Source organism: Pieris brassicae, chromosome 7 (assembly GCF_905147105.1).
Source record: "Pieris brassicae chromosome 7, ilPieBrab1.1, whole genome shotgun sequence".
Lineage (NCBI taxonomy): Eukaryota > Metazoa > Arthropoda > Insecta > Lepidoptera > Pieridae > Pieris > Pieris brassicae.
This window is the reverse complement of record NC_059671.1, coordinates 11,389,739-11,501,260: the sequence shown is the minus strand read 5'-3', so window position 1 is coordinate 11,501,260 and position 111,522 is coordinate 11,389,739. Positions and strand designations below refer to the sequence as shown.

Here is a 111,522-nt window from a genome sequence, read left to right as displayed (position 1 = left end):
AACGGGCATGAACACTCGCACTGCCAGACGGCTCGCAAGTGTGCTGCCCGCCTATTAAGAATTGAAACGTTCTATTACTTTACCAGCAGTTAACCTGCTAGTGGCAAAGCTACTTCTAAGCCACATCAGAATCAATCTCAAAAATGATAGGTACAGTTACGGGTGACTTAAATAAACATCTCGTTGGCGCGATAGACAGTCCTTTCTGCAGAGGCTGTTTCTTGGAATGTGAGGCTGTGGCTCACCAATGATGAAAAGTCCTTGAAAAAGCCTGCGAAGTGACCAGTAAACGTCTGTGCTTGCGAAAAGAGCTAGGCTGCATAACGGAAACTAAGTTCACGCTACTTTGATACAAATAATTAACTTGATACCTACGATATCACTACCAATATATGGTATGCTTAAAGTTCCTCGTATCCCATCTCTCTTAAGTTCTCAGTTCAGGCATAAATGTTCAAAGTATCAGTTACGAATAGGATAAATAGGGTTGTCTAATAATTATAATAACATTTTACTGTAACATGCATTTTTGTAACATATACTTACAAGTTTGTACAAAGTTCGCATATTCTGTCACACATAAGGGCGTGCTAATTTCTCTTAAAAGGTAGAATAGAAGTTACAATTACATTATGAGTCATACCCTTATAGTCAATTTTTTTATATTATTTTATCATTACGTGTTAAACATATATTTAACTAGTAATAAACAAATCGACTTTATATTATTACAAAATAAAATAAAAATAAGTTAAGTTAAGTTAATAATTAAGTTATCAAATTAATATTTATTATAACTTTTCACGCCAATAATCATTAACATAATAATATTTTTTTCCAAAATTAGTACATAAAGTCGATTTTTAAACTAAATGTGGTTGGTAGAAATGATTTTAACTATGTTAATGTTGCAATTTATTTGTGTGTACATGTATATCTAAATAGACGTTCTTTGTTATGTAACGATCTTAAATTAAATATCTTATTTCTAAATTTCATCATCGGTCAAGACTGAATGCAAACTTTCACCCGCCCCACTTTGACGTCTGGCGTTCCACGACAGAGTGACAGACACTTATTGACGCGCACCACCACTTCTGGAAGCATTCCAGGAATTTCCGAACCGATTTAGAGTCCACCGAGAGCACCGCATACCTTAAAGCCGGCAACGCACTAGCAAAACTGGTGTTGCGGGTGTCCATGGGCGGCACTATGCTTTAAGTAACACACCAGCTCCTTTGCCTCCTGTCCCATAACAAAAATTCTTCGATAATTACCTTCAAAGTTGGTATGCACACAACACATAACTGGAGCTTTTGGAATCAAACACCGTCTTATAAATATTTCAGACATAAATACTGGCCATTGAAAAATGTACCCATTTCATGCCATAACGGGGCATAAAGGAAATTTCGTAGATATGCTAAGTTTAAAATTCGGTTTTTACCTTATTCCAGACAGACAACAGACAGTTTGTGACAACCCTACGATGAATAGACAGTACATTCGGATAGGCATACGACATAAGCCTCTGATGGACAAGTACAAATCTTCTCGACATATTACTTTAGCCTAATACTGTTTAGAGTTTAAAACTTAAATATACTCTTTAGTACCCGATTCAATTGAAACGAATTATTTAGTGTCAAATTTGTTTACTATTGATACCTGCTATCTCAAAAACACTCCTTGCCACCACCTCTTTATGGACGCAGGTAGCATTACAGGTATTTCAGAACTGTTAAGATATAGTAGCCTCGAAGAGAAGAGGGCGGCCAGCAAGGTATTGGGATATATATATATATATATATTCCTGGGCTCAATTCCTATGTTTTGCGTTGATACAGGTTGTTATCTATATGATGAAAAAGATAAATATCTCTACCATTAACTAAAATAGTTTATAAATGACTTCGATCAGCGTGGCGTCAAGAGCGTCTCTTTATCTGTAGTCATTTATTTGTTGTTTTTCATAATAGGGGTGCAGCCTACGGGACAAACGATAAAGGGCAGTCATCGAAGCCCATGCACACCCATTTTTGGGTGCGTTGCAGGCCTTTGAGAGAGGAGTACACTTTTATCTCACAGAATACGCGGGACAGCCTGAGGTGCTCACTCACCCAGGGTTGGACCAGCACCAGAACCCCCCTGAGGTAAAAATGTTTTATTTACTGACGCTGCCATGACTCGGAGAGGGGAATGTTGGATTTAACACATATCATATCCTCAAAATGTTGTTTCTTTAATGAACTCATTAGCGAGTATACAGAGTGAATAAAGTTGAAAACAAAATGAGCCTTATTTCTGTAGAGACCGTACAATTCTTATCCATTTGTCCAATAAATTCGTGGCACGATCCGACAAAATTGTATTTATTTCTGCTCAATTATACTCAGACTTTACAAAGGCCATTAATTCTACCGCCAGAGGTCCGCGAAAATTTGTCAAATGCAAATCGTGACCCGCAGTTGCTCGTAATTTAGAAAAATATGCCCAAAAACCCAATGTTTCTTTGTACTTTTCCTGTTTATCCGGCGAGTTTTGTTAATCAAAAAGTTACAGAAAAGTTATAAGTATTCTCAACACTATTCTATATACTCTTGTGTACAAATATTTATTAACAGTGAATTATAAAGTAATGAAGCAAACTTTAACATTATTAAAATAGTGTGTTGTTAGTAAATTTAAGCTGTCAGTATTACTAGGAACTTAACAAACTATGGTATAGAGAACATTTTATTCCAATTTGTGATAAACCACCTAAATCACCGCTTTTAACTTCTCTTGCACTTAAAACTGTCTTAGGTATCGGATGAGGAACGTGGTCCTGATGGACGGACGACGGAGGCTCCTTCGACTCGGCATTTTGTGAGCGCAAGAAATAGAAAAAATACCCATAAGTTCTGTAATTAAAGTACATTAGAAACTCTTTGTAAAGAACATAATCTAAATCAAAAATAATCTAATACACACATCGGTTAACAATAACTATTATTATGATTTACGTAATTCGTCAAAAGATTAATTAAACGTGAAACAGGTATCTTAAATCTCCATGCAAAGACGCAGCATCAGCTCGTCTTTACTATACTGCATTAATTTAAAACGGTAGCTTACGTTGAACACACAAGATATACGGCGATCCATCACGAGTCGAGAGTAAGATAAATCTGTCGCAGATGCGTCTAATCGTCGTATATTGAAACCTTATACAACTGTATTACATCTAACCGTGTCACGGGGTTACTAAACACGAGTCATTAATTTTTTTATGAAAGTCAGCACGACTTCGACGTTTTAAATTTTCGGAGATATCTAAGGTCTCTTTGCATCTTCTACCGCATTTCCTATGCAGAGTGTTCAGAGGAGTGGTTTAGATTAATACCTGCAGATGTGTTTCACCATCGGACGTCAAGGCATAATGTGAAATTGCACCTGTATCACCTCGATGTCCGTCGTTCTACATCTGAGTGTTTTTGGCAGCTTGAGGCAGCCGCGCACCACCACTATGTGTAACCAGCTCCCCACTGAAGTATTTCCGAACCAATTCGACTTAGGGACCTTCAACGAAAAAGCGTACCAATTCTTAAGGCCGGCAACACGAGCCCTCTGTTGAGCTTCCTGTCCGTTTGCCCCCGTTAAATATATAAAAATATATAGTTTCTTTCAAATCAATAGCAACGAATGCATAATTTTTAGGCATTAAAAGTGGTGGCCGTCGTATTAATAATAGGTACGTATATATATAAATTGCGCCTCGATGTTGCCTGTATACAAAATTATAGCATATATATATAATATACGTATGCTATTTCCAATAGCTTGCAATGCAGGATGTGTGGCAGGTCTAATGGAACTAAGAGTAAATCATAATAATTGTTGTATACAGGCAACACCGAGGCACAATTTAAGGCATTAAGGCAGACGTTTATGACCAAATAAATTGAGCCACTGCTTAGAGTGCATTACCTGCATTTCCCAAGTGAACAGACACTCAAATACCTTCAGAATATCGATTTATACCATTTCAGAGAGTATGCTGTGACATTTAAATGTACAATACAAGAGAAATTCTAAGTGAATATGAATAATAATAGTAAAGTGGCGCAAGAACTTTAACCAAAAAAGATGGACAAGCAGGTGATCAGCCTTCGACCTTCATCGACGAAGGATGGGTAAAACGTATTTTTCTAGTTATTGAATTAGAATTAATAAAATATATTGCTATTAAATGATGGGCAAACGAACCTATGGGACCGCCATAAAATGAAGCTGCCTATGGACACCCATGTTAACGCACCCAGCGTTCACGCCTTTAAGCAGGTCTGCCCTTTGAGTCATATCTACCAGAAAAGCCTTCCACTGAATGTTTAGTCCAGACTTTGCCAGTTCGGAAATTCATAGAGAAGCGGACGGTAGACCAGCCATCGAGGTGGTGCGGTAATGAAACGAGTAGTGTCCAAATAGTTCTTCAGAACACTGTCCTTACACTTGGTTAAATGCAACACATGCCTGGTGACGCGATGTCCCTGCGTAGAGAGAGAATCAAGCCGTTTCATTCCTAGTTGGGAGAATGACAATATCACAATCCCTCCGCTAAATTTCCCCAAAAGAAAGCTGGTATTTGCCGTTGTTCTTAGAATCCCAGGATTAAGGATTAAAGCTTAAGGCTGACTAAAACTAATTTAAACAATAGCAAGTAGATTTAAGGATCTTGAGCTGGAGAGCCAAAGGAATAAGTTACTGAAATAACATTTTTGAATAAATGTAGATCAAACAAAAACTATTCACGAACATTGAATCCGATTTAGTAAAAAACTTTAATAGCTAAAACGCACTATGGGTTTTCAGTTTTAAAAACTATTCAGTTTATATTTTTATTATATTTTGGAATATAACGATTTACTGTAGAGGATTTTAGTCTACAAAAAGATAATCAGTAAAAACTAATATATTCATTATTTTTTATACATTTTATTTGCCTGCATCAATGCTTATACTTTTTAGCTCGTATTCTTCTCGTACAATGCACATTACATTTTATTTATTTGATTTTCATTATTCCCACAGATACTTAAAACCAAAATATACACAATGCATACAAGCCAAAAACGAAACACAAACACTATGAAACAAGTACGTCATTATTAGGTGCCTTGCTCATTATTAAGAACAAAAGATATCAGACTTTTTAATGTGATTTTAGGCACCAATTTTTTATTTAATTTATTTAAGATTCAATATAGCTTTTTATATGACTGTCCTTTATATCTAACTACGTTTTGTAAACTACTAGTCAGCTCCCAGAGAAGTCACCTTCAACTACCACTAGTGCCATTAAAGCTCATTTTACGTAAGTATATAATTTTATTTAGCTGTAATTAGGTCCCATAATTTCAAAATTCTGTAATTGTGATTTGGTTCCAAAGAAGGCACCCAAAGTAGATTTTTTAAAATTTTCTCTTCCTTCGCCTCCGCGATGATAGTTCACTAGAATTGTGTTATCGGAAAACTGAAATGGGAGTTGCCTACTCACGCTCCTAGACAATATAATATATCCCCAAATTAAAAGTCGGAATCAGGCTGGATTTCATTTGAACCCCCGACAAAATTGTATCTCTAAATAATGTTTCATACAAATATCCACAGGTGCTATTCAAAGTATTGCAATGATATAGATGGATTAGTTTCACAATTCAAACGCAACCGAAATGCAAAAAATATAAAAATGTGGACAAGATTGATTGCTGTATAGTGACGAACAGCAATACTGGCATCTGTTGCTTTTTATGTTATTTTTGCTGTTTGCACTTTGGATTGTATGGAAAAATTGTCGCTGAAAAATCAATGTAGTTGTAATTTGATTTGAAGGTTTCATTTTTTAGTTACCTGTGCATAAACGAAGAAAGTAAATTAGTCTTTTGAATAAATTAAAACTCGTTCGTTATTTCTCATTTATTGCTATTTTAAACACTCTTAAGTAAACAGTGTATTGTCAAAATACATAATGTATATTAACGTAGTCAAAGTAATAACAATTATATATCGAAGTTAACATGTAACACGTAACTTTTTATAATAATGTACGGTTCCTGGGTCTCCGGAGTGCGTTAAATAATAAAGGATTTTAGTATTACTCTATATTAACCACTCGCGTGCAAAAATAGAATATAATCGAAATAATAAAATGTTAATTGCTATGTAACGAATAAATGCAAAGTAACAGTCGGAGAGAGTGCCTGCGTCTGGCTATACTCTCAGGGCGACTAACTCCGATGATTTAGTTAATTGCTATGAAACTAAGGAATGTAATGTAACAGTTGAAGAGAGTGCCTGCGTCTATACTCTCGGGGCGTAACTCACACGATTTAGGAAATTGCCACACTTATAAAACTAAGAAAGCCCGAGCCTACAGCCTTGGCTCGTACAAATAATATAACGATCTAAAAGCATAATAGTTCCCAGTTAAATATGTTCCTTAAATTTGTTGCATCTGTTTTTAGTTAAATGTAGTGTTCAGGATAGTGAGCATAATTGACTAACACCTAAACTGGAATGTCTAATCCAATTCTGGCTAATGGTGAATCCGTCAGGGGTAGTAATTGCAGCGTACATCCATAATTGCAATTGACGTCGTATGTTTGTGACACAGCTGCGTATTTTAGCTGTGAATTATGAAGATTCAACTAATTTCGTACCACCTAATTGTAACTGGGACAGGCTCTGATTAGGTTCATATAAATTCGAATAATAGCGATGTAATTATAAATGTTTCAAAGTAAATAACGTTGGAATTCTTAAGCGAGAAATATTTAAAATATTTTCTTAATTTAATTATTGTTTTGGTTCCTTTTCTTTAAGGTAAAATTTATAGGGTAGCTATTGGCCACTGAATCGCCAGAGACAGGATCGTCTACTAATAAATGGAAATCGGATTTGTCGGTCGGGGATATGTTCCTTATGCAAAAACCAACGCTATTGAAGGATTTTTGAACATTTCAAAGCAAGCTTTTGTTTTATTTTTTAGAGATTCCTTTTGAAAATTGCTAAATTTAGTTTGTCTCTTTGAGTAACGCTTTCATCTTTCTTGACAAAATCGCCATTCTATTTTTTTCAGTGTTGACTGCTGCCAAACATTAAGTTTAAATGTCCTTTACTTTCATCACAGAGCCCTCTATTAAATTTTAATAGAACTTAATGTCCAGTGGTTTTCGTTTAAATGCCACTAAATATCATGTTGTATGATGTTTCTTGTACTTTGTTTATCTTTACGTTTACGACATTATGTTAACTAAAAATTTAAAATTCCAATATTGAAACATCGTAATCAAATAGTTTTGATTTTAAATTGTTAGGCATATAATGTTTCATGTCATCGATAGATGCCGCTTTCTAAGAATAAAATAAATATTTACAAATTAAAAGTAAACGCCTTAAATATCTTTCACAATATGCTTCGCACTATTATTGCTTTATTTATGTTATTAGCTGTGATTAAAATAACATGGACTGTTATATTTTTTATTTCATTTCATAGCTAGCAACATTACATAAAAAAGTTATACACAAACAACATGGTGGATCAGCTGTTTTCGTTCCTTCATCATTGCCGCAAGTTATTTATATAAAACGGAGTATTGTTATGGTTTCATAGCCATGTGTGAATTAAAATGGGCTCAATCGCATCTGTGCTGCAATGGCATTGTCAAGCGTGTGGTCAAATCAATCCAACAGAGAGTGTAAAATGTTTAAAATGTGGTACCAAACGGGTATCGAGTCATGACAGAAATTTACAAAAACAATATTATACGGGAGACTCTTCATCAGATTACGCTTCACGGACAGAGAAAAGTGGCGGCACTACCCCAGGATCTGAAGCTATTGTTATACCAACAACAAATAACTTTAATCGGTATGTTTTTTCTACAACATATTGACATGCGATTTCATTATCGCTTGTGTCAAATCGCTATCGATTTTTCTAAAGACTTTATTTAGGTTAGATTCCCTTTGTATTTCGTGGTTGCGTGTGTGAATACCTAGCCCTATATATAAAATATCGATTTAGACTCTTTGTATTGTGACTGTGTGTCATCATTTCATTGAAAATGTAGAATTAGGGGCATCAACTGAACAATGTTTATAGGTATGTATGTATAAGAATTTCAATACGGTTTAATTACGATGTATGACAATAAGAATTCATTTTACTCAGTTGTGTTGATTCATTAAAAACTAGTCAGCAACAAAACAAATCAAGTTATCTAGCCTATATTGTGTTTAAGGTATCCTATGCAAAAGAACTATTTTTGTACAACATTTTCATATAAGTTTTCAATATTGAGCAAAAAGTGTTAATTTACATATAGATTGCAAGTTCTTTGTTTTTATTGCTGATGTAGAGTCCTTTGTTTTCATGGGTGACTAGAATCAGTGAATGTTTCATTCTATACTTTAAAGGTTGTTCAAATTTACATATTTATTTGTCAATCAATCAAAAGCTTTAGTGAGAAAATAACAATCTAACATGTCAGTTGTTTTATTTTTCTGACAAAAAGCAACTGTGTTTTGTAAAGTTGTTTAAAGTGTAAGGTTCTTATCAGTTTTGCTTGTTGATAGTGGATAGAAATTAACTGTTTTAAAAGAAAATAATCTATTTGTGCATTTTACAGGTAGGTTACATAAAATATGTTGTTAGTCGCTTTATTTCCCTAAAGGTCATGGGTCTTTGTCTGTTTTTGCATTTTATAAATAAAAAGATAATCAGTGCGGTAATAATATAACCCGATAATTCCATGTATATACCACATTTATCATCTACTTTGGTACATGAAAAATATCTTTAAACAATTAAATAATGCATTTAAAAATAGTTTCTAGATCAGGTATCTACATTTTACTGTTTCCTTATAATATAATATATAATAACTATGTAATTGTATATTTTATATAATTCCAAAATCGAATCGTGTAGACATTCAGATATTTGTTTTGATAATAACCCTCATAAAATTTGTTTCACTAATTAGTTGTACTTAAGATGAGTGTTTTTATGCTTGATGTATACTGTTGCACGTCATATCTTTAGCAAACGTATAATTTGTTACAAGCGGATGGTCGTCAGTGGGTTCGGCGCCAGGCGCAAGTCGCGCGTGGCGGTGCGCGTGCGGGCTGCGCAACGTTTCCGCCTCGTGGCGCTGCGCTGCCTGCGATGTACTCGCGCTCCATGCGCCAGTCTACAGGTATAATTACTCCGTTTTACTAGGATTAGATGGCGCTGAAATACTCATACTAATTATATAGAAGGTCCACATAGTACTTACTGTAATCTTGTGACTTGGCTAAAGTGAATTTATCATAAAACAAAACTTCTGTTCCTGTTAAACAAATAAAATTAAAATATTTATGATTTTTCAGATTGTCCGATGATGAGGAACAATCTTCAGGGATGACGGACAAAGACAAGTCTGATAAAGGTATCTACTGTTTAATAATAGATTTATTAATCAAAATGTCTTTTAACACTTAAATCCAATTCAATTTACAGACAGTATGATAAGGTCCAACACACTGGCTGTTCCCTCATACAAGCCCTCGTCAAGTTACTCTGATGGTCGACGCTTGAACCTCGACTTGCAGTCGTTGCGTTTGTCTCCGACTCAGCTTACTGATCAAGCTCACGGTGTCACGCGGTCCCTCTCTCATGGCTCCGTGATCAATTCCCAGCATAAGTGGTGGAACATTGAAGAAAGTAGAGGCACGATTAGCAGACCTACCAGTTTAATGGTATCGGAGCGTTACGGCTATCAAGCTGCTACGTATAACCCTCGAGAGTCTTTCTTGCGCAGTCTTCACACGGTCACGAGGAGGCCGAAGAAGTGCAACGAGAGCAAATCCAATTGGGAATTAAATTACGTCAAGGAATATCAGAGAGAGCAAAGCAGAGCGTTGCATTTGAAGAAATGGGCTTGCAGTAAGTGCACTCTCGAGAACTCGGGAATAAGAACCCATTGCGAAGCTTGTCTGTCTCCCAGAATTTCGCCACTCTCCAGAATACCTAACACACGTGGTCTCAGTGTCACAACGTTAGGTAGACACGAAACGTTCAATAGGGACGGTGCCACATCCTTACCTTCCTCTGGGGGGGTGATGATAACAGTACCAGATTGGCCACAAACTGAAACATTAAGGGAATCTCTCCAAAGATCAGTCAGCGCTCAAAACTCTCCGGAAATCAGGCCCACGTATCGCCGATCTTTCTCGGAACAGAACAGTGAAAATCGGCCCATGGGAAAAGTGATATCTAGCAGGCGAAGCTTGAACGATTATCAAAAGTCTCTAGAAAGCTACTGTTCATTGAAAGACGAGCGCCGAGAGAAGGCCGAGAAGAAAATTGACGAATCCAACACTGAGCTGATAGATAAGGAATGTAGTTGGGATACAAATGCCGAAGGTGTTATTTACGCGCTGCCCAACAAGGGAAAGTACAAGGATTTAAATTTACAATTGCAAGTGAATAACAACGGAACGAGGTACTCGTATGTGTCGGTGCAGGATACAAAAACTGTGATGTCAAATTCTCAGAACGAGGCGTTGTATTCGAACGATATAGGCGATGGGGATTATGCGAGGATAGACGAGTTGTTGGGTGCCGAGAACTGTTTGTCCCCCGTGGGGGAGAGTAATTTAAGGACTTCTCACATCGGGGTGAAGGAGAAAGTGTTCAATATGCTGCCGTCGGTGGGCAAAGTGTCCCACAACCCACGGGAGCCTTCCAAAGTGCCTTCTACACAGACTTCGTAAGTGTTTTTATTTTTTTTTTATCGTCCAACTTTTGTGTGAATTGGTGAATGATAAAAATACACATTAATTTACTGAATATATGGAATAATTTTGTCACTTATTTCTGTCAGAACTAGTTTATTTATTTAAACAAATAACTCATCAAAAACTTCGACAAACGAGTATTATCTGTGTCCAAACAATCAAACATTACTAAAGAGTTTTTTTAAGTCTTTATAGAGATGGAAATGAGATGTAGTTAAGGGGATATCTTCTACAATTGTAATTTAAAAGTTTTTAAAACTGCTCGTTCGTAATAAAGTTTATAATAAACGGCTCAAATATAAGAGCATTTCCTACAACTTCGATTTTGTCCCCTTTGGAGTACTCTTGGGCCGTGGGATTCAAGTGCACAGGCGCTAATTAATTAAAGAGGTAAGTTAGGGCCTGGTATTGTATAGTATCTGTGACCCCAAAGATGGTGCTTTCTTCGCTTAACGTATAAGTATCGCCTTACTGCGATTAAAGGTACAGGGTTAAAACTTTTGAAAATTGTAAATACTAGATATATTTGATTGTTATGATTACTAATAAAAGTTATTATTATGAAAAAATTATGATTATATAATTTCTGTAATTCAGTCGTGAGCCCAGCGGCCGTATGTGGCAATGCGGCGAATGTTGGTTCGCGTACAACGCGTGGGGATCGCGCTGCGAGGTCTGTCGCAGTGCGAGGCCTCCGCACGCCACAACGCTCGCACAAACGCCGCAACCAAATAGGTGACGTTTTTCTTGTATTTTTACTTAATAAAATTTTCAATTATGAATAACGTAAATGAGTACACAAAGACTGTAAATAGTTCAGTTTCCTTTTAGTATATTTGTTTTTTTGTGTAAGCTGTAGAATATAAAGAAGAGAAATAAATAAAAAATAACTATACATTTAGGAAAATCAACCATTTGTTACAACACTGAAAATCCGTATCACAAATCGCATATTTGCCACAGCAAATTGCCCAAGACTCGTTCTGTTCATGAGCCGGCCAATATACTTTGGAAAGTCGAATGAAAAGTTCTAACACTTAACGTGTAATGTAACGAACGCTTTGTACTTCATAACTATTCAGAACTCTTGATGGTTGGAAGTCTTCCACGGTCTGCTTCACAAGAGGTTCTTTTGCTAACTAGCGAACTGTTGAATCGACTCCCGTTGAGGGTCTTCTCTGGGAGATACGACCTCTGAGTATACTGACATTGGCTGACAATGCGTATCCATGACTGGCCTTTTTGGGCGATCTGTAGGATCGTTCAAGATATTTTATAATAAATGTGTAAATTCTAAATATTCTTTGTAATCAGAATATATTTTTTTTAATAAAGTTAAACGAGCTCTTCGGTTCAGCTCTTGATCTCGCCAGTATGAGCTTCCCAACTCCCAAAGCTTTCTCCACAAAGCTCTGCCTCTTTTCTATTCCAGTGATTTCTCTAGAAAATCATCTAGGACGCCATTGCCAGTCGTGTTTTTCCTTTCTGTTAACAATTGAATGAAATTTGACTAACAAAATTAATCTCTTTCAGAAATTCTTCAGAAGCATGTAGTACTAAGTTGGAACCGAACCAGAACCAACCGAAAAAGCTGACGGTACCAATTGCGTCCATGGAGCATGATTTGAACAGTGACGAGTTATTGTTCGCTGTTGGTAGGTATTTTTTATTGTACATGGTAATGCCGGTCTTTTAAGAATTCAGCAGTTGGTTCCAGAAAGTAGTGATGCGGCAAAAATTGCCTTTAAACTCAGTTGTGGAATGACAGACGTCGAGGTACGGATGGTATTTTGTTTTTTGCCTTGATGAAACTCAGCTGCAGGTCCGAACAACTCCTCTAAACACTCCATGGTAAATGCGGTACAAGATGCAGAGTGATTACATAAAAAAATCATATGTTCAAACTTTTGCCTCAGACACATTGGGCGACTCCCTTGAACCATCGTCAGGTCTAAGTTAATATTTAACCGATTAAAAATATAGTTAGCATTTTGATCTGTTTGTATATAACGTTGTTAAAATTAGTACCTTAGTACGTGTGATATCCTCCAATATTCCACAAAGCTACGTTAAAATGAAATATTTTTGAAAAATGTGTGAGCAAAGGGAAATAATGTTGACAATTAAACCATTCTGAAGTCAGTTGAATTTGTCTGTTTCTACTTTTTTGTATGGCGAATAAACGTATTTCATTATTACTTTTATTTACAGAAACTTCAAGTCCAGCGGTTGACAGTACGTGGTCGTGCACCCGTTGTACGCTCGTGAATGAAGCGAACGCGACAGCGTGTGCTGCCTGTGCGGGCTCTCGACCCAGCACACATAATTTCTGGTAATTATTAACTTTTAAACGTGTTTTAATTATTGTGATCTTATTAACTAGACGTAAAGTTCTTAGGATTATTATTCCCAAATAGAACGGATTACCTCTTCTATCAAACTACAAACCTTTGTGATTTCCTAGTTACATACTCTAGGCCAGTGATTTTTTATGTGCGTATCTTACATATTACTTCATACTTTTAGATACAACTACAAACTCCCAAGCGAAATTAGAGAATTATCATTGAACAAATTCAAAATTCTCAACTTAGCGGTTAAAAACAGTGGCCGAGAGTTTCTTGTCCGCTCTAGGCTCTAATTTAGAATCAATTTAACATCTTTTCTGTTGAAGTTCATTACCTGGTTACGTATATGAATAAAGTTATTCTGCGTTGGTGTTTAAATCAGTGTTAGTGACAGCAACTTAATGCTGAGTTGGGCACATTTTTGATTATATATAGATTATTATATATCTTATCTTAAACAATTGTGTTGCTCTGAAAATAAAGATTATTATTTTAGTACTTACAGACTATACTAATTACATTATCTTCAACTTAAATAACACTATCATACATGAAAATAAAGCAACGACGTTAAAAGTCTTTATTAAAATTATCAATCCCTTTAAACCTTTTTACAATAACCTCACAATCAAATAATATTGAATTCAACCCTGACTTTCACTTCTGTCAACTTCAAATTAACTGCTTTTGCCATCGCGATGGCTGCTTCCTCCATCTAGTATATAATAAAGAAACATACTAGTTTCTTTAAATACAAATTCATACATAATTTTCTTTTGTGTAATTGTTTAATTAAATGGATATGAATTTCAGGTCATGTAGCTCGTGTACGCTGCGTAATCCGATGTCAGCGAACCACTGTTTGGCCTGCAAGACCCCGCCCGTACCGAAGCACGCCGTGCCTACTGATAACCACGTCGCTGCTGGTGAGATTAAACATAATTATTCCTTATAACACTAATTCAAAGTATTTTATTTCTTGATATTTCTTTGTGTGTATGGTGGAATTTAAATAATGTTTCTAATCAACCGGTCATAAAAAATAATTCAGTTCTATTGAGTAAAATACTACAAAAATATTGAGAGAGAGAGAGAGAGAACGTTGCCGTTCCGCTTTCTTATCCTAGTCATTGTGTCTCTTAAGAATTTCTTTCAATCATTCGTTTCAAAAGGAGTTTCCTTTTAATTTATTTTTGATTAGTAATAATGGTTGTTTTGTTTAATAGACATAGACATAACATTTATTACTAACAAAACAAACACTTAGAAATATATACACACAAATACATAACAATAATTAAAAATAAAAAGAATGAACGTAACATTTTTTTAAAGAATAAGGTTTAATTGTGTAATGCGTGTGTGCTGTGGTTGTAATTGGCCCTGGCTCAGCATTATGCTGAGGAGCAGAGTTGTTCCATAGCGCTGGTCATTCTGCCAGAGACCACAGCAGCTATATTAGGTCCTTACATATGAAATTGGCGTATTTCGTACTGGCCACTTTGACCTCAAACACCTCCTCTTTGGTTAGGAATTTCAAATTCAAAGTTTGTACAGCTATTTACTCATGTATTTGTGCTTCGATGGCCGTCATTCATTTGTATTTTTCTTCTGTTTTTTTCTGTTTGCGTAAATCATTTTACAAAATGGAAAACTTAAAGTATCGCATTATTTACGAGTACGAATTCTGCCGTGGCACTAGTGCTGCGGAAACTACTCGAAGGGTGAATGATGTGTATGGCATGGCGGTCATGTTGCAAAAGAAAACACAGTTCGTTTTTGGCTCCAACGTTTTCGTTCTGGAAATTTCGACCTGCAGAACAAGCCCCGTGGACGGCCTGAGACCCAAGTTTATAACGCAGTATTGAAGGCTATTGTGGAAGCGGATCCATCGCAAACCACGTCCGAGTTAGCTGCAGGCTGCGGTGTTAGTGATAAAACTGTTTTAATTCAGTTGAAGCAAATTGGGAAGATTAAAAAGCTTGAAAGGTGGGTACCTCACGAATTGACTGAAGCAAACCGGCAAACGCGCGTCGACTGCTGCGTTACATTACTGAACCGGCACAATAATGTTATTATGTATTTTAAACCGAATCATTACCTGTGATGAAAAATGGATTCTTTACGATAATCGGAAGCGCTCAGCGCAATGGTTGGATCCTGGCCAGTCAGCCAAATCCTGCCCCAAGCGAAAATTAACCCCAAAAAAGTTACTTGTAAGCGTTGGGTGGAGTTGGTTCATTGCAGTTTTCTCAAATCTGGCCAGACTATTACGGCTGATGTCTATTGTCAGCAATTGCAAACCATGATGGAAAAGCTAGCTGCTAAACACCCTAGGCTGGTCAATAGCTCCACGCCACTGCTACTTCACGACAACGCTAGACCACACACTGCACAACAGACGGCTACCAAATTAGAAGAGCTTCAATTGGAATGTCTAAGACATCCTCCGTGTTCCCCGGGCCTTGCTCCAACAGATTACCATTTTTTCGAAATTTGGACAACTTCTTGCTTAATACGATTTCACGCATAATACGCCACTTTACGCCAGTCTCTGTAACTTGACACTTATTTTACATACATCGCTTAATACGATTCGTCATCCCGCTTAAAACGCCCGAACCCTGACGTCATGTTGAAAGAAGAACCCCAGATACTGCACGGTTTTCCTGGTTATTTTTCCATTGATGACAATGTAGCAATTCAATCAGTTGAAGATCTTATTGAGAATGTGAACAACACACAAAATGAGGCCCTATGTGATAATGATGAAGACGAAGATGAGTCAACTCCGGGTTTGGCAAACGCCCAGGCATTATCAGCTGTTAATGATTTAAGACACTATGTATCTTCTTTGGATCGAAACGAAGACGCACTGCAGAAGTTGAATTATGTTGAAAGTCTTTAATTGCTAATGCATTAAAATCTTTCCGTCAAACCAAAATAAGTGATTATTTTAAATAATGTGATTATAATTACACTACGTATTTAATGTTATTTATAAATGTATAATTTAATACCTATAAATACCAAAATTAGAACATAATATGTAGTACATATTATTTTCCCCATCCCGCATAATACGCTTTCTCGCTTAAGACGCATTTTTGTTAGGGTCCCTGAGGAATTGTTGTTGAAAGGTTACATAAGAATTTAAGAAAAGCTAAGGTGGGGCATGAGAAACACTGGTCTACAGTCTCTCGAGACTACGGCCTCGTCAACAAAAACCTAATAATATTTTTTATTATAATATATTAATTATAACGAATACCAATTTCAGCAGGTCGCAGCCCGTCACCTCGCAGAGGCCCTCGTCATACGCCGGCTTTGCCCCGTCGCGGGTCTAGACATAAAACTCCGCCCCCCGAAACTAAGTAAGTATTTTTTTACACACTTTTGATTACGAAGAAAAACGTCATTTTGATAGTAAATTCGCAATTTCTATTCTAAATTCCGTTTCAGTGTTTGACGATACTTAAAGACGTTCATATTATATCAGTTAAGTTGTATCATGTACAGAAACATGTGTTTGGTGGCCTAGTGGTTTCAGCGTGCGACTCCCATCACTGAAGTGGTAGGTTCGAGCCCCGGCTGTGCGCCAATGGACTTTCTTTCTATGTGCGCATTTAACATTCTATCGAACGGTGAAGGATAATATCGCTTGCCTTAGACCCAATAAGTCGACGGCGTGTAAGGCACAGGAGGCAGAGCACCTACTTGTCTATTAGATTGATAAATGATCATGAAACAGATACAGAAATCTGAAGCCCAGATCTAAAAAGGTTGTAGCGTCACTGATTCATTGATTTTTTAAATAATTGGTTCTTAAATATATATTATGTTAAAAGTTCTTGTGAGCGTGTGTTTGGGATTGCTTATACGTGAAGACTGTTGTTGACCTTGACTAATAAGTAGGAGTCATGGATTATACATACGTTTTTCTTTTCTCCATTTAACAATGACTATAACGCCATAAAATGCACAGTCCATTCAGTGTCGTTTTATAGAGTTTATACTGTATATATCATATTTGTCATTATTTTGACATTCTCTACAAATCCACGTTTCAGGACTGATTCAGAATGGCCCTGCTCCGAATGCACGTACATGAACCGTGTGACGGCCATGTCCTGCGAAATGTGTCAATCGCCCAAGACCAGGCTTCTGCCAGCTGCGCCTGACCAGCCTAGTTTGGATGATGATGATTCACGTATGTATTTTAATATATGAAGTGCTTTTAACGAGCCTACGGTTCGCCCAAAGGGTAGTCATTGACACCCATTTTAGTGGGTGTGTTGCCGGCCTTTCTTTAAAGTGATTTGAAAACAAACCGAATTCAAATACCCGTCAACATTATCTACTTATTAGGAAATGCGTGATAACGATATCTCAAAAATACTAAACCGATTTCTATGAAACTTGCACAATTTGCTTAGTTGGATATTTTTTTGGTCAAATATTCAAACAAACCATTGTCATACTTAAATATAATTACTTTTCAAGAATACATTATTTTTAAAAATCGTTTATAAAAGCTAACATTTTTGAGTTTAACCTCTAAAATCATGGGTTTTTAAGACAAACATGCAATTTCTAGATTAGATTTTTATTAAATATGGACAAAGTTAAGTTCGTTGGTTGTTAGAGGGATGTTCAAATATATGTTAAATGAAACACTTTGTTTGAAGCTGGGTTTCTACTGGCTTTGATCGTTTAAACCATGAGCTTATAACGAAGATAACATTAGGGCTAGTGGGGTTAACAAAAACTAACTCGACTTATTGAAGAGATCGAAAATCTAAGTGACACATCTGTTGCGTATAATATAATTGATGTCGACCAATTGTTTATTTTCGGAAACCCGAATGTTATGTTACAATTTATGAGTGTTTCAAAATCTAAAGAAGAAATCTAGCAAAACGACGTTTTAGTTTGTATTGGCTTAAAATGTAAAAGGATTGTTAACCCTTACGCCTCTTAGGTAGGTAGGTAGGTAGGTGGACTCAATTTCCGCACTTAGACACGTAGTCGGTCCGTTGTGCGTAGAAGCCCTGGCTAATTTAGCCAGCCCAACTCCTTCCAGAAGCACAGAAGTCTCCCGGGCACTTCACAGGCTTCGCGGAGCGACCTCACTGTTCCGAGGATTTTTGTACGTTGATTAGCCACAGCCTCGCATTCCAGGACTACGTGGATGACTGATTCCTCTGCGCTGAAACAGCCTCTGCACAAGGGGCTGTCTGTTGCGCCTAGGACGAAAAGATGTTTGTTAAGGAGACAATGGCCCGTGATTGTCCCTATGATTGTTTTGAGATTGGTTCTGTTCAGGTTTAGAAGTCGCTTAGTAAGTTGCGGGTTCACAGCCGGCAGAGCCATTTTGGACTGTTTGCAATCTACACTTCGCGACCATCGTTGATTCTGGAGTACAGTGGATCTCTGGCGAATCCAAGTTCGAACTAGCGAGAAGGGCAAGGGGAGGAGCGGATGCGGGCCAGCAGGTATCATACCAGAGCCTCTTCTCGCAAGCTCGTCGGCTGCATCGTTGCTGAGAGAGCCACTGTGTCCCTTAATCCACTGTAAGGTAACTCTATTTGTTAGAGCTATTGCCTCCAGTGCTTCGTGACACTCCAGTATTAATTTGCTGTTTGTGTTTTCGTTACCGAGCGCCATCAGCACGGATGCACTGTCCGATATGAGCTTAATGTAAAAGTCATTGACTCCCATCCGCTGTACGGCTCTGGCTGCTTCGGTTAGAGCGACACATTCACATTGGAAGATTATGCTTTATGTGCCCAGAGGTAGGTGTATGTTGATGTTGAGATCAAAGGAGAAAATACCAGCGCCTGAGCCACACCCTGTTTTTGAACCATCAGTGTATATACGTAGCTCATTCAGGGGCGACTGATCTTGCTCCTCTTCTCTCGGTTGTATAAGATATTTCTTGTTGAATATTAATTGATTAGTGATTCTGTCACATGGCGCAGCTATAAGAGGTTGGTACTCTATTGCCCTGTTGAGAATCACTGTGTGTGAACTGTAGTGGTTTTTTCCCCATAGGTCCAATACCATAAGCCTGATGGCCGCTAGTGCCGCCTCCTGCTGTATGTGTAGGTCTAGAGGTAAGATTTGCAGGGCTATCTCCATTGCTGCGGTCGGAGTTGTTCTCATACAACCGCTAGCAGCGGACAAGGCAAGCCTTTGGAAGCGTCCCAGTTTCGTGATCGCCATTTGAAGTTCAGATCTTGGCCACCAAACCAGGGCTCCATAGGCCAGCATTGGCCTGATTATGGCAGTGTATAGCCATAATGTTATTTTAGGCGATAAGCCCCATTTCACGCCTAGCATCTTTTTGCATTGATAGAAGGCGATCGTTGCTTTGCTCAGTTTGTGTTCTAGGTGTTTGTTTCAGAGCAGTTTACTGTCCAGAATCACACCCAAGTACTTTATTTCATTTTTGAGTTTGAGTTGTGTGTTGAAGAGTTTTGGAAGCCTGTGTGGTCCCAGAACCTTCCGGTTTGTAAAGAGTATTAACTCTGTTTTTGATGGGTTGACAGATTGAGTTCTGTGATGAGCTCGTTAACTACGAGGTTCCACAGTAGCGGCGATAAGACACCACCTTGCGGACAGCCTCTGCTGACAATGCCCCGTGTCGTGGAATTAACAGTGAACTGTATAGCTCGTTGTTTTAGCATGTTGTTTATCCACCCTATCAGGGTTGATGATACTCCACATGTAACGAGTGCTCTGGTAATGCTCGTGAAGTTTGTTTTGTCAAAAGCGCCTTCGATGTCAATAAATGCACCAAGGGTTGACTGTTTTAACTTCAGGGAGTCGCCAATGCGAGACACAACGTTGTGGAGTGATGAATCCGTTGACTTGCCTGGGCTGTAGGCATGTTGATTTGGGTGCAGGAATTTGGATAGCGATACCTGGCTACGTATTTCCAGATCTCCAAGCCTCTCCATTGTTTTTAACAGGAAAGATGTGAGGCTTATGGGTCTGAAGGATTTCGCCTGGGTATAGTCCTCTCTGCCTGGTTTTGGGATGAATATTATTTTCACTTCCCTCCATTTCAAAGGTATGTAGCGGTGGGCTATACATGCTCGGAAGATTGAGACAAGATAGTCCACCAAAAGGTTTCCACTCCATCTTAGTAGGCCTGGGAAGATGCCATCCAGGCCAGCCGCTTTGAATGGTAGGAAGGAGTTGATTGCCCATGTTACTTTTTCATTTGTGATTATTTTGTGAGCCACATTCCAGTCTGAGTCGGTGGTGGCTCTTTCTGAGTAGGGTTGCCATGCTTGGTCGTTGGCAATTATGCAGCCTGGAAAGTGTGTTTCCATCAGTAGTTCACATGTTTCTGCATCGGTTTTTGTAAATTATTTATCAGGTTTTTTAAGACAACCGATTGAGTGATAAGGCTCACTAGAGAGGCATGATTTCACTCTGGTTGCCTGGTTGTTGCTTTCAATGCTGGTGCAGAAGTGTCTCCAGCACTCTTGCTTCCTAGAACGTAAAAGTTTTTTGAATCGTCTTCTCGCGATTGTGTACTTGTCCCAGTCGGCAGGTAAACGGGTATTTCCTGCTCTATTGAACAGCTTCCTGACCTTCTTTCGGTGTCTCTCCAGTTCGGGGCACCACCAGTTATGTCTACTCCCCCACCTAGGCATGGTAAGGGGACACGACCGTTCAAAGCTGGTCTGGAGTAGGGACGTTAGGTTATTTACATGTTTGTCTATGTCTTGTACATCAATGGTGGTTGGTATTGTTAGTTTGCTTACCTCTGAGCCGATTATACTGTAAAATTTTACTGAATCAGTTCTCCGAGGTATGCGTCGTGGTTGTGGTTTAGGTAGCTCCCCTTTGATTGTAAAGCAGATCCACCTGTGATCTGAGCATGATAGCTCTCTGGAGACATGCCAATCCTGTATGTGATCTGACAGACCAGAGGTCACCATTGTTAGATCGATTATGGTTTGCGAGCGTGCGTTGATAAAGGTTGGTTCAGAGCCGCTGTTTGCTAAGATAAGATTATTGCTAAGAATGAAGTTAAGCATATTCTCACCTCGAGCGTTGGTATTTGCATTACCCCATAGCGTGTGGTGCGCGTTGGAGTCTGCTGCGATTATAAGCTCCAGTTTTTCCCTCTCACAGTAGTCAGCCAGAAGGCCGAGTTCTGGAGTGGGCACGTCCTCGTCACCCGGTAAGTAGACGGACGCCAGGACGATGTCTGGATGTGCGTCCCTAGGTAACCTAATGGTTGTAAGGTCCCTTGAACACAGTTCGTTAATTAGGTATGCTGGTACATGTTTAGGTATGATAATGCAGGTTCTTGGGTTACTTACTGAGGTATCCAGCAAAAGTTTACCACCGGTGTTACCCAGGCCGCATACCTTGCCATTCCTGATCCACGGCTCCTGGATCGCGGCAATGGTCTTCGGGTTGGTCTCCAGCAGTCTGCGTAGTGAAGCCGACGCTGTTTGGCTGTGCTGGAGGTTGGTCTGGATAAGGTCAGTCCGGTTAGGGGGAGGAGCGCAAACAGCTGTCGCTGAATTCACTCCCCCCTGTCTCCTGAAAGAACTCGTCATCCGAGGTTAGTTGCACCGGTGAGGGTGGTTGTTGAACTGTCTCCATGGGGACGTTTACCTCGGCAACCGCGGCTATCTCCGTCGTTGACGAGGGCGGCTTTGGCCCCGAGGATCCCGTCCCCGATGTACTGGCAGTAGTTACTGTGGCGGCAGCTACCACTGAGGGTTCATCCTTTTCCAGAATTCGGATATAGATGTTCCCCATCAGATAGTAGATGCGGCGTTCGTGTGCCTTGATCTTTGAGATCTCATATTCCGGTACACGAAGGAACAAAGATACGCCTGTCGGGTCCTGTGTTCTACGTTCGTGAGGCAGGGTCCAAGATCTGATGTTTAGGTGGCGGTTTTGCCTGGTGATCAGTTTCCGTAAAGTTTCCGTGCTACCAGTGAACTCTGGAACATGCAGTAAGCACGGCACCTTCTTCGGAATCCCTTACGCCTCTTATTATCAAGTTAACTAAATTTTAAAACTCCTACTAGATGGCGCTGCGTACATGGTATAAATGATGTTTTCTGAATAATAAAAATAACATATAGATTAAATATAACCAAAACTGTGGAAATGGGTGGGCCATACGCTTCAGTAGTATCCAAGTCACATTGCCAAGCAAGCCCTCGGCTGGAATCCTCAAGACAAAAGGAAACGACCAAAACAGACGTGGCAACGACGCATCAATGCAGAGGCGAGAGTAGCTGGAATGACGTTGAATTAAATTAAGAGCGATGTGCAGGCTCATTTGCCCTCTGCCCCACTTGGGGGACAGGAATTTTAGCAGCAGTGCGTTTACGTCCGCAGTTAGATTCGTTCGTTAGTTAAGAAATATATGTACTATATATAGATATACAATACTTCATTTTGTAGCGTGCTGTGTAAATATAAAATTTTTGATAGTAAATTATAAATCCACAGCAGAAGGCTCGGACGGTGAACGTCAGGAAAGTACGCCGATGGAGATACTAAGGCTGCGAGAGGAGAGTCACGCCTGGACCCAGTGGCAGGAGGTTCTGGCTCAATGCGCTGCCGTGAGTCATGTTTATGTGAAATTACTGTTTTTTTTTTATTTATTTATGAATAATCTTACAGCTACATATATAGCTTATATACATATTATAAAAGAAAACACTTAGACAATACACAACGTCAAAACAGATTATATTGATAAATAAAATATTAGGTCCTTACATATGAAATGGGCGTTTTGTATGGAAGACCAAAAGTGGACTTTTGCCATCTTAGGTAGTTCATTGATCCCTTTACTAAAAAAAACATTTGGACTGGAATCAATCAAATCTTTGAAGGCGGGTTCAACCCCATCGGAGTTGAATTTTTTTATCTTGCAAGAATTTATCCAAATTTCGAAGAAAATGGTAATGAGTTGGACCAAAGTCCGGAGAGTACGGTGGATGTTTTAGAAAAAATAATAATTTGGAATTCCTAACCTAAGAGGAGATAACGGGTTGGAACGGCGTTAAGGAAGAGCCAGAAAAGTCAGACAGGTCACACATTTTGTTAGTGGATGCCTTGCCGGCCTTATAATAATAATAATAATAATTTATTGCAAGAATGTGGTACAAAAATGTGTAAGGTGGTACAATAGTAAAATTGCGTATTCTGCCACACACAATGGCGCGCAAATTTGTCTTTAAAGAAGTTTTACAATTTACATAATTAGTATCCGTTTATATCAACTACAGTGTCTCACGCAAATAATACATTTTTTCTTTGCCATAATAATCCAGACGATACAATCTTAAAGCCCTTGGATCTCTGTTTATGTTGTGTTGATCATTTATTTATGGATGGGTTCGTCATTGTTTTCACATTGTTTCTTTTACCGTACAATTTATACCAAATTACATACCAAAACCTAACTTTGGCACAATATATTACATTCTTGTAACTATTTATGCAATCTTTCACACACGTGAAACAGTTGATTGGCTGGCCTTTTATGGCAATTCCAAAAATACATTTATTCATAACTAAGGTAAAAAAATCAGTAACAAAATTATTAACTGGCCGTACAGTAAGGACTGGCGACATACATCTATAGTCCTGTTTTCTTTAATTAGGGTTGCCTGGTATCTTAGTAGGATTAGTCCCGTCCATATAATCGGTAGGGTTATTTATTTATTTACTACATTCATGATTGTTAATCATAAAAAACGGACAAAATAAGACACACAAAGATAAGAGCCGTCACTAAAGTTACAAAGGCTTTAACTTTTGGCATGGCATGGCATTGAGCTGGTCATGTAGCGAGAATGTCTTGCAGAAAGGGGACCAAAAGAGTTACCCTATGAACTGGTGGAAATGGAATCCCTTAGACCGCTGGGAAGATGATCTGCAGAGATCAGCTGGCATAAACTGGCACTCCAGTAGAAGAAGACAGACAAAAATGGCCATCTTTGGAGGAGGTCTTTACCCAAAGCGGGGTTCCTCTTAATTCATAAATAAATAATGTAAATATATTACTGACATAATCTAAGCTAACCTACTAACAAAAAATCAATATTTTTGGGTACTGTAATATAGCATCTGCCAACTATTGTAATACAGGAAATAAAAAGCCTTATTATTATTATTATATTTATCATACAAAATGCTTTATCTAAATTATGTGTTACATGTTATATGTAATGTACAAATTACAAGCAAAACAGTGGATAAGCTTAATCAGATAGCTTAACAATGCTCTTTTTAATTTATAAATTTACTACCAAATACCACTACTGTACTCTGATTTTTAATTCCGTAAAATTCTGACAGCTTTAATTTTTTGACATGACAGAGATTACAAACTTTTTTGGCCGGGCTCATTTTTCAATTTTAATACGAGTGAATCCTAGTCTATACATACATTTTATTTGTTAGTGAATGTATCCATTTTATTAAGTCCGGTCCTCCACATTAAAGGTGGATTTACGGCGAGTGATAATTACGTCCCTTTCTTCAAAAACAGTAAAAAACGCGCAAGTAAAATGTTGCCAGCATAAGAATAAAATAAATAAATGAAAGTTAATTCGATGTATTGTTATGTTGAAATATTCGTTATTTTTGTATAAGGTCACTCGAATAAGTAAATATTAAGATATACCTTTTGTAGGTAAAACATAAAAAATACATAGCATTTATTGTAATGCTCATAATTTGGTCAAATTTGTCCCGTTTTCGATGGAGAACTTTTTTAGTAGCAACACTTCTGAAATGTCAGAATTCTACGGAATGAAAAATCAGAGATAGGTTTAAGCCCTTTTTGAATTATTTTTGTGTAATAAAGTGTAAATAAATGTATACGTATATATTTTTTTAAATGTCTGGTTAATTATTTCAGACGAGTGAAATGTACGTAGACGAATCGTTCCCTGCGTCCGGGCGTTCCTTGTACTACGGCGGTTCAGGGGAGAGCGGGGCAGCCGCTCGTTGGCTCCGTCCGCATCAGATCCACGTGGATGCTGACCATCGACTTCCTTGGGCTGTCTTCCGGGATCCAAGGCCGTCAGATATTTCTCAGGGTACGTGTTCGTTGGTGGATTAATTGGTCCTACAAGAACTGTAAGCAGTTCATACAGAACTTTTTTTGGCTTTGTAGTATTTTTTATAAAAAAATATATATAATAGCATATAAGTACTTGTTATTTATTTTTATCGACATTTTACATTAAAGCCTTATCGTTACTTGCACATAACTGCAAGAAAACTGGTTTTGCATGTTCCGCGAGTATATTATGTGCGTACACGCTGGTAACCAGGGAGTGGTACGTAGTCAGTGCGCTTGGTGCCTTGTTATTTGGATTCACATATGCTTATTTCTTTATATTGTTTTTGTAATCGTAACAAAACATTAAATAAATTGAAATGATTTAAAAATGATGATTAATTTATCCACCTCAAATAGCGAAACATATACCATATTTAGAGTTTTTCTTTCAGCATATAAAGCATTTTTATTCCAGTCCATATTGCACTAAATTGCTACAAATCTGCTATATGCTAAGTCTTGCCGATTAATATAGTTCATAAAACCATATTCCCTAATTCCAGGTGTTCTAGGCAACTGCTGGCTGCTCTCTGCCCTAGCAGTACTAGCCGAGAGATCGGCTTTAGTACGTAGCGTCGTAGTTCGCGCGGAACCCGAAAGGGGCGCTTACCAATTGCGACTTTGTAAAGACGGCCGCTGGTTGACCATCACCCTGGATGACCAGTTGCCGTGTAATAAGAAGGGGCATCTTGTGTATTCACAGGTTAGTTGTCTATTTATTTATTTTAAAAAGGCACGATACAGACACAGAGAACATATAAAAATACTATACACGCATATGGACAACGACAGGTCTATTATGTATTTATCTGAACTTGTAAGTTTTTTTTTAATTTTACTTTTGCCTTAAATATATGTTTTGTCACCATCGCCCATGGACAACTGACAAAGTAATAACTCTCGCAATTTAAAAAGTCACCGTCCCGTGGTTGTATATGCGTACGTACGTACACGCACGGAGGTCTTAGATCCGCTTCCCGTGATAGAGCCTTAAATAATTTAATTTCAAATTTTTTAAATTTGTACTTTTCCATTGAGGCGTCACGGGACTGTTTTCCCCATGTCTATAAGATCTGTACACTTTCAGGCAAAAAGAAAGCAGTTGTGGGTGCCCTTAATCGAGAAGGCGGTGGCGAAGCTTCACGGGTGTTATGAGGCCCTGGTATCTGGAAGGGCGATTGAAGGTGAATATAATCCATAGTTGGGTATGGGACACCCGCATTTACCATCGTACCAGTTCAGAAGTTTGATAGCGCCTTTGCCCTTTAAATTTTTCTTTCATAAAAATAGTTTCTGTGTCGCAACGGGTTTTTATTCGTTGCTTTAAAATATAGGTCTGTGCACCCTGACGGGGGCGCCGTGCGAGTCGGTGTCGCTGCAGGCGGGGGGCGCAGGTGGAGGGGCGGGCGGTGGAGCGCCTCTGGAGCAGCTGGACCGGGACCTCGTCTGGGCACAGCTGCTGTCTTCGAGGCAGGCATGCTTTCTCATGGGAGCCAGTTGTGGTGGGGGGAATATGAAGGTCGGTTCATATTTCTTTTACCTATATCACAATGTTAAAATAGAGTTGGAATTGTGGAGGCCCAAGAATGGCTCATGATGATGATGAGGAAAACATGTGAAACAAAATATGCGTACGGCGTTGATTGTAGTATGACAAATCGTCTAAATATCTAGTCCAGTTCCAGTCACCTACACGGATACGACTTCCTAATGATTAAAAATAAATAAATATTATTGATGCTTAACTCGGAGTTATTATTATTATTAATACATTCAATAATTGTTTAGTTACATTTCTTACAAGTATTAATTGTGTTAGTATAAGATCTAAAAATTAAAGTTAGTTTTATGTTCTAGTATTTGTATGGCCCCTTTACCCTTAAAGGGGCCATACAAATACTATATAATACTATACTATATAATAAAAGCCTCTTCCATATTATTCCATTTCTCTTTGTCTTGAGCAACATTCATGCAGTTTTTCTCCGCTAGTTCTATAATGTCATCTGTCCATCTTTTCTTTTGTCATCCCATACATCTCTTTTTAATAGGTCCAGTAAATTTTCTTGTTTCAATGTCCATCTTTTATCCCGCGCTCCAGATATATGATCTTAATTTTTCCATGACAGCCTCAGAGCGTGTACAAGTGCATCTGTAAGTTTTGTTTTAACTTAGAGTTACAAGCTACGAAAACTCAGTTTTCTACTGAATAGGTAATCTCTAAGTAGGATATAATAACTATAGGTAGGTCCTCTCGCAAATCATTACGATGCGGGACGGGGATTGAATTACGCGTTATTGTTAATATTATTTTCCACTTTCCAGTACTCTACACCAAATAAAATGGTATAAAGAGTCACTGGGGTTGGTCTCGAAACGTTTTACTATTGGATACAGGAACGGTACGTTAATTTCCAAAAATTGCGTGACGTAATACTTGAACGCTCCCTAAATAAAGCATAATAGATAATAAAGCACTACGCTGCGCCGTTCACTGGTTCTCTAGTTTCTCTATCTCCTAAACCAGGTGGACGAGGAAGAATACCAGCGTCTGGGTCTTCGTCCTCGGCACGCGTATTCCGTCCTTGACGTAGTGGAGCTGGCAGACAGCAATCCGCCAGTTCGACTTCTCCGCCTGAGGAACCCATGGGGCCATTACACGTGGCGCGGCCCATGGGCCCATGGGTGTCCGCGCTGGACGGAGCACGTGAGGCGACAGCTCCCGGTTTGCACGGCCGATAGAGATCAAGGCGTGTTTTGGATCAGCTTTGAGGATGTCCTTAAGTGAGTTTCGCTTTTTAGTTAGACATATACTGTAGATAAAGCATTATCTATGATGTGGTGAACTTTAATAAATATATAATTCTATCTTCAAATTACTTTACAACTATCTCTCTCTGTCTTAGATACTTCGACTGCATAGACATATGCAAGGTGCGAGCGGGATGGCACGAGGTCCGTCTGGCGGGTATTCTGCCCCCGATGTCGTCCACGCGTCACCTCACGTGTCTGCTTCTCACTGCCACTCAGCCCACTGAGGTTGACTTTACATTGTTTCAGGAAGGACAAAGGTATTATGTTCTGGTCATTACAGCGATGTGAGTAAATTAGAAGTTAGATTAGGCAACCCTAAGAAAGTGCGTTCGTATCTCGTTGATTTGATGTTTTCTAATCGAAATCAATACTTGTTAAAGTCCAGTAGAACATGGACAGCGTATAACAAACACAGACACATAAATAAAGCGTATTCAACGAAGAGCGGTTCAAATGGTCGACGACCAATCCCTTTCCGAGCGGCTTAACCCCTTGGCATTGCGTACATGTGGGGTCTCTCTGCATCTTCTACGGCTTGAATACGAAATTCCACCCGTATCGCCTCGACGTCCGCCGTTCCACAACGGAGCGTTTCTTAAGGCCGTGCACCACTATTATGTGGAAATAGCTGCCCAAGAAAAGAGCGTATCAATTCTTAAAAGGCCGGCAACGGGCTTGCGAGTCTTCAGGCAATAGGAGTGTATATTTGCGGTATCATTTAACATCAGGTGAGCCTCCTTCCCGTTTGCCCTTGATCTATAAAAAAATATAAAACGTGCCTATTACTTAATTATAAAATAAAGAAGTTAAGAGATCTTTAAACGAGAATGCACTTATTGAGACTAAATTATAGAATATAAGTTTGACGCAAGGAAGCCTTCGGAGAGGGGATTTAGGGGAGGGAGGGGTTCTTGTAAAACGTTACTTTACGTTACGTAACGTTGATTTTTAACTCTGCAAAACGTCCGCATAGAGGTTTTACAGTATTTTTAAAAGGGTTTCCTAATGGAATGACCACAAGAAAAAAACTACCGACACAAAATTGCTTGCTTGCTTTATAGGATAGCGATTTTTTTAATACCCCAAATCTAACGACAAAAAATATTTGTTGACTGGTGTAATAGTGTTTCTCATCACTCCAGTTAAAATGTCCAAAAATGCGTCACGTAACTGACACGCCGTAGACACGACTATTACTAATAAATAATTAATTAAATGTATTTCAGGAATTCAGCAAAAAGCCAGCGATCTCAACTGGATTTGTGCGTCGTTGTGTTCAGAACCAAATCGGGCCCGAGTGCACAAGTCGGCAAACTTGTGGCACACAGCAAACGACAGGTCAGTTTAACCATTTTATATCTGTTAAATCCCGTACCAGTTCCCTTTATATTTACTGTTATATTATGAGGGAAGTTATATCTTTATATATATCATTCTACTGTACGTGGGTAAGTCACTGAACTCCTCTTAAACGGCTGGACCGATTAAAAATAATTTTTATGTATGTGTTTGGGTGGATGATGGTTTAGATCAGCCCGGCAGGTGGCGCTGCAGTCGGTATTTTCATGCCGACTGCAGCGGCATTTTGTTTAATATCCTAAACGCAAATATCATGCAGCGTCTGTCGGGTCCGCTAGTATTTTTATTTTTTGATAAAAAGTTTTCACTAATTAGAAAGTGTTTCCGCTTTACTTTGATTTAAACGAATTTTTGGTCAAAATTTGGCGATTAAAAGTGGATGAGAGTTTCTTGTTAGTTCTTCTTGCCCGCTCTACGCCATTGACTTGGGAACTGGTAGTAAATGTAAATTTAGAATCAATTTAACATCTTTTCTGTGGGCGTTCATAAGTGTACAGGGATACCGATATGAATAAAGTTGTATTGCTTTTGTTAACATAGCTCTTGCACATCAAGAAAACACTTTTTAAAAGGATTGAAGCTATGTATTATTAACTTCGGGGAAATAAATACAGATAACACAACTTTCTCTACAGCTGTGATACTTTTGACATTCAACACCTTTTGTCTTCAGACACCGAGACCACGCGAAACGTCGGAAAAATTTAAAATTATGTAAATAATTATAAATTTATGATAATAATACATAGCTTCAATCCGTTTAAAAAGTGTTTTCTTAATGAATAAAGTTATTTTGAGTTTGAGTATGAAATGTTAGCAAAGATCGCATGCTACACTTGAAGCCATGAGCCCTATAGCTTTTCAAACACTCATAAATCGTAACATTATTGTTTCCGATAATTACCAATATGTCGATTAAACTTGGTAACAACCTATAAAATGACTAATAAAGTAACAACTAGATTTAAACCATTCAATAAGTCAAGTTAGTTTTTTGTTAGTCGCAACTCCACTACCTCTTATTTTATGTTAGTTATAAATTAAAGTTTCAAACAATTAGTGGATTTCGGAGGCGGTATGTTATATTAAAAAGGAATTTACTCATTCTTCCAGGTGCGAGGCTTCGTAGGCTGTCATAAAATGCTAGAAAAGGGCTTTTACCTCGTCGTTTGCCTCGCTTTTAACCATTGGCATACAGGCCTCGAGCTGGCCGACAGTTCCCTCTGGCCGAGGCACGTCCTCGCGGCTCACTCGTCGAAACCTCTCGCAGTGGAGAGGCCGTCCTTACATCCGCACATATTGGCCGATGCTATCATCGGGCTTACCCTCGCGCGAGGCCAACGTCACGAGGGAAGGCAGGGCATGACCGCCTATTATTTGACGAAGGTATAAGGTCTTTTTAATTTTTCTTAAGGGCATCAAAGGGTCCATATGTACCGAAACATTGACATTTTAGGGGAAGGTAATGGAATGTTTGGTTTATCAGGAAATGTTCTGATCGAGTCAATTGACCGTTGATTTTTATTGTTGCTTTGGTTAATCTTTGAGATTGCTTCTATTGCTTTTAAAAATTACAATTAAATTTGTTATAATTTGGAATCATTAACGAATTTAAGTACGAATATTGTAACGACCGATCAGAGCAGAGCAAATGCTTCGAGTGGCGCCATCTTCACTTTGGACATTGCGTTTAAGGAAAGCAGGATAGTTCTGTGGAGTATTCAGTGGAGCATTGCGGTGATGAGACGTTGGACCGAGTTGGGTCTATGTGATTTGGGGTTGGGCAGATTGTTATAGATTTTGATTAGGCTAAATTTATAATGTTAAAAGGAATCAATCAAATTAAATACTGTACGATGATTATTCGTGTCTTTTGTGCTCGCATTAAAGCCGAAAATAACGAAGTCAATATCGATAGAGTGATGATATTTCTCCGACATATGTTTTTTTTAAATATTTAATGTCTCGGTCAGTATTTTTTACAACAATTTTGTAATATGCTATCGTCACAGTAGATTATATGAAAATCAATGGTATTACAGGGTTGGGCGGGTCTCGTGGTGATGGTGGAAAACAGACATACCGACAAGTGGATCCACGTGAAATGCGATTGTCAAGAGAGCTACAACGTCGTCTCCACGAGAGGGGAACTCAAGACCATAGATTCTGTACCGCCCTTGCATAGGTAAGGGTTTTGTCAATGTTCTCTTTCTATCATGACCACGATATAACAATGTTGCCGGGTCATTCCAGTTCTATGCTTTTCATCACCTAAACGTGAAACCAGTGACGAATTAAGTTCACTAAACACTTGTTTGAAGTTGTGTAGCAACTGGCTTTAATTGCTTAAAACATGAGCTATAAGGCGAGGGACTGAGATATCATTGTATGTATTGTGACGCTAGATTCTCGAAAAACTAACTTCACTTATTGAAGAGTTCGTAAATCTAAGCGACACAATTTATGAGTTTATAATAACTAAAGGGCTCGTTTTGTCGAATCGTTCAAGTGTACGATGATTGTTCAATATATAGAAATGTAAGTTAACTTATGTTAGGTTATATAATTGGCACAACAACTGACTCTCATCCCTGAGATCGTAGGTTAAATACCCGGCTATGCACCAATGGAGTTTTGATCTGGCATTTGCACATGCATTCGAACGGTGAAGGAAAACATTGTGAGGAAACCGGCTCGCTTTAGACCTAAAAAGTCGACGGCGTGTGTCAGGCACAGGAGACGGTTCACCTACTTGCCTATTAGATTGACAAATGATCATGAAATAGATATAGAAATCTGATGCTCAGACCTAAAAAGGTTGTAGCGCCACTGGTTTTTTTTAATATCTATCCGATGACATCGGGTAAATGTCCTGGTATTGTCATTTGAAAAATAATTTCAGACAAGTAATAATCGTCCTGACCCAACTGGAAGGCAGCGGAGGTTTCTCTATCGCCCACCGTTTGACTCATCGCCTGGCGGCCGGCGGCCGCCTCCAAGACTGGGCTCCCAGAGCTGACGACGAACCGGCTCATCATCCCCACCACCGACCGCCTATCGCCAGAAGACTGCTGGGCCTACATGCGCCTAGACTCATCACCTAGACGTTCCGAATCTGATGAATTTTAGTCCAAGCTTTTGTAATCACCGAATAGAATTTGGACCTTCGATCCGGATTAGGTTTGTGATGAATTAGTCCCGTATTTTATCATCTGACACATCATCACCTAGCGTTAGTTTCAGAGGAGTCGATAGTTTAAAAAAAATAATGACAACATAAGTGCTAAATGTTTCAATATGTATAAAGAAAATGAGTAGTTTTGTCTGGAATCTTTTAGAATTTTCTACTAAAATAGAATTTATAATAAGGTTTTATAACATATATTGATTCCTCTGAATTAGACTAAATTGGATCAAATTGATCCCGAGATAGTTGACGTTAAATATGGAATGATGACACTTAAATATTCCAATGGAAATTCTATAGTCTATGACATTAATCTCATTAAGAATTTAATTTACGGTGTCTGACGTCACCCACCAACAATTAGCAATATTATTTACGAAACTACAGTGGATTTCGTTACTGAATTTCGGGTTGAGTTCGGATGCGACTGTTTTTAAGGAAGCATTGGTAACAGATCCCTAGAAATCCCGTGCAGATATTACTACTGGAGTCAGCCACCAAAGTCACAAAGGTTCATTTCTTTCACAAACATTTTTTAACATTCACACATGGACATCAACTACGGGGATCTTTTATGTAATAGGAGGCAAACGGAAAGTAGGGTCGTAGTGATACTGCCGCCTATGGACACTCACAAGTGAAGGACCCTAAGTCGATTGGTTCGGTTCCACATAGTGTTGGTGCGCGGCGAAAACTGCCTTAAGAAACGCTCAGTTGTGGACCGACGGATGGTATTTTGTATTTTGCCTTGACGTTTGTTAATGAAACTCAGCTGCAGGTATTAGAAAAACCAAGCAAAATCAGCCGTTTATAAATATCAGCTAATCAGTAGGTAAGGGGGTTTCGAAGTGAAAGACTTTTTTTTTTAAATGTACAAGTGATTAACTATGTGTGCAAATGTTTTCAATTATAAATAATATAAACTATACACATGTACTGTGTTTATCTCAACCGTTGCCTGTAACGACTTTCGGATATGACAACGAAATTCGAGTTGTCCCTACATTGTCGTAATACGCGAAATCCACTGTATATGCAAGCTTTCGATAAATGTCTAGATTTTTTTAAAAGTTTTATGTCATCAGACCTAAGGAGTTAATACGTAAGGTAGTGCTTTAATTTTATGGCAAATCTCGGCTTCATTGAGATTTTTTTTTAATCCGGTAGATCTGCTAGAAAATAGATGATAGTAGAATCCATTGGTTATGGTTTTTGCAATAATTGGGAACAAATGCTGTGTCGAGTTGGCTAATGCTAGTCATAGATGGCGCAATTTGCAATAAAATTGGGGACAATTTTTGTTTTTCAACCCCTTGAACTGGGATGGAAAATGGAAAATTCGATGTTGTTTTTTAATACATAGGTGGTATAAAGAATGATGTCTGGATCTGAACCACGATCGTACTCTCGTAAGGAAACTCAAAGTGGAGTTTTAAATGTTCCGTTATGTTGAATTGATTTCATGTCATATAACCCCTAGATGGGGCAGAGGGCATACACAGTGTTAAAAGTTAAAAGAGTACCGAGAGTTTTTTAACCGGCTTTTTCTCCGTCTCCATCGTGGTCGGTCTTAAGCCTCGTTATTCAACTCGCACCAAGTTTTTTCGGCTCTCTTTACCTGCAACTGTATAGTGGGTGTGACGATGTAAGTTGGATATAATTAAAAAATCCGAGTGCACAATATAGAAAGTTTATTGTACACAGTACACGTCACAGAAGTATAAGCAAGAAGGAGTAAAAAGTTTAGTAGAAGAAATAGCACATACAAAAGAAATAAAATTAAGCGGAGTAGTATTTTCTCAACGCAAGTAAAAAAAATATCAAAATTTATAACTATCAATTACGGAGTGCGAAAGCGGTCTGGTCGCCGCGGGCCGGCTCAGGTAGTTGCGTGCGAATATAAAGGCAATAACATGCGCCTCTCGCTTGCGCGGTACCTGAGCCGGCGCACGACTCAACAAAATTAACTAGATAAAACACGCTTCGCCCCGTCCGTCTGCTCCTCTCTCAGACACAAGGTCACCCTGTACAAGGCCTGCATCCGACCGTGCATGACATACGCTAGCGTAGTCTTTGCACATTGTGCCCCCTCCTATATTCACCGGCTACAGGTGCTCCAGTCGCGATTCATGAGAGCCCTTCTATGTGAGAAACGTCGATCTCCACCACGACCTGGAGCTGCCTACCATAGCCCAATGGATGAAGTTGGCGTCCACACGCCACTTTGACAAGGCTAAACACCATCCCAATCCGCTGGTGCGTAATAGCATCAACTATTACCCCTTCCCGACAAAAAGGGCTCGTAGGAGGCCCCGACACATACTAACGGATCCGGACGATCCAATTACTGTAGCAAACAATAAATTAAATGCCGCCCGCGCGGCCAATAATAAAAATAGAAATTCACAGACTAGGGTAAAAAATCGCCTTCACCGGGGAAGGCGAGGACCTTTACTTCGCACTTCGCTCACTCCAGTGAGCTTCCGTCCTGCCCTTCAGGCGATTGACCGCCCCGCGACGGCCCAAGCCGAGGTTCGAGTCTCACAGGAGACGCCCTTGCGCTAGCCGCGGGATAAAACGCCATTCTGGCCGAGCTACGCTCGCCAAAACAGCCCGAGCTGAGCTGTAAAGGCCCTTAAGGCCAACAGCGAGATTCCTTCTAAAAAAAAAAAACCGTCTGCTCATTCAAATTCAAAATTTAGTATTAAATTTAGCATAGGGCACTACACTACAACTACGGCGTCAGGTATGCCTGGACCGGCTACGCTTCCGTTTTCCTTGCGGGTTCCACTTAAGCGCCTGCTTGAGAATATGATTGGAATCCCTTCGGTGTGGCCTATTCATTTCCACTTGCTAGATCTACTGGCTAGTCGGAGTTTTTCGGCAGCGCTTTCATTCTGTTAGTGGTAGTCAAACAAAATTACAAGACGTAACAATCTTGAGACTGACGGGCGTTAGGAACGGCTGCGTAAGTCTATCTGCTAAAGTATACAATTAATAAAATAAACTTAAACCAAGGCCTAAACGCCGGTAAAGGAACTCGCCAATACTTCGGCTACCTGTTCACCCACAGACAGTTTCCTTTGACAGGTTGACAGCTTTGTTTACCAGCTTTCTATTATATCGTTGTCCGTAACAATAGCCTATCAGGCAGATCTGTCTGAGACTAGCTGACTAGCTGTCAGCAGAGAATTTTATTTCTTAAACTTAGATCTGTTAGTATTTTCAAAGCGCCATCTATGCTAAGAATTAGAACTTGTCATCTGTTTTTAATTATTCTAGAAATAGCGATATCGGAGAATTCAATTCTGCCAGTTACAAAGTATGAGCACTGTCGTGCCCATTATTATTTTCATCATGAACCAGTATTTTTTTTAAATACTCATTTCAAACGGGAACAACTAGAAATTCAGGTTTGAATATGTCACCCCGACGAAAAACCCTAAACAGCCACCTCCTTGGGCTTTCGAATTTCGAACCAATTTGATCTTTAAGAAAACTGGGTACCGGCTCTTATAGGCCGGCAACTCACTTGCGAGCCTGGAGCGTGTCACTTAACATCAGAGGAGCTCCTGTCTGTTTGCCTTTCAAATTCGCCTGTTATATACAAATGTAACAAATTACAAATATAAGTTTTTTTTGCTGCTAAAAAGCTTTGAGCCGAATCTTGCCTTTAATTACACCGTTGTAAAAATTCGCAGTGATCTTCATAGCTGTAGATTAGTTAAGACTTGTATAAAGTAGTACATTGCGGTAAAAAGTTATGGTAGTCTATTTTACGGTCAGCCATATTTCTCAGTTCAAATTTAAATTTTTATGCAGATTTATAACGATGTTTATAATATTCAAATTATACAGAAATCTGTATGCGTTAAAAGTTTTTGTTATGGAATAAGTGCAATCTTTTTATATTTATGATTACTAATTTGAAATGTTAAAATGTTTTTATTAAAAAATTAGCGTGTTATAATTTGTTATTATGTCCATTTAAATCTCTTTGACTTTATGATTAGCATAAAAAAATTATTGAAATAATTGTTACCATGGTAACTCAAATACTCTTTTATTGAATAATTTTCCGTATTTTTTTAGACGAAGTATATTCAATTAATATTTTTAGATTATGACTTCGTTTTATTAAGGTATATTTTACCCATACTGGTCTTCATCATATTACATTGACGATATTAAGTTTTAACAAAACCGTCACAATGGCTATGATATTATATTTTTTAATTAATTTATACAGATTATATTTTTATTATGTTTTAATGTTGTACAAAAGTATTACGATGATTCCCTTAAAATACTCTTTATTAATGACGATACTTGCCATTATTTATCGAATTTTTATTTAGGCCTATTGATTGTGCAATGGTTACTCTTGTATATTATCTGTGCATGTTGGGTCGTTTTTATTTTAGCGCCACCTAGAGGCCCTCGTGTACAATTAGCACAATAATCGCACATATTTTTGAATAGTGATAGATTGATATATGTCAATGCATTTTGTAACTTATTTTCTATGTGATTAGGTACTAATCACTAGTTCGAGTAGATCAGTGGCACACTCACTGTATAATATCATTGTTCTGTCTGAGGGAGGAATATTCAAGAAATATTAAGATGTTTTTTAAATTAATAGTCGCAAAAATATTTTTCATTAAATAACGTGACTAAGTTTGAATTGGTTCCATTATTAATAATTGTTAGATACAAATTTGTTTAGGAAACTAAAGCATACGTATGTTACGTATACTTTATGTTACGTATACGTATGTTTCGTGGTTGGTCCACCTCAGACGGACAGAAAATTAGCACGTAGAGTGTGATCGTATTTGTAATACTAGGTACTTTTGTAAACAAGTGTTAATAGAATTTTCTCGAATGTTATTTTTCTCACTAATAAACTATAAGGTTAATAATAATTATCTGTCGTGCCATAGTGTATCACTTTGCTCTGCTGGTAATGTCAATTTCAAATTTGGAATGTCAATGTCACGCCCGTTGTGTGTGAGTGAGTGAACCGAGCATAGAGCAGAGCACATTTTTCTACTCAAATGTTTTGATATCACGTTTTGATTTAAAATTTTCGATGTAAGTTGTTTTGTAGTGATATGACGCTTATTTTTCGTGTTAGATGATACATGAACGCATGTTATATTGTATAAGGGAATAAAATTATTTAAATTTGATACTTGTTTTGTTTTTCAAAACTCAGCAAAGAAACTATTACACATCACAGACGCTAGTTCAGTGGACATATTAAAAATTGTTTTGTTTATCATGTAGTAACTAAAATTATATACAATGTGTATAATTTATTAAGGAAATACAAACTATTTATACCAGGCCAAGCTCTTCCGTAATCGTCTGCCCACGAAAATATGTATTCATGATTTAACCAAAAGTTTGTTAAATAAAATAAGGTCTATTTTAAGTGTGGAATATTATGTTCCTTTCTTTAACGTTTCACTAGATTACAAAGCTCGATCTTTCTTAAATGTATATTGTCGTTAAAAACAAACAATATGTTTGTTTTTAACAGCGTTTTTGTTGTGCTTATCAGGCCCGGGCGGAATGAGCAAACTCGCAAAGCCGACTTGCGAGTCAAAAAGGGACGTTTTAATGAAGTTGCTATGTCGTGCAAGAAATCAAGGAGCTGTCTTGACGATTTATTTATTTATTCATTTAGGAAACAAAACAGATACATCTCTAAAAGTATAAAACAAAAAAAAAATAAACATAAAAAAACTATTATACATTACATACACTATTGCCACCCAAATTTCAACATTGTGGCTCATTCATGTCAGAAGTAAAAATCTGATAAACTGATGATCTTAAAACCATACGCACTGGACGTGAATAAAAGTTCTGGAATAGTGCTTAGGTCCTGAAAGCTTGCTAACGTGCTGCTTGTGCTCAAGAAAGGCTGAACCGAACCTACTATTTATTTCGTTGACTTTTGTTCTCTGCAATATTATGGCACGATTATTGAACTGTCGCCATTTTGCATATTTGGGAGAAAGTGACCTGTTGGGTGATCGCCAATATGGATTTCGTCGTAATCGATCGATGGTTGCTCTTCTGATCTAGTGGCTGTTAATGCCGGTGTACGAAAAGAATCTGTTCTTTGTGCGACTATTGGGCCGCATCACACAGGTGGGATCGTGGACAAAAACTTGTCTAGTTCTGAATACAAAATAAAAAAAAAACCTTTTGGCTGATTTCTTATACAAAATCCTTAAGATTTTGTAAGTAAACTTAATTTCCACGTGTCGACGTCTCGGAGCGGAAGTCGCCGGAGCTATCAACCAGTCATTTCCGTTTTAAAGATCTTTCGTTTAAGGCTACAGTGAATTACTTTACTGGAAGCGACAGAAGAATTTAGTTTTTACTGTTTTAATGTATAAAGCTTGAACATGAGAAACATTTCACGCTACATTTATGATGTTATTTCATAAGATCTAACGGGGCTTTGTTTCAGTGATAATATTTTACTAAACTCGTATACAATTATTGTTTTCTCTAGAATTAAATGTAAATTACACTGGAAGATTAGGTGAGTATCTAATAATATTGCTATTTTTAACAATAGTACTGTTTTGGTGTCTGCAATCGTTGTTCATTTTCAGGCAAGCAAATTAACGCACTGTCCCCTAGTGAGCTTCCAGACAAGCTCGGTTTTATACGGGTTTACTTCATAGTGAGTTGATTTTTGTTTAAGATGCAGAATAATCGCTTTTTCCCTGTATCCTCAGTTCAGCTGCAGCTTTAGGTAGTACGCATGCGAGAGCGTAGCAGCAGCAAGCCCCAGTGTGGAAAATTCGGACTGGCCGGGGTCTGCTTACACAACGTAACACAGCAGATAGTTACTTTGATTTTTCTAGGCAATGCTGACCTCACTTCAGCAGCCACTTTTCCACCCCCGGCTCCAAGTCTGTGTCAACCGCTGTCTTCGCCGTATTCTGGCCGAGAATATTACTAACGACAACTTTTGGATCGCTGTTTTAATTAGCCAGCAGGTCAAGCGACGCAAGTGGAAATGGACAGGCCCCACACTCTGAAGAGAATTCAATTATATCCCCAAGCAGACGATCTGCAAGGAAAGCAGAAGCGTTGTCGTCCCAAGCAAACCTGGCGTCGTACAATTGCAGATGAGGCAAAGACAGACGGAAAAACTTAGAGCGAGGTAAAATACGAGGCTTAAGACCGAACGCAATGGAGACTCGCCGTGGACGCCCTCTGCCCCATCTAGGGGTTACAGTTCATTACGTCATGTAACGAAAGTACGAATCACTTGACTTCGAAAAAAGCTTTCTAAAACCATTACATCCTACGTAAACGATTGTTAATTTAGATCAAACAAATAATCGTCAATACTCCTCCAAGTTCCACATCGAATCAGGATTTGTGATTTTAGTCAAATTGGGTTGTGCGTGCAAGCGGTTTTTAAATTTTATGTACCATGTTTAAGATTTATAAGGTAACTAATGATTAAACTTTAATTAAGTTCGACATATCCAGTTACTTATATATCAATAAACAAGACTTCTTGCTCATAATACGCCGAGAGTTTCATTTGAAGTGGGAAATTGTTGAATCTAAATGACAACTCACAATTTCTATTGAAAAGAGTTCTTCCTTGTCCCATCGGGAACATAATATAATAGCAATGTATCAAACATATTAAAATTATTATTATGTATTAATAAAAATCCTCTTTCAATGAATTATAAGGCTTTTACAAGAAATAATAAAAATCCACTACAACCATTTTATATTAGCGAACTGCATTTGTTTCACGTATTCTTTATTAACAAATGTAGATACAGCCCTCCTTGCTGAGACACGTTGTTGATTGCCTTTACTAACGATATTTTTATTCAACGTACACGTGTCTGTTGAGCACATATAATTAAAAATTGATTCCATCACGACCACAGAATTATATATTTCTTTACGATTCGTTGTAGTTGAGCCAACGCTTACAAACCTTTCTCGGAGTTATCTCTGATACTAATAATAATGCGTAACAGTATAAGGCACATAAGTCCTCCAAACTGTTTTATATCCTAGGAGTTTTAAAATAAACTAGGTTACGAAGACGGAAAATCTTTCAGACAACCTGTTGCCTTTGAACACTCCCGATCATTTTAGCATCACATTTCATTTATGGAGATATGAATTATTTTTGATCACGTTCGGGCATTCCCAGTGGACATTGAACCCATAATAATCCACGACATTTTATGTTCAACAAAATCCGTGGGTATTATCACAATATGATGCGACATTCTTGATTTTTATTTAAAAGCATACTGGATTTCACGATTGGGAAAACATGTTCTCGTAAATGCGAAAACGAGGTTAGTGTTTCACTGTATCGTTTTATGTATTGAAATAAAGTTATTCCGTAAGGAATTTCTGAAAATAGTTATTGATTGAAAAGTCGATTAAAAAAGATTAAATACAGTGGCAAGTTTCTTATAACTTCTACTTGCCCGTTCCACGCTCTTGATTTCGAATCTTTTGATTTTTAATGGCAATATTAATATAAATAATATAGAGCAGTGTTGGCCTAGAGGCTTCAGCGTGCGACTCTTATCCCTGAGGTCGTAGGTTTGATCCCCGGCTGTGCACCAATGGATTTTCTTTCTATGTGCGCATTAAACATTAGCTCGAATTGTAAAGGAAAACGTCGTGAGGAAACCTTAGACCCAAAAAGTCGACGGTGTGTGTCAGGCACAGAAGGCTGATCACCTAATTCAATTCACAAATGATCATGAACAGTCCTAAAAGGTTGTAGCGCCATTGATTTATTATTTATTTTATTAATATAAATATAGATTAATTTCATCTGGAAGTAGATGGGACCCTTACGTCATTTTGAATTTAGTATCTTTTGACATTATTATACAATGGGTGCAGTCAATAATACAAGCTTATTGCTGCAAGTACGGCACTTATTTCAAGCCATATACAATATAATTATAAAAATAAGTGTTCACAAGAATATACCTAAGCATTTTAATTATATATAGACGGTTTTTTACATGCAAATTTCCTAGTTGCAATATCACAATAAATATAATTTAAAAATATAAAAGTAATTAGTGAAAATTTTAAATTCACATACAAATACGGCCTACATATATTCCAGTTCACGCACAAAGCTCTTCTTTAGATGTACCTTACATTAAATATATATGTTAGATGTTGAGTAATTAAGGCCTTCTCTAAAGTTTTGAAAACCAAATACTTTAACGAATGTGACGTGCAACTAATATAACTGGCCCAAAGTTAGCTTTCCACAGAAAGGTAAAGAAGGAATCTCATTTACCTTACTGGGGATAGAAGTCACTCAGTCGAAACTCAGTAGAAGTCTCTTAGTCTGAATCTTAGGCAAAGGCATTAAGGTTTTTTTTAAACGTCCGTCCAGTGGTTTAGAAAAGTAATCCATAAATTTTAAGATATATCGCACAAGAATTTTTATTAAAAAAATATAAAACAATTAGTACTCAGTACATTTATCTACTTATTTACAATAAATAATCCTACGTTTATTTCACAAAAGATTTACACTCGAATACCATTATCAGTTAAGGATAAGAAAATATTTAGCCATAGTATTGTGGTCCATGTTGGTAGTCTCCTCGTCGATCTATAACAGCAAGCTGAGCCGTTTTCGCGGGATGGCCATGATGGTAGACCCATTTTTTACCGCTATTCACTTCGCCGTCGGCGTGACGCTGCTTCCCAGCATGGGCGTGGTGATTGTGACCAGCTGAACCTCGATGACCCTAGAATTAATATAATATAAACCACAATAAATTATTTATAAATCTATCGACATTGTTATACGTTCGCAGAGTGAATTCACAGCAGCGATATTGTGTAATATATATGTTTAATTATATACTTAATTATATTCTATTTCATTCATCACCGAGCTATATATCTTTGACAATAATACGGCAGATAATTGCTAACGTATTGTGTGTTGTGTTTGTTGCAATGTATTGTTTGTTTGCTAAGGAAAATTTAACTTCATAATGTTCTGCTATCTTTTGTGTCATCGCTCGTATTTCATTAATAAGACATGTTGTAACAAATTAAACTAAACTAAATATGAGTTCCATATATAAGTAAAAAGTTTTGAAATACCCTGTGAAGCTCGTGGTGTCCGTTCTTCAGGAAGTGCCCCGTCTCACCCTTCGTCCGGCCTTTGTGAGCCGCGTCCAAATTCGTTTTCTTAAAGTTGCCTCCCTAAAAAACAATTGCATAGATTACTCGATAATTTTATTATAAACCAGCGCTATTTATCTGCCGTAATTCCATATCCTTATTATATCTGGGCTGATAATTTCAAAAAAGCAATGTTAACCCTATCTGAATCCGCTGTTCTGTTCTCTCATATAGTGTAGAATGTAGATATAGCATTATGTATGATGTGGTATACGTCAATGAATAATTATATCTGAATTGTGGTGACAAAACATTCTTGAGATTCCTTAATAATTTCTAATTAAAAAACATTACGCTTGAATATTTATTCGGGCTGTGGTGTAAATTAATAACGTAATAAATAGAAAAACTTGTTTTAATTAAGTTGATAGTTTTCCCCGACGCGAGTGCCCTCTGTCAGCCATATTTTAATATAACTTTGCTTCAATTACGCGCTTCTTGCATAACTTAGCGTCATACTTTCTTTAGTTTGATGTAAAAATTAATTCACCGACAAACTGTCCGAGACCGATTCATTAGCATTCATCTTAGGTATTTCTTATTTTTTCTCACCTATTACGTTTATTAATTAAGAAAACTATTCATGTTTAGTTATTAGTCTCCAAAAAAGGAAATATGTTAACCCTGGAACAAGTTCTATTTCATATACCATAAAAACCTATTATACTTTATAATTTACACTAATTGTGTGTGTTTATTACTTGAATTCAATACTGACATAGAACGTATTTATCATACCGTAACGTAACGCTTCTTGGCGAAAATTATTTCTAAATTTTCCATCCTGCGTACTTTAACAGTGTTACGAAGTTTTGTTTAAATAACGACTAGCCTTGAACTTCTTAATAGAAATCTTTAATACTTATAAAAGCATAATTATCGATTAAACTGTCAATCTCTTAGGAAATGCAAATTGCATCCGCTTCTTATTATAATAATAACTACGAGTCTATAAACACTTTTGTCGCCATTTTAAAACCAATATCAACATTACGAATTACACTTACCTAACTGTAGCAAATGTGTAGGATTACATAATTTATTTAAAATTCATTCTGAGTTTTTATACATAACAAATAAATCAAAAGAAACTAGTAAATTAAACTCAATAGTTCTATCAATTCACAATGAAATTATAAATAACATTCTCGTGTTTATTAAAGTAAAGAAACAAAAGTAATATGTTAAATAGCCTATATGAGGCAACATTTGTCTTTGAATATGATAGTCTTAACAAGTACTTTATTTATTTGGAAAAAGAAATTAAATCCACAGATGTCTTTTAGTAAACGTTTTGTAAGTCTTCGAAACATCAGTCTGTTTTAGTCACAAACCATGACCGAAATATGGAAATCTTTTCGCTTCACTGACAAGATCAACAAGTGATCCGTAACTGTAAATATTTGACTTTAATTGATTTTTGTTTGCAATAAGTTGAAGGTCTGTAACAAAATTACTGTTTTGTGTTCATTGTTCGCTTTCGTCGTTAACAAATTAAAGTCGTTCGCCGGGGTTCAAACGCACTAGGTTTAAACAATAGGTTTTAGGTCATTAGGCACTGTTTCAAACTTTACTGAAATAGAATCACATGTCTACAGAACTACAGGTTTGTTTACAGGACTCTATCTCGATTACCGACGACTACAGTAATTTTCCACTCGAAACGGGGTGTTATATTATAAAGAAATTCCCTTTATACATACATATATAATTTAAATATGTAGAAACATACCGCTGAGTGTTCATTTTCATTATGATGTCCTCCGTATTTCTCTTCTTCAGTAGAATCACCATCCTCTTCGAAGAACTCTACTCGTTTCTCATACTCATCTTTTTTATGAATGTCATGACTACCTTTAGTGCTGTGTCCTTTGGAATGCTTGCCTGATTCTTCATACTGTGATAGAACCATAATTCAGTACAAAATATTGCGTAAAAAACTTAATCGAGTAATTGCTAAAGGTTAAAAATATCGAATTCGACTATCGTCAATTATATACTAAGGTAACATGATACGTTTAAGAAAAATTTCATTATTACATCTGTATACCATGCAGGAGGTATATATTTGCATGTCCGTTTAGCCTCCCATTCACCACAATCAAGGGACGGCCCTTGGCGATACATGATCCTCAAGGTTTGCCCAATTTAATTAAATTAGAAATTTAAAATTTTTTAAGGAAATCATACTTTAGCATGTTTCTTTCCATGTTCCTCGTGATGGTGGTCTCCATAATGCTCCTTCTCATCGTGGTGACTCTTGTCCACGCCTCCTTCATCCTTGTATTTCTTGTGATGGTCTTCCTTGTCGTGGTGGCCCTTGCTGGTCTTCGTGTCATCGTGGTGCCCCTGCCAGATTACATGATGGGAATATATAAAAAATATGATTTACATAACATGATTTACACAAATTAGATAATAAAATTTGATATACAACAATACATTTGCATGCCTATTTTTATATGGCTGATGTTGCGATGTTTTTTTACAATTATTCAATGTACCACTTTCTTTCTTATTATTAACTAAGTAGAAACTACTTACTAAATTCTTAGCGACTGTAGAATTCTTTAAAATACTTCTTCAAAGAGAAGATCAATCATCGGATGAAATATACAACAAATAGATGATTATCTGATTACTAACAGTTAAAGTTTATTTACACAATTTAATATTAAACAAAAACATATTTTATTTACATCTATAATAAAATCACCTGATCCATAATTCAATCAATATTAATTTCAGAGTAAACACAATTTTGCCGAAAGAGAAATCATTCCATACTTATTAATGAATGCAGGTAAAGTCTGTAACAAGATTAAAGAGTTAAGAACTAAGTCATTACTGGATGTAGATGTTAAAGTTAATAATTAACTTACTAAGTTAAAGTTCTATTACTACGTTTTATACAGTTAGACGATATGAATCGACGAGAGAAATTGGTACTTTTAGTTCAATACTGTAATTGGCTAATAAATTAATTACAATCAAAATTAGATATGTTCAAGTCTATTTAAAATATTTCTTTTGGACTATTTTGGGACCACAACACTTTTTTTAAAGAAACGAATAATCGTTTCAAAAGGCTATAAAGTCGTGAGACGCGTAGACATTAGTAAAAACTCATCAAACTTATAATTTATATAAACGAAAAAAGAAATAAAGTAGAAGTCATTTTCCCGTGTCCATTGAATTTTAATAATATTTTATGCATAATGAATTGATCTGAAAATGTCTTAATTATTTATTTCCGTTACTCTGCTTTGTTTATCTACAAATTCAAAGACAGTCAAAGCATCTTTGTTTGTGTTTATAAAGAAAAAAAGTAGTACAAAACGAGACAGACTACACATCTTTGTGATGAAATATCGTGAAACCTATTAGCTAGATTCTTATAACTTTTCTTTCAGGTAGGTATGTGATTAGGATTTTTAGTTCCACTCACAGATATAGATAAATGTTTATCATAAACTTATATCTTAATATTTTTTTAGAATAAATACCTATTACAATTTTAAATACCCTAATTAATAGGTTTATTATTCATATATTACGTATAAATAAAATAGTCCGAAACCGGTGTTATGGAATTTGGTTTAGAAAAAGGATGTTATTTTGCAAGCACTATTATTATTATTACCGCTCCTACAGAAATAATATACTTATTTTTATATACGCATTTGGTGTCATTAATTTACACTATGAAAAAGAGCACTAGTTTTGACATTATACTGATATAATAATACATATGTATTATTAGGACCTTACATAAAGTATATGATATGATATATACTCAGTGTTTTAAATGCCACTTTGACCAAAAGTTAATATAAAACTGCATATATTTATTATTTATATTTTCCCTCGGCGGATTGATAGCTCATTATTATTTAATCCTTATTGTTAAACGTTTGTTTACATTTAGCTCATCTAAACTACTATAACGAAGACAAAACAACACGAAACAATAGCCGATTATTATTTTAGAAGATTTAATCAATTGTCTGAGACAAAGACAATAGATTTGCTTAAACTAAAAGATTAAAACAAAATACATCTTTTGTTTAAGTGTTCCTCTTGTGGTATGGCTCTAGCCTACGCTCTTCTGAAAAATATAACCTTGAAATCCCAACACATAAGTTGTTCCTGGCGTTTCCTTAAAGGTCTCATATTGAGGCTATGGAAATCTATCTTCCTTAAAATCTCTACTGTACAAGCATTACCTTTTGACATCAGTCCCTAACTTACTAGCTGATCTATTTAAAATGTGTCGTTAATATTATTGTCCTTTTCATTGTCTACATATGTTTTAATTGCTTCATTATTTGTCTAAGTAATTGTATATCTTATGTTGTTTTGAGCTAATTTACAATTTTAATATAAGAAAACCCTTAGATAGAATACAGCCTGGAAGGGATATTTCGATTCATTCCGATCCTTGCCTTTCTTTTTATTTAATTATTTGATTGTACTATATTTCTTGCAACGATGTGTAAAGGGAAAAAAATATAGCAAAAAACCAGTAACACCACAATGGGGAATAGAACACCCATTTACGCGTATATATCGTAAAGTAAAGCCTGAAACCCAGCAGCTGAACCTCCACCGGAGAGAGTTAAATATTTAGCTCGGAATCGCATTTGATATTAAAATCCAAATAAGTACCTCTTTCTCAAGACTCTGCTCTGTGACTTGTAGGAATAAGAATTGTCGTTGTTAAAAATAATATTGAAAACAAAGTTTATAAAGACCGCTTATCTTTTTAACTCCAATTTGTTTATTAGTTAATAAATGTTATTACTATGTAAGTATTAATACGTTATTTAAGTGTTGATTGTTATCACATATACTATGTAAAAGCAGACATCGATGAAACGTCTATAGAGAATTAAATAATACTAAAAGGATTTATGAACGAATTATTGCTAATATAGACATATTTAAAGTGCATACAGTCTCGAAGGTGAGCCACAACACGTGGTAGCAGAAGTAAGCTTTCATTATGATTTAGTTAAAATTTCCTTAACATTCATTTTCAATAGTTAAGCGCATTATTCGATGTCTCTTTTAACAGCACATTTAACTTACAGAATCAAACCAAGGCTTTATTCTCAAAAGTTTATAAAAGTATTCCAATGGTGTATTGTTCGCAGGTTGCCATACTTCGATATTCTTTTTTCTCTTGAAAAAAATAGATAAATATTTAATAAACTAAACAAATATATATGGTGTTAATTTGTACCTGTGATTATGATATATGTTGTATTCGACAATGATTTGTTTAGATGTTTGTGACGAGATGGTCAATTGGTACACTAGACTAAGGAATAACGTTAATGCACTTAAAAAAGTATTTCTTAAACAAAAGGCTTTTATTATTACATTATAACCTTTCGTCAGTTCTACTGTTTGTTTGCGATTGGTCAACAATAACGCCGCACGCTTCATTATTAAATTTAAACAATCAAAATCAAGCGAAACCCACAAATTTACGTTTTGTAATCTAGTACTGCTAATATTTTTAAAGCACAATTTGTTTATCCAATGACGATAGATATCCATTTCAATATTGTGAAAAAACGTCCAAAAGACGACGAAGAATTCTAAGTTTGTCGGCACCATATTGATAAAAATAATCAATGGCACTACAACTAATTTCTGTTCTGTTTCAAGATCATTTATTAAACTAATAGTCCATTAGGTGATCAGCCTTCTGTGCCTGACGCACGCCGGCTACTTTTTGGGTCTAAGGCAAGCCGGTTTCCTCACGATGTTTTCCTTCACCGTTCAAGCTAATGTAAAATGCGCACATAGAAAGGAAGTCCATTGGTGCACAGCCGGCGATCGAACCTCAGGGTTGAGGGTCGCACGCTACTAGGCCAACACTGCTCTATATTGATAAAATCGCATTTAAATTGGCCATCCAACGGGTTTTTATAGCGCTTATTCCAGACACAATTATTACGTCTAAAGAACATAGTACTTATTAGGTATTAAAAAAATATCTGGACCCAACAAAAATCTTTATTACACTACAGTTGTGTCATAAAATATCTTCTATCAGCACTATTAGAAGTAAAATTGACCAAAGCCGTAAATAGTCGGTTGGTATCACTCAAATTGCTTTAATATGTTACAGCGCGTAATGAGATTGCCGCGTTCGCTGGACGTATCATAATCTGTCTGATTAACGTGTTGATATACGACACCGCTCTACGATATTTTGATATTTCCGTATTGTATTTTGTATTTGGAATATGTTCAACGAGTTACGCTTATGACTTTGTACATTTGAATGTAATAAGATCAGGGTACTAAAAAGGTTGTAGTGCACAACCTTTTTAGAAAGGACTTTCTTTATATTATATTGGTGCACAGCCGGGTACCAAACCTACGAGCTCAGTGATGAGAGTCGCACGCTGGACTCACTAGCCATACTACTTTTTAATGTAAATAGTTATACAATAAGTTCTAACGTATTTGTTTAATTGGTCTAATATGGGTGCGAATTCCAGGGGGACGAAGTTGCAAATATTAATTAAGTGATTAATCAACCAACTTTATAGAAGAATTCTCAATAGTATTATATAGGCTAGTTACAAATAATGAGTTCGTTTATCTGAAGGACGAACACAGTACAAAAGACGAGGGACAAATTTTCAGCTAGAACTTATTCTAGAACAGAACGGTCTTTGAATAATGTTCTGAACTTATAGCGTATGTCCAATCACAACGTTTTTGATTTTGTGAAATATTAAAAATATTCGCCATAGTTACAAAACAAATCTCTTACAAATTAGTTTGTACCCATGCGGTTATGAGCTATTGATCTTCCCTATAAATAATGATACTAAATCATAAAACTGGGAGACGCTGCAGGGGGGACTTATTACGTCTTGTACGAGGAAGCGAACGTACATAACAGTATTTTCCTCTAAAAATAGGCCAATTTTGAGTTATTTTTACAACATTGCGTGATCTTTGGGGATGCGTGCCCTGCTCCCAACAGGAAATTTTAACTATTAGACATATATGATTACTCTGCCTTAACTGCTGGTTACTATATAAAGGTACAATTTATATTGTATTCTGTTTATATTATTATGCTTATTCATAAAAAATACTCAAATAACCTAACGTGTACAATCATCAAAGTTTTGTCGAAAATCAAACCCGAATATAAGAAAATTCTTAATAATATTAAAGAAAATAGCAGACATCTTATAGCATTAAAAAAATGTTTGTATAAATTAATATTGTATCGATTACGTATTTACACACTCAAAATTTTATATTCTATCACCAATAAAACTCGACACCGATCACTCCCGGCTTTACGACGAGCGACGGCGTAAAAGCAAACATTTTCGTATGAAATATCAATTTTTTCTGTACATTGTTTGTGAGTTATTTTAGTCATACTTAAACTTTGCCCGTTAACTCGGAAAATTTTCGTAATAAACTTTCTGAAGCCTACATTAACAATGGACTTTCAAGAACTATTTATATGAACTAAAACAATCTAATTGCAATGACTTAACTAAAAATATAAGCTTGTTGTCTCTTTCTGTCAAACGGTGACAACTGACAAGATAAATCTTGGGTCGCAGAAACAGCGAAGTGAGTGTAGGTGTGTTCTTGTCAATGTCAGCGAATCTAAAGTCTCTCTCTTTTTGAGATTTAATTAGGCGGCTGTATAATATTGTCTAGGATGTTTATTTAAAAGAAGTATTAACTAAGCGAGCTACACTGTTTAGGTGAGTTGTTCTATATTGTCCTTATAATTTAGTAATAATAAGGCTGTATTGCCGTGGGTTTAAGGCGCTAATTAAAGATTAAAGTTGGCGCCTTGTATAATATACAGCGGTGACCTCAAAGCTGGTGTTTTCCTCGCTCAACGAATAAGCATCGCAATACAGCGAGGAAATGCTGCCAGCTTTAACGGAGTGTCAAAGGGACCAAATTTTTAAATGTGTTTTTATTTTTATTACATTTTTTATTATTAATAAATATTATTAAAATTATAAATACTGTATATTTGATTGTTATGTTAAGGTTTTAATAAACGATACAGTGCGTTTTATTGAAAAAAAAGAAAATAATATAAGTTAAGTTAAGTTTCTTGCACTTCGCTTGGTAGCGCTACAAGCTCAATGTTGAAGATACTTATGTACTCCCAGATGGGTGGTATATATTCTTACCTTATAGGATTTCTTGCCGTCTTCTTCGTGCTCTTCAAAGCTTTCCGATTCATGTTCTCGTCCTCCACCTGACGCAATAAATATCAATTACTTGATCAAAATACACTTTCTAATTATAAGACTTTCAAAATTCTAAAATGAGTATATTTTATTTGCTGCTTCTAAATGATAAATATAAGTCTTATAATAATATCTTCACTAATGTGGAAATAAAACCAGCATTAAAAGTTAATAATCTTGCCGATGCAGTCGGTTCACTGATAATCTTTTTAATTCGCTATTATAATGTTGACCCCCAAGAGGCTACGGTGAATTTGGTTTTCTATGCTGTATTATGCTTCGATGTTTACGAGGTCGGATGAAAAATTTATACTTTCCATTATTGTTACACTTTCAAATTGTACCTGTGTCTAATACTGGCGTAACATTTAATTTGCCACCCATTGTAGTCTTGCTACCTTTGGCTATTATTTGTATAGTATAAATCTGCCATTATAGTTCGAATATAAAAATCAAAACGAAAACAAATGGCGGTATAACTTTTGGTATTTCGTTCGTTCGTATTTATTTTTTCGTATTTTTTTTATATAATAGGGGGCAAACGAGCCTGCGGAACGCCCATAAAGGGCAATCATCGCAGCCTATAGACACCCATTTTTAGTGGGTGCGTGGCCGGCCTTTGAGGGCGTTTCTGTATCTTTTTACAGAAAATTATTTATAAAAAGATACTGAAACCTACGAAAAGAAGATAAAGTTACAACATCCTTTGTAATATAGAGCCGTGATTCAAACACACGCCCTCTGGGCTGAGCGCGGCTTACCACCTAACTGTTCCTAAGACGCTTACTGGGTAGGTTAGGTATAATTGTCTAACATTTGTAACACCGAACAGGTTGCCCAAAGAATAAACTAATAGATTTTATTCTAGTACCACTTTTTATTGACAAATTACATGAAATTATTTTACGTTGCATTAGATAGACGGTTATATAAACGCATAATATTGGCTAATAAAACCTACCTCGGTGAAATGTTTCTAGACTTTTTGAAACGTGGAACTGAATCGAATACGGAAACGAGTTTTTCCCTGCCCCTAGTATGGCGAAGGCTCTCTCTTATTCATTAACATATAATAGTCAGGTGTCGTAGTGTAAAATGTTCGACGGCAGACCATGAACTCTATTTAGAGTGGACCCGAAAAGAACTATTGCGATAAAAATATAAGCATTCATTTGTTTTTTCCATCAAACGTGGATGATGTTGTGAATAAAACTTACTAATTCCCGCTTATAGTACGTTTATAAAAGTATATGGATACTGTGATGTACTGTCTACATTTTTTATGGCATAATATTGGTCTGTAATTATTTAGTACGTAATAAACCGATAGTCATTTTGTGTAGGTATATTTACCTAAAAGAGTATTTTTAGAGTTGTATGCAAATAAAAGAATATGGCTAATACGAGAGATATGGACTTTGGACATGCACTATTCTAAACTTTTGTTTAGAATAAAGTCTATCTTTATGACCTTTTAATACGCTATCGTAAAAATAAAGTATTTCTTTTTCATTTCAAATTTGCTACGTTTATACCTAAATACCTAACGTGGCAAATCACATCTTTTTTAACTAGAGTATCTTAAAATTCAACTTTTATTGACGAAACGCTTTTGAGGCAAAAAGTACAAAACTAATTATGAAGTTCACTGATAGTTGCTATACTACTTTTTTGCTGTGCTGTAATTAGTTTTTTGGTCATTGACTTATCGAACATTAAATTAGTAACATAAAAGCCGAATTTTGCACCGACTTTTTGCAGGCTTTATTCGTCTATGTATCGCTTCAGTGATCGTTGGGCAACGTATAATTTGCAATATTTGTTTTTGCTCAAGATTTAATAATTAAATGTGATGTAAATGTTCTGCTGGTGGCTCAGTTGAGTTGTGACACCCATATAGTTGGCTCCACACGGATTTTTGTTTGCGTGGATTTCGTATAGGTGTTATAAAAGATGTTTTGCGACCTCTTCAACAATAATTCTTATATTTCTATCAGTTTACGTATAACTATAATGCTATTCATACTATAATGATATACTACTACACCTTCCTAGAATGTTTATATAAATCGCAAGCATGTACAATTATGACGTTATGAAAGTTGTTTTTGTTTAAATATACTTCGATTGAATTGGTAATTTTAAGACTTATTTACAGAAGTTATGACTCTTGTCAATAATTCTTAACTTTGTTACGCCTTCACAAAATTAAAGTAAACAATAAAAACATATGATTCACATAAATTAATTAAACCCTTGATCTAGCCTATTTAATTATTATAATGGTTTATAAAGGAAACGAAATGAAAAAAAAAAAAACTAGCAACGAAATAACGTAGATATTGTTATAAAAAGTTAAAAACGACATACAATACGGCCCCAATATTTCATAAGCTTCAGAGATAAAAGGAATCGCTCGAGTGTGATCCCAAACAAGTAGAATAATTCCTTTATCAGCCGGACCCATCTCTTATTAGAAACTAGGCATTTTGATGGAAAATACATTAGTTTTATTAATACACGCTTCGTGATCTATTTCGGGACTAGAAGTATTATATTTCTAATAGAAATATACATTCATAAAAAATGTATCGTTTATTTGAATTTTTGTACGATATTAATAAAGGTAAAGCATTAATCATGTATTGAATAGTTTCATCTTCTTATGAAGTATACATAAATGGTGAGGTATCTCCTTTTATAGAAAAAATATATAATTTATAGAAAAAAAGGCGTTAGTTTTGGTCCTAGCTAAGATTGTCCCTGTTAAAAACTACAACTCGGACAGAAATACCTTCATATTATATTTGGCCATTACACCAAAATATGTGATAGTATGCAAACTAGATGGACTTTAGTATTATACTGCAGACCGCTTCCATTTGCAGTTGATTACATGTGGGGGTATATATGATCTATAAATGTCTAAAATTATGTTGGGTCTATAGAAACGTAAAGGTCATATTTTTTTATAATGTTATTTAGTATAGCCAAATTATTAATATTCTTACTAAATTAGTTTTTATTTCTCCAATAACTTATCATCAAAAATATTCATCTCAGTAGATCATACTTAAAATGGGTCTATAGTCCTAAAATTAACTTTATTTTTTTAAGTTTTTATTTTATTAACAATTTTCTTTAAAGATCTTACCTTTCTCGTGCTTAAAATTTGTCTGCTTCTTTTCTCCTTTCTTAATAGCGGCGTGTGTATCCTCGTTAGTATCAGCTGCTGTTGCGTCCGATGCTGTATTTTCTGAAGCGGAAGTGCCAGGGGCTGATGGTGCAGTATCAAAAGCTGTCGGTGCGGTATCAGCAGCCGATGGCGCTGTATTTGATGCAGATAAGTCTGTGTCAGAAGCTGTCGTATCAAGTTCATTAGTTTTTACAGTTCCAACCTCAGTTGTCCCCTCTGTTGCTGGAGTTGTGGTCTTTTTACGTTTATTTTTGCGTTTTTTTGGATAAAAACGAGTTGGTTCTCCATCTTTAGAGTCATCATCTGATGGAACTAAGGATATTCGAATACTGTCATCATCCGCTGAGTACTTCGATGAATATTTTTCAAATTGTGTAGGTTTTGGATTTGATGTAGTAGTGTCTTCTTCATCGTTGATCATGTAAAGTTGTGGGTTTCTAAATACGGACAATTTTCCATTAATCATACTTTTTTCTTTTTTTGATTTGCGTTGTCGAGATTTTTTAGGCGCTTGCGTTGTTCTAGTAATAGATTTCATTGCATTTATTTTGTATTTGTCGTGCAATGACACTTCACCTTCATCATATTCATCATATTCAGGTTTTTTCCACTTTGAACCTCGATTATATTTATCATGTTCTTCACTGGAGTCTAATTTGTCCCTTTCAAAATCTTCCTTAAATAATTCCTCCTCCTTTAATTTTTCAGATATTTCTTGTTGTTCTTTTACGTGCCTATATTTCAATTCATCAACGCTCTTTAAAATTTTGGCTTTCTTTTCTTCATTTTCACGCTTCTCTTCTTCGCTAAGTTCTGTTTTTTGAGTTCTTTCAACTCCCTCAGGCTTTTGCTTTTCATCACTCGCTTCGTCATACTCCACATCGTCTTCATACCTTCTAGGCCTTTTTTCCGTTTTCGCCTCTTCATCTGATGGCATAATGTTTTCATTTTCAGTTTTTGTTTGCAAATTTTCTTCGTCTTTGTTTTCATCTTGATCTGTATCGTCCTTTTCTTTTTCAGCTTTCCGTTGCTTGTTTCTTGTTTCTAAATGTTTGAGTACAGGGTCATCAATTGGCTTAGTAATAATATTAACGATACCATCTATATCAGATGTATTAAGAGTTACAACATAATTTGGGTCAACGTGTTCTGCGGGTCTATGTAAATCCGACCACTCTTTTCTTTCAAAATAGTCTTCATTATCGCTTTCACCTTGGCTTTTATCAAAGTAATAATCGCCATCTGCTTCAGCAACAGCTCTTAGTTCGAAGTTGAGTGGCGTTGCCAGTCGTTTCTTTGGTTTTTTGACTACAGGCTCAAAGTCTCCCAAGTTATCTCCATGCTTGTTTTTGAATGGTACCCAGTCTGGAAATAAATCATGATTGGGCGTACGTTTCGTCACATTTTTATCACTCACTCCAATGCTAAGTGTGTAGCAACTAGGTATCAAAACGAGTAGGACGAATTTGATCAGCGACATGTTGATATGAGAAAATGTTCATAGTATCATAACTGTAATATTATTTATAAATACGCGAGATCGGCTCAAGCGCACGAGTGAAACTGTCATCGTTGCTTTAACTAGTATTATTTATACTGTTTATAAAATGATTCTCTTCGGTATGGACGATGAAAGTAACCTATTGATAAGACTTTAACTTTTAGCTATCGAACTGATCAGTTAAAATGGTGAGTATGGTAAAAATATTATGCTGTTATAGACTACATCAAAAAGCAAAGCTTCGTATGAAACATAACATGTATGTGTATTCACGTTTTAGTGCCTAGTTTATGAAGTTCTTCATCATTTTTAGAAAATATAATTCGAGACCCAAACCAGCAACGAACCTGAAGAAATTTTGAAAAAAGCCTTCTGTAGTTTTTTAAAGTGAAACTTCTTTATCGGCGTTGATATAAAAATACCGTCACATTTTTCGGTTACGCGTCACATTATCCCGTTACGCGCCACCGTTTTCTTGTCCCTAACATGGTTGATTCGAAGAGATTCGAAGCCATTAATAACAAAAATATATAATAACGATAACAATTATAGTAATAATTCTATTACAATTAATGAAATTCTGTAATACTCTTAGTAATAAGGTAAAATAAAATAATTGTTCTATTTGTATTCATGTCTATGATAATAAAAGCCTTTTGTTAAACTTTATATTATTCAACTTTATTTAACCAATTTCTGTACAGTTGCATATCGTAGATCATTTTTCGAAAATAAGGTCAAAAAGAAGTTTCACTTACGTGTGTACACTAGTACCCACATTTTTTTACATGGACAGGAAGCAAAATCTAAGGAAATTGTTATTGAATATAATAATTTGAAATATTTTAACTAAATGAGTATCCATACTATTTCTTTCCATCTGATTTAATAGTCATCGTGAAGTCACCGATTCTCACTTCAACCACAATTATAAACGGTCGTCTTTTATTTTTTTACTTAGTCAAATACATATCAAATAGATATTCCGTAACTAGATTTACTATTTAACTAATTTAAGATAGTCTCAAGATAAATATATTTTGACACGTTTAAAAGGAAGTTCAGAAGCTTCGTGTAGTATGTTAACATTTGAATAGTTTCCATTAATAATTTTTCTATGTCGTAACTGCATACGAATGTTAAAATTTCTTTTAATTTAAATCATATTAATTCTACATTAATTGTATCTTATATAATAAAGGATAAATGTAGGGAACCTATTATTCCTTAGAGTTTTTCTCCAATTAAATCAATTTATTTCACTAAGAATCCGATTCTCAAGACTAAAGTCCGTTAGAATTCCAGCCACCTAGCCAGATTTATTTATATTTGGGCAAAATGTTAATAAAAACAATTCAGATTATGAATTAAATTATGGATAAACATTCATATGTATAATGATGTTATGAAGTCGCTCGTTTACAATGTCTCAAGGCTATTCGGATATCGGAACCTAAATGCAGTATTGACCTATCTTGCTACATTTATTGCAAAAAAACAACGATCTTTATAGTCATTATTTGGTCACATTTTCGGAAGTGTTCTGCAACACAAAACGTTCGGACTTCGGAGAAACCAAATGATTAATTATTCATTTGTAGTTATTCGAATTTATCTTATATATCCCAAAGCGATGTAATGCGTAGTAAATACTTGGGACTTGAATTTTGTGACACAGAAGGCGGATCTTCTTGCCTATAAAATTATCAACGAAACGAGCTTAAAAAAGGGATATTACCTTACGCCTCTTGGATTCCCTGACAAAAACAAAGCGTCACAAGTATTTCACTTTGTTTAGTCGTCTTTGAATTTTATAACCGCTTAAATGTTCTACCAAATAATGCTATTATCAGAAAAATCTGAAGAGGATATTTTGATTTAAATATAATTTTATTATTGAATATTTGAGTCAAAGACCATGCCGTAACATAATCAAAATATCAACACAGTTTTATAGGTTAAGGTTAGTTAATAATAATTGATTTAAGGTTAATCATATATTTCCACTGTGGATTCGAACCGCAACAGAACGCCACGATTCAAACAATTTATAGGAGGCCCCTGCCGAAGTTGCAAAAAAATAAAATATTATGTTACTATAGGCATATTTACTTTAAATTTAGCTAAACAGCTATAAAGGCTTTTTATTTTTATATTATACATACATTTATGTGTATTTATTAAAAAATGTAGAAAGGAAATCAAAACTCCCGTAAAAAATACATTACTATTTTTAAACCAATACTTTCTAACTATAAAGATACACTAAGTTTTTACTTGCTTTTTACTTTGATACACTCGTATCGCAGTTACCTTTAGTATTATAAAAACTAATATCACTCACAAAGGCGTATGTAACGCATTCCATAGACAAACAATGTTTGAGGAAAACAAGTGAAAAATTATCATTCTTTTCCGTCAGAGATTTATTACAGCGACTGACAACGTTTCTTTGAGCTTCGTCGTTAGACTCAAATTGTGAAAATATTAATAGAAAATACACTGAATACATAAGCTTATATTGCTATTTTAGGATCAAATTTCAAACCGTCTTGATTCATTAGTAATAACTAGATGTGCTTATGTTTATTATATTGACCAGAAATTGAAAATGCTGATGAATGAATGAAATTAATGATAGACAAAGAAGACAAAATTAAATTAAAATTGAGTATTTTGTCGCCTTAAGAATGTGTTAAGGTCTTAGCTGTCATAAATTGTTGTTCATTCTAACTCAGAAGCTTTTATAAATCGGAAGAGAGGCTTCGGCTTAATAATTAAAATTAAAATGATTTATCAAATGTATGTGCTTAATAAAAACAATAATAAATTCACTAACATAACATCTATACGAGTATACACATAAAAATTCAGGAGACATAATTTTTTATATATATGCGATACAATTTTATGAATATCGATCAAGCATGACGTCGCAAGGTAACGTCTAATAATAAATTAAGCACCATAAAACCTACTTTTCAGTTGAACTTTTTATGAGTTTCGAGATTAATTAGTGAGGTGGGCGAGTTATAAAAAGTTCTCAGTTTAATTGTAGTTTTTGGGTCTTCTATGCTGATAATAAGGAAAGTGTAAAAATAAATTCGTTTGCCAAGGCTTCGGCATATTTTGAGGAAATATACTTGTATTTTATAATAATAATTTATTGCAAGAATATGGTACAAAAAGGTGGTACTAGGTTAGCATATTCTGCCACATACGCGCAAATTTGTCTTTAAAGGAGTTTTACATTTAACATTACTAGTCATATGAATTGGTCAATTCTTATATTATTTGTATCGTACATATCATATCAAATGTTATTAAATTTATATCAACTACAGTGTCTCACGCAAATAATCATTTATTGAATAATACATTTTTTCCAAAAGTAATACACCAAGTCGATTTTCAAAGACTGTAGTCGGAAGCTCCATTAATTATTTTGGTAAATTATTGTTTCAGTCTATGTATGTTATTTTTCAGTAGAAACATTTTCTGTAGCCCATCTAAATGTTGTTTAAAAATTATGGCTTGAAAATTATTATAACTCATAACAGTAACATAAGGAAACTACAAAACTCCAAGTAATGTTCCACCTAACGACATGAGAATATGTTTTAAAATCGTCTGAATTTTCACCTTGTACAATGTACAAAATGCAAACTTTTGGAAGCGTAAACATTTGTATTGTAACTCGTTAAAATTGTTGTTCAAAGAATTGTACTGAGAAATTTTCAACATTAAAACGATAAACAGTTGATTCATAAGATAATTCCTATATACTTTGAAGTTACAATTGGAATTTTGGTATGTTTCGCGAATGTTTTTTGTATTGCATACATACGAGTACTGTGCAAGCAAATCCACATGAAGAAAGTACGAATGTGTAGGCTCGCTGTCTCCTGGTGAGAAAACATGAATAATTTGAATTGAAAATGCTTGAATTGTATAACATTTATTGCTATTTTCAATAACAAATTAAGTCACAATTATTAAGTCTGTATGGTAAGGTTATCTTATTTTTTTATTACTTGCAATTAAATCATCAATTAAATATTCACAGAATTCACTTAATACTTAAATGAATATGGATTATTTTGTGCTTTGTGCGTAAAAATTCTGAAATAAATATTCTAAATATCGAAGAAATGAAAATCTCGTTAATCAAAACCGCACAACTTTCTTCGTTTTATGTATTTATAATACGTCTTATAGAAGCCACAATCGTGAAGTAATCACATTTTAAATTATTTGTGGTTCGCGTCAAATTGAATAAATATTATTTAACTTCGTTTCCTTGTTTCAATCCAGCTAATGCTTGATTTAGTTTCAAGACTATGTTTTGACTAGTGATATTTACCGAAATTTAAAGGTCACAGAGCCCCGTCTGTTTTTTTTTAATATAAAGTCGAGTTTATATTCGTTAAGGTTTTATGATATAGTATTTAAATCTATCGATGGTTTAGTAGTTATTTCAGTGATTTCAATTACAAAATAATAGTTAACCGTACTTTAATTTTTATAATTTAAGTGCGGTTCGGAGTAAAGATCGCATGGTACATTTTTTTAATGCTTATAGAAATCCTAACATAATACATATATAGTATAAAGATAATTAAAAGCAATCTCTGCTTTCTTTTATTAGAAATGTATAATTTACCACACACTCGTACATCTATTGAGGATATTAGGGTATTATATCCCTTAATCAAGGTTTTAGCGCCTCATAAGGCTTAAGGGGATAATTGAAACACGATCTTATCACTTCTTGGCCCAATTTATTCCTAATTTCTTTCGCATTTCTTTGTACATGGACATACGAAACCAGTGTAACGTAATTAATGAGCTTAGCGAGGCCTTTGGTTTGATTCCTACGGAAATCATAGCTTTTTACTTAATAGAAAAGTTAGTAAGAAAGTACGTTAGTGGATCTATAGGGATGTATTTAAGTACCAAAGGCACCACTTGAGAGAGGACCTGTTGCAGCTAAAATCCAGCAGTTTCCGGGAATTTGATATATGTAGTTGCTAGTTTTAATATAAAATACGCGGATCTCCTCGCGATGTTTTTACCACCGTAAGAGAGAATGGAACATCGTGCACAACCGGGGTTTGATATCACGACCTCAGACTTAAGTTATTGCATCTAAATAAATAACACCATTATTTAATTGACCTGTCTATATGAAAGTAATCAAAGAGAAATAAACACACCAATATTCAACAAAGCTGAGTATTACCTTCCTTATTGTCTCAACTCGATGGGTGGCACCCGCAGGGGCGCCCGTGCCTATACTGGGTGGATGACATCACCGCCGTCGCCAGGGTCACCTAGCCGCGCCTGCCCCACGACAGACACCAGTGGAATCAGATGGAGGAGGCCTATGTCCGATGGTGGATAAACCAAAACCTGACAAGCGTATAATGGATCGTAAATGTTACAGTGTATTTTACCTAATGTTAAAAGTTAACTTTTTAAATTCAAAATCAATGAAACGTTATGCTCATAATTAAGTTTTGGAAATAAAGACAATTATTATTATTGTCTTAACGCTAAATTTAGTTCATCAGTAAGGTAAGGCACAAAAATATATACAGAACATATATTTGCATTACGAATAGATACTTTTATTCCATAAAAAATTTATTCATCCTTCATTTCTTGACATAGTAATACAATATGCGTGCTTGTGGTAAGTAATATTTGCAAATATTTCAATGGAATAGGAATGTCAATACTATTTGATTTATCTTTGGTAACTATATTGGATTTTGATTGATTATCAATAGCAATTTGATTAACTGATTAGTTAAGGAATAATTATTAACAATCGCCTATTTGATCAATGTTTATTAATAAAATATTATTTTTAACAAAGATATTGTGTTACCACAAAAATCTGATCTCAATCTTCTTGTGGAGGCCTAAAAAGTTTCATTTTAACGATCGTATAATTGATAAAATTGCAGTTCTTCAAATTATGATTTGTAAACATAGTCATAAAAAATGAACCCGCGCCGTTAAAACTTATTTTATATGTAAACTGTGTGAAATGCGCCATCTATAGTGTTAGCTAACTTAACAATATTATGTATATTCGTATGTCGTATCACCTCGACGTCCGTCGTTCGACAGCTAAGCGTATCACTATGTGGAACCAGCTGCCTACTGAAGTATTTCTGAACCAATTCTACTAAGGGTCCTTCAAGAAAAGACCGTACCAATTCTTAAAAGGCCGACAACGCACTCAGGAGCTCCCTCAATAAAAAAATGTATTCAACTATTTTAAAACGCCAACGAATATAACACATTTCACACACAAATTTCTGAGTTATCGGAGCTTTATAACACGGAATACTCATGCACACAGGTGTGGGTTGCGTTGAATAAAACAAGGTCTCAACTTTTCATGGATTACTCGGTCAGCATTAAACAATAATGAACCACTCAATGTGACTTTGCGTATGTCGATGCAGAGACATACGGAATAATAATAAACTGTTTAGAAAATAATTCATAGTAGTCGCTTAAAAATATCAGTGATTTAGGATTACATATGCTAAATATAGAAGCATTGGCCCTGAGGTCGAACGTATAAACTAGGTTGTGAGTTATGTATACTAATTACAAAGCACCATTTTTAAAAATTTGCAGGTTATCCCAATAATTGGTGTCAGGCGCGGACGTTTGATCATCTTTGTTTTGTTCAAATTATTAATAATAATTGTAATTGTTACACGAAACAATTAGTTTCCTCATCACGTTTAGACTTGTAAGTAATTGAGTTTAAAGTACTTTTTGTTATTGGCGATAGTTGTAATAAAGTATGTGGCGTCGTGCTTTCATTATTATCATAAAACAATTTAACTTCAGTAGTGGTTGTTGGAGGTATGTTAATTGAATCTTTTTGTAATCTTTTCAACTGGCTTTAATTGTTTAATACATGAGTTTAAGACTACCATAAAAATCGGGGTAAATGAGGTTGCGACGCTAACAAAATACTAACTTGACTTTTTGAAGTTTGAATCTGAGTGACTCTTCTGTTACCTATAAAAAATATAAGTGTAGTGTACCAATTGGACAATATCGGAAACAAAAATGTTATATTACAATTGATGAGTGTGGCTAAAGGGTTGTTTTGGCTTCAAGTGTGCGATGATTACTAACATTTGGTATGCGCTTATAATTATTAACTATTTTTTGCATAAAAGAGCAGTTTACACACCAATACGTTGGATAGCCAAAGTTCTCTATCTTCGCTACCCAGAGGTTTACCGGCAGATAATTTCGATAGTACTTGTACAGTAAATAAACCTAACTATTTCATAGAGTACACGGAAGCATGAAACCGTTTTCAGATTGTCCGATACTATTTATCACTTGAAAACATTGGTTATAAACAATTCAACGCTTTTGAACAATGATAAAGTACCCAAATAATTTTGTGAATGTTTTATAAAATCTTGTTTTAGGTATATCATGCTTAATTATGATTTAAATGCAAAATTTAAATAAACTTGCCTGTATCTAGCGAGGGATCCATCATGGCAGTGGGTACCTGCATGTTGCACCCCGATGTATTCAGAAAATAATGTTAGGTACGCCATGGCTATCAAACTATTTAATCACCTTCATAGAAGTTATAGATCACTGCTGTGTAATGCTTTCATCGGGAAGGTGATTACATTTTTAAATGCAAAGGTGCCTTTGCGTAGAAGAGTATTTAGTCCTTATATACCTTAAAGCAAATCGAAAACTGTTATGTTACTGTTAAACTGCCTTTATTAGTTTTCTACGAAAAGGATTTTATATGTCTATTTAAAATAGCTTTTTGGAAAATCATCATGACGTTTCCCTCTAGTACGCATTTCTAAATATCCGTATGTCACAACAAAATAACGTTGCTTTCGAGTACAAAGCTTGAGTGTGTGGCAATCACAAGAGCTTTGAATACAATGAGCTTTCACTACAATACATCGGCATTTCTCTGTTTCCCCTACAAAAAGCGAGTTTTCCAATTTTAAAATAAAACAATAATTAGTCTATCATTCGACTTTGTACTACGTAAACAGTGCTTGATGATGACGATAAGGTTGAGGGTTAGCGCCAAGAAATATTATTTAAACGGGGATGGTTTAAATGCAAGGGTAATAGTGATATTTACACCCGTAAAGTTGTCTTAACAACCGTTTTTTATTTTGCTTTCATCGACCTATATACGGTATCGATCGATTCGTACTCGAGTTTTAACTCATGCAGTATATAGCATCATCGTTGTACTAACCGAGAATGATATCCTGATATACAGTAGTCAAATGGACTTTTAAAGCTGGGCAACTTTCTGTTAAGGTGACTTAACCTGTCAAGTTAAGTTATTCCGGTAAAATAAATACAAAGTAATGACAACGTCACTGGTACAAATTAAAAACCTTATAAGCTTCGAGTATGAGTTATCCTGACTAGAGCTTCATCGGTAAAATCTAGAATTAAATGAAAAATTAACAACGTTTAGGTAGGTCTATACAGGAATTATTATAATTCCTAAAGCATGTACATAATTATGAGAGATTTGACTCTTTTGTTTTCCCAAGTGTAAGTCTGCAAATTGCTTATGAGACCCATTAATGTTAATATTTTTATTCTATATATGCGCTATACGCCTACATTGAATACTGCTAGTTGAAACATTGTAAAAGTATAATCATTTAGTTTTCCTCGAACTTAAGATCTTCTTAGTAAATAAGAAAAGCTGCGCTATCTAATTAGCTAGATTCATAAAAACTTGATCAAACTTTTTCAGTTAGATCCGTTTCTACATTGGTCGTTAAAATTGGAACAATAATACTCGTTTCAATCTGAAACATTCGATTTCATTATCAATATCTCATAGTGTTCCCCGCAGTGTGATTAAAATGTCTCAAGTGATAGTTTTCTTGAAATATAATATCGTGTACACATGTTTAAAGTTCTAACGAGTTACCGTGAAAACCAATAAAACAAACAATATTTTCCAACTCCTTAAACTCGGTAACAACAAGATATCGACAGGAACATGTCGTCTATTATTGCGCAGTTTTATTGAAAGCCAGTGATTATTTGTGGTCTGTCACTTCCAACATATAATTAGTGTAATATTTATAAACTTAATGCCTGTATTCCAGCATTCATTTTAAGTTAGATTAAATTTAAGTCATGATTATATTAAAAACTACTCCACGAACTCCGAAGGAGTTATGGTCCTCTCCACACACACAAAAGGTATTTGTCATCTTAACTAAGCATTTCTAATGTTTCTCCACTATGTATTTTATTTTTTAGGTTTCTAGTGACTTTCCTCTACGTGTTGAGCCCACTAGGCTAGCTAAGTTAGAGCTTTTGGCTCATCCATCTTTTGAGCCATCACAAACGCTTGCAATTTGCACAATTTACTCACTTGGTCACTTATATTACCTACTGGTTATAAATTATAACTACCTAACTTGTGCTTGAATACTTAAAATTCATGTTTAAAATAAGGTTTAAAAATCTTTTGTCATAAGTATTATCTTCATATCAAATATATTCTATGGTATTAGTGCCTTTTTTTGAAAGGTTTTTCTGTCTCAACACCTACAAACACATAACCTCAATAATATATATAATAGTTGTTAAAAAAATATTGCTAATCTTAGAGCAGCATTTAAGTTTATCATCAGTCAGTGTGCTGAATTGAAACATTCGTTAATCAATGTTTTAACTTTCGTTATCGAATTGCACTGTTATTTAGATAATTGTTCTATGTCTATGTTTCCTGTTGAATAAGTTGCTCCGCCATAAATATTACAGTAAAAGTATATCACGTCAAATACTAAAATCATTTGCGCCCTATATTCAAGTACCGTGTTAATATTAGTATAAACATTAAAGCTGCATGGTGTCATTTGAGTGTAGTTATTTTTATTGTTATAGCCCCATTAGCACTGTGCTCATGAATTTAATATGCCAATAACATTGTCTTTGGTTTATGCGTTTATACATTTAAACAAAACTTCATCAACGGTAAAAAATCTAACTATATGAAACGTACAAATAAAATTTGGAGTGAGTGTCACTTTAGAGTGTCATCATGAGTATGAAGTACATAAAAGTCTACTTAATCTGATCAGTACAATTAGCTTTCACAGTGAACAATACCGAAAGGTTCAGTAAGAAATTATCATATATTAAAATTTGCACTAACTTTAAACATTCACTAAAAATCATAGTTATAAAATGTAAGTGTTATGTAGAAATTATTATCAAGTACCGAGACTTGGAACACGATACACGGAGTCCTAGGCTAGTACACTTTCCTTTTATCTAAATAAAGATATTTTCTTTTTTCTTTATTAGCTGCCACAAATGCCGTTTCTGTTTATTTTGTAATTTTTACTTTAATTTCTTTTTGCTATAGAACTTTTTTAACCACGTTTACTTGTGGTTCTTCGCCCTTATACAATTATTGTATCTTTAGTTAAATTAGGATTTACAATTACCTAATTTTAAATTAATATATATTTTTTAAAATGTATGCTATGTTGTTGTTATGGTATATGTTTAATTTATGGCATACTTTGTTCAGTAACAATTTTACTAAATGATTATCATGGTTTCAAAAGTCCATCAAGTATATTTAGATGATTATTTAATCAAGTGTTCGAAAAACCAATACAAAATATATTTTAGTGCATTACTGTTTCTCCGTATTATCATTCATTGCTATATATACACTAGATTAGATTATAATGACCACTATTATTTCAATATAAAGAGTAATGTAATAGATATGCATACATATTAATTGGTGTTTGTTACATCGCCAATATTTTATGTACGTTTTTACTGATAATAAATTTATAAAAGAACAATAAAACAACGAACTTATTAGCAGGAACACTAATTTCTGTATTTATTTCGTGGTCATTAGTTTTTTCTTATAATTACGCACGCGATTAGTTTTCTAGGCCTAACGCTAGGGTTTCCTAACGATGTTTCCTTCGCCTTACGAGTAAGCGTTAAATGCCCACATAGAAAGAGAAACCTTTGGTGCACAGACAAGGATCGAACTTAAGTCCTCAGTGATGTGCATCACATGCTAAAGTAACTAGGTCACCACTTCTCGGCACTCGGACAACCTGATATAGAAATAATAATATAATTACTTCACTTTAGAGCTTTCTTTTCGCAGCACAGCTTGGAAATACAGGGATATTTTACTTTCACTTTTTAATAATATATACTTTATAATATAATCAGCGTAAAATAAGAAAATAAATAAAAATAATTTGACCATATAAAAATGTTAAACGCCATATCTAGGCACTTTATACCTGGACGACGTAGGCTTGCCACCCACGCTTTATTTGTGACGTCAAAGTAGGCTGTTAACGTTATTCATATACCTCCATATGAATAACGTCATCATTAATATACCTTCTTTATAATTCAATTTAGAAGTATTGTGTGGCATAAAAACAATCAAACAAGCTTTCGTTTGTATATTTACATGCACTACCTGAACACAACTTTTAGATTATATCTAAATTAGTGTAAACCAGCGTTTTTCAGGTCGAGTTTGTTTTTAAATAGGGTCGCAGTCTGTTGAATAATAATAAATACAAACTACATATAGGTACAAAAGGTTAATTTACTTAATTAACCTTTACTGTAGCGCGCTATGTACATATTATTATAATTTTGCAGCGTCGGGGTCGCATGTCACATTTTTGGCTTTTTCGTGGGTCGCGACATAAACGTCGTTGAGAAACGATGGTATAGACGTGAAAAAGGGAAATGGAAACAATAGCCTATATGATAACTTAAAGAAATCGTTCACATAACTGGCATTGAAAGTAAAAGTTGACGACTTTTCGATAATATAAAATCTAAAATTACAAATAAATAATAATCCGCAACTTAAATATAAAAACGAGTTTCTTACTGTAAACGTTTAATGAAGCGTAGCTCTGTGGGTTGAAAAATTATTGTACAGCTGCTGTTGTGGTGAAACTAACATAACTCTAACGCTGTAAGTATTATATATAAGTAGAGTACACCTACGTCTAATATTCTGAATACAGATAGCTACTTTATACGTATGTTCCACAAATATTAATATCTTGTGTACCATTTTTATTTTTATATAGTATTTATGACAAGGTACAAATTGAGACTAGATACTAAAATCACCCCAATTTCTTTATTGATACAAAAGTATCCTAACGTCAATGTAATAAAAAAGAAATCAATATGTCAATTTAAAGTGTCTCATTTAGAGTTTTAAAAGGCCAACAATTATAACACTATTATTCAAACTGAGATTTTTATTCCTAAGATAAAAGTTTATAGATGTTATGTGAAAATAAAAATTTTAATGTGTGCATTATAATTTTTTAAAAAATAGTGCTTTAGCACTTTACCTGAAATATTTGCATCTTTGTCAGTGACCATTTTTTTTTCAAGAGGCAATCAACAATATGTCATTTTGTGCCTGATAGAATGTACGAGCAAATGTAAATTGATTATAAAAATCGAACGCACGACCTTAGGCTTAACAATCAGCACGCTTAACCACTAGGCTAACAATGATAGATCATTTTATATCTATAGATATTTTTATTTTTCAATACGCAAACAGGATAGCGCTAGCTGGAAGTGATTACACAAAGTGGCTCTATATATGGCTCTGCTTATGCTAAAAAGTGAAATTTTAGTATACCCGCATAATACCAACGAAAAACAAAAAAAAAATGATCTTCTGACCAGAAACTTCTTTATCACTGTTGGAAAAAAAAATACCGTCACATTTTTCCGTTATGCGCAATGTTTTTCTTGTGTGATTCGAAGACATTAATAACAAAAATATATAGTAACGATAACAATGATAGTAATAATTCTATTACAATTAATTAAATTCTGTAATATTCTTAGTAGTAATAAGGTAAAATGAAATAATGGTATTATTTTTATTCATGTCTATGATAATAAAAGCATTTTGTTAAGCACACATTTTTGTATTACAGTCTCTGTGATACGAAAAACGACACAATTAAATTTTACGATTAAACAAATCTATAACACGTCTTGTTAAAAAAAATAGGATAAATAACTCAATATTCACATTAATAAGTTTCTTATTTTTATAAAATATTATTGAGATACATTAATAAACTCTTATCAATAGTATCTGTTTTTAGTTATAACTTAAACTATTTTACAATACATAATATGGCATGATTTTAAATATATATTACATTTATAAAAAAAAACAAAAACTTAATTCCTTACATTGTAGAAGTTTAAGAATATTCTTTAAAAATGTAACATTAAGAACTGTAAAATTTAACCTATTTCTCATACTTAAACAAAATGCAATGCAGTTTACGCAAATTAAATCCTTGCATATTTGGGAAAAAGCTTTGAGCTTTTCATAAACTATAAGATTATCATCTATCTCCGCCCAACGCCTATGGGAGGTGCCTATATAAGGTAGCTACGACCGCGAGCGGCGTAGTTTATCCGCGAGAGTCGTAGCATGCTACGCGTGTAGAGTCCGGGAACTTTGCTACGAAACTTCGCCAAGTAAGTCTTCCCGTTTTTAATTCATTTCTTACGTTGCTACAGGTGAGTTATTTAATGTGTATAATAAGATTTTGTCTTTATTTTATTATAACTATTATTGAGTTGTTTTATACTTGAGAAAGGAAGAAACTATACAACAGGATTTTGACATTACAAAAGTAACAATATTATAAATAACTTATTAACTAATATATTTGTAAAAATAATGTAAAAGCTTATATTATTTTTATAATGAAACAATGAATTCTTCGTGATATAATATTTTTTTTAAATTTAAACGTTTTTGTACTTTGATAAATAGTAATAACTCGCTGTTTCAAGTGTAATATTTTAAAATTGAAATCATTTTTATTATAAAGTTTCGGCGCAAAATATTAAAAATATTTACATCTTATTATACAAAAATTAATTTGAAAAGTTTTGTGATTATCGCGTATCAGTTGAATGAAATTTTTTAACGTTGTAAAAAATATCATAATTTGTGGTTTGTGATCTCGTAATGCATTGACAAATATAATTAGTGATTTTTTACTATATTTTGTCATTACTAAGCCATTGACAGATGGCCAGATCGGTCCAAAATTGTAAGTGATTATTACCAGACATTATTCTTTTTTACATTTTAAAATATAGATTAATATCATGGCCGATATTGATTAATGACATAAACATGTAGATAAAATTAAATCGTGTAATACTTTACAATTCAATTAAATAAACTCCAATAAAGGTTAATTTTTAACTTATAGTTCACTTATAGTACCGTATTAATTATCAACTTCTGATGTGTTTTCATAAAGCAGTGAAGTACTTTAACAATTGTTTAAATCTTTACATAAAACCTTAGGTAACTGTTTACGCTTACAACAGATTTAAAAATTATCTGTTCGACTTAAAGAGGATACGTGTGCTCTAAGAGAAAGGGACGAGTTATTGAACACAAATTTCATTTGACCTTTATCAGAAAGTCAACCTTTTAGTAACTAATGCTTTTGTTACATGAACAAAAGACTTAAACGGAATAAATTTAATAAAAACAAGTAATAAACTTATAATATTTCCTTTTTCCGAAAACTTGACAGGAAATGGACGTATTAAATTAATAATATCGAGTGCTTCGATGTGATTTCAATATTTATTTGGCGGAAAAGGTCGTCGAGAAAGATTATTGACTGAAGGCACGCATGCATAATTTGTGTTATGCTTTTAACTAAGTAAGCTCTTTTTGAGACTTCAGAATGTAAAGAATTTGAATCTGCACTATCAACATAAGAATTTTAATATACCCTATGTGTATAAAGATATAATATATGCTTCAAAATGCCACTGCTAACGTAGAAAGAGTATCATCATCTTAGTCTCATAATATATAATTAGAATTATTAGAATATTTGATAATAATATTTGGGAGTTAATATAATATCAAGTAATCTTTAACACGCATCCTAGCATCTTGATTTAATGATTTTTCATAAATTTACTTATCTAGAAAGACTTTACACTCTCGCTTCCTCAGAACATATTACAAGGACAGGCTCTATAGTTATAATACATGCCTCTTATCGAAATCAGATACCGCGTATATGGGACCATTGTTTTCAATTCTTAGCGTTATTTTCTCAAAAGAATCACATTGCGTCGAATAATCTTTATGTATGTTAATAATAAATGTAATATATGTAGCCGAAACTGAGTCTAATGAGTTATCAATATCTAACGTATAGCAATGACATATCACTGTTACTCATATCTCTAAAAAATAATTTAGATACAAGAATATATTTTAGATTCTGAATTTTCGTAGTTGTTGTTGATTTTCTAGCTACTGAAGTATTTCATGTATATATACGTGCGTAACATACTATTTATTGTGGTAGGTCCCGGTCCTTTGTGTGAGTGCTTCTTGTCCGGTCAAGATCATGTCATGATAAGCTCCGCTATTCTAGTAGGCTTAGTGATTTTTCCGACGAAGCGATAAAAATCACTTTAGCACCGGTTTCAAATATATTATTAATTGTATACTGTTGTATCACTGTCAGGGATTTGAGTCGCATGCTGAAGCTACTTGGCTGACGTGGCTAACACTGCTCACTTCTCTACAACTTACAAAGCATTTTATTTTTTACCGCGATTATTAGACCCAATCAATAAATACATATTCACAATAACCAAGGCTGTCTGTCAGCCTCCGTATAAATATAATACAAGTTTATCATTATAGTCTATTCCAATATATCACAATATATTCATTCAGGTTAAAACATGTAATGAAATAAGTTTTATTTGTACCAAATTTAGATCTCGAACTAATTTTAACCACAACGTCGCTCGCGTGGTTAGCAAGTGTTTTGTGTATTGGAAATATTTACCCTTAGAGGTTGAAATCTAGAATGTAATTTCAATACATTTTGATAATGATATACGTGGGTAACTGACTCGTGACTCAGGGTCCTTCAAGAAAAAAGCGTACCAATTCTTCAAAGGCCGGCAACGCACTCGCCAGCCCTTTGGCATTGAGAGGGGTGGCAAATTTATAAATATTGATAATATATTAATAAATATAATCTATTATTTAAAACAACTTCTCGCTTAAACCAATAGGTATGATAAACGGAAATACAAATAGATAGTGACCTAGTAACCTATTGAGAATTTAATATAACACCAATAGATTTCATAGGCATGAGATAGGCTTACTTTTTCTTTACAAATGAACATAAAAATTCTTTGGCCACTTCAAAGTAAATCAGTCATATCAAAGCCTTGGGCGGTGAAATAAATATCAACGCCACGTGAGTCAAAAAAAAAACTAAGCCAGTGCTTTGTCATTTTACCCCAATCCTTTTTTGTTCAAAGGCCTTTGCATGATCTCTCAATTTATCCCAAGGCCCCAGGCGGGTAAATATTATACGTAGCTTTTTAAAAATTGCCTGTTTTTTTTACCTTTAAATTATTATTATAATACTTTTACTAGCCGACGTTTGCTTAATTAACGTAAGTCTCTCTAAACTATTCATCCCATATAATCTTTGCAATGTGAACACATTCTGAATTATGATGAATTCTAATTGTACTTTCTATCTCATTGTAAGTATACCAATGATTATTATTAATTATGTATGATTCTATAATTAAATGTACTATGTTATTATAACATATACATATAACACGGCTAGTCACCGCGGGAGAAAAAGACTACAACCCTTCAACTTGGCAAAAACTATACATATGCACATACAACGTAAAATTATTACTTTCACCCCAACACCTGATACTATTAAAGCACTCATTGTCCAATATTAAATGTGACATTATAGGGCTATCTGAAACCAGAAGGATGGGACAGGAGATAATAGAAGACGAAGATCATATCCTATGCTACACAGGGAAGACAAAGGGTCATTTCGGCGTAGGGTTTCTAATCAAAAAGTTATGTAAAAGAAATATTCATAATTATATAGGGATATCAGAACGAGTCTGTCTCTTAATTCTGAAATTTGATTCATTATATATATCAATTGTACAAGTCTATGCCCCTACATGTGACGCACCGGACGAGGACGTCAATACCATATATGAGAATATCGAAGCAGCACAAAAACTAGCTCATGGAAAAATTATCGTTATGGGAGATTTTAACTCCAAAATTGGTCAGAGACAAAATATCGAGCCCTCAATCATGGGTCCCTATTGCTAAGGAACCAGAAATTCCAGAGGTGACCTATTGCTGCAATATGCGCAAGCAAATAGATTCACCATCATAAACACAATATTTAAAAAGAAAACTAAGAACCTATGGACTTGGATGTCTCCAGGCCAACGACATAAAAATCAAATAGATTATATTCTGAGCAACGTTCCTAAGTGCTTCTCAAACTTGGAAATCATAAATAATAAAATCTTTCAAAGCGACCACAGATTATTGAGAGGCGCACTCCTACTGAGTAAAGCCAAAAAAAGTCGAGCTTGTTTCAAAACACCTAGAACAGATTTTACGCTTGACGTAAATCAGCAGGAATACCTCACAACTTTAAAACTAAAAATCCAACAAATCGAATGGAAACACGAAGATAACATAGACTCATTCTACGTAAATATTGAAACGGCTATAAAACAAAGTTTGGCAAGCGTGTCTATAAAGAAAACAAAACCAGAAATTATTTCGGACGAAACAAAACAACAAATTAAAAAACGTTATACACTGCCATCAAAACCATCCAAGACCAAAGAAGAAAAGACAGAACTGACCGCTTTATATAAGCTTACAAATAAAATGATAAAATACGACTATAAAAAATACAGAACGGATATAATCGAAAGGAACTTAATTAATACCGGGAGTCAAAAGAATCCTTATAAGCTTATAATATCTTGTTGAATAATGTGGTTATCAAAACCACATTATTCAGCAAGATATTGGAAAATCAAGAAATTCCCAAAATTTGGGGTGAATCCCATATAGTTCTGTTGTATAAAAAAGGTGACCCTTCAGACAATGGCAATTACCGCCCTATCAGTCTTCTACCAAATTTGTACAAACTGTTCGCAATATGTCTAGAAAAAAGAATTGCTATATTCATAGAAACGCACCAACCTATAGAGCAAGCTGGATTTCGGGCAGGATATTCAACGACTGATCATATACACACGGTAGATCTTATAGTAGAAAAGCATCAAGAGTTTAACCAGCCCCTATATCTAGCATTCATCGATTATACTAAAGCATTTGACTGTATTTCACATGAAAATATTTGGCAGGCGCTTTCATATCAAGGCATACCAGCCATATACATCAACATTATTAAAGACATATATAAGAAGAGTACCAGTAAAGAAAAATTAGACAGACTTGGACCAAAATGTCGTATCAGAAGAGGAGTAAAACAAGGAGATCCCTTATCACCCAAGATATTCATAGCCGTCCTTCAAAATATTATGAAAGAACTGCGATGGGAAAGGAAAGGAATACAAATAGACTCGAGATATTTGAGCAAGCTACGTTTTGCAGACGATATAGTTTTGTTTTCAGGAACGCTAAATCAATTACAAGAAATGATAGAAGACCTAAATACTGCCAGCAAAAAAATAGGACTACTAATAAATACTTCGAAAACAAAAGTTGCAACAAATAACAACATTTACCCGATTATGCTTAACGGAACAGACATCGAGTATGTAGACAGCTATACTTATCTTGGTAAACAAGTTTCATTTAAGAAACAAAGACATGACAAAGAACTGGAGCGCCGCGTCACCACAACTTGGAAGAAGTTTTGGAGCTTAAAAGAAATCCTCAAAGGTAAGCTCCCAATTAAGTTAAAGAAAAAGGTAGTGGATTCTTGCCTGCTGCCTTGCCTTACATATGGAGCACAAACTTGGATTTTCAAAAACAAAACAAAAGCCAAAATACGTTCGTGCCAACGTGCGATAGAAAGGAGTATTCTCGAAATTAAATTACGCGACAAACATAAAAGTGAAAATATTCGCAGAAAAACCAATATTATTGATGCTGAGCAATATGCCCTTAAACTTAAATGGAGATGGGCAGGCCACGTAGCCCGTTATACAGATGACAGATGGTCTAGAGCAGTAACAGAATGGACGGGTCTGAAAGGAAACAGGAAGAAAGGAAGACCAATAGAGCGATGGGCCGGCGGGATCGAGAGGGTAGCTGGCAGAAATTGGATGACGATGGCAAAAAATAAATTAGGGTGGAAAAAGTTGGAGGAGGCCTTCTCCCGGACAGGGGCCGCATCTTAGTAAAACTATAAATTTATCTATTTTAATCAAATGTATGTCAAAGATGTGGAATAAAGGCTTATTATTATTATAACAATGTTGCTTATAATAAAGTTTTGCCGATAACAGTTGTTGTATCGGCTACCTATGTCTTCAGTATTTTGAAGTGCTTAGTTACTGATGTACGTAATATCATTGGTCTAAGGTAACGACGTCCTAGCGGCGATTATGTCAAAGATGTGGAATAAAGGCTTATTATTATTATTATGTCTAGTTTATGTCTTTACACAGTTATGATTTTTTATCTAAACTATGTGTTAAAAAAGTTTACATAACCTCACTAATCGATATTTACTTAGCCACTCCTTCCCAACTAATTGACAAGATTCGGACATTGTACGCCTAACGCGTCATTATCATATCAAGACATTATTTCGCCCCATTTAATATTACTGAATATGTCAGGGACCCAAAATTATATTCAAATACAAATTCGTAATATAACAAGGCTATAATAAAAAATATCTATCTTAGTTCCATTTTTGTATCAAAATCTAGAAGAAAATAATAAATAGATTACATGAGAGGCTGTTAGTTAACTCTCAGAAAACAAGGCACGTTAAAAAACAATATGAGAGACGTTTAGTCATAGTCGACTTAAAATCGTGTATGCGGTGATGTTAGTTATTTCGACTATGTATCTGCATGTAGTTCCCACGAAAATGTACGGATAAGTGCGTGCTACAATCTCATCATGCCCCCTGCTGATAAAATCAAAATACGATTATTCAGTTTAGATGTGTCCTAGCGCATGCTTATGCGAAAGAGCAAGACTACGCCATCCGTACGCAAAACTACCAGGAGGTCTTATTCTGAGAAGAACGGGCAAGAAACTCAGCTAGTTTTACTCTCCCTCTAAATTACAATTATTCAAAGAAAAATGTCATAAACCACAACGTCATTAAAGTAACATAAGTAAAAAAATGTTTGTGTTTGTGATTGTTCTGTAATTTACCACATTCACCATTACACACAATATATTCACAACACTTCAAAGATAACAAAATAAATTATAACAATATAACTAGAACTACTGCCACGCGTTTTTGTCTTCAAGGTAGTCATTAACTGTGTTATTACCATTAACATTAACTTTACACATTCATGTTATTTACTATGTGTACAAATATATACAAATCAATAGATATATAGTGATAGAGGACAAATCTTTGTTTTTAATTTATTTTATTGTTATTAATTACTGTAATGTATGTGATGGTTGCAGCTGCTTACAAAAGTTGTGTAAAACAAAAAACTTGGCTATTAAAAAGAATGGAATGTTTTTTGCCATTTCTTCTCTTCCGTTCTACGACTTTGATATGAATAAATTATATTGAATTTCTACATAAATAATCAATATTTTACGTCTTATAATATATAGACATACACATATGGACGAATTCGTATGCCTTTTACCAGATATTTATTCATAAAGGTAGGTAATAAGGAAATATCATTTGTTTCAGGCAATAACGATACTCAAAAAAACTAATTTCGTGATTAATTATATCTAACTTACTACTAACCTAAAACATATTAGTTGTATCTAACGTAAATATATTGATATATCTATCTGGGCAAATTTATCTATGTTCAGATGTAATAGTGGATGAAGGGTAGTGATTAAAAAAAAACAAGCGAGCTAAAGAGAAAACAGGCATTTCTGGCGGTTAAGAATGTTAAGCCGTTCGAATCTCTGTTGTGTAATAGATTTTCTGTCTATGAGCTCACTCACAAACATATTGAGGAGACTGAAGATTTTTTTTTTACTTACTTGATGTTCAACTAAAACACATTGTTTGAAGCTGGGTAACAACTTACTTTAATGGTTTAAAATATGAGCTTATAACTAACATAAAATAAGGGGTAGAGGGGTTGCGAAACAAAAACTAACTTGGCCTATCTAAGGGTTCATTAATCTAAATTACACTTATGTTATTGGACATTATCGGAAACGAGAATTTTAAATTACAATTTATCATTGTAGTAAAAACTAAAGGGCGCATATTGGCTTCAAGTGGGCGAAGATTGTTTACGCTTCTATCGTTTACTAAAATATATATATGTAACTTAACTAATGTTAGATTACATAACTCGAGGTGGTAAGAAAAAAATACTTGCTACATTAGATACAATAATAATACAACATGAACTCTACATACCGTAATTACAATACAAGTGTTTACGACACAGAACTAATAAACTTAATTGCTTTTTATCAAATTAAGCCCACGCCTAGTTGCGACAGTACTTACTAGTTACTCAATATTAATATCGCTCAGTATGAGACTTTTAACATCACTTATGTTAAAAGTTTCTACTATCAAAAATTAAATTAATGAGTAATTATTATCAGAGGCATTATGAAGATACCAGGTTACTATGTACCTTTACTAAAGTTCCGTGTATAACTTTATGAAAAATGGCAGTTGAACAGGCCGTACCATTTCACTGTTCATTTTAAGCGTAAGTAAACTTGAACCGTTTAATCGAATCTATTCATTTTTTTGCTGGATATCGAACTCAGACCCTCCGTACATTATACGTAGTAAATATGACACACACACACACACTATACAGTACGTACCAAAACGTGTTTTTATAAATGTCGCATTTGTTTGTTAATTCACAATCCAAAAGTAAAAAGACCAACCACAAATAGTGGGTGCGCCATCTATTACTTCTTTTTACCTATGAGTTTATGTGCTACCATGTGATTGAAAAGTCATGTGGTAACATATATGAACTGTCAAAGGTATGCCATTTATAGTCATAGATTCGCTTATAACACAACAACGCATTTAGGTTATCCAAACTTATTACGAAAACGGTAATAATAATTTTTCGCAAACTTCGCAATAGTTTTGGCCAACATTGACGCCCGAGCAGAGACAGAGCCTGGAATTCGTTGGATTGTTAAACGTTTTGAAGAAACTGGTTGATGGTCGTAGACCATACCAACATGCTCGTCCGGCTCGTACTCGTGAAATTATAGTCGCAGTGAGTGAAAGTGTGAAAGAGCCAACCAACTCGACAAGGCGACGTTCGCAATAGTTGGGCATTGCCGAGTCCACTTCCTAATTTTACACATTGATTTAACCCTCCACCCATACAAAAAAAACAAAACGGCAGACCATAGTGCTCTTTTCTGATGGGCTCATTTTCACCTTAATGGATACGTCAATAAGCAAAATTGCAGATTCTGGGGGGCTGATAATCTACATATATCATAAACAACCTCTCCATCCCGAAAAAGTGTCTGTTCGGAGTGGCTTGTGGGCTAGTGGCATCGGTGGACCGTTATTTTTTGAAGATTCAGAATAACTGGCCATTACCGTCAATGGAAAACGATATCGCGACATGATAAAAGACTTTTACTGGCCACAACTGGGTTGAATTGATGCCGACGACATATTTTGGTTTCAACAAGAGGGAGCAACGGCTCACACATCTCGCCAAACAATCACCTTATGTGTATTGCACAATATATCAGAAATATCAAGACCGCATAATTTCAAGGATTTCGGATGTGAATTGGCCCCCGAGATCGTGTGATTTAACACTTCTTGACTATTTTATTTAGAGATTTTTGAAAGGGGACAACGTGTATGTGAATGCTCCCCGGCCAATGCAAGACCTTATTCTGACTGAAATTGCGGCAAAATCATCGGGTGATGATTCTGCATGCCTTAAAGTCTTTGAAAATTTTGATGTTCGGATGTTGACCTGTAAACGAAGCCGCGGTGTTCACATGACCGATATTATTTTTCAAAAATAAATGTCATAAACCAACCTTCATTTACCAATAAAAAAAACGATTTCACCTCATAAAAAGCGTGTTGTTTCTTTCAAATAGAAAAAATGTTTTAGATGGCGCATCCTGTACATATACGCCGTTCTGTTTAGTTCAATTTAGTAGGGACCTTGGGGTTCTGTCGTCCGGCATTCGGTGACATGTCTAAACCACTTGAGCACTTTATGAATTGGACGAAGTTGGCGTAGACACTTTCTTATAACAAATGCATTAATCTTATAAAAAAAAATCTTACATATAACATGAATATAATGATAATACATACATAATGATACATGAAGGCGATATCGTATATCGCCTTCATGTATCATACTCCAATTGCACTTAGCCAGCTCGGTAGATATTCAACCTTACTTACCTACATTACGTAAAATGAACATTTTACTTAATTAAAACGAAGTAAATATTTTTCGTTTGCAGTGAATTAAATTAATTTAACCGTCAATCATGTTTCGAAAAAGGGAATTTTGCAGAGCGTGGAGCACGTGCTTATTCAATTAAATAGATTCATTTTATTTTTCGCTTTATTATAATGGTGATTTTATTTATTAGAAATATTATTTTACGAGTTTATACCGACTTAATAGTACCCATTTATAATCTACAACAATTCATGTTGCTTAATAATATATAATAAAACCGTAACTGTCAGATATTGAATTTATGAATATTGAATCCAGAGCAATGGAGGCCTATTGGCTGCTCACTAGTGCGTTGCCGGACTTTTAAGAATTTGTACGCTCTTTTCTTAAAGATTCCTAAGTCGAATTAGTTCGGAAATGCTTGCCCCGAGATCGGTAGTTGACCTATTTTGGTCAAAGAACGCAGAATCCCCCCCCCCATACGATGGCTTGTGCTTCCACCACCGAGTTCTAAGCATCCCCCAGCAGATGTCCTGGGATAGTTAGTATACAAACTCATTCCAATAATTACAATTTTAACAAATTGAACATATGTTTTACAGTAACAAATTTTGTATCAACTATCTTAATTAGATTTCAGAACTGTCAATCAGCTAATTGAGAACTCGCGCTTAAACGCTGGTAACAACAAAATCAATTAGTGACACTTAAATTGCTTTAGACGTTCCCATGAATTTTGAACCGAATGAATGATATATAATAAGGATTCGATTTTTGTGTCAAGCGTAGTTTTTTTTCCTTTTTGTTGGATTTCATTAAGGCAATTTAATCGGGTTACGACTGTACTCGAAGTAAACGCATTCTAGAGAAGAGCGTAAACATTCCTCAAAGACTTGCAACGCACTTGCAGCCTTATGTTGTTGTTATTATCCTCGAGCGTTGATAAGCACTTAATCGATGTCATATATTTAAATTAAAACCTTTATTTTATTTAAATACAAAAAAAAATTAAGGCCGTCTGATTTTTTGTATAGTCAAATTTTTCTGGGAGAAATTGGATGTCAATGGTTAAAAAAGTGGGGCCCCTCTTCCGGACAGGGGCCTCTTAAATTTAAATGTTAAATGTATGTAAATAAGATGTGGCTGAATAACGGCTTATTATTATTTTATTATTAACCTTTATTCTCTAGGTCAGCTTTTATGAAAAACGGTGTATACTAAACGTAAAAACAATGAGCGTACTTTCAAATGCTAATAATTATTAATGTCTAATTCCCTTTTATTATATTAAATTGATATGCCCTACAATTATTTTTGATTGAAACACAATATCGTTATAATACACAATATCATTTCTTGATATCGCTGGGAGCCAAGCTTATCCACAAAATATCTATAATTACTCTCCGAGGGGCTGAAATAGACACTTATTTTATCACTTCAATTGTGTATTCGTACATAAAACGTAGTTTTGGATTCGCTAGTACAATAATCATAATATCGTGAATATACAGCTAATAATATTACTTTTTATTCGTACTTTCGTACGATTCTTACTTTCGTATTAGCAGTCCGGCAACGAAGTTGCCTCAATGACCATGGGCGGCGGTATCCGGTAAGCCGTTCGCTGTTCTGTAAAAAAATATGAATTAATTTCGGACGATTAACGATTAATATAACTGAAACTATGAATATCTGGTTTTAAGGTAAACGATAATTATGATAATTAGTACGTTTGTTTAATACGCATGGCAATTTAGTATAAAGTTTAAAAAAATAATAAGATTTAAACGAATTGAACGCTTATTTATTATTTTAGTTACTTTTACTTTAAACTTTGTTAAATTGTAAAACAAAGACAATGGTTGTAAATATAGAAGCAAGCTTCCAAAATATATATGTCCATAAATATTATGCTTCTCCTTTTGGCTTTAAATTAAATTAATATTATTTACTCTGAAAAATAATTCTGAGATTTCGAAGTACGAATTTCTCTTAAAAGTGTGACTGAAATTACTTCCCGGAACGTAAAATTCCATTGTTTCATGTCGTTCGAATATTTCCATTTTAATTATTTTAACATCTACGAATAAAAATTATAACAGCAATACATTTAAAATCCTTATTGTTAGTTATTTGACTTTTTATAGAATAGGGAACAAACGGGCAGTAGGTTCACCTGATGTTTCTGATACATTGCCGGCCTTTTAAGAATGGGTACACACTTTTCTTGAAGGACCCTAAGTCGAATTGGTTCTGTAATACTTCAGTGGATAGCTAGTTCCACATAGTGCTGGTGCTCGGCAAAAACTGCCTCAAAAAACGCTCAAACGACGGACGTCGAGGTGACACGGATGGTATTTTGTATTTCCGACGTCCGATGATGAAACTCAACTTCAGCTACGGAACTGTTTCCGATGTATACAAAGCTTCCAAACCATACATGCAATAGAAGCATTGCTAACAGAATAATATCGTAATCTTCAGTAATCACAAGGAGTTTCCATTATTATTTTTAAAAGATGGCGCGCTTGCCTCTGACATCTATGGTACTATCATTTTCATTTATCTTTGGCCGCGCGTGCTGGGCGTTTGGCGCCATGAATACCATATATGTTTTATGTAGGTAATGTTCTCTACAGTTACTAAATATTTAAAGGATACATTTTTGAATATTCGAAGTAGGAATTTAACCCCTAAAAGCTGTAAAGAGAATGCTCCCTGGAATGTCGTAATGTAAAAGTCATTGTTTCTATTGTTGCGACTCGCTTAATATTTCTATAATAATTAAATTTAATATCTGGTCTCAGATAAACTGTGTAATATTTTCGACTTTGTCTTTAGTACTCAAGAATTAAGCCTCACTGAAAGTCTCATTAAGAAATGTATATCTAAAAGTTGAATTATTCTTAATGAAAATAAATATCATTTAATATTTGCGTACAAATTTTGATATTGTTCCCTTTGGAGACTCTTGGGGTTCAAGTGCACAAGCGTTAATTAAAGATTTAAGCTGGCGTAGGTAGATAGTACCGGTGACCCTAGAGCTGATGCTTTCCTCGCTCAACGAATAAGTATCACAATACAGCAAGCAAAACTTTTGAAATCCGTTTTAATTTTCTTTTTATTAATTTTTAATTATTTTTATTATTACTATGTAGGTTAAGATAATTGTAAATACTGTATATTTGAATGTTATGTTCAAATTTTATTTAAACATGTAAAAAATTTATAAATATTGTATAATGATAAATATTATATGAGATTGAGTGATGCACTCAGTGTAAGCCTAATTGTTTAATCAAACTAAGAATATTTCATGTATAATCCAACATAAGCTAATATTCGAAAACCGATTACATTGTAACGATGTAATTATTAAATTTTAATTAAACGGCTGAAAAATAACTGTCTCAAAAAACATTCCACTTTATATTAGGGTCATATTCACGGTTCAAGTTAAAATTCGTGCTAATTAAAATAATTGAGAAATAAAATGAAGATGTCATTTTTCAATAGCTGGTTACTCCTATTATGAGCGCGTATAGAACCTTTTCGTATAGAAAGACGGTGCTTTAAAATAGGAAATATAATTTATCCTTCCCTTATTGAACTACGTACATGATTAATAAGACTTATTAATGGAAAATTACCTGGTCCTGACATCCTTTTATAAACTACATTAACTAGATAAACTACTTTAGTCTCACACAAGCAGATTTTACCGTTATTAAATATGTATGTTACTTTGACATTATCAAACATTTATTTAGCTTATAATATTTATTTTTCACAACCTTTGAAATATGTGTAAGTTCTGTTGCGCATTTTTAAATAGATCCGAAATGCGTTCTTATGAATTGAAAGATTATCTTTGGTTTATTCCATAGGACATCACGCAGCTGAGATACTATTGTCAAATGCAAGAAAGCTATTGTTAAGTGTTTGTGTATTAAGACGTTATTATAATTAATTTTCTTTACACTTTCTTTCATTTTTCTTACACTTACTGTCTAACTTTGTACCTATCATGAGATCCGTCGCCAATCGATCAAATCAAAAGCCTTGCGCCCTTAAAAAACTCATTCATTATACAAATTATTCGTATAATTTCTTAGGAAAAAATCCAAGGAATTCATTTCAAACGGCGATGTTAGTTCCTGTCAGTGTTTCAATGAAATTCGTAAACGTAGGATAGTTGAATCTGATATCTGAAATCCGTGGCATTCGATTATTTTGTGAGGGAGAATTCAACTTGATTATTTTTGCACGAGAGTAGTTGTCATTTGTTGTAGGCCCGCTTCGATCGATTTGCTGCAGTAGATTTTGTGTCTATGTGCGCATTGAACATTCGCTCGAACAGTGAAGGAAAACATTGTGATGAAACCGGCTTGCCTTAGACCCAAAAAGTCGACAACATGTCTCAGGCACAGAAGTCTGAACCTGCATCTTGACAAATGATCAAAAAACAGTTTTAAAAATTTAGAGGCCCAGACCTATAAAGGGTGTAGCGCCACTGGCTTTTTTCCAAGTAATGTTGTTTATAATTTACATTGGCTGATTTATGTTTTACTATTCATGCGTTATTAGTATTTGACTTGTTAACAGTTGTTTCTTTTAAATGTTGCCAGTTTTTGGTCTGGTGAAGCTATTTTCTGCCAGCGACGTATATAAGACATCCGCTCGCCCTCGCCAGGGTCCACCGTTGCTTTCAGAACCTAAGTGATCTGCCCATCATCATTTAAGTTGTAAAGCGTTGATTAGTCTTCTTTTATTGGAATGCCCCCTTATTTAATATTTCTTTTAAATTTAATATTTCTTTTAAATTCTTAGAAGGCTATGCATGTTATTTATGGGTATATTTTTTATTGAATTTCTTTAACGCGACAAACACATTTATGATTTAAGTACTTTACCTAGGTACTTCTAAGTACAATTCTTTAGGCCACTTTCTAAGTCTGACATTTATAGGATTGAATTTCACTAATCTAAAACTGCTTTAAGATAATGGACCTGTCATATATTTTTGTTCATGTAATCTCTATTGTAAATGAATTTTCATATTGTGCATATTTTTATGAAAACTAATATCAACCACGAGTTCATGGTCCAGTACATACAAATGCAATACAAGATAGGGTACAGTTATGCGATAAAATCGGAAATCGGAAGCCGAGTGCGGACGACGTCGAGTTAGCGAACCTATTTATTGTTTCACTGAACACCGCCTGCAATTTATAATGTAACCTTTAAGCTTTGGTGAAAAGGTTATTTAAAGTATGTGATTAAATAGATAAATCTATAGATTATTATGTTGTGTTTCTATAGATTAACGTAATTATAATATGTATAAAATTTTCATTTATAAATTTATTTTTCAAAAGCTATTTCAAATATTAAGCAGCTGTATAAATACAAAACATGTAAAGTTAAAAACAAATTGAATAAGGAAATATATAACTGTATACGGGGGCAAAAATATAACTTATTTATATATAGCTTGCCTCTCAGATACGGGAAATAGTAACGGACTTGTTCCGAATACGCCAGCGAAGTTTTTTGGTAAATGGACTTTGAGGCGTTCATTGTACGACGGTGGAATGATATATTTTACTTTTTAATATAGTCTCGTGTAAGTGACTTGTAGTAATGAGAATATTTTTTTAAACCGAACTATATTTTGAGAACGAATGTCTTCTAAACGAAAGTTTGATAATATTCGAGTCTTGTTATTTGGACTCTTAAAATTTAACTTTTATATATTTGTAAAGTTAAATTAAACATTTCATAAAAATAATTTCGTTTTATTAAAAGTAGCAGTAATATAAATAAACTTTTTAAAAAGTTAGTTTTTTTGCGGCTCGTAAATTAGGAGCTTTTAGATTTTCTACTTACTTAATTGATCATTAATAGGTATTCATTACGTATGGTACGAGTAGAGATAATCATTTCCTTAAATTATAATTCTAATAATTTAATTTCCAAAAAAAATATTTTATTTATTCAAGCTTCGCTACATTAAAAAAATACAAATAACATAAAACATAAAATTTAAAAGGGATGCAACCGGCGGCCGGGCAAACAAATATGATGGTAAAGTTCAAGAAGTGCAGAGCAAAATCTTATAAAAACAATTATAGAACCTTAATCTAATAAAACAAAACAATATCAATAAAACAAATTAAAAAATAAAAAGTTAATCTCACGGATTCAATGGCCACGAGAATGTAAGTGCGTGCTCCGATTGCACCATGCAATCTGAGACAAATCTTTGTTTTTAATTTATTTTATTATTATTTATTACTTAAGATGCCTTATGGAACATGGTGTAATGGTCGCAGCTCCTTATAAACGTTGTGTAAAACAAAAAAAAACTTGGCGATTGCAAAGAGTGGCGGAGAGGATATTGCCAGTTCTTCTCTTCCGTTCTACGCCCTTGATTTAAGAACTGGCAGTAAATGTAAACTAGAAGCTTTTTATGTATATTTCTTTTTTTGACATTCATAAATGTACATTGTGTTACCTATATGAATAAATTAATTTTGACTTTGGCGATGCAGTACAAAAGAAAAGGAAATACATAAATTACAAAAGCCACAATACAATTTTAATAACATCTATGGTACTTCTAAGCCGGCTTAGTCTCACAACGTATCTGTCAAGAGGTTTCCTCCATGGCTGTGTTCACTTTCTCACCAACACCGAAAAACATTGCCTTGCTTCACATCCAGAGCTGAATTTCGGCAACCAGGCTATTGTCTAAACAAAAATATGGAAACAAAATCGCTGAAAATATTGGAATATTACTTTTTAATTCCAGTTGAAGGAGCTCGTATTGGTTTTAAGCGATATTTAAATTTTAAAGTAAAATGTTCAATATTAAACGAAACTAATTTCTATTGGTGCAATGAAACATTTAGATGAAAATATATTGGTGCATTATTAAAATGAAACGGTAAGCCCACATCATTAAATATGAATACGAAAACATTTGCAATTACACTTACAGCAAATATTTGTTGAATTTTCTACGGATTTCCTTGAGAGAACCTTAGAGAGAATGAATTCAAAATAATATACGGGAATTAAATTTCTAAAACTTCTTTCCCGCTTAACAAGGTTTATCTAGCTAGTCAATGTTCGTAAATCTTGTATATCAATGCGCCTTAGGTGATATTGTGGAATAACGAATGATCATTTACGCACAGCAATACGAACGTACGTAAACGAATACGTCGGTGGTACAAAAAAGGCAGGCAGGCAGTAATGAAATGTAGATACAAAATAGTACACCATTTCATTTCATTTTAAAATTCATAACTGTTTTGTAGTAGCCGAGAATTATTGAGCAACATTTTTAATCGTTTAGGTGCCTCCAGATTATCAACGTCAATGAAATTGTATAGTGACGTAAAATAAGATGATTAATGTAATGTATGAAACTGTTCTTAAAAGGTTGACTGTGTTTTTTATTATCTTGTTTTTTTATATAAACATCTAGTGCTTTTTATCGAGAATACACTTTTAGAAGCTACATGTTAAGGGAATTAATTCACGAATGATTTTAACAAAGTTTTCAATTATATTGAAATACGAGATTCATAATCCCCATGAGCGTAACGAGAATATGAAAGCATAAAATTGTTAATATTTTCTTTCAATCAGTCGTATTGACGCAAGTTCACAACGCATTAGACAAACATACTGTATTTGAACAATCGAAATGTATTAAATAAACATTTTGTTAATTTCAGTTAAATACACAGAAATTATACATTTGTTTTCGTATGGTTTTCGGATTGACCGCGATTTCATTATGTGTCGATTGTTTGATTTAATACGAATTATTTCCTTTTGTAGTTCTTCAAATTTTCTTTTAATCTTAATTTTGTGTTTTCCTATTGATGTTTGGATTTCCTACCCATAAATATCCTGATTGGTTCCTCTTTCTTATTCCTAACTTTTTATTTCTATGGAATTAACACTTATATTTCTTGGCGTTTCTTTAATACTATCGATCTAGTTTTTGTTCTTTTTGTTTTGCAAATAGTTTTCTTAAATTCGTTAAGGCTTTCTCTCTGATTTCTTCTCCCTTCTAGCCTTTCGTTTCCGTCTTCCCCTTTCTCGTTTTACTTCGCAGAGATTGATCATGACCCACTTGAAAAATCTTATAGCTTTCAGTTTTTATAGTATCTTGTATATGTTATGGTTATTTTTTTTTTGGTTTAGTGGTGTATTTTAAATGAATGTAGGAGGTGGTAGTCTAGTAACCCTACGGGGAATGAGTAATACTTGGAAACGTTTCTTGTCACTACAGTGACTCAACACAATTTTATACAATTCGAAAAAAATAAAGATAATAAGTTCTGTGTGTAACTTTTTGTCGTATAATATTATATCGTATTTGTAGATTGGTTGTTAACCGAAGATATGCATAAAAGTACAAATTTTTATTTATATTCCAATTTGTTACACAAGTTACAATTTTCCTCTTCCCGCGCACGGAAATCGTAAAATGAAATATCTATTCCACAGATCAGTCTCGAAATATACAAAATTTTACTACTTAAATACTAGGGAGTAGTCATGCAAAACAGTGTCGGGTTTTTACTACATTTTTTTCTGAATTTCTAATCACTGTTTGTTTAACATCAGAGCAATTACCTTCAACTTTGGTCGGAAGTAAAAAAAACATTCAATTCAAATAATTATCCTTAATTCAATAAAGAACCCTAACAAGTCGCAGAGGTTACGGCGAGACTTTATTAAATTTGGCCAACTGAACCGGATATTGAGATTTATACCCGGCTCGATCTGGTTACCTGGTTATTGTTGTTTACGGCTCTAGTTACACGCATTAAAATGTTCCTGGAGTTTTTGGAGGCTGGATTTTTATAAAACACGGAAGTGGTGCTTGTAGGTATTTCATTTATATGTTGAAAAAAAAATATTTCATCTTCGTTCAAATCACAAAATGTATTGCCACCGAAATAGTTAGATCTGTTAGATCAGAAGTTAGGTCGAATAGCTTTTTTAGAGGCTAATTGCAATTTCAATATTCAAACCCATTTTTGAAATACGAATATCACAGTCAGGATTCTGAGTCTAAGGGTCGATTCTACTCTATGCCATTAGATTTTAGCCATTATTATTACCTTGGCTTTTTTCAATTGCAGTGAGCCGTTACTGCCTTCAAGCTTTGGAATTACTTCTATATTCTATATGCCACATACCGCAAGCATTGAAACTACAGATTAGCCCGTTTAATAATAATTAAGAAAGTGGAAACATTGAGTTTGATTAATTATAAAAAAATAGCTTAGCCATACAAAAATAGGCATACAAATGTCATATTAATTAACATGATGCCATTATAATAGGACTTACGTTTGAAAGCCACCTTGCCTTTAAAAATTAAATCACTTTCCCCCTTGAAAGCAAAAATGAAAATAGACTCCAACCTTTAGTTAAATCTGCAACATTTTCAAGCACTAATGAAGATTTCCTCTGAACTTATTATGCTAATATTGTATAAGAAATGATTTAATTTAACGTCTCAAGTGACGCCTGTCGGACGCCGTAAAGTTTGCCATAAAACTCCGCACAAATCACTGTAAACTAATATCCTATTCTGACATAATTAATTTACTTCAAGTCTGCGGCTTGCTTGAGGAATATCTCGTAACTTAATTTAGATCAATCCTATTCTTTGCCTAATATTCAGAGATTCAATAAGAATGATAAAAAAATAAACCCCTGGTTTTCGAACATAGCGAAAGAAATGTTAGCAGATTGTTTAAGTTAAGTTTTTCGTAAAGATACATTTCAAACATTTATTTCTTTATCTGTTTGATTGTTCATTCATACAGCTAGTTATAATAACTAGACATAGTCAAAAACACAAAAATTTTACAGTAATTATGAATAAATATCAATATGATTAGAGTGAAAATACAAATAATAGTGTAACATAATTATTACTATAGGTGAATTCCTTTTCGATTGGCCGCCACCATAATATGACATACTTGAAATTCATACGTAATTTTTAATTAACAGTAACTTCGAGATAGTTTGGAGATACAAAATGTATTTTCACAAAACTAATACATAATACTTATGACATCGCTTACGACATATTTTTGTATAGAACATGGTCAAACAGGTGGAGGCTCACCTGCCACCCATGAACACTCCAGAAGGCTGACTTGTGCATTGCCTTATAAGAATTAGTACGCTCTTTTTTTTAAGGACCCTAAGTCGAATTAGCTCGGGAATACTTCGGTGGGCAGCTGGTTTCACATAATGATGCAAAAATTGCCTACGCTCGGATGTGGAACAAGCTGTGATGATACGAGTGTGGAACATTAACCTACGATGTACGATGATGTTAGTGTGCAGATGCGTTAATCCGAATAACGCATCTGCACACTCTATGGGAAATGCGGTAGAAGAAGAGAGAACCTACATCTCTACGCAACGTTAGGGATCAACGAGACGAATGTGTATATCTAAACGAAAACGATGTGGCCTTTTTAAACATACTATTGACGATGCTTGGCAAAAACAGTGTTGAAACATGCACTATATGATTAGAAAACGTTTTTTACGTATAGCTACAATAAAAAGTGTAAATAAAAGTTACTTCTATGTATATGAGATGGCAGAAGGGCAACGAATTAAAAAAAAAACAAATTCACACCGAGAGCGTCACAGAAATGGCTTAAAATAAACTTTCTTTGAGTATTATACGTTATCTTGATTTCCACTTATTTATTATTAAGAATAATGTTTGTTTATTCACGTATAGTTTAGTTAAGCCGTGTTTGTTGAGGACGGCTAAACAGCTCAGTTAGTTTAGGTCGGAATAAGTTATCTTGAAAAATTATAACAAAGAATCCTTGTTTTTGATCATTGAAACCATATCAGATTTATTAAATTAAATGCAAGCACTAACTCTTTTCGAGATAAAAATAATACCTATCATGTACCCTAACGTACAGGTCTCCCTAGACGAGTTCTGGGGTTCCAGTACCTGCTAAAGTAACTTATTGAATAAATAAATTATAGTTTTTTTTAATATTATGAGATACGTAAGTAGGTAGATAGCAAGGAAGTACGGAATAACATCTTTTTGTATGTAACAGAAGAAGAAACTATAGGTTTATGTTAATCATATTAAAATATTATGAACCAAATTAGAAAAAGATTCTAATGTAAAAAGATTTAGGTAAACTAAACTAAAGACTCACCGTGTAAAAATGTATTATGTGTAAATTAAATTAATTCCCACTAATGAAAATAATATATTCCCGTTTCAGCCAAATAGTAATTAAAACAAGTCCAACTAAAAACCTGGGGAATACTGGCCTCATCTAAATTAACAAATCAATTTTTGTTTGACAACTCAGGGCCCTCGCCGGGGAGCACTTCAGAGCCGTGTTTAGTAATCGGATGCTGAATTCTTAATTGATACCTTTGAACACTTTAAAGATAAATTACAAATTTCCAAATATCAAATTTTGGTAAACATTTGATGGATCACAATAAACAGTTATTAAAAACAATACATTTGGCTTAGTGAAGTCACTACGTATAACATTTATTAAAGATTAAAGTTAGTGCCTAGATTGTACCAGTGACCCTAGAGCTGGTGGTTTCGCCATACAGCGAGGAAATGCTGCCAGCGTTAAAGGTACACTGCCACAGGGACCAAACATTTTGAATTTGTTTTGATTTTCTTTTTCATAATTGAAATGATTACTTTGTAGGTTAAAAAATTGTAAAAACTGTATATTTGTGTGTTGGAAATAAATAAATTAACAATTATTAAATAATAAAGATTTTCTAAACGTGTGGATGAAAGAGCGCATATCACTATGTTGTATCTACCTACATTGGTACCACCACATCTATATATCTGTAGATTTCAATAAATGAAAATACTACTTCATAAAAGTAACATCTCGGTATTATATTTACATAATTATTCTAAGATTTAAAATGATAAGTACTTAGCTATGTTGATATCGTTTAGAACACGACAACAACGAATAAACTGTAGCCGCTCAAGTTCTATTAGACTTATATTACTATATCAAATTTTAAATTACTTATTGTTCTCAATTAGGGCTAGAGCAATGTATACTGTCACACACACATTTTATTTCTATTGTCTTATTAAAGATAAACATCAGATATCAATCAATTTTTATACCCTTATTTTTCCATTCCACCGTAATTGATATTTATAGATATTATCGTCATTAGTAGAAAAATTCTCATGAAACGACACATGACATATGTCAGTGCTGTTATTATTTTAGGGATTTATTATATTCCCAGTACAATTTGATGTTTATTTGCAATATTACTAGTCTTTATGTCATGTGTAAGAAAGATTGTGTATTATAAGGATTTTACTGCCTATGTATATTATTTATTTATATTAGGTCCTGAACATATGAAATTGAAGTTTTGTTTGGGAGGAACAAAAAGGTTTTTTTTAAATATAAATTAATTTCGTTTGTAAGAACCCAATATTAGGGTTTTGCAAACAACAGAATTGATTCAAATAATATTATAGTCTAAGGTCTCATTTAAAAAATTTATACATATATATAACAAACTTATATCGTCATAAATTTAACCATATTGTTATCTGTGTATTGGAATCATTTAATATGAAAAGATTACTGGCCCTTTTCCAAAATTTGTCTATTTAAAATGAATAATCATAAATCGTAATGTTTTGAACCGGACCAACTTATGTTTAACTTACATTCGGCGTCTACAAGCCAAGTCGTCATCAAGAACCATATAATCTATATTCAATTCACGTCAAAATATCATTTGCAGATCGAAAGGCTTTGTGGCATGAATTTCTTAACTTTGTAAAAACTACGCTCCGTGGGCTATTATTTTTTACTTTACCCTACACGTGATAAGACTTATCGAGAGACTATTGGATCAACTATCAAATGTTTTTATACACTTTATGGCTGGTTAAATTTCATATATATTTTTAAATTTAGGATGAAAAATCATTTATAAATTCTAAAGTATCATGCAAAAACTTTAGGTACAACACGTTCCACAACTGAGCGTTTTTCAATGGATTTTTAAGTATTCCAGAACCAATGCGACTTAGGGTTATTCAAGAAAAGCTTACCATTTCTTAAAAGGCATACTACCCTCTTGGCAACATGAGTGTCCATGGGCGGTGTAATCACTTAACATCAGATGAGTGTCCTCTTTGTGTGTGAATTATCCTTTCTTTTTATAAAGGAAATACCCATTGACGTTAATTTATAAATACATGTAATAGTTTGACTTATTATTAAATAAGGCGTTGAAACAGGAATATAGGAATATTTATATAAAAACTCTTAAGCATAAATAAAGAAAATTAAATCTTAAATCCGATATTTATTACTTTTTTAAGGCTTTTCATTGACAATGGCCTCAAGTAAAATATATAAAATCAAATTCACTGCACTTAGCGCTGTTGACTTACTTATAAACTTATAGAGTTTATAAGTCTTCGCGTTTGTTTTTCTTGCATTAGCCTTTTTCATCCCGACAACCACTTTACATATTCTGGTCATTCACTTTATTTTATTTAGATTTTTCAAATTTATTTATATAAAATAAACGGATTCATGCAATTGTAAACAAATAAATAGTTAACTGATAATTTTAATTGTCTTGAAATTTTTTATGCTTTTAGCGTATCAGCAAATCCGTAAACTCACTTTTTTTAAATACGACCTTAAAAGTGTGTATCTTATTCACAACGTCTAGAATCTTAGCATTTTATTCCATCATAAATATGTTTATGATTCTCACTTTGTATCTCCTCAATAATAAATAAGTTGCAAGGGTTTCTGTAAAAATAAGAAACCAGTCCAAAAAGTATAAAATACATTTATTATTCTATGAAAAACACATGTAATTAGTGTTTACCCTTGTATTGAACAAATATTGTAAAATTATGCTCATGTCGTATTTCATATAACAATAGGCATTCATAAGCTATTCATATGAGACACGAATCCGCCGAAATTAACGCGAAAATTAAGGTACTTGTTGTCTAGATTATTATTCATTCTGGTGAAGCTGTTTGTTTGTTTCAAACTATACACTACATAGAGTTGTTTATCTATTGTTTGGATTGTTCTACATTGTAGGGGAATCTTGTAGAATCTATTAAAACCTACAGTCTTTATTTCATAATAAAGTAAATTAGTGGCTAATTAAATTTGAAATCGAGACTATAATAAATACTGAATGATTTCGTAAATATTAAGTCCTGTATGTAAATACATTTCAGTGCAATTCAGAGTCGGTACTTTGCGTTTGGGTCCATACGTTTTCAACATACGGGAGTCATATAGGCATATATTCTCTGACTGTAAGCCTAAAAAATTCCTAAATATTAAGATACACGAGCTCCAGCGAATCACAATCCTCGTTATCAAGGCTTTGGAAATACATACACTCTTTTTGAAATAAAATATTTTGTTGTGATCAACAGATACTTGCGACGGTCCAATATCATTTAAAACTATAGACGCTGAAACAGAAATAGATTTTCACAGTTTACGCACTAAACAATTATTGTATTAATTAAACGATAAACATATCGTAAAATATAAGAATTTTATAAAAGTTTGGGTTTCCGATGAACAATACTTCATAAGCAAATCAATCAAAACAATATTTCGAAACCGCTGATACTCAAAACCAAGCCTCGATAAATGTTAAAAATGATCCGGCAAATAAAATGGGTTTTGTTAAAACAGATTTTTCGCAACGGATATCAGTTTTACCAGTTGTTTCTGAATGATACACTAGTTAAATATTTTATAAACTTTAATACTTATTATTATTTACTGCAAAGAAGCTATGTTACAAATGAAAATACATTGTATGTAAAATGAGGTAATGTAATAGAATTATTCAAAGTGATTTAGAAGTGTAGTGTATACTTTATTTTGTTTATAGTAGTGTTCTTCAATCGTGAATATGTTTTCATCGGTAAAGAGAATATTTCTATGCTTTACACCTACGTATCGCGACAGCAGGCGTTTTGATCAATCCACTCTTTTTAATAATAAATATTGTTTAAGGGCATGTCCTGTATATCGACGCAGCTTTAGGTCTTGTTTTATAATACGCGACTGAGTCCTAGCGGAAATCTTCATTTCTCACGATAAGATTTTTTGCTTCCTTATAGGGTCTGGTCTTCGACAGACGAAGTGTTGTTGTATCTGTTGATATTACGATGTAAGAAACATATGGTTGATACCAATCTTTGACCGACGGCTCCATACCCACTTTGTGCTGTTCTATATTGTAATTTGATAATGAACACGAAAAAATGTGTGAAATGGCGCAGAATCGACAAAAGCTTTTAAATAAAATAATTAAAAGTTGAAAAAAAGAAAAGTTTCATGTAACAGTAATAATATGGCCAGACTACTCGTAGATAACTATATAAATAACTGTATCTTCTTCGTTGCAACTGTGGTAGTAAGGCTTTGGTTAAAAATTACAATAATACTGTAAAACAATAATAAATTTCGTTTATTAATTTAGTATTTATTTATAATATATTAAATAATTCAACTCAATTAGAAGAACAAAGCCACAATTTGTCAGTCGTGCAGATATGGGAAAAATTTATACAAATGGATGGGTTAGACTGAAAATATTATATATACTCGCCTTTAAGCAACAAATAGTTGTCAGCACGCACAGAACAGTCACGATATATATATTATTCAAGGCATAATTATTAAAACAATTAAAAATATCAGAAAAATTACAAATTACAAAGTCTAACTTAGAAATACAAGACAAAAAGGAATGGCGAAATCAAACGCGGCCATCGATCAAGTCAAAAATTTATTAAATTTTAAATATTTACTTGTATATATTTTACTTTCTTTTGTAATATTAAACCTCAATTGTCTATGTTTTAGATAAAAGAGTTTGCCGAGATATGCCGTAAATATAGTATTATGTATGATGTGGTAGACTTCAATAAATAAATGAAAATAAAAAAGGTAAAAATGATAATGTTTTGTTTTATCGAAAATATTGCAAACTTCAAATCACTCGCGTGAATTGCAAGTTAAGTGCACTTTAGTGTTCCTATTGTTTGCACATCAGCGATTACCGATTCTTATCATTATAGATAACACGCATTTTGCACATTAAAAATTCTCGATACTTCAATTACACCACAAATGACAATAGGTATTCTAAATGTAAGAACATTCTATTAGGTATATCTACCTTCTTACTTTTGTAAGACATAATTGAAAGTACTGTACTTAGGGTTCAACTGATAAATGGCTGGCTGTATAGCTGTATATTTTTAAGTGGAAATGTCCATAAAAATCCTCCGTAATTATGATTAATATTATCGTAAATGTTTATTCCAGTGATGAACAACCGTATATTTAATGTATTTTTAACGTAAGCGCGTTTGACTACAATATTTTGTATTATAGTTCGAAATTTAGCCTTTTTCGTACATGCGATGAAGGAAAACTATGTAAGAAAACTGGCATTTCATAAAAATCGATGGCACAGAAGAATGATCACCTCGTTTCACAGAGCGTAAAAAAATGCGGTGCGGATTTTGATAAGCCCTTTGCAATTATATTGTCGTGTTTAAACGAGGGTTTTAAACAATGAATAAATTAATGTAAAAATAGACAAAGCCCCCCCTGTTTACGACCTAATACCGATCTTGACCACATCTGCATATTAATTAAAGATGAGACTCTTGATTGAGGTTTTTAGTCGTGTGAAAAGATTTTAATCAAAGTTTAAATTGGTGAATTCGTTCTATAAACATAAATAACTGTTTATTTCGAGACAAAATATGCATATAGATGAGCATTATTAGTGGTAGCGGTTAACGGCCAAAACTAATATTCAATCTCAATCCCATTTTAGCCTACTTAGATCGACAATTTAAGCCATTTCTACAGAAAAGCATGCCAATATTCATATCATAGATTGAGTTACCAAACTATTTTTTCAACCAATCCTTCAGAGGACCGATCAGAGATTGAAGATTGCCCTCTGTATGAAAATTAGTGTTTACACATGCCAATAACCTATATGTCCATTTTGACAGTTGCTCAGATTGGCCAAATCAATTCCTATAAGCTATCGGAGAAATTTGTAGGGTTATGGCTTATGGATCGGTATTACGATCATCCAACTTTATATTCATTAGTAAAATGTGTTCATTTTCGTCGTCCTCCAGTTCTCGTGATAGTGATTTGGAAGTTTTAATGCAATTACCCGATTGGGATAGTGAAGTTGTTGGTGATATATCATCTGCAATTGATAAGCTAGCTTACGAGTATGTTTTTATACATCAAAATTTTTGTACAGAAAAATTACATGAAATTGCTGGATTTCCTAAAATTGTTGCCATTGATCGCACTCATTTACGAATTCAATCATCATGTAAGTAATTTATATATTATTTAACATTGTACATTATAGTATGAAGTTGTAATAATAATAAGCAGCATTATTTTCTTTAAGTGACGTAATTGGTGAATAATATCGTAATTGAAAAGTATATTTCTCTTTAAATGTACAGGCTCATGATGCAACAACTTTTGTAAACTCATATAATTAATATAATTCTAGCAGAAACAAACATGTTGTATTTAAATGTCCTTTTGTACATATAAAATAAGAGAAGAAACTCAGTAAAAATTTTAATAAGTTATGTAGTTAAATCTACCTATAAAATTAAATTATTATTTATTATAACCATGTAATGTAATGAAATATTAGTAAAAAAATTAATAAAAACATAATATAAAATTTATTTCATTATATTCTTATATTGTTACGAAGACTGGTCGACTTCAATGTTTCTAGATTTTTCCACTACTTAGAGAACTTTTCAGCAGGCTGTAATATGATTTCTGACCGTTTCAGGAGAGGGTTAATCACATATCAGAAAATTGTAATTTCCATAATGTTACCCTAGTTTTCAGGAAGCTGAAACCTTTTTTCAGTCAGTTTCAGAACATGTGTAGTCGATTGGTGCAGTTTTCAGGAGACCCGTTTTCAGGCGTTTTCAGGCCTAGGTATACCCCTTTGATGAAGGAATATTCTAGACCGAACTTTCTAGGTGTGAGACAAGGACGAAATGATAAGAGAGAGAGAGAGAGAAGATCAGAACTTTCTCGAAACTAGACTGAGCACTCTAGAACGCCGTACAACAAGGACGGAGCAACGTGCGAAAGAGACAAAGAGTGCGGACGTTCTAGAATTGTGCAATCGCTACTCAGTAGCAAGCCCGCCTAGAAAGTTCTCGAATATTGTTTAGAATTATTCCCAGGGATATATAAGCGAGCCGAAACGCGACTAGTCGCCTTTAGTTTTGAATGCGATAACAAGAGGGAAACACCGAAGCGATAAAGTGCGAATAAAGTGATTACAAGTGATAAAGTACAGTGTGAAGTGTGCATAAGTGAAGTAATTAGTGACTGTGTTTTTGGGTGTTATTAGTGCATCTCTGCAATTAATTTGTGCCTATAAATTCCTCATTGATTTACCAAGAAATAAACCCTTGAATAAATCTACGGCATTTTCTATCCGATCCCCTAGCTCGTAACAATATATTACTAATATGTAAACCAAAACCTATAAAATAGTAAACAATACTATGCTAATTAATAATATTCTCTACAACCAATTACTTCCTTAACTTTTCTTTTTTTCAATTAAAACATTTCTAACTAAGACTAGTTTTTCATTAGTTCTAAGTTCTTTATTTCTTAATATTAAATGTTTGTTTTTAAAATTTATATTTATTAAATTAGTCTATAATTTTTGTTTAGGCATATAATATTCTGCTATTGCTATATTTCATTCTTTCATTTTAGACGAAGTTGCTGCGGCAATATCCTGGGACAAGTGGTAGCGGTGGCGTTTAGTCGCTGCGCCAAGCGAATCCACTCATCGTTTTTTCATTTATAGCTAGTGGCGTTGGTGGCTTTCTTATTAATTGTTTTACTTTCTTGTATTAGGTTAAGTTAAAACGTGCATTGCTCCTTAGACAGAGGTCGACCTTTTACCTAATAAAACACATTTATATAACATTAATATGAAAAAACACTCAAAGGCGGGAAATCAGCGTCATGCAAATAAAATAAACCAAATACTTACGGTTTCAACATCCATTACGACAGAGATTATAGTTGTATAATTTATAATATTATGTTAATTTGTACTTAAGCAAACCGCACTTATATTTAGATTTTAGAAAATAGCGGGCACAAAGATTCATGAAGCCATGGGTTGACATTTGTCAGTTGTCACAAAAATGAAACGTTCCGTTCCTTACTAAAATCATATTACCACAAAAAACATAAATTATCATATTTAATAATATAAATAGAGACCTTAAACGTTTATATCAGTAGCTATAACCAAAAATATTTGTTACTATAGATACATAGTCGTACTTATTTTATTTTATTCCAAAAACAGCAACCTTTTAGTATGCTTGAACAAACATATTGCATTTCACGAAACGCGGTCGAGAGGGAAGGATCACGCAAAAGATGACGTCCAATCTATTGTCGAATAAACAATCGGGCAGCAAATGTGTTATATTGGCATGCAGATTGGAGATCGATCTTTAGATATGAATTAATCCCAGATTAGATTTAGATTGAGGATACATTATTAAATTTGGGCGTAAGTGTGCTATACGTCGTGCGGTCCATCTATGGTTTTTCATGTTTTTATGTGTGTGCAATTAATGCCTGCTTGTATTCTGAAGAAAACCAGTACGGCACAGAAGGTTTACCTACATAAATGTGACTCATAAATGTGTCTGTTTCCTATACTAGTTATATTCCCTATACTATATCATATTACCACAATAAAATAATAATAAATAATAATAATAAATGTAATTAAAGTGATACTCTTAGTAAGATTCTTAATTTTACGAATTTGTAGTATCTCCCTAAAATACAAAAAGGACCGTTCGTCGGACCAATTAAAGAAGTGATTTTAGAGTAATCAAAATATCTTATGTTTTAAACGTCTTATATTATGACAGAACTCGTTATAACAGCGGATAAAACAGTACGTATCAGGTAGATATATTCGGTAGTGGGCTGATCAATTTTAAAGAAATCATTGTGTCTATCTCATACCTAATCCTATGTATATATAAAATAATGTATTTTTATTTTATATATACATATTTTTGTTGTATTTATCTTTTTTATTTTTTTGTAATGTTTACCAAAATTTTCATATATTTTATATAAGATAGCTTGTAACAAATACCGTAGATATACTATGTATGAAGTGGTGAACTTCAATTAGAAAATACCGTAGATATAGTATTATGTATGATGTGGTAAACTTCAATAAATATACAGCAAATAAAAAACAATGCTGTGACAAAGATAACACGATACCATAAATTTTTCTTAAGAAATTAGCTTAGACAACATAGTATTAGCCCCATTCACAAGAACTTAATTAATTTTAAATTGTCTTTGTCTTCGTTATCTCAATTAAATTTAATTAGTTAAGATATCCCCAACTGCTTGTTCATGAGATCGTGCCTTATCGGAGGACTGCAGAAAAGCTTAATCGCTACTTTTAACGAAGTTGATTTTTTCAGGATTTCTGTTTAATTCGATTAAGTGCACGGTTCTGATGACTTAGGCGGTGTGTAAACCTTATTTTATTAATACTTTGGTCTCAAACATCACAAAACCAAACAAATCCTAAAAAGAGAATAATCATATCCTTATAAAATATGTTATAGAATATACACGTGTGAAAATGACACGAGAACTTAAGCAGCGATAAACAGATCCATGCATCTTCCTCAAAATCTAGTAGAACGCAATATCTTAGGTACAATTCAAGCGGGCCTCTTTGTATTGAGGAAGTCGCAAGGTTGTTAAAAGATGGGTCATGTTTCATCTCAGTTTTATTACAAAATTGCAAAATATACTAATGCAAATAAAACGAAATTCATTAAATTCTGTGCAAAAAATACAAGGGTTATGGATTCTAGACTAATTCTAGTATTTCTTGGAATCCCCATGGATACAAAACTTCAGTGGTTTCCTCATATTAACGGATTTGCGAAGAGACTTAGTTCTACAGCTTACGCGGTTAAAAAGATTCGCTTACTGTGGATGTCGATACAGCTTGACTTGTTTATTTTAGTTACTTTCACAGCTTAATGACTTATGGCTTATTATTATGGGGTCATGCTGCTGGGAATCTCCGAGAGATAAATTCGAGGAAATTAATATACTTACTTTCCCTCGCCACTTTGACCTCAAATACCTCCTCTTTGGTTAGGAATTTCAAATTCAAATTTGTACAGCTATTTACTCATGTATTTGTGCTTCGATGACCGTCATTCATTTGTTTTTTTTTATTCGGTTTTTTTCTGTTTGCGTCTCTCATTTTACAAAATGGAAAACTTAAAGTATCGCATTATTTACTAGTACAAGTCCCGCCGTGGCACTAGTGCTGCGGAAACGACTCGAAGGGTGAATGATGTGTATGGCGGTCATGTTGCAAAAGAAAACACAGTTCGTTTTTGGTTACGTTTTCGTTCTGGAAATTTCGACCTGCAGAACAAGCCCCGTGGACGGCCTGAGACCCAAGTTGATAATGAAGTATTGAAGGCTATTGTGGAAGCGGATCCATCGCAAACCACGTCCGAGTTAGCTGCAGGCTGCGGTGTTAGTGATAAAACTGTTTTAATTCACTTGAAGCAAATTGGGAAGATTAAAAAGCTTGAAAGGTGTGTACCTCACGAATTGACTGAAGCAAACCGGAATGCCGGTATTTTTCATTGCAGTTTTCTCAAATCTGTCCAGACTATTACGGCTGATGTCTATTGTCAGCAATTGCAAACCATGATGGAAAAGCTAGCGGCTAAACAACCTAGGCTGGTCAATCGCTCCACGCCACTGCTACTTCACGACAACGCTAGACCACACACTGCACAACAGACGGCTACCACATTAGAAGACCTTCAATTGGAATGTCTAAGATATACTCCGTACTCCCCGGGCCTTGCTCCAACAGATTACCATTTTTTTTGAAATTTGGACAACTTCTTGCAAGGGAAAAAATTTAACTCTGATGGGGCAGTCTAAATCGCCTTCACAGATTTTATTCATTCCAGTCCGACTGTTTTTTTTAGTAAAGGGATCAATGAACTACCTATGAGATGGCAAAAGTGCATAGAAAACAATGGTTCATACTTTGATTAATTAAATATATTATATTTAAAAATATTCGACTTTTTGTTCCTCCCATACAAAACGCCAATTTCATATGTAAGGACCTAATATTATGTATGTTTACAAAAATAGTGATAAGTTTACTAGAATAGAACATACGCACAACGCACTCGGAACAAACGCAGGCTGTAATTTTCCCGTACTAGACTATCTAAAGTTAGTAATTCTTTTTTGGGAAAAGGGATACTTTTCTTTAATAAAATACCAGAGGCTTTTTTATTTCTGCCCTTTAATAAACTTAAGAAATGTATTAAAGAAAAGCTATGTAAAAAGGCTTACTATAAAGTTACCTAGTTGAAGGGCCTGAAAGGTCTAAAAGGGCCTGGGACTAGTGTTACACAGGCAACTTCTAATTAATTTGCGATATTTCTTTTACAATAAGTTTTGTGTGCCATTTTGTATGACGATTTGCTATTTTAAATGAGTACCGAGAGTTTTTTACGCTGGCTTTTTCTCTCGGCCTACATCCTCTGTCTTCTTTGCCGATTAGTAGGGATATCTGCGTTACAAATTTAATGACGTGGAATAAGTGATACCTGTATCTTATATTCCATAATAAATATATTTTTTTATTTTAAATTTAATGTTAAACTTATAGATTAGGTCATAGTTTGATACGCAGCTGGTTGCGAATAAACCAACAAATGACTTCAAAATCGTTTTTGAAGTTCGTATTTAAAATTTAAATTGAACACATCACATATGACTTTGTCTTAACTAACGCAAGTTTTCCAACTAAACTGTAAAATATTAAACCAATATTACAAAGTTGTGTCCATTAAAAACTTTAGTTGGACAAATGATTTCCCCAGTGTAGCTCATAATTGTATTAGAAAGTTTTTCTTCAAAGATTAAACTCTTTTGTGAAGCCTGTTCAATTTGTAAACTCATTTTGGAAAAACTTATTCGTTTAAGTATCTATTATGTTGTATATTTTTTATAAAGAAGTTGTCTATGTTCTTTTTTGTATCAGTCGTGCTAACTTCATAGGCCTGGGACTCAAATTACTGTATCTGTTTTGTAATCTTTGCTATTTTGATCGAAGGCATACCGGTTTCCTCAAGGTGTTTTCCGTCACCGTACAAGTTAAAATACGCACAGAAATGAAATTGGCCCACAGCCGAGCAAACAACCTTAGTAATGAGGGCCACATGCTGAAGCTACTAGGACAACAATGCTCTTTTTTATGTTCTATTTCCTTTATATTAAAATATACCAAAACCTCTTGGAACTTTTGTACTTGTGTCCGTGGGTGTTACACTTATATTTCATTGTAAGAATGTTATTATCTATTCTTTTAGGTTTTATTTAAAATAAACGGCTTTTAACGTCTTTCATTGACTTGATTAAGTATACGGTAGTGTACTCGTATAATGTGGCTTTATCCGAGTATAATTCCGTTAGAACCTTATTAGCAATAAACCTATGGACTATAGATTGCAGGCAGGCCTTTATTAACGATAAATGTTTATGGTTAACATTAAACTCTCAGTGAATTCTCTATACAAAGAGTTGCATTTATTTTTAAGCGTGTCGGAAAAATACGATTTACAAAATTCACGTTTACAAAATTAAAAACATCTTGGTTCCTAACACGCGGAAGCCTTACGTAGAAATGTTATTTTTATTTGACCAAATAATAAAAGAAGCGTACATACGTAACGTCTACGGCGGAAGATTGAGTTCACTCGTTCCAAACATGACATATTCATGCGCTTAATGTAATGTTTTGTTTATATAACAGGAGGCTCAATGTTAAGTGATACCGCTCACGGACTCACACATTGCCAAAAAGCTCGCAACTTATAAGAATTAGTTCGCTCTATTATAGAATTGGTTCGGAAATACTTCAGCTGGTTCACAAAGGGGTGAGATGGATTCAGACGTCAAGGTGATACAGATGGCGTTTGACGTATATCAAATACACATACTTAGAATTTAAATTCTGAGAGCTATAAAGCAGTATCAGATGAAAACTGATTCTCTAAAATAAACTATTCAATAGGAAAGTTGAAAGAAAAAAATAAAGAAATCTTTATTAAACACAATTTACAGGATATTTTGATAAAGTAAATTGCACTAGCTTCCACACTATGAATCCCTGTGTTGTGAGCAGCCAGTCTCTTCTTTTTGACATGTAAACAGTATATTACTTAATGCCTTCTACATAACACATTTATATTTAAACTATTTTTGCACAAAGTAAGTTGTAAGTTATTTCCTCTTATTTAAAAAAATCAATATGTTATACGTTGTCGACATACGTATGTATTTATGCGTAAAAAGCAGTGGTGCAACGTAGTCCCTGCTGATGCCAAGGTATTTTAATCTCTACATTCTAAATATTTGTGGCATGTAAGTTATCAGTCATCGTGATAAGTTTTTGGGTCCTAAATATTTATGTAAAATGATCGCTTAATTCATTCTTACTTCAATATAAACATTTGTATGAGTTCTAAGGATAATTTCTAAATGGGTTTTAATACCAAGCATAGTTCGTAGGCGTTCACAGTAGTTATAATATATACAAAAGTATAGAAAATAAAAGTTAAAGCGGTGACAGGGTCTTAAGTTAGCAATAACACAGTAACATCCCCAGTGAATACACGATTTACAAAGTGCTGTGTTTAAAAATAGTTTTCAATTCATACCACAGACTCGACATTCTGAAACCTATTGAAAACACCAAGCTGCCTATAAAGAGGGTTTTCCGTTGCACTTTTCTCTCAATTCGTTCAAAAAGACGTTTATAAGGCGCTGGCATTTCATTTAAAGTACAATCGTATGCCATATGCTTTCTTAAAAGACAGAAACCGTAAAAAGAATGTTTATTGAATAGGCAAGAATACCGCAATTGAACTTGTGTTTAAATGTAGTGGAATGTAGGGATTTTATTCCTCCTACTTATGCAAAGTCTTGTTCCGAAGATGTCAGTTTCCGTTATACTTATCCTATTTGGTACAGAATTTGTTTTATTAACTCTGAATAGAAAAGGCACATGATAAACTCGACTTTCTCGAGTGAGAAGATGTTTTTTCTTCTTGTATAAACGAATAAATGGTAAATAAAATTTATTTATTAAATTCTTATAATCACGCTGTCAAATTTTGATAAAACCAATGAATCGATTCATGTTAATAGTAAATTCCTATTTAATTAATCTATTAATTCTACAGCAAACTTTCACCCACAATTCAGACAAATAGCGCCTCGCTAAACTTGTCAAGGTGTTAATTGACAAACTTCGGTTATTAACTAAATTTAAATCTCAATACGTACGTACTACCTTCGTAATCCATAATTCAATTTCTCAATAGTATCAAGGACTGGAATACTGAATCCGCAATTTAGTGAGTCATGTCCTACTGAAAATTAACAAGCTTCAACATCTTACATTGTGTGTTTTACTGATTTCTAGTACGGTTGATACTACGTGTATAAAATGCAAATATCGACCAATAATTAGTATGGTATTTTAAATTATTTAAAGCAAAAGATATCTAAAGCAAACTTGCGGATCTAATCTCTAATTTATATTTGGTGTTAGCGTAAACCAAAAATAATACTAGTAACATCATACCTAACGTTGGAAATAATTGTAATTTGAAACTGAAAATTCTTGACTCACAGACAAGAAGCATTCTTAGTCTGAGGAACTCCTTGTTTATAATATTCTATTTATTATAATAGTATGTTACCTAAAGTACAGAATTGTGTCTTTATATATATTTATTTAGACACAATTCTGATCACAAAAAAATTATGAAAACGTTATTTAATATTAAACGATTGCGACTTCAAGAGATGACTTAACCAATATCTTCCCAATGTTTGCAACGTTTTGAATGTATTATAAAAAAGTCAGGGTATATTTTGAATTGAACCCTCGAATTATAGTTTAAAAGTAATTTATTATTAATGTATCGCAAACAAGATAATGAACCTTGTACTATCCTGATATAATCTAACATTATAATGGCATCGTTTTCATAACCCTTGTTTTCACGCTGAGTTTGTCATTATAACGTAAGGGGCTTATTACGCCCCCTGGCGTTAATTTACATTAACTTAGTATATAATTTACTCTGGAAAAATTTTAATATATTATTTGATCTCGAGATCTGATGTTCAAGTTAATTTCAATCCTTGGCTGTTCACCACAAATAAATTTTCGTTTCTATGACCACAAATAACACGTTTTGTTCATAAGGTGAGGGGCACCGTACCTAAGTTGCGATAAATATCGACACAGAGGGATAATTCATGCCGTTACAATGGTCCCACAAATGAAAGCGTGTTCATAGCTCTCTTATTATTAGAATATACCTTGCGTTTACAATAGGAATATAACATTGTTTTTTGTTTTTGTCTGTATATAGTGCATTACATAGTGCAAAACATTTGTTTCTCAGAATTTTAATTTAAAGTTTTGACTTAAAATATTCAGCTATATGTGTATATGTAGTAGTTTTACTTAAGACAAATAACAATATCTCTATCGGTCTTAAAAGTAGGATAGAACGTTCGGTAAGCTTAAGTGACGCTTTCTGTAACCATACATTTAATTCTCAATTAATAAAAATATATTTTACATAGTTTAAAATAAATCCATTTACTATGCATCTATTGATAGTTTTTCTAAAGTAATAAATATTTTAGTAGATAATTCAGCCCACGACGTTTAACTACTAAAGTTAATAGAACTTAGTACAATTAAGCAAAAGTCGGCCGTAATAGGAGATCACGTCTCAATCAAATAAAATAAACCCTTATTAGATGTAGGTAACGAAGTCAATTACAGCTTATCCGAAAGCACAACAGTAACTTTGTTTTCTAGACCTTGTTGAAAATACATAGAGATATCGTCGAAACTTGTAATTTTCTTAACTTTCTACTGTTTTAAACTATTCTTATGTGTGAAACAAAGTGTTGGTTAAAAATTATTGTTATAAGTTATCTTACACTAAAATCCCTCGATTTAACGACGAACACCCTAAAGCGTCAAAATCAATCAAGGCTTTCGTTAGTTTAGGTTGACTTCCATACAATACAAATACTCTACATAGCACTACACCCACTCTCAATAACGATAACAATTGAGTAATAAAGTACTTTTTAGGTAAAATTAGTAAAAACTGCGCAGCTGTGTACGTTCTTTTGGGGTTTTTTATCATAGCCCGCAATAAATTCGACTGTCGCAATCATGCAGACTTTCTAGAAAGTCGTCCTTTTGTTTACCAATTGCGATTGCTTGCACGTGTCGACTGTTGTTGCTCATGACTAATAAGTAGGAGTCATGGATTATAATCGACAACTCTCTAAAACGCCATAAAATGCAATGTCTCTTCAGTATCGTTATATAGAATTTACACTGAAATTTAATTATAATACTTAACATTTTGTTTTGTTTAATGGGATAACTGTCACTGAAAATTTGTGTTACTGGTGACAGCAACATAAAGCCGAGTGGAGCCAATTATTGATTAAAGTAATTGTTTGTATTTTTTTCAATCTATGTGAGTTTGAATGAATTTAACGTTTTTATTTGTTTCTTCTAAATTAAGTTCGCGTCAAAGTTTGAATTGGTCAAGCGTTTATAAAGTTTATTTATTACGTTAGTTTAAAGATTAGCTAGCCGTGAAAACAATGATTGTTATGCCAGATCAAAAGTCATGTGTGCAAGATGCACATGCAGAAACTGCAATATGCATATAACTTCAAAAATGTAAGATAAAAAATTATTTTCAGAATGCTGTACTCATCCCTTGTAATAATCCTCGTGATCGGTGCGGTGACATGCTCGCCTGAGCGCGTCCAGAATGAAAACGACCAGAACCATGAGCACGACGCACATGAGGAGGGCCATGTTGCCCCATTGGAGAAGAGATCGCCTCACTATGATTTTGGATTGGGCAAACGGGCGTACAGTTATGTGTCGGAATATAAAAGGCTGCCTGTGTACAACTTTGGCTTGGGAAAAAGGTAAATTATGTAATCTGGCTTTACATTTATTATAAGAATTTACCTTCCCGATATATTAGAATTACTTTCCGTCTGGAAGCTGTATCTCCTAAATTAAAAGAACACAGTGCGCCCCACCATAAGCGCTGACGTCGCCAGACGCAATATGCAGGAAGACTACATCTATAATAAATTAAATAGGCTGCTTAATATCTACCCGCTCACCGTCCACAATCCGTCAAAACCGATTTAAGCTCATGAGACAGCATTAACCGCAATTTTTTTGTTAACAAAACACTATGCAAGACTCCCCATGGCTAATATCTTCTAGGAATGAAGAACCGAGTTCATGGAGAACACAGTCTAATATAATATTTATATAGTATTTATGTCAGGTTTTCTATTTAAGTTTTAAGTTAGGGTTGTTCAGAAATAAATGGAGTAACATTGGAGTAAGTTTAAATTAACAAGTCGGCTTCCTTGTTTTTTATTTATATTATTTTTGTATTCAAACTGATAAATGCACCAACTGTTTTATATTATAATGTATTAAATCATAATGACTGTGAATACGTTATAGTAGTAATAACTAATCTGAATGTTCTAAATGAGCTAAATAAGAAAGAGTAATAATTATCATATTAAGAAATTTATAAAAACTTATACTCGAATCTTTTGTGAATGCTACTGGCACCCGTTATTAGATCTTCCCCTTATCATATTGGATTTGTTTTGTCTCCAGGTCGCGACCATACTCCTTCGGGCTTGGAAAGAGATCCGTAGACGAAGACACTGATTTGGATTTCACTAATGATATTGACCAGGCAACCCAACCAGAAGTCTTTGAATATGACGAAGCGCCAGGTAAACATTACTTTCTACGCTATATCAGTAATAAGTATTTTTTGTATACACTAGTCCTAGGTTCGATGTCTGAAATAATAATTGTTTGAAATTGGTAGGGAGAGTAGATCACTTTAACAATAAATTAGGTGAGAAACGTGTATTGAATGATCAAACCTTACTTTAAGTTTCCTTACTTCTAGACAAAATTAAGATTTCTATCAAATTCTTATGTTTTTTTTAGAGTATGAAGTAAAAAGAGCTCGACCCTACAGTTTCGGTCTCGGCAAACGTTTCGTAGAAGATGAAGAAGAGGAAAAGAGAGCCAGAATGTACGACTTCGGTCTGGGCAAGCGGCCGCATTTATACAGTTTCGGCCTCGGCAAACGGGCTAGGAGCTACAATTTTGGCCTTGGTAAGCGTTTGAGCAGCAAATTTAACTTTGGGCTTGGAAAACGCGAGAGGGACATGCACAGATTTGGTTTTGGACTCGGCAAGCGATCACAGAACTCTGAGGACAGCGAATACTTGGACGTTTAAAGATTTAATACTGGTGGTGTCTCATTCTTCATTTATTACTTTCGACAAGACAAGCATCCTTCACAGTCAAGAATTAATCATAAACATATAAATTAATAACGCTACTATATGTATGATTATGTACTTTCATATGTACATTTGTTACCGACTTATCAGATATATTACTATTGTTTTAATCGAATTTAGTTGCGAAAACCCCAGCCTAGTTTCGTAATTGAATTCCTTCATTAACCACGTGTTTGTTGTCATTTCAATTTTCTATTTGACTTATTGATAAACCTTAATTTTTGTAATATAAGTTGTTGTAGTGATAGATTCTGTAAAATAATGTTAATCGATATGCTTGTAATTTACTGTTTCTACGAATTTTACGGTATCCCATTTTGAGGAATTTCGTTTAGCAAAATTAATTACCAAGACAGTAGCTCATGGTGCCAAAATGATTTTCCTTTTTAAAACCGTTTATGAATTGTTTTATTACTGATATCTTAAGTAAATACATACATTTCCGAACAGTATTGTAGCGTCTAATCTAGTCAATTGTCATAACAATTCGTGGATTCATGAAAACTAAGTATAGTGACTAAGCTGTTTTGATTATAAATGTACATTAAAGTATAAAAATCTTAGATTATTGCATCATTATTTCGTTTTTGTTCTATTTCCCTAATACACCATACTATTAACTTAAGAAAAAATACAGTGAAGGACATGTTAAACTATATATGTAGAAGATAAAATAATGAATTAACTTCACCAGACTAAGTCAGTCATGTATCTGTTCTCTACTGATAATGGACGGTGTGCCCGACACGACACGACAGTCGGACAGGTTCAGCACAGAGACCATATGCGAACATTGGAGGCATGAGACACTTATTCGCTTATATTACTTATTAGCGGGTTACTTGAGTCTTTCAGGCTGTTTACAAATGGTTCGAGAATAACATATTAACAGTTTATTTGAATGTTTGTGTCGGTCTGTAATGAAGGAGAAATGTGTGAAAATCAGGTAATTTTTCACACAAGAGAGTGACTTTACATGAATAACAATCTAGCCTATACAATGATTATGCCTAATAAGTAATATTATGTTGACTGAATTATTTTTCTGAAATATTTTTCTACAATTCTAATGAATAGCTTAAAGTAGGATAATGTTCATTAACTGTCTTAGTGTTCTATAATGTTTTAACACTGTTCGTGAGTCCGAGATACCGCACTTGCACTTATACATCACTACACGAGGTTTATTACCTCAAAAGGTCTCTTTAGGCGTCTTGTTCCTGAATCAAGAAGTTGGATCTCCTCAGTATTCATATGTCTTTGTAGCCTGTTCAAGTGAACTAAGGCAAACCGTTTCGCCGTATTTAGGAATGTATCCACATTAAGATCCTTGTGGACACTTTCATTTTTAATATACAATGGTGCATTGACAATGCCCCGAAGAACCTTGTTCTGAAACCGTTGTATTATTTCTAATTTGCTCTTCGCTGTACAGACTCAAATATGAGTGCCCCAAATATGATATGTCCACAGGTCCCTTTCTATGGTAATGAAATTTAAAAACGGTAACTTCAAATAGTCTTAAGTATAGGAAGGCCCTTCCTGACACGGTCAAATCCATTAGGAAATCGTGGTTTTATGGCTGATCGAGAGAGGCTGGAAACTTAAACGAAAATATATTTGAAATAAAATATTTAAGCAATTTGTTTTTTTTAAGAAATGAACTTGACGAGGAAATGTGCTTTAAAAAGATACTCTTTTATTTTAAATATGTAGATCAAGAATAGTCCTAGAACAGGAATCTGTAACATCCTAAAACAATAACTAGTTAGTCATAATAAGAATTTATTTGCAAGAATATGGTAGAAAAATATTATGGTGGTACAATCTAACCTTCGCTTATTCTGCCACACATTTGTCTTAAAATGTAGAATTTTACATAGAATTTACAAATTACAGTTTATAATAATAATAATCGTTTATTTGCCAAGATAGTGGTACACTGGTTAGATCGATCCATTACAAATATCCGCACAATCAGCCATATATAAATAGGCATGCAAATGTCATATAAATTTTTACAATGTCTTGTAATGTTATCACAAAAACATTAATTATAATGTTTCAAGCAAATAATCATTTTAGAATAATATTTCTTTCCAAAAGTCATTGTATGTACATTTGTCTTGGTCTGATAACTTTTCTCACGCCACAGTTTTATTAGTAATTTTATATAACGATAGAGGTTTTAAACTGTTTTCGTTAAGTACAGTTTGGCATTTGAACATTCCATTATACTCACAAACGCTTTTACTAATGTAGGTAAGAGTGAGTGAGCAAAGTTTGTGGAAATGTCTATTATGTTAAGTTTATTC

At 34.2% G+C, this 111,522-nt stretch overlaps 3 protein-coding genes across 8 annotated transcripts; 2 read left to right on the top strand and 1 right to left on the bottom strand.

Annotated features, from left to right (window-relative positions):
- Nucleotides 1-7,581: 7,581 nt before the first annotated feature.
- LOC123711729 (calpain-D) lies at nt 7,582-33,337 on the top strand. Of its 5 annotated transcripts, none has more exons than XM_045664454.1 (21): nt 7,582-7,912; nt 9,111-9,242; nt 9,418-9,476; nt 9,548-10,799; nt 11,425-11,562; nt 12,361-12,482; nt 13,039-13,159; nt 13,989-14,101; nt 16,459-16,549; nt 17,246-17,385; nt 22,671-22,783; nt 25,096-25,276; nt 25,806-26,005; nt 26,390-26,486; nt 26,637-26,821; nt 27,830-28,086; nt 28,209-28,373; nt 29,343-29,454; nt 30,589-30,861; nt 31,518-31,660; nt 32,378-33,337. In XM_045664454.1, exons 1-21 carry the CDS (start codon nt 7,671-7,673, stop codon nt 32,577-32,579), a joined length of 4,338 nt encoding a protein of 1,445 aa, XP_045520410.1. In that variant the 5' UTR covers nt 7,582-7,670; the 3' UTR covers nt 32,580-33,337. The 5 variants fall into 5 exon arrangements, with proteins under 5 accessions (XP_045520410.1, XP_045520411.1, XP_045520409.1 ...); XM_045664455.1 differs by having other exon boundaries at nt 16,456-16,549; nt 22,674-22,783; XM_045664453.1 differs by having other exon boundaries at nt 16,456-16,549.
- Nucleotides 33,338-42,054: 8,717 nt separating this feature from the next.
- LOC123712596 (protein split ends-like) lies at nt 42,055-55,915 on the bottom strand. Its single transcript, XM_045665783.1, has 6 exons — nt 54,332-55,915; nt 51,118-51,185; nt 45,104-45,262; nt 44,646-44,810; nt 42,833-42,934; nt 42,055-42,468 (listed from the first exon to the last, which is right to left on the bottom strand). Exons 1-6 carry the CDS (start codon nt 55,851-55,853, stop codon nt 42,286-42,288), a joined length of 2,199 nt encoding a protein of 732 aa, XP_045521739.1. The 5' UTR covers nt 55,854-55,915; the 3' UTR covers nt 42,055-42,285.
- A 13,498-nt stretch (nt 55,916-69,413) lies between these two features.
- On the top strand, nt 69,414-109,773 carry LOC123712566 (allatostatin-A). Of its 2 annotated transcripts, none has more exons than XM_045665732.1 (4): nt 69,414-69,476; nt 107,546-107,779; nt 108,501-108,622; nt 108,846-109,773. In XM_045665732.1, the coding sequence occupies exons 2-4, from the start codon at nt 107,547-107,549 to the stop codon at nt 109,139-109,141; spliced, it is 651 nt and encodes a 216-aa protein (XP_045521688.1). In that variant the 5' UTR covers nt 69,414-69,476; nt 107,546; the 3' UTR covers nt 109,142-109,773. The 2 variants fall into 2 exon arrangements, with proteins under 2 accessions (XP_045521688.1, XP_045521687.1); XM_045665731.1 differs by having other exon boundaries at nt 69,428-69,518.
- Nucleotides 109,774-111,522: the final 1,749 nt, after the last annotated feature.

Bases quoted from the DNA above. Each gene is read 5' to 3' on its own strand.
- LOC123711729 (XM_045664453.1), top strand. From the start codon at position 7,671: ATGGGCTCAATCGCATCTGTGCTGCAATGGCATTGTCAAGCGTGTGGT. The intron at 26,822-27,829 runs GTCGGTTCATAT...CTCCTAAACCAG, and splicing joins GTGGTGGGGGGAATATGAAG to GTGGACGAGGAAGAATACCA. The intron at 28,374-29,342 runs GTATTATGTTCT...AATGTATTTCAG, and splicing joins TTGTTTCAGGAAGGACAAAG to GAATTCAGCAAAAAGCCAGC.
- LOC123712596 (XM_045665783.1), bottom strand. From the start codon at position 55,853: ATGTCGCTGATCAAATTCGTCCTACTCGTTTTGATACCTAGTTGCTAC. The intron at 44,811-45,103 runs GTATGATTTCCT...GTTCTATCACAG, and splicing joins ATGGAAAGAAACATGCTAAA to TATGAAGAATCAGGCAAGCA. The intron at 42,935-44,645 runs GTATGTTTCTAC...ATTGTTTTTTAG, and splicing joins ATGAAAATGAACACTCAGCG to GGAGGCAACTTTAAGAAAAC.
- LOC123712566 (XM_045665732.1), top strand. From the start codon at position 107,547: ATGCTGTACTCATCCCTTGTAATAATCCTCGTGATCGGTGCGGTGACA. The intron at 107,780-108,500 runs GTAAATTATGTA...TTTTGTCTCCAG, and splicing joins AACTTTGGCTTGGGAAAAAG to GTCGCGACCATACTCCTTCG. The intron at 108,623-108,845 runs GTAAACATTACT...TGTTTTTTTTAG, and splicing joins TGAATATGACGAAGCGCCAG to AGTATGAAGTAAAAAGAGCT.